The sequence below is a fragment of the Brachypodium distachyon genome, chromosome 2, assembly GCF_000005505.3.
Source record: "Brachypodium distachyon strain Bd21 chromosome 2, Brachypodium_distachyon_v3.0, whole genome shotgun sequence".
Lineage (NCBI taxonomy): Eukaryota > Viridiplantae > Streptophyta > Magnoliopsida > Poales > Poaceae > Brachypodium > Brachypodium distachyon.
The window spans coordinates 23,966,732-24,078,967 of record NC_016132.3 but is presented as its reverse complement, the minus strand read 5'-3'; the positions used below and the strand labels follow the sequence as shown (position 1 = coordinate 24,078,967).

Below are 112,236 nucleotides of genomic sequence, written 5' to 3'. Positions count from 1 at the left end.
CCGCCTCCATGGTCGTCCGCCGTGGACGCCGCGCGCCCGCCCGCCGCGCGCCGGTGGCTAGAGGGAAGGGGGCTCCCCCTCGTTGAGGGAGGAGAAGCCCAAGGCGGTCGGGGACCACCCGCCGGTGGCCGGGCCGGCGCGGTTCGCCGCCATGGCGGCCGCGAATTTCCGGAGGAGGCGCCGGGCCTCTAGGTGAACTTTGTTGAGCACTTCCCCGGAGTCTTCGTCTTCGATGGCCGGTGGCGGGGCTTCAACGGGCGGCGGTGTACCGGGGGCGGCCAGAGGCGCGTCACAGGCGACCGGCACCGGCGGAGTAGGCGACGGGAGAAGGGGCGCCGTGCTGTCCCTCGTCGGGCAAGGCCCGAAACCGTGCACCGGGCAGAAGAGAGGCGGCGGTGGAGGCGCAAGGGCGACAACGAAGTCGTCTTCCTCCCCTATCATGGGCGGCGCCGGCCCCGAAAGCATCCATTCCATGGATGGGGAGTACCCCGGGGAGGCCGGCGGTGCAGTTTTCGGTGGGGTAGCGGCCGGTGGAGCGGAGGCCGGCGTTGGGGCGGCCGGAGGAGCGGAGGCCAACGGGGTTGCGGCTGCTGGAGCGGGGCGTCCCGGGCGCGAGCGCGGCCACCCGCAAGGGTCCGGCTTCGCGGGGTCCACCGGCGGCGTGGGGCCCATCGACGGTGCAGGGAGTTCCGGCGGCTGCGGTAAGAGCCCCTGTGTGCACCATGGTGGCCCAAGAACTCTAGAAGGACAAGAAAGACTAGAGGCAGATCATTGATTGCCATGATTCTCATCTTTTGATTGTAGAGATAACGTGTTAGAATGAAAATTCTTGTTCTATTCCATTGATTAATGATGATACTTATATAGGGTGAAGAGGCACCAATACATGCATTGGTGTTCCAAACTTTTGCCTTCACGTCCCGCGTCCCAATTTTTCTAAAACTTGGGACACGAGCGGTTACAAATAACTATCTATTTAATTAACTAATAATTAAACTAATTGATCATATATTATTCTCAACACTTTTCTCCAAAGCATGAACGAGCGGAACTACCCAAAAACGAACGAGAATGAACGCCGTGACCTATATCCGAGTCTTTTTTTCAAAAAAGAAAATCAAGATAGGGCCGCCGCCCCACCTGGCTACCTTGCCCTACTAGGGCCTCCACAGATTGCAGTGTAAAGATGATCATTCATACTCACTTCCTTCCACCTTTGCCGAAATATTAGATGTATCTATGTAGACGTGTTTTTTTTTAAAAGTGGTTGCGTGTTAAGAACAAGAGTGAATTTGGATTACAATCAAGCATAATCTGACACATCGCACAGGACGGCACAACATTATGCAAAACACCACCACTCAACACACTACGAGACCAACGAGCAATGGTATTTCCCACTTCATTACTTTTACTGTTAACCTTGGACACTTTGATGCCTGGGTCGTACACGAGCAGCTTCTTGATGTGTGCAATGAGCCCAGCAGTAGGAGACCGGCAAGGCCCAGGGCTGTTGATAGCCTGAACCACGGCAGCAGAATCACATTCAACAAGCATGGGCAGAGACGACACTTGATGAAGCGATTGAATGGCAAAGAGACAAGTAGACGTATTTTAGTATATAGATACATCATATTTGGACAAAATTTGAGTCGCTTAATATGAGCGGGGGAAGTGTAAGATATACCAAAAGGACAGACAACTCGCTGGCAGTTTAACAAGCAAATTTTCGCTTGCCTATAAAGATGTAGTATCAGCCGTTAATAACAAAGTGCAGTATATATGTCAGGGCAACATTTAAGAAATACGAAATTAACTTACTTCCTCCGTCACATAATTCTTGTCTCAAATTTGAACAAAAATAGATGTATCTATTAATAAAAAGTGTCTACATGCATGTAATATTCAACAACAATTATGAAACAGAGAGAATACTAAAAACAAAAAACAAATAAAGTTGAACCAGTTAGCTTATGCCAAGTAACCGTTCTATAATTCTTGTCAAAATATTACATGACGCTTTTTAAAAATAGATACGTCAACTTTTGGACAAATTTGAGACAAAAATTATGAAACGGAAAAAATATACTACTCCCTCCATCCCATATTAAGTGACTTTTTATTACATGTATCTAGACGTTTTTTTAGACATAGTTACATCCATATTTGGGCAATTTTGAGTCATTTAATATGGAACAGAGGGAGTAGATTAATTATAAGCATCTTCTGTATATCCTACCAGTACTATTTTCCCATCTGTCAAAGTAGGATACACACCGGTTATCAATTTATCTAAATCCGCTCCAGTAGCATCGCAGCATTATCTCATACCTACTCACATGGTACAGTACCACCACTTTTCACAAACTAAATGTAGAAGGGCATATATAAATGTAGAAATTATTGGCGTCTTGAGACAATCGTTCATGGGATAACCGACTGTTTGACAACATATCACTAGACACAGAAACTCACGCTCGAACACCTATACATACGTTGTACTTTTGCCTCATCCAATGGATGATAGAAAAAGGTATTACAGGGTCTTCTGAGTTATATAGATTGCAGTTCAAAAGACATGATAAAGGTTGGACCTAAATTGAGTTGAAACAAGGTCCAGCTGGTACGGATGAACCCACTAGTTATCATTTTGCCTGAGCATATTTAGGATAGTAAGGAACAGGTTGAGGATGTCGAGGTAAAGCCCAACAGACGCCCAAATGTACTCGTCATAAGTGTGGCGCTTTATCAAGTTCTCGGTGTCGTAGACAATGAAGCCTGAGAAGACTAGAGCTCCAAATCCACCGATCACAGCATTTGATGCAGGTCCAAATGGGAAGAAAATCTGCAAAACCATATTTTTGTGGCACAACAGTTACAACTAGTCGACCGTACTACTTTCTGTGAGTGAGTAAATTCTTTGCAAACTTTGTCATACACGTTACCTGGATAAAGCTTGTCACAACAAGGATAGTAAGAGCAGAAAAGAGAAATGGTCCAAGATAACCAAATTCCTTGCCCTTCTTTGAAGCCCAGAATGTATATGCAGTCAAAGAGGCAACCACAGCAGAGGTCAGGACTAATGCCTCAAGCACAATAGTTCCTGCAATATGCAAATTAGTTAACATTTAAACAAAACTAGTCAATACTTGAAGAAAACGATGAAACCATTTGAAGGAAAGAACAAACCTTCAGTGTTAGCACACGCCACACCAATGCTGAAGCTCAAGCACAGGGTGAACAGACCAAGGAAAACAAAATTGTGTGGGTGTCTGTGCTGATAATGATACAATGGGATCATCACTGCAACAAATATCACAAAATTAGCTGCTGGGAAACAACATCATCCTGCTGATATAACAAGACAACAATGAAAATTCTCTTGCACCAGAGACATGAGAACCTACTGAATTATCTCTCCATATCATAGGTGACATAGATAACTTGTACTCTTAATCTTTGCAAATGCAAGCAAAACTTTACCACAAATTGGCTTGTCGAGACAAGAAAACATAAGTACAAAGAAATGTTTACAAGTTATATAGACCTACAGATATCCCCAGCCAATGTTCTAAATAGGGGTAAGAAGTTCACGAGAAGCCATCCCAAATTGAAGCACTATTGCTGGAGGTGGTTTAATAACTTAAAAATGTCAACATTTCTGTGCAAAATGAATAACAGAGAAAACACAACCCGACATGTTTTAAACGTCTCATATACGGACGACGCTAAGGCTAATATCCATAATCCACAGCTAGCTTGGACTTTCAAATGATGGGAGGAACTAAGCAGCTAAACGCTATGTGTCCAAAACAGCAAGCAACGTGAAACCACATAGTATATCTGCTTACTCACCAAATTACATTTCAACGAATAATAAGAATGACTCCATTTGCATCATATTCACGCTAATATTGACACAAACTTCAAAACAAAAAGCTACTTGCCTATCAGAATCAGAATCAAGTCATCCTCCTTACTCTCAGACTAAATCTCAACTCTGCTTATTTGTGCTGCCTAAGCTTCTTGAGGAAGTGAATGCGTATCTTCTATCAAGGAATTCACACAAAATTAACAAAAACAATCCTTTTGGACACTATGAAGGCCTTTGTAACACCTCAAGGACTGCAAAACCTATCCCTTTGATGTATACTCATTTATACACCGTCAAGGTAGAGCTCTTGCTACCTTGAGTAGTAACCACCATAAAGGTCAACAGGGCCTCTATTTAGAACAGTGGCCCACCCTGTCTCGCCCATTACACTACAAACCCTATTCTGCATTATTGCTTTGTCTGATTCAGGGTCATTCTGTATGGAGGCAAGCCATAGTTGCATATAACCCCTATTAATCTTGTGAAATACAATTAAACCAACTAACATATAAATCAGGTGTTATCTCCACGGATTCATTCCTTAGCAATTACCATCAGCTACATCACAATTCTCAATTCAATTTGACAACTCATCTACTATGTAACAAAAATCAGTAATCCACTCCAGCGAATCAAAATCCTCGATTCCAGCTTGAACTAGAAGATCCTAGATCTATACTGCTGATTCGAACAGCTACGCATCCCAATTAACAACAAAACATCAAATAATACACCACCCTGTCTAGATTCAACAAACGAGTCAAGTAAACTGCTAACTAGAGCGAGGTCAACGAATTTCTGGGAATCGTCAGATTCATGAAAGAACGATATATTTCCGCACCGATGAAAGCACGCCACTATATCCAGAGAAGAAGAGCACTTACGGACGAAGGGGAGGACAGCGAGCACGAGCGCGAGGACAGGGGAGGAGGAGAGCGTGGCGTTGAGGGTGGGGTGGAGGACGGTGACGGCGGAGACGATGGTGGTCAGGAGCAGCTGCGCGCAGAGGATGCCGTAGACCTTCCGGATGAAACCCCAGCGGAGGGCGTTCTCCCCGCGGGAGATCCCCGGGTAGAGCATCTCCCCGTTGCCCGCCTCCAGGTCCACCGACGACGCCTCCACCTTCTCCTTCATCTCCGGCGCCCGCCGGTAACCAGACGGCGCCAGGGGCTGCATCTCCGACGCCGACGCCATCACAGCGATGCTCCGGTATGGGGAATTGGGGATTTCGGTTAGGACGCGGTTTGTTGATGAATTGGGGGAGCTGGGCGCATATTGATTTTTCATTTCTGTCCGGAGAGATATATGGGAATATGTATCCACTACCGCTACGTGCACTCGTGGATGCTACCGAACTTTTTGCTGGCCTCTGAAAGGTAGGGCCATTTGGCGGATAGTGGTTAACATGCGAATAAAAGTAGAATGGCCTGTCCATCAGGTAGTTAGGATAAAACGACACCATAGATCTGATTGAGATTTTTCTTCATCTGGCGAGGTAAACCAGAAAAAATTATAGAACCTAAATGCTTAAAAGTGCTTATGCACTTATTAGGGTCGTCGGGCGCACATCCTTCCGTGCCGTCCGATGCACCCTGGGCGAGGGGCATCGTGCGATGGACTCAGGACGGCTTCTGCCCTCTCTTTGGAGTTTGGATGGAAACACGTCGGGTCGTCTCCTCCCCCTTTCCCCATTCTCCGCCGTTTCTTCTCCAAGAACTCAGTGCGAGGCCTCTCAAGGTGGGTTTCTGGCGCGGCGGTGAAGCATCGCTGGAGAGGGAGCTTCTGTGCGGAGCGGGTGCGTGGGCGTGGTGGAGGTAGGGCGACGGGAAGGTGGTGTCGAGATCACCGTCGAGGGCTCCGCGCAGTCACGAGGTGGGGGAGTTGACGGGGGCGCGGGGGCTTCTGCATGTCGGCTGGCGAGGTCGTGGGGGCAGCGCAGGCGGGTTTCTCGGGTTGAACCGCGGCAGGGTGGCTGCATCGAGCGCGGGCAACTTACGAGCTTGGCGAGCACATCGAGCACGCGCCCAGAGCATCGACTTTTGCATCAAGGTTAGATTCCCCTCACATGTCATATCCTATCCCGAACCCTTGGTTCTATCTTACATTTCTTACAATTTCTATCGATTTTTGCCAAGCGATTCCCCGATTCGATTTCCATCCAGTTCCGTATGTGCTATTTATCCAGCCCAAAATGCAGATTGGGTCAAGCATGTGGTTTAGGTCAAGTTCCCTCTAAGTTTTTCGAATCATTCTAGTGTCCATCTAGTAGTAAAGTCATGTTAGTTTGATGTGGTGTTAGGCGTTAGCATTTTGCACGGGGAATAGCTTGCAATTTCACCTCTGTCATCGGGCGATGGGTTTTCATTCAAATGTACCCTAATTATAGCTCAATTATTGCTCCAGATTGAGATTTTTTGCTCCAGAGAACTGGTTTGACTGCTAGAAGGTCTTTTGTTGTTAATTTTCGCGGGTGTCAGGCTGGTTTTGCCCTGATAGTCGATTTGCTATAATATTTTGTCTCTCCTTTTGAAGACCTCGAAGTCGTGCTGCTAGGAGAACATACTTTGTAGTCTGTGGTTTCGTTAATGCGGGAGCGGTGATGCTGTCCCTTAATCCAAAAAAAAATTATAGCCGTTGTGTGCAACCCTCTAATGCAAAATGGACCAACTTGTGTTTGGTTTGCAGGGGATCGGCCTCAATTTTGATCCGTCATGTCCCAATTCGGTTCTATGTTATAGCTAACATTGCCATGTGCCAATTCGGTTCTATGTTATAAGCATGTTATAGCAAACATTTTCCTTCCGAAGAAAATGTGCTGAATTAGGAGTTGCTGTATCAAATTAGGCCAAATCAATGTCCAATCAATTCTCCTTAGGACATCTTCAACAACAAGCCGTTACTAATTTTTATTTTATGATTTCCCTCTCTTCTTTTTATTTTTTATTCACTTCTATTTTCTAATGAACCCACATGTCATCCTCCTTTTGTTCTTGGTTTCCGCGTAGAAGCTGTTACTTCTGCAAGTAACAGGTACTATTCTTTTCTATCTATCTCTCCGCCACATAGGACTAGTACCTACTTAGTATCAACCATTGGAGATGCCCTTAGTCCTTCCTCTAAACTTCTGGGCTAAACTTTCGGTGGACCATGAGTTGCTAGACTAAGTGTGTAATTAGTTGCTTTTCAGTCACTCGACTATTCTAGTAAAAGCTGCATCCTATCCTAATTTTTGAACTACAAGTTGCTACTCTAGCTACCCTTTGTCTCTTTTCCAGATTGTTTGCTTTAAGATAGGTAAGAATAATGACTAGAAATTGCATTATGTAGTCAATTGAAGCGGCTTCTTTCATCCTTATGCATTCGGATTTTGCTTTTTTTAGGGTTGTTGTGATAATTAGTTGCTCCCCACTCACATCTTTTTTGATAAAACTTGCTTACTATCCAATTTTTTGAAGTAGTAGTTGCCGGACTAGCTACGCTTTTTCGAGTTGTTGACAATTAGGTGAAGCAGTTTTTGCTTCAATGAGTATTAAGTTTCTGCTTTTTTTATGCTTATGTAATAATAAGTTGCTTCCCTCAGTCACTCGCATATTTTCGGATAAAAGCTGCTTACTATCAAAATTTTGAACTACTAGTTGCTGGACTAGCTACGCTTTTTTGCTTTTGCATATAACTTTCTTTTCTCACATGTGACATTGACTAGATATTGCATTATATAGCCAAAAAAATTGAATAGGGGATAATTAGTTGAAAACAGTTTTTGCTTCATTGAGTATTGACTTCCTGCTTTTTTATGCTTCTGTAATACGGTACAAATTTCTTCCTTCGGACACTCACATATTTTCAAATAAAAATTGCTTACTATCCAAGTTTTGAACTAGCTAACTATGTTTTTTGCTTTTGTTATAACTTGCTTTTCTCAACTTTTTGCTTTTCCCAACTTAACTAAGTAGTCGCTTTTTGTCTTGCTTTGTCGCCCACACTTCGCCTTAATAAGTTGCTTTCGCTTTCTTTTAGTTCTTCGCTATATGTTCAGATATTTAGGTGGTCGCTTTTCCTATTGGCACAGCATAATTGCTCACACATATACACCTTTTGCTTTTTTCCAACGTAACTAATTAGTTGCTTTTTATTTTATCTTGTCGCCTACAGTTTGCCTTAACAAGTTGCTTTCGCTTTCTTTTTAGTTGCTTGGCTATATATGTTGGTTTCTGTTTAACCAAACTATATAGTTGCCTTTTATCCAAACTTAACCAATGTTGTTGTTTTTATTTCACTTAGTCTCTCACATGCCACCCTAAAAGTTGGTTTCCAGAAGTGTTCGATCCTTAGTCTCTCGTTTTTGTAAACCGACCTTCTAGAATTGTTTGATCTTACGGAGAAGCCACGTCTCAGAACATACGCATTGTAGTGGTTTCTTGCAGATGACAACGTGTCAAATTGCATCCCCACATATGGCTCCTGCAGCCATGATAGTGCCTCATCTTCCGCTTCTTGCCTTTTTCTAAAAAAAAATCATGATGTTTGTTCATTTCTGCTTCTCAAACAGGAACCAGAGGTGGGGAGCCTGGGCACATTCTGTACATAACAATGTGAAGCAGTAGGCGTAACACTACAAGGAGACTGGAGATCTTTTCTCACCCACATGTACAGGAGCTGGGCAAGTTTCTCAACGCCATCAAGGATCTGCTGTGTGCTTTTGCTTTTTTTTCCAAAGTTGATGAATTGTGTTTTTGTGCTCTGTGTGAGATAGCAGATACCAAACTGTCCCAAAACTAACCTAGTACCTATATATGCTGCAGTACCACAATGCAGGTTCTAAAGCCTAGTCTAATGCTCATGTTTTTTCTTCTCCCCCGTTTTTCCTGGGATTGAGTTCTTTTACTTGCAGCATGACAAGCTAATTGCATGCAAAATCCTGTGTGTAGGCAAATATTTGCTGGTTTATCAGTATCGTGAGAACTCAATACTGGTTTTTGCCTATTTGTTGGGTTCGTGTTCTTGCTATGGAAAATCTTTAGAGGGGTGTTGGACTGTTTGGTAGGGGAGTGTGATGGGATGTGTGTAGGCAAATATCTGCTGGTTTTTCAGTATTGGGGAAACTCAATACTGGTTTTTGCCTATTTTTTGGGTTCCTGTTCTTGCTATGCAAAATCTTTAGAGGGGTGTTGGTAGGGGAGTGTGATGGGAGGTGTGTAGGCAAATATCTGTTGTAGATCCATGGAGAAGAAAGAGAAGTTGTGTGGGGGGCGGAATTTTATGTGCTCTGGTGCCTGCGTGTTCCTGTGGAGAAGAAGGCTGGAGTTAGTCTGGGGTGGGGGGTTGGCATTTTTTTCTTGATGCAGATCCATGGCGGGCAAATTTTTGATCAGCTTGAATCCATGGGCTTCAGGTAATATGGGGAGTTCGCATGGAGATTTGGGGAAGACGATGTCCTCTGTTTTTTCTTCTCTTTTTCCCGATCTCGAAAAAACAATTCTGGAGCGGGCTGCTGGTTTCCGTGGTAGTCCTCCGTGGTATGTGTTGCTTGCCGCGCAGGTGTCTGGTGGAGGATTGCCACGTTGGTGGTTGGACGGAGACGCACGGGTTGTGGGGCGGGGCCGTGGGGGACCAAATCTTTCCTTAAAAAGAAGGCGCGCGAGTTTGGTTTCCATAATTAGGTTGTGCACTGCCTGTAGGGGAAAAGTGCACGGGCACCCTGTAGTCCCGTCCATTATAGAATGATTACTTTTTATATGTCGAGTATTACAGTACTAAAACAGAAAAATAAAAGATACGGAATTCTATAGATGACCGCGCAAGTTATTTGACGACGTATTCGATGAAAACCCCCATTCAGATCCAAGGTAAAAGGCCCCAACCACTTAAACTCAATGGCAGGGGTTATGTCCAAAGTCTGTTTAAGTTGTTGGTGGGATTTCCACTTTTTGTTTGAATCGTGCGTTTTTAATCTAATGGCCCATGATGATTGTTTGCAAATTTGCATCGAACGAGTATTTTCACTGGATACGTTCTCAAGTTATTTAAGGGTTCAATAAAACCAAAACAAAATATGGGGAAATCTAGAAAAATGAAATTGGAATGTTATTGTGAACTATCTAGATGCATTTGACCCAGCTCTTCAAAAAAATCATAATATTTTCTTGTCACCGTTTCTTGAAAATTCGGAAGAAAATATGTGATCACTTTTTTTATACATCCTTGGCCATAAAACATAGTTTAAGCAACATTCTTGAATATTTTTTTATAGTTTTCAATGATTACTCTTAAAGCTCATGATTTCCCAAATTTTATGTGGCCATTTCTTATTGTCACCTTCTATAGTTTTGTGTGATGTGATTTTTTCCGTTCCTCTGAGTTTACTGTACTATACTTTGGATTCTCCGCATCAACCAAAAGGATCATATTCAGTCAAAAGGGTTAAAACCACCACCACATCATTGAAAAGCAAGGTGTAAACAACCGAAGACGGCCAATGTTAGAATCGAGGTTCAAATGTGAACTTAGGCAAGATTAGAGAGTTAAAAGATGGGTGTTTCTTTGCTCATTACTCCATGCATTCCATAACATTAAGGTATATTCATTTTTGTTAAGAATTACTCTATTAATATATACTCCCTCCAAGGGAGTATGTGACTTGTAAAATATGAAACCATAACTATTAGTAAGTTTTTAATTGATAAAATATATGGAGATACCAATTTCTTATATAAATCATTTATTAATATGGTAATTCTTGATTAAAGTCTTGTTTTAACAAATCTAAGAGAGAAAGTACTTGCTTACGCCAATCTGTGATAGTCCATGGGTGTGGGTAGCATTTAGGAAAGGCCTCCGGCTGAAGTTGTCAAGCGTAGACTTTGGTGGTCAACTTGGGAAAATTGTGTGTAGCGTCCTTCGGTGCGGTCTTGCGGGTTCCGGTTTGGCCGCGCACTACTCATCCGGTTATTTTCACGATTCGCTGAGCTACCATTACAGTCGCAAGTCCCGCAACCCACGGATTGCCGGACTTGACAAAAGAAAGCTCTCCCTGAATTCCCTCAAAATAAAGAGACTTCACACAGCCCAGATACCGTGAATAGAAACTATATCCTTGCCTCAACACAATCAAGCACATCATCGTATAAATAGCATATCATGTTATAAATCATGGGACGTTTATGACATGACGGTAGTGTTGCATTGCAGATCAGAATACAGTTTGGATATAACATAGTGTACCTCGCAACAGTAGAAACAGCATAAATCATTGTGTTCCATTTAATGACATCCATGTTAGTCATCATTAACAGAAAGGTACAGAAACTGAAAACTCTTAGCCTCCACACCAGGCGTGTATGTTGAGAACCATATAGGGGGGTAATGGCCCTGTATCCTCCTACAAATAGCGCTTAGTCTGACAAAATTCTCCTAAGCTACATACTAGAGTGCAACTATGCCAAATCATGATCAGTTGACTAGTGACAAGGTCGCTGACAGATGAGGAATGGGCAGTGAAAGGTAAACAGTGATGGAAGAAAAAGAATACAAGATCCTATATTTGCTTTTTGTCTATGTTCGCAACTGCCTTTTTCTGGCGCTTCTCCCAGGCAGGCATCTTGCCTGGGAATGCCCATCGCAAAAATCGCTCCCATCCGTAGCAACCGCAAAACATAAGGGTAGCCCAAAGCATCAGTTTGCCCCTCATTCCTTCAGGCAAGGGTTCAAGCTTCATATAGTCATTCAGATCCCTGAACATGTCTGATGTGATCACTGTGAAGAAAGCAACAGCAGCATAGAGAGCATACTTGAATGGCTTGTTCTCTGATATACTCTGGTTAAATGGGTGGCCCATGTAGTTTACAGCAAAGGTTGCCACCTGGATCATCATGTTCACCATGTATGAAACTGTGTTGACAAGGTTTGGGTGGAAGTCTGAATCAGGTTCAATGCATTCTTCTGGCATATACTTGGATGCTTCGTTCACGGCTGACATCAAAAAGAACAAGTGCATGGCGAACTGGCCCAGAATGGAAAGGAAGACATATGCACAGAATATGTTCGGATGGGGGCGCTCTGCAGACAGTGCTTGAAGCGGGCGTGCATGGGAAATGAAGAGGAAGAAAGCTGCAGTGAAGACACCGCTAATTGTAGCTTGAACATCACCCAGTTTGACCCCATCCAAGTACATAACACTGAGAACGTATGCTGTTGCAAGGCAGTTGAGTCCAAGAATCTTGAACATTTGGAGGGTAGTGACTAGGGTACTTCTCCCCTGGCGAATGATATCAAGCGTGGGAGCAACAGAGGCATGTTTTGCTGTGAATGGGGAAGCCATGGAAGCATCCCCAAGCTTCACGATTGGTGCTGAACGGCCATCACTTTCGTCATTCATTTCGTCTAACATCTTCTGCAGCTTTTCTCGCTGCCTCTCAGCAGCGGTCAAGGGGCGGCTGCTGGATGCTTTAGCAGAGTTGCTAACTGGTGGGACCAATTGAGATGATGGTTCACTAACGGGTTTTGGTTTTTTCAACTTCCCTGATTTGTTTTCAGATTTGGATGACTGCGATTTCGAGTCTGCTTTCTGCACCGGCTCAGCATTCAACAGAGCTATTCCAACATGTGCCTGAAATTAAGAATACATAGTGTCACAAGGTGTATAACATGTGCCCTATCTTACACTGGTAAATAAATAAAGCATCAATAGAACTGAAGAAGGAAAAGAATAACTAAAGATATGTTTATAAGGACTGCCCCAGGTATTGAGTGTTTTATAAGGTAACTCCCTCCGTTCCATAATTCTTGTCTCAAATTTGCCCAAATATGGATGTATCTATTCCTAAAAAGTGTCTAGATACATGTAATATTTCGACAAGACAAGAATTATGGAACGGAGGCAGTAAAAGTTAACCTCCCTAACAACAATAACAGATACGTGTTTGTGGCTCACATTTGTGCTATATGTTCAATATGCTGTATGATTCTGGTAGATTAAAGCAACGAACTGAAATAAGTGCAAAACCTTTTCAGTTGAAATTTACATGCCTATCAGGTGATACAAGTATTATGACCCCCTGTTAAGTATTGCTCACACAGATAAGCATTACGTGCAGTACGGCTTTTAGTCAGAACTACACATAAATTTTATGTCCATGCTATTTTCATACTGTTTCTGAGTGGAAGAATGTTTTGTAAGCGTTTATTCTATGCCCGTAACTTCGTGCATGAATGCTTATTCTGTTATTCACAACTAATACTTGATCCAACCACTGGACACCTCACATATAATGTCTTCCAACCAACATGATGTGCTCATTAGCTGCTCCATAGACCAGAGGAGCTACCCATATATCAGATAAGGCTAAAATGCAAGTAAAAGACCTACAAGAAACTAAGATAGTCCTAGCAGGCCAAAGGATTAGGGGTGAGCACTTCAAACTGAAAAAACTGTGAATCGTTAGGGCATTGTAATTTATTTTTTATTTTGCTTCAGCTTAATTTGGTACTCGGTGTTCTCTTCAGTTTTTAACTATAGAAAATCGAAGCAGTAAGGAAACCAATATCATCTGCTTTTCCTACTTGGACAAGAAGCATGGCCCACTACCCTAGGCGCCACACACTACGGGGAGCAGCACAAAGAATAGGACGGCACATTGTTACTTTTTCTAGCCGCATCCCCACTTGACATGCAGATCTCAATTCATTTCCCTGATCCTAGCCACAAGGACCAGACATCGGTGCTGTGGTGAAGGAATCAACACGAGCAGAGGAGCTGAGGCTGTACGCATCAACTGAGGCACCATTGCTGGTGAGCGGGCGCTGATGTCTCCAGAGCTTGCCTTTCCTGGCTGTTCACATTCCCTACTCTCACTTCTTAGCCAATATCAGATGATTTCCTTGCTTGCAGCATACTGGCGTGGATTATCTCTTCATTCTGTCATTTTCTCTTGTATTTGTATGTAAGTGGCCTTCTTCCCTGATGTCTTTCTTTACAATTACAAGGATGGGTGATGGGAGGACAGAAATCAAGATCAAGATCTATACTATGTAGCCTTATTCATCGCTTTGTTGTGTTAATTTCGGCTGATAATTTCGGCTCATCAGACGCAACCAAAACAAAAAGTTTCAGCGTATTAGGTTCTGTGTTTTTATTTCTACATGAATAATTCTGATTCCATTTGTCAAAATAACTTCACACCAAACAATCCGAATGCACACCCCTACGAATCGTAGAGAATATATACACAAAAGATAAAATGTAGTAAGAATTCTTATATCAAATTCGCCATGCAAATACAAGATCAAGTCAATCATTATCATGAGTGCATGACTAAAATGTTCCTTCTGTGTGGAATAAAGCAATCTCACACACTGAGTAAATTATGTAGACAAATAAGCAAATTAAACAAGATTTAGGCCAGGTACTGACCTGTTTTAGTGCACCAACATCATTGGTTCCGTCCCCACACATCAGTGTCATCCTCCCAACAGTTTTGAATGTAGTTAGTACAAGTTCTTTCTGTTCTGGAGCAACACGTGCAAAAACCTGAAACCATTGACACATATAGGAGCCATCAAGAACGCAAAGGAGGGCCTCCATATTTTGAGAGGACAATTAAATATATTTTCACTTACCTTCACATGAGGAATGACTTGGAGAACAGCCTCAGTCCTTTGCAGCATTTCAAAGCAGTCCCCACTAACGCAAAGATCATGGGATTCCGATAAAGCTGCAACCTGCTCAGCACTACAAAACAATAATGCATGGCATTAAAGAATGAAATGAGTATATGCAGTTATGCACCTCATATCATATGTACGTCTAAAAATAAACAATGGATGAAGAATGAGTTACATAGCACCCATTTATCTGTGCAGGAAGGAAGTGATAGAATGATCAACAATTTTGGTGGACATGCTGATCATACAATCCATCAAATCCTCATTTTTCTTAAAAAAAAGAATAGGAATTTGTCTCCTAACGACAATAAGTGAACCATAGATTGCAGGAAGAACAAGCAATGTAACATTCTTCTGCACAGAAGGGATAGTACATTTTTGAATTTTCCCACTGGAAAGACATGATAAATGTGAAAAGCAAGAATCTCTGCTGAAGTACTAATTTCCAAATTATAGAGGACACTAAGCACTCTATCACAAGCACAAACACCATTGCATATACGAAGTATATAATAACATACCTGTATGGAGCTCTGTCTATTTCATCAGGGGAAACCCACTCAAAACTACTAGTCTTCATCCGTGTTAAAATTAGAATCGGTTTGGAACAAATATTCACTTGGCTAGCAACATGGCAAGCAGTCAACGCTTGGTCTCCAGTGATCATAACCTATTACATCAGGGCGGGTAAGCACTTAAATAAAACAGTAATTTTCCATTGTAATTCTTCACAGGTTGTTGCTACTGATGAACAAATAAATACGCCAGCATTGGACAGATTAGTACATAGGTACTTGTGCCATTGTGTGTAGTGGTGCAAAATTCTTTGAACCAAGAAATATTGCAGGAAGCATGGAGATGCTTTGCTTAATATCAACACATGTAGTTGACACTTGACACTTGACACTACATCACAATTTGCAACTTGAAGAATGGGAGGACATACCAAGTCATGGGAAGATTGTTCCAGTTCAAGCAACACAGCACCAGAGTCATTCCTTATTGGACAGTTAAAGACCTGAGCACAACAAAAACAAAAACCATAGAAGAAAACCATTTGAATGATTTCAAAATAAGAGAAAAAAATGTACCAAGAAAGTGCCGGATACATAAAGTTAATGATCAATTACCGCAAAACCAGCAAAAGTTAAGTCATTCTCTACTTGATCCCTTTCCAGACTTCTAGCTTCACTAACCTGTTATTCGAATACAGAGAGGTCAAATAACTCAACCAGAGGAAATTCTCTACAAATTCAAGCTAAAAATAACTTAAAATGAAATTCAACTACCTGCAAAAAACATTTATTCAAATTACTTACAGTTAAAGAACATTCAGATCATTAATAAAATAATCTGCAGTTATTTTCTTCTGAAAATGTTGGAAGCGGAAGAAATTTACAAATCAAATATCTCCTGGCTTCCAAGTAAAGATGTACTCCCTCCTTCCCATATTAAGTGACTCAAATTTGTCTAAATATGGATGCATCTATATACTAAAATACGTCTAAATACATGTAATATTTCGGCACTTAATATGGGACGGAGGGAGTATATAGAGCATCTCAGTTCCCACTTCCCACGACCATTTGACCAATGAATGATTTACTGTATCTCCTGGATCCCAGGGCGGTGTACTAAATAAAACTAATGGAATCTACAGTTTGAACCTATGATAATCCAGATCAGTGATCACCGCTACCCTCTACCCCGGAATACCTCGACAAACCATAGTTTCTACTACCTGGACAACGTTTTTCCCTTCTCCAAAAAGTTACTAGTAGCTCAATTTTCCAAATATGTCTTGAACATAGCAGCTTGAACATAGACTACACATAGAGCTATTTACCAGGAGACAACTTTAGAAATGGATACTGGCTTTTTTCCCACCGATGTATTTCACATTTCAGTGCAGCCAAAAACTGTTTCAAATGGTACGTTTTAAACTAGCTTATCATCGCCAATTTGCAGAATTCCAGTGGCTAGTACTAATTTCATAGGGTTCTTACCATGAACTGTTAAATAAGAATACTGTGACGTTAAGCTCAAAAAGAAAATTAATTGTGACAGTTGGAACAGGCATGGTCTCTTTATATCAAACACAGGGTAGCTCCTTAGCCCTGGCTCAACAAAATCATAGTAGTACACTAACAATGGAACAAGAACATAAAAGGAAATAAATATAATACAACAATGGAAACTTACAGGCATCTCCGGAAGTAGTTTGTATGCAAGAGACAAGACCCGAGAACCCTGCCGCGTGTATTTTTTGTATGTTTCGACGTATGCAGCAGGTACATCAACTAGCCTCTCTTGGATGGTCTCTGGTGCACCCTACAAAAATAAAAAGGATGCTTTGTTAATATTTTACTGGAAATGGACGAATGAAACAAAATATGGAAAGGGTAAAAGAAAGGAGGATATCAAAACAAATACTCCCTCCATCCAACAAAAGATTCTCAAGTTTGACAAAATTTGGATGTATCTAGACATGACTTAGTGTATAGATGCATTCAAATTTAGTCAAAGTTGAGACATCCTTTGTTGGACGGAGGGAGTAAATAGTTTACACTGACATGTTCTGACGGGCCATATTAATGAAAAGATAAAAATAATTCTAGTGACGGCCATTCTATGAACTAGGAATACCAGCACATATAATAATTTAACTTTTTCTTTCTAACTGGATTCCATTTCTTAACACTGTCCATGATAGTCTATCTTAGGTTGCCCGTTCACCATAAGTTTTAAAGATGATTGGGACTTATATAGTTCATTAAATATATATTTTGGCTGCATAAAGGGAGTTGTGATTTAAGAAACAGAGAATTGTTCCCTTTAAGGCATGCAACTGGGTAAGTGGAATTTTTTTATTTTATGTAGTTAAATAAGCATTAAGCAAGGATAAACAATTAGAAAGAGATAAGTTGCTTATATAGCATAGCCTACCTCATTTCCATCTAGAATATAAGGACTATTATAAAGGATTACATGTGAAATCAAGTACACTATTCATTTGTTTCAGAACCACCAATGTCAGACATGCACAGCCACAAGTAATCCAAACCCTTTGGAGATGATTTTTATTTCCTTTGCTCTAAAAATAACCTAAAGGCGTCTACAAATGCGAGAACTATTGTATTTCTTTATGTCAAAATCATGAACCAAGCCAATCAAAAGTGAGTTCCTAAACAATCCAAGTAGCAACTGTATTAACAACTTGTGTGAAAGTCATAAGAATAGATAATTTTATTTAATCTCCCAGACTCTTACCTTTATAAAAGCATAAAATTTCTCCTGAATACGGACAATGACAGACATTCGCTTCAAGTGAGAAGCAAAGTGATATCTGTGTACAATCTGAACAGGTTGAACACCAGGTCTGCAATGATCATAGAGTATCGATCATGTAGAACAAACATAAGTGAACTGATGCCAAATACAAACTTTATTTAGATGTAACTCAATAAGTGAATCAAACTTAGTAATCCTTTGCTAATGGCAAAATATCTTGCTCTATCATTGGTTCACCACCTAAGGAGATCTAATGCATTCAACAAACATATTTATTTGAACACATCCGGAAAAAGTTGGTAAAGACCAGCCAGATACTTTTATTATCCAGCTTAACTATGACTCAATTTCAGAAAAAAAGAACAGGAAACACATTATTTGTACCATGTTATGATAATCAACAACGTAGGATGGTCAAGAAGATGAGGTAGCACACATTTACCACATCCAGGAGGAAATTACTCCATGATGTTAACAACCAAGATAATCAAAAAAGAAAAAAATCACTCAACGAAAGATCCAACTGATTCAATGACTCAAAAATAGTAATAACAATCATGCTGAAGTGATAGGACCAAAGCCTAAAACAATTCCAAACGAGAAAATTCAATAATGTAAAATTGTTAGACCGGAGAATTATAACCATGACATACATTTGAAGTCCGGTTTACTTAATCAAGTGCACAGATGCTCCCATATTTATATGTGTGTAACAGATGATAGTTTACCTCTTGGCCATGGCCTTCTCATCAGAGGTGTAGATCCACTCTATGCCCTTTATTGCAGCTTTTTCAAGGGGGTCACCAACCTTCAATAAAATGAAATATACCGTTAAAAAGGCAAGTAAACTCTTTCCTTCATTATGCTTCATGTAGACAGTTATTACTGCTGATAGCACACCACATACCAGTTTGTTATCTACAAATACCAGTGCATGGCAACTGGAGAGAACTTCTTGAATGCGGAGAGGCAACTTATTTGCATCAGATATCAATTCTTCGTCGCCTTCCAAACTAACAACACCTTGGAATTCCTGAAATACAGGGGTTCCTTTGTTGAAAAACCTCCAATAAAATTTATAAAGAAAACAAGGACATGACTTTACCATATCATCTGATGTCAATGTCCCAGTCTTGTCGAAGCAGCATATGTCAACCTGGTGCACGAGAACTTGTCAAAGCTCATAACAAATAAAAACAAGACCAGAGGAGAAGGACCCCTTGGTGTTTTTCTAAGAAGCCAGAACAGTGACGAAAAATGACACGGAAGCACGATACGGTTTTCTTACTGACCTTCCCAGCAAATGGTATTCTGAATGGTTCTGTGCAGAAAATACCACGCCGTACTAAAGCAATTAAAGATGTATTAACCGCTATGGACAGCTCCATTGGCAGTTCAGGCGGTATGACAGAAGTAAGAATCAATGAACAACTTAAGAAAAGTTTATATCTGCTCCTTGTTGGATCCTCTAGTCCCTAAACAACGAATAAACCAAACACTTCAACAAAAAAAATATAATATGTAATAGCATCATAGGATGGAGTTGAAACATTAATGAATCTTGGTAGTAATATTGTCTGAAATTACCTTCATAAGCACATAACCTGATGCAATTATTGCAAAGAAAAGTAAAAATAGTATAAACAGGCCACTTTCCTTGCTATTTGCAGTAACCTGCCATGCCATGCAAAAGTTAGCTTTAAATTTGCATACTCAGAAGTCAGAATCATTTTACACTCGAAGAAAGACAGTTACCCTCTCAGTTGAAAATAAGATCGTTCTCATCAATTTGCCCTGGCTAGTCTCAAATCCAGTCCTCAATACAAAAGCTACGCAACCACCATCAGGTGCTCGAAGATTTACAGACTGTAGAGAACAAAAGAAGTCAGCACCGCTGTAAAGTTTTTCAGATAACTCGTTAGCATAATAGATGCATTTACCTTATCCGGCGTGTGTTGCAGTATCTTAGTGCCACCAAATAGGATATGATTCTTATCTCGCTTTACCGATAACATGTCTTCTGGGCCACGACCAGCAACCGATACCTGTAAGGGTATTTGATTGATCAGAGCTACAACAAGATAACAACAATAAAGCATGGTTGGGAGCAGGAAACCCCGTTATATGCTACTCCCTCCGTTCCTAAATTCTTGTCGCTGTTTTTTTTACTAAAACAGCGACAAGAATTTAGGAACGGAGGTAGTAGTTGGGTTAATACACAACTCAACCTGTTGTAGATTCTGGCCAGAATAAGTGAGCCGTTAAATTTCAGTAGGGAAATGGAAAAGCAGCAGCTTTTTTCTGCTTGACCACAAATACCAGCTCATTCAGTTAGCAGCCATTCTGGTACCTGAGGTACGAGCATCACCAAGCCGAGCCCGAGCAGATACAACCAAGCTTGGCGAGCTTAGAGATAGGCTTAGGCTTGGGTTGAAGGATCAAATGAGCTTGAGGTCCGCTTCTAAGCTCAGGGTGAACACAAAATGTTTTTTAGGCCAGCACTTTAGCATGCCAGCAAAGCACAGGTTCAGCGAATCCATGCTGTGCTCCAATTTCGATCTTCTACAAAAGGCAAAGGTGGGACTAAAGCATTGAGATGGGATTGTGTTGTTTGTTACAGGGTGCATACAATGAAAATGCGCCTTTCATGTGCCAGTGCAAGAATGCACTAGTGCAAGGAAGCTGAAGGCAAGGGTTGCAACGTATGCTATCATGGGTGGCTGCTTGACTTCTGTATATCTTGAGATGGCAGTACCAGTTGTTGTCATGGTCACTTGGGTAAAAGTATCACATGGGCTTCAATAGATTGCATCAGAGTAGGCACAATGGTGGGCCAGGGATGCTGAGATGGCTTGAAAACCTCTGATATTTTTTTAGGAAAGTGAGATGAAATGCATGATAAGCATTCCAGCAAGCCTTATCAAACTTTTTGAGCTCTAGCTTGTCAAGCTCACGAGCTTGAGGTCAGGCTCAAATTTCACTGTTTTCAGTCTCAAGTCGAGCACAGAGCGAACCGAGTCCGAGCTTTTTTAACAGCCTTAGTACAAGCAATATTGGTTACTCAAATAGTGGGCTGGAAACCAAATTAAATATTACCTAGATCATTAATTCCTTGAACCTTGCTCACATGCATAACTGCATACTGTATTTATTAAGTGTTTTGTCCCCAGAACATTTGAAACTGGACACCAAATCCGCAGCATCGACAAATCTACAATTGGTTAACTCCTTTTGGTAACTTCTGTTCCTTTCCAAATCATTATAGATGCATTGTGTACAAATATTAAATATATTTTAAAGGAATTTGCATGCAAATTGTAATATTTTATTTCTTTGAGGGCAGAATGGCAACAACACTAAAGGAATGATCCACTCCAAACAAGAAACTAGAACAACTTCCAGAATGGAACTAAAAAGAACAATTACATCTTTAACAAAAATAGTATGACTGCAAGTCCTAATTTCCACAAGCAAAATGAGAATGCAGAATGAATCAAATTAGAAGAGGGGGCAGGTGGGGGATAGTGGAATACCTTCCACTGTGGAGTAGACTCTCCTGTAAGAATAGCTTCATTTACTATTGCGGATCCAGCCAGCAATAGCATATCTGCTGGTACAGATCTATCTTCCCCACTAGGTGAGCGACCAATTGAAACAATATCTCCAGGTAATAGTTCTGTCCCTGGGATTTTAACCCATCTGGATAAATAAACAGATGATTAGGATTAGAAATATGCTTAAACGGCATAACCATCAAATCAAATGAAGGAGGCATACTTTCCACAGCGGTGAGTCAACACAATCTGATTATCAACTTTCACACGCCTTAGTTCAGTCAATGTCTTCAATCTATTTTTTGCCATAGTAGACTCAAACAGGAAAAGCATGAAAAGAGTAAACAAACTGTAGTACCAATACTCATCCAGACACCAAAGACCAACACAAAAGACCTGTAGAGTAAGAGCTCAATTTTAGCAAAGACATGTAAGCTGATAGAATAACAGGTCAGATATGAAAGAGACTAACCTGGAAAACAAAAAATGGTTCCATGCATTGCTCCTTCATTAATTTCTGAAATGTAGGCTGTGGGTACTCAAATCTAGAGAAAACAATTTAGATGCATTAGCCACAAGCTAAACAGGTGCATATATGATGACCGCTTCAGCATTTTGAATCTAGAGGTTCAATTCCATTAACTGTTGCACAGTTTTGGTTACTTGAAAAATTGCAGATATACCAAAACTTGTCTTCAGCTCTTTGCTCACATGAAAATATATTATGCATCAACCTCTATTGTCAATATTATAAATCACTTAGAAAGATCGTGTGTTTACTTTGCAGCAACCAGCAAGGTTAACCTAGAAAACGCCGCTACAGTCGTGTGTTTTGCAATTTGCACCCATTCAGGATCCATAGTTTTTGCCCCATGAACAGTAGCAAATTGCCTGTGTGAAGTGATTTAAGATATATGCATGTGTGATGGTAACATATTTATGTATGCACTAATCCTTTCAGCTACTCTTTACAGTTTAGACTCTACTTCGTCAATGGTTTATGCATCGTAATGTACAAGAGGCTGCTGTGAATGCATAGTCTTATTTGATAAGAACGCACATGGCAGACCAGCAAGATTTCTCTAATCTCAAGTCAAGATCATCTTCTCCTCAGTCAAGCTGTATACATTTGAAATAAGTTGATTTGGGAAATTCATTCATGTTGTGGCACTGAAACAAACCATATCTTAATATGCAACGCACATTTTCAGGATGTTCTTTGGCTACAATGTAGTTCAACCCAGCATTAAATACTAAATAGCATACAAAGAAACCTAGCCTTAAAGAAAACTCTAATGTGTTCTCTAAATGGTATGTGCCATTAATGATGATTTCACTCACATCCACAAGTATACTGTAAGTGAGATCAATTTAAAACTCAACTAACTAAACTATTGAAAGACAAGTGCAAACAGGGAGCAAAACTGCAGCTTACATGTTTCTCCCCCACTTATCCACAGCGGTGTTAATCTTGGCATCTGTCCCATACCCTGTGCCCTTGACATAATGCCCAAACAAGTCCTTTGTCGGGTACCGGAGTTTGAAGAAGTTATCCTTCTCTGCAGAGTAGAAGAACCTCTGCTTCCGGAAATCAAAGTAGATTTCCTCTGCCTCGCCTGAAGCCGACGACGAGGCCACCTGAACAGCACCCAAGCCACTCGGTGAGCAGACATCAAAACCGCTACCAGTTCATAACAAAACCAGGGCTAACTCACAGTTTTCTGTATATGCAGGGGCACAATCTCCTTCGACCCCAAGAACTTCGCGGGGGTTACTTTGCACGCATTCGCGGCATGGATATCCTTCACCTGAAGCGTCCACGAGAGTAAGATGTTCAACCCAATGGAGTAAAGCGAACCAAACAGATTGTAGGTAATGTTCGACTGTGTGGGAGAGAAGTGTCTCGCCTTGGAGTGGCCGACGAGTGCCCGGAAATCGACGGACCAAGCGGTGAAGAGGAAGGCGAGGATGTGTGAGGCGGATAGCACACCGAGGATGACGAGGGCGTCGGTGAAGTCGAGCGCCGGGACGGCGAGCAGCATCCAGAGCGCGTAGAGCGCGAGGAAGGGCCAGAAGTCTAGGCGCGCCGTCCAGTGACGCCGCCGCAGCAGGTCAACGCCCTGCACCGACTTGCCGTTCACCTCGAACCGCGCCATGCCGACGCCACGACCGCTCGGATCGGGTGGGGAGCTGCGGGGGTGCCAGAAGGGGACTCAGATCGGGTCTCGATGCGCGATTCGGAGAAGGGGATTATGGGTGGGAGTTTGGAGGGGTTTACCAGTTCAGTTTCGACGGGATCGGACCGGCGGCGGTCGCCGGGCGGCGGCAGTGGCCGAGCGTCCGCCGCGGCGCGAGGGTTTTTCCGCCGCTGCTGCTGCCTGCTGTGCTCTGTGTCTCGTCTTCAACCTCCTGGAGCCCGCTGTTGTCAGTTTTACTTGAGAAATCTCACGGGTCACAGCGATCTGAACCCTCGAGTGACTTTTTCTTTCTTCCACGTTTCCGTAATAAAGAAGGGAGGCAATCGGGCAAAGCTAAAGATAAAATGCTTTGATTCGCCGGTTGTGAGCAAATATTTTGTTTTTTATAAGGGATTGTGAGCAAACTTCGTATCAAAAGCTTGGTTTTGGTTCAAAACTCTAGTTTGTTTTGGAGCTATACAAATCATGTTTCTCTCCTAACAAAAGTGGTTTTAAGACAAAACAAGGGTGTATTTGATCCGACCATGTAGTATTTCTCGTTATTTTCAGAGAAAATAAATTTCAAGCGGTGTCAGAGTTTTGAATTAAATCGATTGAGGGAAGAAGATAAAATTGACATCAAATGAAATATCGCGGGTTGTCGTGGACATGTAATAAATATCTAGTGTTAATGATGCTTTTATCTTTTTAATTATACTTAAATTAGCGCGAACCCTGTCTTTCCTACTCTATATGTTGCTAAAGGATAAAGGGTAACAATAAAGGATGAAATGTGACATCTATTGTGGTTACTAAGCATTTGCGGACTAAGGATGTATCCAAAAAAATTGGTTCGTCATTATGGGGCAACTTCTATCTAGATGCGTCAGGATCTGATCACGGTACTTGGTCTATGGGTCGGAGTAGGTGACGATGACGGAGTTGATGAAGTTTCTTCAATAGAATCGGTGTGTTGCCCCTACGGTGGGTGCCAACTGTCGGCGATCCAATCTAGGAGGTAGGTTTTTTGTCGATCTTGCGAACGATGGTTACGTGAAGGATATAGAGTCGGGAGCGATGACGGGATATCGTGTGGAGTTCAGAGACACACTAGAAACACGTTTTCTTAGGTTCATGACGATATGTTACTACGTCCTGCAAACATCTTTACTATATCTACCCGCAAAAAAAACATTTTTATTATATAAAAAACAATCGAGGGTGGGGTGGCTAAAGTAGTAAGAAAAAAACAACCAACTTGGCGTGGATTTCCCGGGTTGCTTCTTGGTGATCTTGCTTTTGATTTCTTGCTTGTCCCTCTTGACATCCCTAGGACCCATCTATGCAGGTGGCGTGTATGGCGGTTCACGGTGAGATTTGTACTCATCCAGTACTTCCGAACTGTTGTTCATCCAATAATCACAATTGAAACTTCTTCCAGAAAACCATAAACCCAACAAAAACTCTATGCCAATGTGAAGAAAGAGGTTCCTAGAATACTCCTTTGATGCATCACAACCACACTTAGATCCAAAATGTTCCAACTCATGGGTGCAGCCACATAGAGAGATGGTATAGTGTCCTTAAGTTTCCATCCCTAAGTGTATTTCTCTAATTCGGGTTAAAGAAAATGGATGGAATTTAGCTGGAAAGCCATTTCTCCAAAAGTCAATTTATAATATTTTTTCAGACTTGGTCCAAAAAACGAACCGCATCCTTTACCTATTAAGTTTGAAAATGGCTCCAATTTCCAAAATCCCGTTCTCTAAATTTTGAAAGTCTATGCCACAATGCTAACGCCCAACACGTGTGATGCCAATGTATCTTGTCTTAATATCCACTAAAACTGGGAGGACTAATGTGCAATATCTAAAAACATGAAGGTGCTTTACACAAAGGTTTGATATTAATTGACATCACAACTTGCTTGTGGCGCTAGCGTTGAAGGCTATACACTTTTGTTGAAAGTTTATGCCACAATTTTGAAAGTGCTCCTGCATATTCTTGTTTAAGAACCTACTTAAAAAAGAGATTATTTCTATGTGCGGAGAATTCATATTTGGGTTACTCGGATTTTGAAGGTTTAACTAATAAGATATTACTTGGAATATGGTGTAACGAACTGAAGAAATTGAAAAGGAACGGATTGAGGTGCTTTTTAGTCGTCATCACGGTGTTGCTTTTGCATATTGACATTTCTCCAAGCCTCCATAAAGAAGTTGCAACACATTACCTTTGCACGAATGGAACTAACACCTTGACCACCCATTTATCTTTGCTTAGAAAGATTGACACACCTGTATAGACTAAAACAAGTATTACAAGAAATCAGTATATTCTTTGCTTGGATACACGTCCGAAAAAAGTTACGGATCTAAAAACAAAACGATTGTTGATGAAAAAGGACACATTTGTACCGAATATTTTATCCAGATTTCCCTGCCTAATTCTAGTTAGAGTTTCCGTTATATTCTCATGGAAAATTCAAATTAGTTGTACCCCCCTTGGTAGATGTATCTTCCACTACTTGATGTGAAATTAAAGTACTTTTAGGTTTGTTCTGAGTTTAATTTTACTAAGCTTGATCAATCTTATAGAAAAATATACCCAAATTAGTATGATACTTTTGTATTTATATTATACTAGCTGAAATGCCCTTACGCTGCAATAGAGCAACAAAATAAAATGATACATTCAAAAACATGCATCAAAACCTCTCTTTGCCCTTCTTTAACGATCACCAAATATCTCTTTAAAAAATGTTTCTTCCGAAGATTGTGTCTCTATACTCTAGTCTCTCAAAATAAAACAATACACTTCCTTCTGAAAATTATATAACATCACCCGGTCAAAAAAGTTTTGAGACGGAATCACTTAATTTTTTTAGTTATCTCCACAATCTCGCTTCACCCGTTAAACACAAAGAGTTAGAAGGGGCAAAAAATTTATGTTTTGGCAGCTGGATGTTCGTTTATGAGTATAGACATTTGATTATTTTGCTGAGTATGCCTATTCTGATTTTGTTGGTTTTCTAAAGGAGCTTATCAATATTAGATTAAATCAAGCCTAATGAATAAACTGGCAGTGCACGTGTAATTTTTTTCCAATTATTTGCTCGAGTTATTCGGAGGATCTGGCTTGTGGGCAGTTCAGACGACTTGACGTCATTGGCCTCTCGGCTATCTGTCTGCTCGTAGTCCTGTCTTTGTGTGGCGGCTGGAGTCCGTCTTATATGGCCGGCAAGTATTAAATGTGGCAACTCGCCCGCGGATATCCGACCCAAATGAGTAGGATAAGGGTCGACATTTACGCCCATGGGTATACCCGATGGCTCGCCCGATTCGTCATGGGTAGGGTATGAGTATAGATTTATACCTCTGGATATCGGATGACCGGATCGCCCAGTTAATATTTTAATTAAATAAATATTATTTTGATTATATAATATGTGGACTCTTTGATTTTTTTTTAGCAAAATGTGGACTCTTTTTTGAAGGAAAAAAAAGATTTTGAAGCAAAATGTGGACTCTTTGATGCAATAAGGATTAACGGATGAACCCTGCTTTAAAAAGATAAATAAAGACCAACTGCAAAATTGGCCTAGTAGCCCATGACTTGATGACCCATCAACTTGACCTGTTTGGTCATGTCTCTCGCTCAGTCACGCTCACAGAAGAAAGGCATCGAGGCGCCTTCTTCCATCTCCCATTCTACACTCGGCCATCATCTTTCGTTCTCTCTACTATGCCCTAGACGCCGCCACCATTCTCTCCCGCAGTCTATCTCATCAGCTTTTTCTAACAATTCGCCATCTTCTCATGTAATTTAGCCCTAGGAGGAGACGGCCGTGCCTGGGAAATGAAAGAGGGGACCAGCTGTCGCCGCGCCTGGGAGACAGAGGGGACGGCCGTGGCTTCGATTCCTTGCCCGATAAGTGCCCGATCGGGTCTCATCTTCCGACTCCCGTAGTGTTTCAGTGGAGCGATCTTTTTCTAGTCAGATTCGGAGTTGTTGCCCGACTCTCATAACGATCCCGCTGGCGATGAATTCCCTCGCGGAGTTCCAGTCCAATTCGGTGCAGGTAACGGGCTAGCCGGGTTAGTAGGCCTAATATACATGCAATCTTGGGGGAGCCCATAATTTTTTTGAGAAGTTTGACAGACGACGGTGAAGGGAACGGTCCATATTTTTTAGATAGGTTTATATATAGATATAGAATATGTTGTGATATAATAAATTCCTTACATGGGCCGGGCCGTAATCCCACGTGGCGACGACCAAGTCAACGAATTCCAAAGATCGGTCAAATTGCCAACAAGGCGTAGCCATGCCAACTAAGCACCTGTCAAAGGAGTCAAAGGGTCAAGCCCCCATACCATGGTCAAAGGAGCTAGAATAGGGATAAGAAAGCTCTAGGCATGGATTTACCACTTTACCCTCACTTTCCGTCTCCCACAAGGGCAGCCACGGTCTTTGTCATGCACCCCTAGGCTATAAATACCCCATGTATCATTCACTCTCCATTGGAATAAGATCAAAGGGAAGAGGGCTAGAGCAACTCAAGGAGCCCGCTCTCGAGTGCTGGGGTCGAGCCTAGTCTCGACTCGACCTCGGGGACGCAACTTGGGAAACCTAGTTTCGAGGTTCCGGGCCGTCTAGTACGACCTCGACTCGAAGTAGAGGGATTGGGTTAGAGTCTCGAGGGTATCCCAACCTCGCTACTTGGGAAGACAAGTTCGGCCCAAGTCCGAGACGGCCCCTAGAGATCTCTCGCTATAGGCGACTTGGGAGACGAGTTCGCCCCAAGCGCTTGGCTAACGACCCCCTTGAAGCCTCTTCTAACATAGGACTAAGTCGTACCCGCAATGTCGACCGAACCTATTCAAAAAATATCGACGTGTCAACTTGTCCCAAGTGTACGGCAACCTTCGTTATAAGGCAGGCGTACACCCCGTACACCTTATCATGTTGTTTTCTAGAACAACAACAGAAAATTGATGTATTTTTATAAAAACGTAGTCAAGCTTCCTTAGCTTTGACTTAGGACAAACCAAGGCACCCTACGGTTGCCAAACTTTTTTTGTGATTTACTGTAAAAAAAACAGAGACAAAGACTGCCTAAAAAACCTAGACTAGATTATTTTGTGATTCACTGTTTAGAAACGAAGATAGCAAAACCGATTATTCTAAACAGCCAAGCAGCCAAATTAAAGACCTTATTGCTTGGCACACGGAAATACGTACGTAAACAAACTTCAGATTGGAATGTGAATAAGGCAAAATACAAACTGCCAGCATATATTTCTACCATCCTCGCCCATTGTTACGAACGCGACAAACAAGAACGAAAAACAAAGAAGAAATCACAACACAAGGACACACGGATTTAACGTGGAAAACCCTCTCAAACAACGAGAGGGAAAAACCACGGGCGCCAGCCAGCGAAACTTCGCTATATGGGAGTGTTTACAACGCCTGGAAAATTTCACGAACTCAACTCATGCAAACTCTACCCAAAACGGCGGCTTACAAGGGGTATATATAGCAGGAGCATTAGGTCAACTCAGATCCGTAACGGTCACACCGGAAGTTCCGGTTGGAGGCCGGAAGTTCCGCATATTACTCAATATCCGGAAGTTCCGCAGCAAGTTCCGCAATTTCCCGAAAAGTAACAGAGAGCATCTGGAGGTTCGGCCGGAAGTTGGGCCGGAACTTCCGGCCCCTGGGAATTTGGAACACAAACCAACAAACTCCACCTTGAGACAAATTTCTCCTTATAGCAAATTCCTCCTTGTAGCGTGAACATCAACAACTCCTGAAACAAACGAAGAAACACTTTCGGCGCCAACAACCACTAGGGGCTAAATAGTTATACCAACTAAGCTTGAGCATAGCTCAAACTTAACAATAGGAACAGGCTTTGTCATCATATCAGCAAAATTATCATGAGTGCTGATCTTGCATACTTTCAATTTACCTTGTGCAACAACGTCGCGAACAAAATGGTACTTGACATCAATGTGCTTGGTTCTCTCATGGAGCATCTGATCCTTAGTAAGGTAAATAGTACTTTGACTGTCACAAAACAGGTTAATGGAAGAAACATCTTGACAAAGCGCACCATATAAACTCTTCAACCAAACAGATTCTTTGCAAGTTTCAGCAATAGCCATATATTCTGCTTTGGTTGTAAATTGAGCAACAACTGGTTGCAGTGTTGCCTTCCAACTCACAGCACATCCACCTACCGTGAACAAATAACCTGTGAGGGATCACCTCTTATCCAAGTCGGCAGCAAAATCTGAATCCACATAGCCAGCGAGTCCCTCACTAGTCTTGCCAAACTTCAAGCAGCACCAAGATCCTTCATCTCAAATTCACTACTTAGTTGTGCCTTCAAAGTACTGATTACTTTCATGCTCTTGGCAGCAATTAACATATCATCAACATATAACAGCAAGTATGTAGGTGATCCATCAACAAATTTAATGTAGACACAACTGTCATACTAAGATCTACTAAAGCCACGTGAGATCATAAATGAATCAAACCTTTTATACCACTGTCTACGAGATTGTTTCAAACCATAAAGGGACTTCTTCAACTTACACAAAAACTTCTTTTTACCAGGAACTGAACCCTTCAGGTTGGTACATGTATATTTCCTTCTCAAGCTCTCCATGCAAAAATGCAGTCTTCACATCTAACTACTCAAGCTCAAGATCATGCATAGCAACAATACCAAAGAAAGTACGGATGGAACTATGCTTTACCACTGGAGAGAACACATCATTGTAATCAATACCTAATATTTGACTGAAACTTTTTGCCACTAACCTTGCCTTAAACCTCATAGGCTCACTAGGAGACAAATCCTCCTTTCTCTTGAAGATCCACTTGCAGCGAACGGGCTTCTTTTGTTTAGGCAAGGGCACAACATCCCATGTGCCATTCTTCTCAAGAGATTGCATCTTCTCTTGCATGGCAGACAACCACTTCACACGGTCGCCAAAAATAACTGCTTCATTATATGTGGCCGGTTCACTATCATGCTCCACCTGTTCTGCACAACTCAAAGCATAATAAACAAGATCACCATTTTCAATTAAATGTGGGCGCGGACATTTATTCCTCTTTGGGCGGTCAGCTGCAATAGACCGTGTGGGTTGTTGCAAAACAGGTGGTGAGGGTGGAACAATATCATCATTATTATCATCATTGTTTCCATCATCATTATCATGATCAACCTGAGCATCATCGTTGTCAATAATTTCATCAACGTGCTCCACTTGCATTCGTCTCTCCTCTTCAATGCGAGAGGCATCAATGGATAAAGTATCATGATACATAACTTTTTCATTAAAGACAACATTCCTGCTCGGCAAAATCTTTTTAGCTTCAGGATTCCACAACCTGAAATCTTTAACTCCAGAACCATAGCCAAGAAAAATGCACTTAACAACTCTAAACTCTAGCTTTCCATTATCAACGTGAGCATAAGCGGTGTCACCAAAAACTCTCAACTGTGAATAATCAGCAGGTTTACCAGACCATAACTCAATGTGAGTTTTCTTGTCAAGTGGAATAGAAGGTGACCTGTTTATGAGGTAGCGTGCGGTGGAAGCTGCCTCAACCCAAAAACGCTTGCCCAAACCTGCATTAGACAGCATGCAATGCCATTTTGCTGTGGAGCACGGGCAACCGTGTAGTGCCTAACCACACCATCACTACTGCAAAACTCTTCAAACTCATCAGAAACAAATTCACCACCATTATCAGTACGCAAAATTTTTACCTTACTTTAAGTTTGCTTTTCTACCATAGCTTTCCACTTCTTAAAAGCACCAAAAACATCAGACTTGTGTTTCAGAAAATAAGGCCAAACTTTTTATTGAGTAATCATCAATAATGGTAAGCATGTAATTAGCATCAACAATAGAAGTCTTACGGGAGGGTCCCCAAACATCAGTATGCACATAATCTAATATGTGTTTGGTGGTATGAACAGAAGAAATGAACTTAACCCTTTTGTGCTTACCATAAACGCAGTGCTCACAGAACTCAAGCTTACTCAAGTTGCAGCCATCGATCAGCTCTCTCTTGACCAACTCTGCCATCCCATGTTCACTTATATGCCCAAGACGCATAGGCCATAGATTCGTTTTTCAACAATCATCATAATCATTAGGTGTAACGGCAGCAGCAAAACCAGGCAAAGTGATACCTCTAAGAACATATAATTTGGCAGAATTCATATCACCTATCATGTGAATAAGAGAACCTCTAGATACCTTCAAGAGTCTACGCCCACCGGCATACTTGTACCCGTCACAATCCATGGTACTAAGCGAGATCAAATTTCTAGCCATGCTTGGTATGTACTTCACCTCTTTCAACGTGCGTGTCATGCCATCATGGGTCTTAATCTGAACAGACCCAACGCCAACAATATGATAAGGATTGTCATTGCCCACACGCACAAAATCTCCAGTCTGCACAGACTCATAAGAACTGAACCAATCCTTGTTACAACAAATATGAAAAGAACATGATTTATCAAGAATCCATTCATCATCACGGGAAGCACAAGCAGCAAGAACAGCGAGGCAATCATCCTCAGAGCTGTCAGTAGAAACGACAGCGGCCTTACCATTACCATTGAACTTGTCTTTCGGTTTGTAAGTACCGTTTCTTTTCTCCTTGTTCTGCAGTTTATAACAATCCTCAATAACATATTATTTTTCTTACAATACCTTCAGAACTTATCTTTTCTACGTGACTTTGAACGAGCTTTTCCGTCCCGGCTTTTATCTCGGTTGCCATAGTTATTGTTCCTCTGCCCGGTCCTGCCACGAACCTGCAGAGCTTCTGCCTTTGATGACGACCCATCGGTCTGCACCAGAGATTTCATCTTTTCTTTCTGTCTAAGTGCTTTTAAAACCTCATTAAGGGTTAGAGAGTCATGGCTATAAAGAATTGAATCACGGAAATTTGTATAGGAACTAGGCAACGAGCATAAGAGTAAGACGATTAAATCCTCGTCATCATACTTAACCTCCAAAGCTTGCAAGTCAGAAACTATCTCCCGAAAAACAGTTATATCAGATGTTACCGAACCACCTTCTTGCAGCTTATGGGTGAACAACTTCATCTTTACATGCATCTTGCTGGTTAAATCTTTAGACATGCAGATCGATTCCAGTTTCAGCCACAGGGCTGCTGCGGATTTCTCCTCCAACACTTCCTGCAAAATATTATTGGATAGATGAAGTTAAATCAAAGACAAAGCCTTACGATCTTTGCGTTTCTCTTCGGCAGTCCACTCCTTTTCATCCTTCTTGCCGAAGGAATCAAGCGCTTCATCCAGATCTGAAGTTTGGGCGAGAATCGCCTGCATCTTCACTTGCCACAACGAGAATCGTGTGGTGTTAGTCCAGTTGTGGGCTCTGATACCACTTGTTATGAACGCGACAAGCAAGAACGAAGAACGAAAAAGAAATCACAGCACAAGAACACACGGATTTAACGTGAAAACCCTCTCAAACAACGAGAGGGAAAACCACAGGCGCCAGCCAGCGAAACTTCACTGTATGGGAGTGTTTACAACGCCTAGGAGATTTCACGAACCCAATTCGTGTGAACTCTACCCAAAACGGCGGCTTACAAGGGGTATATATAGAAGGAGCATTAGGACAACTCAGATCCGTAACGGTCACACCGAAAGTTCCGATTGGAAGCCGAAAATTCCGCATATTCATGATTATCTGGAAGGTACACGTGAATATCCGGAAGTTCCACAGTTTCTCAAGCCGGCCCCTGCGATTTTGGAACACAAACCAACTGCCGCCATTGTATTCCTCCTACCCAAGGCGGAAATTGTTGCAGGTGGTCTGCCGGAAAAGCAGGGATGAGCTGAACCCGAGCCGCAACCCTTGCAGATCGAACTCGAGCAGGTTGTCCTCCATCATGTGTCCCCCGACCACCACCGACGTCCGCGGGGCTTTGCCGCCGTCCACCACGGCGAGGCAGAGCGCGCCGCCTTTGGTAGCCACCATCGAGTTGGCCCCGAACACCACCCACGACGCGGCCTCGCTCTGCATCACGAGCTCAACGGTCGGCACGGCGGGGCCCACGCGGGTGCTCCCCACCTTGCTCCCGTCGTAGCAGAGCCTGAACGGCGGCACGGAGGGAACCCGAGGGATCATGGCCGTCTCGGCGGCGAACGCGTCGGTGACCGCCTGGTGGATGGATGTCTCCAGCACGGTGTAAGGCGCGACCGTGCTGAGCTTGGTGCCGCCCACGCCCGTCTTCCCGTCGATGGCCAGCAGCGTGGCGTTGAGCCTCGGCACGGCGCGGCCGTTCACCTTGATGGCCGTCACTCCGATGAAGTACTCGGTCGACTTGTCCCCCTTGCCCGAGACTCCCGCCGTGCTCACGTTGTCGACGAGAAGCGGCGTGTAGATGAGCGACGATTTGGAGATTTCCACGCCGGGTTGGAACGCGTAGGGCGCGTCGCCGAAGAGGACGAAGCCCGCGCCCGAGGCTGGAGGGAGGCAGTGCGCGAACTTGCGGGGGAAGCGGAAGGTGTCGGCGAGCTGCGTCGGGAGCGCGAAGCGGGCGCGGCTGAGGGAGGCCATGCCGGCGGCGCCGGACGCGAGGCCCTTGGTGAGGAACGTGGCCCCGCAGGCGAAGAGGAACGCCGGCGCGGTGGCGAGCGGCCCGGGCGCGGGGCGGAAGGTGGTGGGCAGCGACAGCACGTCGGTGATGAGGTTCCCGCTGGTTCTGAGGCGCGTGACCGTGTTCTCCGGGAACCCCCCGCAGGTGTCGTTGAGGCAGCCTGGCGACGGCGCCCCGACGCAGCTTGTAGCGCAGGCGCTCGTCCGCGCCAGGCGGCACGGCTTGGACGCGCACGGCACGCGCGCGTAGGAAGAGGACGCGTACTGCCCGGGGTCGCAGTCCACCCAGAGCGTGGCGCCCCCGAGGTCCAGCACGGCCGTCACGGGCGCCTGTGGCGTCCGCTGGCGGAAGCCGCCGGCCACGTACTGCCCCGTCGCGTCGTCCTTCTGCACCGCCAGCACCACGGCGCTCGGGTTGCTGCTGGTGGCTGCCAGGCAGCACGAGGACGAGACGAGGAAGAAGAGGAGAGCGGTGGCGGTGGAAGCGACGAGAAGAGCCAGACGGGCCATGCTTGGACTTGGAGAGCGACGGCCGTGTGACGTGAACCAGCAGCTCGCAGCGGCGAGGATGGCTTTATAATAGCGCAGCCTTGGTCGCTGTCGAGATACAGCTTGGAGTGGGAAGCGGTGGCTTGGCGGGGCGAGAGAGACGCCGGAATGGACCGGACTCGGGAAAACTAGTCCGCATCAGCAGTCCGGTCAGCACTTACCGTATTTTAAATGGGCTGCGTTGAACGAGTCCGTGGCGTGGCAGGCATTCACGGCGCGGTTTCATGGATGGATGAGATGAGATCTAGCCAGGGAATCATCGTCCCTCCCCATGCGCTTATCAATTAGTATTATCCTGACGCGTCGACGTGTCACCAATTATAATCTGTCGCCGTCTCTGACCCAAGACTTTGTTTATTATGGGGAAATGTTTGAGGCTTCGTGCGGCCGACAAGTCGTTTTCGTGGAGAGTGGCATCGATCCAAGGTGAGGAATGGTGAAACCATGGGATGGGATGGGAGGAAGCTCGGGCTACGAAGCTGGTGTGCCGTGCTAGCAAAAGAAGGTGGGCATGCTAGCACGCGGACGCGGAACAGGGAGCATGCGCCAGCTTTTGCTAGCCCACGCCGACGACGAGACGCCGGTGGCCCGGTGGGGGAAAGTACGTAAGGGCCACGGCCCACTGAACGAATTGGACCGCGGTGCCCATGCTCGTGGGCATCTGCCCCGAATCCTAAGCTGCACAAGTTTCAATCGATCATCCTGAACATCGGGTTTGTTTTCAGAATAGAGAGAAGACCACATTGTGGAAATCTTCTATAGAAGAGAGCTTAAATAAAGAACACGTGTGGAGAACAGCCTCAAAAGGAGATCGAACAATCGTTTTGTTTCCATCATGGTTATAATGACGAATAGCAGTGTCCAAAGGGTCCCAAATGCAAATACGGAGTAAGTAAATAAGGTAGTAACATCCAAAGTTTCAAATGCAAGTAAGAGCATCTCTTGCAGGTTCTCTAAAAAGCTCCTTTCCCTAAAATAACTGTCACCGTTCCTTAAAAGTTGCAAAAAAGAGCTCCAGCCAGCTCACCGAGAGCTCGTTCCCTGCAACGAGAAAAGCTTGCGCGGGTAAAAAAACGGTCTGTTTCACTTTGTTTTCGCGCCCGGCCACCTGACCCAACCTCGTCGTGCCGCCTTCGATCTCCGCCAGCCAGCTCCGGCCGTCTTCACCGCATCCACATGCCCGAGCCCATACCCCCACTGAATCGGGCCGACGAAGCCTCAATCCCGTCCCCGAAGCCGGCTGCCTCCGCCATCGCTTCGAACGGCGCGACCATCAATTCGGTCAGCTCCGTCGTGGCCTCGTATGTGTGGATCTGCCCTCCCGGCTTCTTTTCCCGGTTCCCGGCGGCGTCCCCACGTCTGCCCCTTCGTTGCCTTCCTCTGTCTCGTGCGGGCTTGCGATCAGGGAAGAGCGGCGGAGCAGGGCGCGCGTGCTCGGGTGGCGGCCATGGGGCACGGGGGGCGCAATGCGGAGGTCAGCAGGGCCCGCGGGCGCAGGCGGCAAGCTCGGGCAACGACAACAGAGCGCGCAGGCAGGGCACGACGTCAGGGCATGCAGGCTCGGGCGGCAGCGGCCGTGGAGCGCGGTGGGCGTGGCACGAAGGTCGGCAGGGCTCGACCATCGCGGCTGGGGGCTTGTGGGCAGGGACACGGAAGCTGGAGCTCTGGCCGAGAGAGGAATGCGATTTGGGGGAAGGAGACATAGTAAGGAGAAGAGACCGATTGTGTCACTGACGGATGGACCCTATGTGTCATTGTGATGAGAAGAAAGAAATAGGGAATGGGGTTTAGGGAATCTGCTGGAGATGCTCTAAGGTACCACCACACATAAAACAAGCCGACCAACAAGGAGAAGCCCATGCAATCTGCTGCTCCACTTCAGAAGGTAACTGACTGTATGCATTCAAGCATGAGCCTGGAAAGTTCAGGAGACCATGAAAATGACAGGCACTATAGATATAACAGAAGTTTAATTAATGGCCATGAAATGAGCAGTGCTATTACTGAATATCGAATGGATCTAAGCTGGCTACATAATCTCAAGAACATTAATGTTTTCAACTTTCATAAAGATCCAATGATGCACATTAAAATGTTCTCAACATTCATAAAGATCGAATGACGCAGATTAACAGATGCTAAATCATAACCATGTTCTTGTAGGAGCACGCGGAAGGCCGAGCTTGGAGCCCTAAAATCAGGTCAAACATTAATTTAGAGACCAGGATGCTACTAAGACATCTGCTAATGTCTTATGCTGAATTTTTGGAGGCTATCCACTCTTTTGGTGATCTGGAGCAAGTCAAGAGGAGTTTAGTGTTGTGTGTCTGTTAAGGTTTGCTGGTACTCCAGTTTTTTCCAGAGCTTATTTCCTCATGCAGTTAATGCAATGCAACCTGAAGGAAATTGATTCACCTTATCTCCACTATGACTATCCATCCATCATCAAGAGCAAGGTCATTTGTCGAAAATAGAGACGTCGCTCTAGAATAGACATTTCTACATATGTAATACTATACATGAACATATTAACGTTTTAAACCAGAAAGCAAGCTCATCCACTCACATAAACAAGTTCAGACACAGAACGACAAGCTTGCACTTGCAAATGACCTTAGTAGCCTAGTAGGCCTACAAACAAATGTCTGTTATTTCTAGCACATTAGCATTGAACATCTAGGGAGATAAGAAGTAAGAACTGGAAGTTTTCTACGCTGGACAAAGTGACGATTTCAGATGAGTAGTATAAGATTACGACTAAAGTAAAAATAAATCAACACTGAGTCCATCTCGTGTAACATTTCTAACTCAAAATGTATCAGAATAGTCGATCTAAAAATCATAAACAATTAAACGAACCAGTTGAACATACCAGATCAAGGAACTTCAAGAACAGCACGCCATCTTCAATGTTTCTAGAGCTTAATAGGCCACAACATGCAAAATGGTTGCCAATAAATTATAAATGTAGAAGATAGTGAACCTGGGCTAACAAAGGCACAAAATTATCCTCTGAAGCAGTGTTAGAATCACTGATCATGCCTTGACTTCAAACATTGGCACTGAGCATAAACATAATCTATAGCTATAGCATTCTAGACGACCCTGGCCTATTGGACATATATCAACTGTGATACCTGAATCCTTCAAATTTGATCTTATCCTCGTACGGCCTATTGGACATATCAACTGTGATATCCAAATCCTTCAAATTTGATCTTACCCTCATAAGCCTTAACAACATCTGGCACATCATCAGCATACCTCGATACAAACCTGGCCGAGAAAGCCCTGGAACTGCCTAGCAACGCTGGAAGCAAATTGATATCTCTCTGAATCTTCCCCTCCTTCATCAACACACTCAGCACGGCACACCTTGGCAGGATGCACTTTTCCATGCTATATGCTAGAGTCACAGCCCTCTCCACTATATCACTTATTTCAAGCTTCAGCTCGTCCACAAAGAACCGGACCTTCTTTTTTATAGTCTCATCGGCAGAAAGCAATATTGTTGGTTGCGTCTTGAAGGCCTTGATCACCTCACCCTCCGACAGCCCTAAACTCTTGTACAAGGCTAACTTCCGCAGCCATGTCTCCCTCTTAACGCTGCTCATTACACGGAAGCAGTAGAGAAAGCGCGAGTCCTCTACGCACATATCGATCGCCTTGAGGTCCTGGAAGATTTGAATGATGCGGTCCGGCGAAAGCATGAGCACACCCATATGGATGACAAGAAGTTTCGAGATGGCCGCATCTGGGAGGCCGCAGCGGCGTAGTGCTTCCACTGCGGGGCGCATGTTGTTTTCGGGGTCCACCATGAGGGCGCGGGGACAGCGGGAGAAGCCGAGGCGGATGAGGTCGTCGCTGGCGATGATGCCGCGGAGGAACTGGATGCAAGGGACGATGTGCTTGTCGAGGCTGCGCGCAAGGACGAAGGGCGCGGTGGCGAGCTTGCCGGGTTCGAAGCCAAGGGCGGCAAAGAAGTCGAGCTTGGGGCGGATGATCCGTTCGGGATCGGCGTTGAGGATCATCGAGTAGCTGCGGGCCATTCGGACGATGTCCGCATCGGTGAAGCCGTAGCTGCGGAGGAGGGCGCGGGCAGCGTCGGCCTTTTCAGGGGACCGGATGCGGAAGTTGCGGGCTGTGGTGAGCGTGGCGGCGTCGGCGGTGGAGAAGCCGCACGAAACGAGGTAGGAGGCTGTGGCGGCGGCGGAGCAGAGCGCGGAGTTGGGGGCACCGGCGACGGCGGTTGATGAGTAGCTGCGGGCGAGAGGGATGGCGTCAGGGATGGACTGGAAGAGGCTTGTGCCGTCGCCGGGGATTTGGCGGATGAGGAAGACGAGCCGCCGCCGGCAGATGGAGGGGAACATGGTGGATGGTGGACTGCGGACTGAGGGGCCTCCTTGAGTGTGGAGACTGGAGGCCTATTCATCGACGGTTTGCATGGGCTTGAGGCGAAACACAGCCCACTGCCCACCCCGGAAATCAAACGGGTTCGGGCCAGAATCGCCGTCGGTGACTCTCGGTGGACCTTGCGGCTTGCGAGACCATCGAAACGGCAGGCCTCAATTTGGCGCACAGCCGGAGGGCGGCGAGCGCGGCGGCGATGTTAAGCTGGCAACAACACACTGCACACGACAGCGATTGGGCGCTCGAGGCTGGACGTGTGGCGCAGCCTCCGCTTCCTTCACCGTCCACAATGCTTGGTTGGACATTGATATCATCTTCTTGGACCGCAATTTGTCGCGGCCACAGGATCTCTCAACACAACACAAACTCACCCCCGTGTCGGGCCCTAAGCCCCCTCCCTTCCCCGCATCGCTGTCGCCGGAGGCGTGCCCGGCGACCAGGGAAGGTGGCGGCAGGGTGGTTTTTCTCCTTCTCTGCTGGCGCGAGGGGACGGCTGTTCCGCGGGGCCTATGAGCGTGGCAGCGGTAGAGCGGGCCCGATCTAGGCTCGACTTGGGCGTATCTGCGAGGTGGCGTGGATCTGCGGGCTGGAGGCTGCGGCTTTGGCGTGGGAGTGGCCGGCGCTGCCGGCGCGCGGTGGTGAGGGGCCGGCAGTGGACGGGCCCGATTTGGGCCTGAGGGCCGTGGGAGGTCTTCTAGTTCAACGGATGCTCTGTCATGGGGGACTCGGTGCATGGGGCGGTGGTGGTTTGGGCCGTGTGGTGCCGACGGTTGGGCCACACGGTGTTTCGGTGGCCTCTCTCCGGTCCTTAGGCTCGCCGGAAGCCGCTGCTCCTTTCTGCGCTGTGTGCATGGGGCTGCGGGTGAAAACCCTGCACCGTTCTTGGTGCCGGCGACGATGGCGTCCTCGGACGTCACTTCTTTCTTGAAGACGTCGTCGTGCAACCCTATTACATCCCACCTAATGTGGACGAGGTGCCTCCGAACGAAAGATCAGATCCGTTTTTCGGTTCGGGGAATGGTGACGTCTTCGGACGTTGTGCCTTCCTTGGAGGCGTTGCCTTTGGATCCCTCGTCTGGCGGCGGAGATTGCTTGTTGCGATGGGCCTGGCTGGGAACTGGCCAGGGAGGGCAACTTCGTGCTGCGGGCTTGCGGATGCACGAGCCATTCCTGTCAGGGCAACCTCTTCCTAGCTCCGGTCGTCGAAGAAGACCAGTTCTGCCTACCTTCTTATGGCGCATTAAGTTGTTCCCTGTTCGGCGTCGTTAGAGCAGGAGTGGTTTCGTCTTAGCGGTAGTGGCTTGTTTATTCAATTTTGTCATATGTATGCTCATTGTCAGGGTTTTTGCATGGCTTTCCTTGAATAAGCCGTGGACTGTATCAGTTTTCAGGCCGTTTTCCTTATAAATGGAAAATCGTGGGGATCGACCGTTGTGTCCTTCAATTTTTTTTATCGGCCATAGCGTTTGCAATTTGATCAATCAATTAGAGCTAATCACATTGATATACTCCCTCCATTCACAAATAAGTGTACCTTTGTGTTTGTTTTAAGTCAAACTTTTCTAAATTTGACTGACTTTGTTAAAAAAAGCAACAAAACATATGATATCAAATCGGTATATTATGAAACTGCATTTCAAAGCGGATCAATACTAATTTAGTGTAAAAAATGTTGCTACGTTTTTCAATAAAACCGGTCAAATTTCAATATTTTTGACTTTGGATAAAACTAAAAATACACTTATTTGTGAAGGGAGGGAGTACTTAGGGAGATTGAAGGGAGAAAGGTCCTTATTGAGGAAGTAACTTTTAAGCATGAGAATAAGAATAAGTGTTTTAATGTAAATCCTCATAATTTAGGTAGAGCGGTTTCACCGTTACCTTTTGGCCATGGTATTTGGTTGTTAGATGTTTTAGAAATCGCATGTATTTCTATCCAAGCGAAAGTTGAAGAAAGTTGTTTCTTACTCTAGAAAAAGGAACACCACATCGGTGGAGTAGACATCCTGCAGGGCAGTGCTTGTGGTGACGCCTTAGTCCCGTCATCCATGGGTAATGAGTGGTTGTACACACACACCAGGGAGTATGTCACAACCGTCTCTTCCATGTACTTGTAATGCCTCAGCGTGCAAGTGTGTTCTTGCTTCGTATCACTACTCTAAACTTTTATGAACAATTATTCCATTGCATCAATAAATATACAATATGTATCGTGTAACTAGGTCTAGTGTATTAGCGAATACACCTGTCCTAAAATGGGCCCATGCATAGACACATAACATAGTTGGAAAAACCTTGACGTCTTCAAAAGGTGTCGTGCGGAACATAGAGTTCTACCAGGATACAAAATAGTAATCCTGCATAATAGGATGACGAAACAATCCACAAAAGAGGAGAACACTCAAGGAATTTTAGAATCCTACAATACATATATGAACCTAATCTGCCGAGTCAAGATAACAAAGCAGCCCACATTGTAAATTCTATGGTACTCAGAGTTTCCTGTAGTATAATTAAGACAGTGATAATCTTAATAAAACTTTTTTGACAGGACTGTTTGTTAATTCTTGAAGTGATAACCATAATAAATACTATTAACACATATAGTTGGCTGGAAAATCCTGAAAATCTAATCGACCTGAAGTGATGCTCGCTACAAGCCTGAAATTACAGTTGCTGTCAAAAAAAAGCCTGAAATTACAGTTTCCGGTAAAAACCATCGGATAAAAACATTGAGCCGATTGTCAGCAAAAACCCATTCCAAAGGGAAAGATACCCGTGGAGGCCTGGAGCTGCAGGCGTTGTCTTCAACCCCGGTTATTCTGTCCCCTGGACGGCCAGACCCTCCTGGCAATCCCCACGGCTCCCCCTCCTCCGTACCCCGAACTTCATCCCAAACCCAAACCTCCTCAGTCCTCACCTCCTCGCTTCGCACCGCGGCACCGCCCACCAAAATGATGAAGTCCCTCTTCCTCTTCTCCGCCCACCCCAAGCCGCCCCTGCCCCTCCTCCCCTCCCCCAACCTCCGCAAGCTCCTCCGCCTCCGCGCCTCCTCCTACTCCAGCGCCTCCACCTCGTCCCGTCCTCGCCCGGCTCGCAGCTCCCCAGGGCCCGCCCGCCCCCGCCAGCCCTCCTCCCTCTACGCCCGCCCGAGTCTCCTCGACATGGAGCGCGACCGCGCCGCCCGCCGCGCCGACGTCGACGCCTTCCTCGTCTCCCTCGGCGTCGACCCGGGGGAGCTCGCTGGCCTCGAGCTCCCCGCCACCGTCGACGTCATGCGGGAGCGCGTCGAGTTCCTCCGCTCCCTCGGACTCGAGCCCGAGGACCTCGCCGCCTACCCGCTCGCGCTCGGCTGCAGCGTCCGCAAGAACATGGTCCCCGTCCTTGACTACCTCGGCAAGATCGGCGTCCGCCGCAACGAGCTCCCGCAGCTGCTCCGCCGCTACCCGCAGGTGCTCCACGCCAGCATCGTCGTCGACCTCGCTCCCGTCGTCAAGTACCTCCAGGGGATGGACGTCAGGCCCGGCGACGTGCCGCGCGTGCTCGAGCGCTACCCGGAGCTCCTCGGGTTCAAGCTAGAGGGCACCATGAGCACGTCTGTTGCCTACCTCGTCGGCATTGGCGTGACCAGGCGGCAGGTCGGCGCCGTCATCACCCGTTTCCCTGAGGTGCTCGGCATGCGGGTGGGGAAGATCATAAAACCTTTCGTCGAACACCTTCAGGGCATTGGGCTGCAGAGGCTGGCTGTTGCAAGAATTATTGAGAAGAAGCCGTATGTCCTTGGGTTTGGGTTGGAGGAAAGGGTGAAGCCTAATATTGAGGCGCTTCTAGAATTTGGGGTTAGGAAAGAGGCGCTGGCATCCATTGTGATACAGTACCCTGATATTCTTGGAATTGAGCTCAGAGAGAAACTTGTTGCGCAGCAGAGCTTGTTCGAATCAAACATTTTGGTCAACCATGATGATTTTGGAAGGGTGATCGAGAGGATGCCACAAGCCATAAACCTCGGGCGAGCTGCAGTTCTAAAGCATGTTAACTTCCTCACAGCTTGTGGTTTCTTGCTCTCTCAGGTGAGCAAGATGGTCGTGGCGTGTCCTCAGTTGCTCGCATTGAACATGGATATAATGAAGATGAACTTCGAGTACTTTCAGAATGAAATGGAGAGGGATTTGGAGGAGCTGGTTGAGTTCCCTGCATTCTTTACTTATGGCCTCGAATCGACTGTAAGATATCGGCATGAGATTGTGGCTAAGAAGGGATTCACATGCTCTCTTGCATGGCTGCTTAACTGTTCTGATGCGAAATTTGATGAGCGCATGAAGTATGATACAATTGGGGTTGAGGAAATGGAAGCTGAGAATTCCTTTGACACAAATAGGTTTGTGGAGAAAGTACAAGATGAGGATGACGAAGATGTGGACGAGGATAGCGATTATGATGACAGCGATGGTGATGAGTTCATTGAATAATTTGCTTCTAGCGTCAACTATCTACTGTTAGCTCACAAACTTGCATTTGTTTCTTAAGCTGGATGCTCTGTTGTATATGATGCAGTAGTCAGTAGATTGTCATTTTTGAAGGATGTGATTGATAAAACCTGTAAACCAAATGCTGGATATAATCAAATGGTAGCTTAGAGGTCCAATATATTCAGATGTTCCTAAATCTTGTTTGTTTGGCAGTGTGATGATGTAGCATTCGTCTTTGTTACGGACAAATTTGACATTTCTAATGGAATATTACTAACTGGGTATTTTCTCATGAATGCACAGAGATATGGTAAACTTAATTTGTCTCATGTAGACATTTTGCATGTTACTGAACATGAAGCTGCATTGTAACCTGCACATATCGGTGATTCTCGACCTGGTGCATCTGCAAAAAGACCTGAGCAGGTACTGAACAAATTGCAATGCTATGTGCCCGACTTTTCCTTGAGCTCCACGAGATATGATCCTCCTCTTAATGCCATTGTTTGTCTTGCAATTGTTGTTCCCCTTTTGTCATCTTGTCACTTTCATAGAACATATACCCTTTCTTCATGACTGAGTTTCTCTTACTGTATCACGACTATGTACTGGAGAGATGTTGGCATCAGGATTATAACTTCGTTTTGGTTTGGAACACTAGAAATTGGACTTTTGCAGGCTTTATTTGGATGTAAAATTTTGCTCGAACTCTTTAGGAAACATCCATTTCCGGGCTGATCTAGAGAGAGCTGATCTAGAGAGAACCGGGCTGTTTTTTTTGACGTGGGTTTGAGGTTTATCAGAAGGGTCTCGGATTAAAATTGCAGTCTGTTACTTTGGTTATTGTACAAAGCCGTGGAAACCTCTTTTAAGCTTCAGCTGTACTCACTCCGTTTCATAAAGATTGACACGAATTTAAACTAGAGCTAATTCAGATCCGTGCCAATCTTTATAGAACGGAGGGAATATGATATAAAGATGTTTCCACTTTGCCTTAAGCTCTATGAGCAAAGTAAATTTGAGGCACGCTTATCGCCCCAGGTGTTTACATACTGAAGATGCGACTCTCTACTGATATCGCAGCTACTGCTAATTATCCAGAAACAGCAACATAAACGCCCAAAACATATGCTGATGACAAAAGTTTCATGAACAGGCCTGGTAAGCACCATCGTATTCTCTATCTTACTTGCTGGATGGTTCTCATTCCTTCTCTGTGTGCCTCCTTCTCCAAACCCTACCACGGTCGTCCTTTTTTTTCCAAAATAAAAAATCCCTGTTGTATCGGTAGATGCTTATAGCTTCACCAGCCAAATGACAAAACCATAAAAAATCCGTAACTTCTAGGCAAAGCCTTTAAGAAAGGTTTGTCGCATTTATGTCAACGATGATAAGTTTGACCGTAGACTGATCTTGTCAGAGGCGGAGACAAGCCCGGGGATTGAAAAAATTTCCTTTGGTAAATTTCCAAGGAGAAGACAACTTCAAAAGTATCAAAAATTTCCTTAAGACTGATACAGTATAATGGCCGTCATGTGTTTTTGCCGGAGTAAATAATTTATTGTTCACACCCAAATCACCAAATGGAGTAAAATTCACCGCTAGTCCATGAACTCGGCAAAAATGAACACTTTAGTCCACAAATTCAGAAAACGCACACTTAAACCCCTAAACGGGGACTATTGTGTCACTTTAGTCCAAAAATGGTTCGGCAAAGTTTAAACACGCTGCCACATCAGCTTCGGCCAGGACCGCAGGCTGCTACTCGATTTTCTCAGCATATTTTTTTTGGCAAAATCATCATGCCCGAACCGCCCGCGAGGGGCAAGGCGGTCACACCCAGATGGGGATCCTAGGATCCTGAGAACCATGCCGTTGCTGTTGTCGCCTTGCCTAAGGTTGCTTCAAGCCCACAACGCTCAATTTTGACGAGAGGACGTCGGTAAAGGGGTCGTCGGCACGCAGCACGACATCGGTGTCCACGAGGAAGAGCAGCAGCGTGCTGCCTAGGCTGATGACGAAGCATGGCAGGGAAGCTCAACGTGCTCGGCAAGGCAGCAGCCCACGGTGACCCCCCAACGTTGTGATTTTGAAAAAAATCCCTGAGAAAATCGAGTAGCAGCCCATGGTTCTGGACGAATCCGACGTGACTGCCCCTGCCATGTTTAAGACTCGCCTAACCGTTTTTGGACTAAAGTGACACAATAGTTCTAGTTTAAGGGTTTAAGTGTGCATTTTTCGAATTCGTGAACTAAAATATTTATTTTTGACGATTTTATGGACTAGTGGTGTATTTTACTCTTCCAAGTACTAATCTCAGACAGCAGCATGACACTGGGTTCGAGAGCCATTCCAGCAATCCAGCATCCGCAGGAATTCAGGGAGCACACAAGTTCACTAGACGGGAGGACCTTATCAGATAGAGACCAGTAAAGTACCACCGGAAGAAAACGGGCCAAGAGAGAAAATGGGCGTGCAGCATCTTCTGAAGCTGAGGATGGCATCCTATTCCCACCTCCCAGCTGCGGCGCCCGCCGCGCGTTCCCTATCAGCGCTCTCGTCCATCTTCCTCAGCCTTTCCTCCGCCGCCCCGTCGTCCCCCCGGCCTGTCTCCCTCTCCTGCTCGCGGGCTTACTGCTCGGTCGTCAGACCTGCCGCCGACCGGTGCTGCAGCAGGATGGCGGGCCGGCGATTTCCGGGCGTCGTGGCGATGTCGTCTTCGGCGCCGACGTCGGGCCCCGTGCAGAAGTCGGAGGAGGAGTGGGAGGCCGTCCTCACGCCGGAGCAGTTCCGCATCCTCCGCCGCAAGGGCACTGAGTAAGAAGATAACATGATTGATCTTTTCTTGGCCTTTTTCATCTGTTTTTCCTGCTGGAATTATGTTGATAGTATGTTGGTGCACTTCAGCATATTGACAAATAGAGGATTACTTGCTTATAGCCATGCACTTTGTGGAGATAAAGAACAGGATGGAGTCATGGCCATCTGTTCCTGATCAACCAAGAAAGCTTTAGTTTCACAAATTTGCAGGTCAATTCCTCAGTGTGTGCAGCAAGTGCAAATCTAGAATATTTAACCGTAATCGAACATTTTGACTAACCTCAGTTGCCCTCAGTACTATTGCCATGCACGCAATTCCTAGCTGCAAACCCTCCTTTTTTGTCGGACTAGAAGTTTGTCATGTTCTTATTTTGCATAGCATTGGATTTTCATTCACAAGATTGTCGAAGTCATGTAGTGTGCTTTCTTATTGAAACATGTCCGCTAGATTTGGTTTCTCTAGAATCCAGAGACAACTCTACATTCTTCACCGGGAATATGTATCAAGCTATTCCATATGATTTCGTTTGTCAGTTACTATGAATCAACATGAGATTGGGCACAACCACATACTGTAGTATGGAGTGTAAAAAGTGCTATAATGAAGTTGATTACAACAGACTAGAGTGCTGTCTTTTACAATGTTGTAGGCTCATTTTATTCCAAAACCATGACCCTATCTGTAGCACAGAGAATTGGTTTGAGGGTTAACTGGTAAATTATTTTATGTGAGTACATAATATCAACTAAAAGGTTTGTCTACACAAAAACTAAATCAGGAGGATTTATAAGGAGGAAAAATGCTACTCCCTCCGATCCTAAATTATTGTCGAAATATTACATGTATCTAGACGCTTTTAAAGAATAGATACATCTATATTTGGGCAAATTTGAGTCAAGAATTTAAGATCAGAGGGAGTAACCAACAAGAAATATCTGGTATTTTTGAGTTCGCTTGCAGAAACTATAACTTATTCTTGTATTTCTTGTAACAGTCTAGTCTACAATAGTAGCAGCCCACAAGATTTTGCTAGTATGGCTTATACTTTTCATTGGATCTGTTTTTGTATTTTCAGTAGAATCAAATATAGCAAGTCAAAATCTTAACTGTCCTTGAAGCACAAACAGGTTCATTAGTTGAACTATCAGAATATGTACTTGCCCTCCGGGGTCAACTTTCTCTAGCTTCTAGCATATGAAGCTTGAGAAAACTGGATAGGTGCTTTATGACAAATTAACTATTACTTTGCAGCAAGGGTGCTTTTTCGTCAGGTCATACAGTTTATCACTATGAAACTTGATGCAATTCAATCCAGAACATACATAACTGTTACAATGTTGTAGGCTATAGAGTGAAGTTGATTACCACAAACTAGAGTGCCGTCAATGTTATAGGCTCATTTTATTCCAAAACCATGACCCTATCTTATTAGTCCAGAGAATTGGTTTGGCGCTGAACTGGTAAACTCTTTTATGTGAGTACATAATATCAACGAAAAGGTTTGTCTGCGCAAAAACTAAATCAGGAGGATTTATAAGCAGAAAATGCTAACCAACAAGAAATATCTGGTCTTTTTGAGTTTGCTTGCAGAAACTATAACTTATTCTTGTATTTCTTGTAACAGTCTAGTCTACAATAGTAGCAGCGCACAAGATTTTGACAAAAAAGGCAGGAGCACTGCCGTTCATTAAAATGAGAGAAAAAGTATATTTACAAGAAAGCGCCTAGAATTGGACGGGCAAGACACACAACCCCAACAAACACAAGACACACTATTACACTAACATCACTCAAAAGGACTTGAAATCCTCCTGAGCTTTGGAAGCAACTTCCTCTTCCATGGACACATTGTTGAAAATTCTGCGGTTATGCTCTTTCCACACATTCCAAAGACAGAAGATGAGCAATCCATCGAAATGCCTATTACGATCATGAGAGATCTTAGCTCTGTCCGCATTCCACCAATCCTCAACTGAATCAGACCTATCGATAGCCCACGAGATTTTTGTTAGTATGGATTGTACTTTCTTTGGATCTTTTTTTTTGTAGTTTTAATAGAATCAAATATACCAAGTCAAAGTCTTACCTGTCCTTGAAACACAAACAGGTTCATTTGTTGAACTATCAGAATATGTACTTGCCCTATGGGGTTGCCCTCTGGGGGTCAACTTTTTCTAGCTTCTAGCATATGAAGCTTGAGAAAACTGGATAGGTGCTTTATGACAAATTAACTATTACTTTGCAGCAAGGGTGCTTTTTTCCTTGGGTCATACAGTTTATCAGTATGAAACTTGATGCAATTCAATCCAAAACATACATAACTGTAGTTGTTTGATCATGAAATGAGCCTGTGAGCTGACTCATCTAGTTCCTATCCTACTTGGCACTTGCATTATCAGCATCTGCATTGTGCTATTTACTGGTATATGGCATCTTACATATGGTAGTCCATTGAACTAACAACAGTGTAACTGTGATAAGATCTCATTTTAGGATAAAATTTTCAGGTATCCTGGAACAGGTGAGTATGACAAGTTCTTTGACGAGGGTATTTACGGATGTGCTGGGTGCGGAACCCCCTTGTACAAATCATCTACAAAGTTCAATTCTGGGTGTGGTTGGCCAGCATTTTATGAAGGATTTCCTGGAGCCATAAAACGAACAGTACAGTTTTCTCATCCAATTTCAATCATTTGGCTAGGAAGTAGGAAACATCTAACAGTTTTTGAGAATTTTTTTTCCCCTTTATTCTCTTCTATTCATTCTGTGCTCTGATGCCTACGTTGGGTGATATTTCTGGCCTGTTACTTCAGGCGGATCCTGATGGGAGGCGAGTTGAGATCACGTGTGCTGCTTGTGACGGACATCTGGGCCACGTGTTCAAAGGGGAGGGGTTCAACACGCCGACTGACGAGCGACACTGTGTTAACAGTATCTCACTCAAGTTCATTCCAGCCTCGGAAGAAACAGATAGTTGACTGGCAGTGGATGAGCATCGAGATGGGAAATGAAAATGAAGTCTTTTGGGGCAGTCCCTGTAGTGATTACTGACTACCTTCTCATGAGATTTCAGAACACTGTACTTTTGTCAATAATGCAAGGCCTCACGACGGATCATTGTTAATTTTGGCAGTAAACTGTGGCATACGTAAATTCTAGTTTTTAGTTTTCCCATTGGAAATGAATAGAATGGAAATCCTGTACATTCGATAATAAAGTGAACTGAACGATGCAGCATTGCAAGTTTGCAACTCGTCTTCTCTCTCTATCTGAGCCCAAGCATAATATCGCTGGGATTGATATACTGACCTCGACAGATAAGAGCATCTTCAATGCGATCACCTAAATTTTGTCCCAAAATGTCATTTTTTTGGTCATTTGGGGGAGCAAATGGACATATGTCCTCCTCATGTCTATCCTCGTCACCCAACCACATCCCTCAAATTTCTCTCCCAAATTAGCTTTTCCTTCTCTTTATCTTTTCTTCTCTCCTTTTCACTTTTTCTTCTCCTTTTTCATCTCTTGTCGTGGGGCCGGGACGGACAAAATAAAGCACCGGACAATGTCCGGACATCCCAAACCTCCCCTAAATTTGGGGCAAGTTTGGGGGATGTCCGAACAAACATGCCATTTTGTCCGTTTAGAGAATGCCATTGGAAGATGATTTTAGGGGCAAAATGTCCATATCCCCCAAATAAGACATTTGGGATAACTTTGGAGATGCCATGGAGAAGCTCTAAACCAAGTATATCAGTAACAAATAATCTCAAAGCAGACAGGTAAAGAGGGTGCACTAGTGCACCTTGAACCTTGTGCACTAGGTCCTTCACTAGTCACCTGTTTTTTTTTTAATCCATTTTATTTTTGACAACATGCATCTACTATGTCTGAGATTTTCAGATCTAAATTTGATTCCCAGCTTAAGAAACAAAAAAAAGAGACAAATCAGACTATGAATGTGTCAACTGATACTCTTGCCTTTGCATTTGAATTTGGGACTATCCATAGCCTGATTGTCTTTTTTTCTGTTAATGTAGATGTGGATCGGATTTGGGTTTGAAATTTTGTGGCATGATAGTTGTGCATTGCATCTATGTCATGCTTTTACGACTTTTAGATATATTTTTTCTGCAACCCAGTGCACTTGTAGACCTCAAGGTGCTAGTGCACCCCATATATGCCCCTGATAAAGAACCCTAAGGGCAGTTCTTGTGCTACAATAATATCTTAGTTGAAGTTAGTAGTCGTCAAATGGAAGTGCTAATACTCTTCCTCATTTAACGATGAAAGCAAACTGAAGAAACAGACACAAGTCCAGCGAATGTTGCCAATGAAAGCAAACTGATCATATGTCTTTTCAGTCAAAAGTAAACTATAAGTTGCAGTGTTGCTTGTTGCAGATCTTTGCCATCAACAGCTGAGAACACCAACAGGTTGCTTGTGTATTTGTGTCATCGCCAAAGATAATATGAGGTACCTTCTGTATTCAGGGTGGTCAAATAAATATAAAGTTTCAGTTTGATGCCAACTGCGAGAGAAATTGCATAATATGGAAACAAAGTGCAAAAGTTGGTTTCATAAGCTTTAAGCATTACGAATATACACTTTCTTCAGTTACCTGGCACTAAGATGAGTGCAGGTATTTCATGTTTTTTCACTTCTATTTCTGCTCGCCTCACAAGCTTTCAGAGCTTGAACATCTGCATTTAACCAGAAGCAAAAAAATGCTGGTTAGCTCAAATCTTGAGTTTCATGCCATAAAAAATATTACTGCTTCCAAAGGACAGTTAATGTGGTACAACATTAGCTTGTACAAATATGAACATAGCCATAGAAGCAGGGGTGTCTTTGTTTCTTCATAATAAAATAAGCACAGCTTTTATTCATTCCATTTGGAGCATGATGCAAGCCAGATGAAATTTGCAGGAGGACACCGTTATTTTGTGGCCTTTGCCGAAACATACCGTCGAAATGTGTCTTTGCCCAGTACCATTACAATTTTGTGGACATTTGCTAGAACACACTGCATCGACTAAAATTGAGAATTTGACATTTTACTTGGGACTACCATCGTAAATCCGATTTTGAAACTTTTTTCCTTTGTACGAATCGATTTTTGACATCTACTAGGGTCTGTCGTTGGTCGATGTGGGCATTCATCACCTTTGTTGCTGCACTCTATAGGAGAGAAAAACGCTTCGAACAAAGAGTTTGAAAGATTCTAGACACATTTGCTTAAGGGTAGAATGATAATTCAATGTGAAAAAAAGTCAAACTTTCCGTTTTGGACCATACAATGTGTTCTGGCAAATGTCCACAAAATTGTAATGGTACTGGGCAAAGACACATTCCGGCGGTGTGTTTCGGCAAAGGCCACAAAATAACGGTGTCCCCCAGCCAATTTTCCCTTATTATTATGTTTGTAATGATCAGAATGTGAATGTTGATGGACACGTTGGGGAATGCTAAGAGGTCAGCGCTAATAATTCTTGATGTTGATGAGAGTAGGTGATATATAAAATAAGCCTCATGTAACTTCTTTTGAAAAATAACTATCATAAAGAAGCTCCAAATGTGATGAAGGTTGCCTTATCTGATGATATAACCAGAACAACAAATGCCAGGAGATCTTAATGTCCATACATCCTGTTTTTCTGAGTTATCTTGGATGTCTCAGTATCATTTCAGCACTTCAAGTATTCCATAAACCCTTTAGGCCCTGTTCGTTTCCAGAAATCCCTGCAGGGATTGAGAGGCATTCTAGGGAAACTGAACTAAATTTGCATGTTTCCCTGTCAATCCCCGCCGGGAAGGGTGAAACCGAACTGGCCCTTAAGGTTTTTGATTTAAAGGTTGGCAATTAGGGGTGCAAGCTGGGGCAAACAAATGACCGCTTTGTGCTTCCAATCGGCGAGTTAGTACAAATTTTTGTTTGGTGCAGTTAGTTCATTTTGCACAGCGTGACTCGATTTTGCAGTCACGCCACTTGCATCTTTTAAAGCACCAACTCTAACACTAAACAGTTCAACATGAATTTTGAAAATCATACTGAAAAGTCCACATTTTGCCTAATTCCGAACCAATGAACAACAAACCCAGCTCCATCTCGCAACTTAGAAGGGTGGTTTACCCCACCTCAATAAGTTGCAACGGATTTGGCATCTACAAGGAAGTAAAAAATCTGCGGTGCTTACGTGCTTGGCAGGCCTTCCAGTTGCGGTCGGACTCGCTGAGGCAGTCCTGTAGAATAGCCAAGGGAAGAGCGGAATCAGAGATTGGTGATGGAGGAAAGATGAGATCCGCGTTCAGCAGCAGCAGAAGTCAGGAAGAGGGGGAGGGAGGACACGCGGGGGTCAGGGCGGTGCCTGGAGGGAGAGGTAGAGCGCGGCGCACTCGTTGAGCTGCTTCACGTTGTCGTCGTCCTCGTCCGCGTCCATCACGTGGAGAGGCGCCGGCGGCGCAGGGGGTGGTGGAGGCGGCGGCGCAGGCGTGTCTTGAGCGTTGCTCGAGGAAGAGGAGCCCATTCGAAGCAGGTTTGGGCAAATTGGTTGGGTGCCACCCTCGACTCGAGTCGTCTCGTGAAATCGGGCGGTCGGTTTTGAGTCTGATCGACTGGCGCGGGGCCGCGTGGCAAAGGCATGGGCAAGTCTTTTTCTGTTGACAGGGAAGGGGCAAGTCTGTTTGGTTTGGGTCTGATCAAGTTCCTTTGATGTGCCGTAAAATTACGGCTGTTTTGCATAATAGCGATGGATTATCTTGAATTTTTGATTGCGTTCATCAAACCAGTCTTCGCGTAATTAACCTTTTACAGCAAATTATAAAATATATTCAACACGATGTAACATTTTTTGAGGGACTACAATATATCGTACTTCTTTCGTCCCGAATTAACCGATGTGAATTTGTATAAGAATTTATACAAATACATGTCAGTTAATTCTGGACTAACAAGTTCAGCACAGTCCACAGTTCACTGGTCTTTCAAGCTCAAATGTCAATCCACCGCAAGCGCTTTCTGTTTCGTTCTCAACATTGCACCACGACGAGGTGTAAAATGAAGAACTTGTGCCATGATAACCATATCTTCACGACTTTTCCTTCCAAAGTGAGTAATCTCTTTAGGCTGGGTTTGGTACTATGGTGGATTACAATAACCGACTTTACCCTTCAAGGTAAATACGATGATATGTCGCTTCCACATGTTTACTTGGCAGCCCAGGGTATTTTAATTTTTGAGCTCACTGTCCTGGTTTCAGAGAATACATTCTGGATATCCTAGTCCTAGGACCAGGTAGGCAAGTACATGAGTGACCAACAAACTAATCTTAGGCATTTGCCGACTTGGAAAGAGAACCAAATGCACACGAGAATCTGCAGTTTCAATCTTTCTTTCATGCAGATATGCACATCAAGTCTCGAAGTTCACTTTGAACCATACATGTGTTTTGAAGTTGATGCAGCTGCAGACCTAGAAAATGTTGATGCATCTGCTACATTTGATTACAGTAGGCACATCTTTTAGAATACGGACACATATTATCTAACAGAGCTGCCTATTTCCTACTTAACATACCGGTCGACAACTCAGTCTTCAGGTACACCTATTTAGCAAATTGATGGCAAAATCCTTTTTCTCCGTACTACATGGATACGGACGAAACTTGCAGACTATACATAGAAATAACCTCATCAATCTGTGCCCTCCAAAAAGAAACAGCAAAATTTGCAGTTCAGATGTTCCTCTCATCAGGAAACTCTTCAATCGGACTTTTGCAGCCATCCAAGCTGCGCAGAAAAAAAATCTAATCAAACACGTATATATAAAAGCGTGGCAAGAATTAACTCGCATGTCGATGCATAATTTTTTGATCCTCCGTGGTTTGATCCTCAGTAGTAATTTTTTTTGTGAAGGCTCTGTCTGCCCATGAGTGGCCAATGTTGGCAAGAAAAATAAACTAGAGTGAGCAAAGAGCATTGTCTTGCAAAAAAATTGGCAATCATCAAGAGAAACTTTTTTTATCATGACAAAAAATTTGGCCACAATCCAAACATAACCTTCGCTAGTATATGGCAAGAATGGAGCCCTGAAGGAGTAGAAAACATGAACATGATGAAGTACCTTCCATGCATACATCACGAAGAAAGCAACTGTATCTGCAGACCAGACAACCGCGAATGATTTCACGAAGAACGGGATGATAACATTGATCAGAGGAACCAGGATAAACAAATAGTTGAGAGCCTCTTTCTCCTTGTTTGAGCAGTCACGAGCCCGAAGAGAAGGTATAGCTGCAGAACCAGACAATGTTCAATTACTGCATTGCAGATCTCCTTTTCTAAGTGTCAATATCGAATCAAGGTATTTACAATATTTCAATTGAAGTTTAAAATTGTTGTAACATCAGCTAGAGGCTGGATCATAAACATGCTTCTTATAGGAATTTGATGGCTTATGCATGCATATCCAGATTAAAATTCAAGTTGCAAACCAAGAGTTATAGTAGAATAAAAAAGCAAACTTTCAAAAGCATGCTATTCTACTTATTGTGGAATAATATCAGACTTACCATATCTCCATATTAATACTGAAATCGATTATAGGGTACAACCAACAGCTTGATAGGCTGACTTGTAAGAATTTGTTTTAAGTTCAAATGACAAGTCATATTAAGTTAGAGCCTTGGTGGCAATAATGCAAGATCACAAGGAAAGGGAAAGCAGACTTCAATTCATTTTTTCTAGTTAGCATCAATATGTGTGTAGAACACAATTAAGAGCCTCTTTGATTTAAAAGAATTAGGAATTCTGGAAGATTTTATTCCTTGGGCACTTTTGGAGGATAATATTCCTTGGAAAATTTTCACATAAAACTCGTTTAATCAGTAGGATTGAAAACCATATGAATTAATCCATAGACTAATTTGCATGCAATTTTGAGGAAAATTTTGGGTGCGGCCAACCTTGCGGAATTCTTTTCTTTGTGTCCATGGCAACAATGGTAAAGACATAATCCTTCAGGAAAATGTTCTTGTGGTGTAACCAAACAGCTTCTGTTACCTAAGTCTATTTTTTGGATGAACATGCTAGGACATCAAATTAGTGTGTTTTTCCTATCCTTGTGAATGAAAGAGTTCCTAAATTTTGTTGCTCCTTCGTTTTCTTTCTTTTTGTGTGTTTTGTTTTCGCTTTGTTCTGGCTTGCAGGCTGTACTTACGGATCTTGCGTCTTCTTCTCAATGGAAATGACACACCACTCGGTGTGTTCGGTAAAAAAAAAAGAGTTCCTAAACAACAGCCATGGTATAAAGCCAACAACTATTTTGTCTTCTTTGACTTTTTAGCCTTAAGGATAGTCATAAAATGAAATGCAATGTTTGTCGTTTGTATGCAAATTGAAAAGAGCTCTTTTAATCCACACCACTTATCCCTCTAGAGGTAAGAGTAGTAAGAAAATCACAATAGTTGAATATCAAGGATATTCCAGTAAAAAAAGGCATTATGCGATGTACCCAATCACAAAGGAAAAAAAGAATGTGCAGCACTCGAACCACTTGCCGGTCACACACAATCTGGGAATCCTTCCCTTAATCTTTGCTAAAACCAAATAATTGATGTAATATTACTCCTATATGATAGTATATGGTTCATTTAAAGTGGCATGGTACATATGTATGCCTGTAGTATATGTACGTTTCACTCATATACACTAACTGCATAGATTTTATTATTTCCTAACATATTTACTCCACGTTTATCTTAGAATTTCTCAATTGATTCCTTGAAAAAAGAAATCTCAATTGCAAGTGCTGACGGCAAATAGCTGGATGAGCTGCAACAGCAAGTTTATAACTAATAAACACTATATTCCCTTCTATTAGATCATTCCCTGTCTTGTAGGTTGTAGCACTAGTAAATGTCACTGTTACCAAGTCCCACAGGTTGGTATGGATAATCAGAAAAATCATACTCCCTTCGATCCATAATAAGTGTCTTAAACTCTGTACTAACTTGGTACTCCCTCCGTCCTGGAGGGAAAGTTGTACTACTACTAAACTTGAGACACTTATTATGAATCGGAGGGAGTAGCCATTGCTGTTGACGGGAGAACTAAACACCTTACCGACTGAACAGCAAGTCAGCATCAAGTACAAATCATGCTCTAACTAAGAATTTGCAAAACAAACAAACAAATGTCTTACTTACTGAACATCCAGATGGACCACATCCCCATGAGCCTCCAAATGTCCGGCTCGTTGGAGGGGAAGACGAGGTTGAAGGAAAGGGCGCCGCCCACAAGCATGGAGGCGTACGCCTGGACCTCAAACACGGTGTACAGAGTGGAACCGGGCACGGCGGGGTTCTTCGTTGCGGTGGACGCCCTCGGCGCAAACGTGGCCGCGGTCTTCTGAACTGCCTGCTCAAGGACGCTAGTTTCATGTCAGTCCAAGCTCGACGATTTGTTTGTCCAAACGGGGGTCTAAGGCGAAAGCAATACCAACCTTCTTGAGCTCCTTCTCGATGCTGGGATCAACGGGGGCCGGCTGCGTCTTCGGCGCTGACTCGGCCGAGGCTCCGCTCTGGCCGGCGCCGGCGCCGACACCGCCCTCCCCTTCCGTTACCGCGCCAGCGACAGCGCCATCAGAGCCGTCCGAGCTGGCGCGCGCAAAACCGGCCCACCGCCTCCTGCCCCTGCCCGCGCTTCTACCGAGAACTGGAAGAGAGGCTGACGATAACCGCAGCGCGGCTGCAACCGGCGGAAACGCGCAGCCGCCGCTGAGCGGATTGTTTAGCATGGGATGCATCGCTGTTGAGGTTTTTTCCTGGGAAGGGGAGCGCGGGGGAGGGGAAGGGATGGGGAACGAAGGGTCCTCCCGCCTTCACCCTCTCGCCGAGGCCGGCCCACGAACGCCAGTATTTTCGACCCGTGGTTTTTTGCTTTTATTTTCTGTCTGTCCCTTTTTTATCTACTCTCCTACTTATAAAAGACACCAACATGTTTTTTCTAAATCTCCCCACAGAACATACACCAACTCTTCCCACCTCACAACTAACAAATAATTAGGCCGACTAATCAGCTCAAACAACTAACGTTTAGTCTGCTAATTTTTTCTTTGGGTGCCTTTAGCCATTAATTTGCGTCCGACGGTGTTCTGCCACCCGACTCCTGAAGTCCCGATCTGCACATACGCGATCTGACCCACGCGCCTCCGCCCTCAACTCGACCGCCCGCCGCCGCCTCGCTAGCCCGCCGCCACCACCCTCTCCCGCGTCGCGCGCCCGTCGCCGCCTCGCTCGCTCGCTGCTACCGCCTCGAGGTGCCCAGCGACGTCGAGGTGCCGCCGTCCCGTTGAGTCGTCATCGCTTTTGCGCCCGCACGAGTCGCCGCGGACGCGGCCGGAGCATCCGCCGCCCCGTCCAGTCCCCTAGAAGTGAGCTTCTTGCTACAACTTCTCCTCTCCCCTTGATTTTATATGCAGTTCGTTTTCAATTCCCCAAACTGTTCTTATGTGCTTAGCTTCGATGGTTGATTACAGTTTGGACTAGATGATTTATTTGTTAGGATGTTGGATTCACCAAACTGGATTGGGTGTAGCTACAAAATTCAGTCCTAATTTGGTTTAATTTTGAATCAATCAGTCCTCCTCAAACCTGCTGGAGATGCAGCCCGAACGCTCATGGGAACTCCTCCGCGTTCTTCAGTTTCTTTGAGGTATGGAACAAGAGTGACATTTCTGCTCAATGTCTGCTTGTGCTAATGCCTGAAAGAAAGCTATTTTTGGTTGAAGTTCCATTTGCTACATTAAATGAATATGTACTGTTCAAATGTACCTCTTATTTTTCTGTGATAAAAAGTTAAAAACCAATATGCCAAAAATGGGAATTTGCATCAAAAGGATCAGGACATGCAAACGTTCTCATTGAGATATTATTGACTGTGTTTTCTATTTGGGTCACCTTATAGGCCTCCTGCTTATCTGACTATCTTTTAAAAATTCTTCAAACAAATGATACTCAACTCAGTACAATGGTGGTAGAAGAGGTACTCCTTGATATGATGATATGTACTATGAGCGGCCAATATTACTGATTTGGATACTATATTCTGCTCCAACTCTTTTGTCAATATTTGAAAATTGGCATAAGCTGATCTACTGTCATCTTCATAAAGATTAGAACTTCCCGGGTAAGCATTTAAATTGAATATAGATCCATGCTTCACTATTTAATATTTTATTACTCTATGTAAGTATCACCTATGCTGATGATTGTTGTTTTTGAAAATTAACAATTCTCAATGCTGAAAGTACTATTAGATTATGCCATTATCACATTGCTAGCCAACCCATTTCCTTTTTGTTCTGAATTTCAATTTGCATTTGATAATCCTCTTCTGGATGTCGTATTTATGTCGTGTAAACTGCAACGAGGTTACTTTTATAACCACTATCGGAGTACCTAATGAATCTATGTGCTTGTATATACTCAGAGATAAGGGTTTGTCTTCTCTAGGGAAGGAGCTGGTTCTCTTCTCATAATGGAAGAGTTGCATAAGAAGAAGAACATTAGAAATGGTAAGTGGTAGTGAGGGAATTTATATACAGTTTCTGATGGGAAAGGAGAACATGGTCTTGAAAAATTGAAGGTGGCGTTCTTGTTTGTCTTACTGGTTCTGATTGCCATTTTTTCGAGGATAATATGGATGCTATCTCCCTTGTTTCAGAAGTACTCTCAGAAGTAATTCAACCTCTTGCATTTCTGTTTCTATCTCATGTAAAATCCCTCTCATGAGATCCACTCTGTAACCAGTTTTACTAATATGTTTTGACTGCCTCATGCAGTAGCATTTGACAGAAAAGAGAAAGAAGATTCAGTTTTACTAATATGATGCATGCATTAGTTTTCCCATGAACAGAGCTCTCCAAAACAGCAGCGAACAGTCCAAAGGCCTACCTGAGCTCCTCATTCTTTTTGTTGGTATTCTAGCAGCTGTGCTTAATGTTTGCTATAGTATTTGCATGTTTGCATTTGAACCTTGCAGAAAATAGACATGGTAAAAACACGGAGTTTGGTTAATTTACATGGGTCCACTATTTTGCTTGTTTTTCAATGTCTAATTAACATATTGAATCTGTATTTTCTATCTCTATGTTGCGAGGACAAGAGGACCCGCACTGCCACGTGCGGTGGCTGGGTTTGCTCGTTGATCTCACGGGAGGTGCGAGATTTAATTTTACGGTGAGCCTGTGGGGCACGGTTCCTTCTGCATGTTGCGGGGGGAGTTCGTGGGGACTACGCAGAGGCGACTGCATCATTGATCTCTGTTCTTCTACCTGGAAGCATCTCTGCGAGTCACCTCGACCACCAAGGGCGCATCAACTTCACGGGGATGCCGCATTCGACCACTGGTTGGGGGAATTGACTTTGGCCTTCGCATCTAGCGAGCTTTTAGAGTTGTTTAGATTAGGGGCAAAGTTGCCTAGGTATGAAAACAGGCTTTCCTTTCGCCCCCCCACCCCCCCAAGAAATTCAAACTAATTCAGATGACTGTTTCTTCAAAAAGAATATGAAACAACACATAGTTGCTTTTCTTGTAATTATAAGTTGCTATAATTGTATTAGAGTTCCTTCCATTTGTGGAGAAGTTGTCCTTCGAAAATTGGATCCCTTTTATTTGCAACTAATTTAAATTAATTGAGACATTGTACATTTGCTTTTAGAATAGCCATCCGAATCAGATAGTTTTTTTTATTGTTAAGTTGCTTATAATCATAGTAGGGATGGTCAAATTGGTAACAAAGTGCCCTTCATTGCAAATATGTTTTAATCTGAAAAAATAGTTGCTTTTCTTTTATCGTAAAGTTACATAGGAGTATAATTGTATTATAGTTGTTTTGATTGGTGGCAATGTTGCGTAGGTATGAAAACAAATCTTCCTTTTGCCCCAAGAAATTCAAACTAGCCAAGACATTATTGTTTCTTCAAGAACAAGCTTAATCAACAAATAGTTGCTTTTCTTGTAATTGTAGGTTGCCTGGAATTGTCTTAGAGTTGCTTCAGTTGGAAGAGAAGTTGCCTTTGTTTGAAAATTGGTTTCCTTTACTTGCAACTAATGAAAATTAGTTGAGACATGATTGTGTTGTTTTTATGATGGCCATATGAATCAAATAGTTGCTTTTCCTGTATTGTTAAGTTGCTTATAATTGTATTAGAGATGCTTAAAATTGGTAACAAAATTGCCCTTCTTCGAAGATACGTTTTAATTTGGAACAAATAGTTTTTTTTGTAATGTAAAGTTGTTTACATTTCTATTGGAGTTGCTTCGATTGGTGGCCCTATCTATGAAAACCACTTCTCCTTTTGCCCTCTAGAAATTCAAACTAGTTAAACAACAAATAGTTGCTTCTCTTGTGATTGCAAGTTGTTTATAATTGCACTAGAGTTGTTTCAATTGGGGCAAAGTTGCCTTTCTATGAAAATAGTTGTTTTGCATGAAACAAGTAATTGCTTTTCCTGTAATGTGAAGTTGCTTATAATTGTATTAGAGATGCTTAAATGTGTGACAAAGTTGTTCTTGCATGAAAGCAATTTTTTCTGGATCAAATGGTTGCTTTTCTTGTAATTGTAAGTTGATTATAATTGTATTAGAGAGTTGCTTCTAATGGGGGCAAAGTTGTTTTTTTTATAATTGTTGCTCCTATGATGCAGCTAAGGTTATTGACAAGTGATTTCGAGCTGAGAGGAGGATCATGGGAAGGAGCAAAGTTCAGGAGACTCAAAATAGTGTAACTTTGAGCTACTGTCATGTCGGGTTTTACAATTTAGGTCCAGCGATCATCACCAAAAAGAAGGCCCAACAAGCAATTTCACTGGTCCCATAAGAAAATAGCTCTTTTTTTTGTGTATTCTAGTGCCTTCCATTAGTTTTTATTTGCTGCTTGGGGATCATTATATCAAAATAGTGAGGCCAATTTTTTGTTTGTTTGCGTCAATTAGTTGCTACTAAAATGTATACATTATTCTACATTTCTATGTGGAGAAAAAACAATGGATTTTTTTTTGTGTATTCTAGTGCATTCCGTTAGGTTTTTCCTTTATTGTTGCATTTTGGGTAAGTACCATTGATAAAAAAAAATGCATTGATGGAGAAAAGCAAGTTAGAAGGAAGAAGGGTGCTGGGAAGGGATGCTTACGATGGCAACAACCTAGGCAAAACTGCTCGGGGGAGGTCTGGCCTGGGGCTGGGGGCATAGGTGCAATGTGCAATCGGTGGGAGTTCAGCTAGGCAAGGGGGCAGGGTGCCAAGCGCAAGGTCCACCGCATGCGCGTGAATCGGGTGCAGGGGAGTCAGGGGACAGTAATTTCCATTTTGGAAAAGGGCATCTAGAACTTTCCATATTTGGGTCTGCACCCTGAACACCCTTATAGTGCACATGCACTCCCTAGTCCTGTCACTAATAAAAATATGGACGAGACTAGTGAGCGGCCGTTGGTTGGTTAAGCCCAACCAGCCAACGCCCCCTAATATGGAAAGTTCGTTATGATTGGCAATAAAATTGGAAACCTCCACCCCGCTGTCTACGTGTGCAATTTTGATCACGGTGTGTCAGGTTGTCCTAGATCATGTCCTGCATGCATGCAGGTCCCCCTCTCGCTCGATTTCTCTTTCTCTCCACACGTGAACTACCGCATGATTCCCACCCATAGATATGACACATGTGTAATAAATTCGAATTCAAACATTCAAAAAGCCATAACTTTCAATTTGTGCGTCGGAATTATGTTCCCTTTTCACTGTCGACTCTCTCGTGACGAGACATTCAAAACTAGATACAAGTTGAGTATGCTTTGATTAATATTTTATATAAAGCAACTTCTCTGTTAAACAATGCAAATTTCTCGTTTTTTTTGCAACTTTGCTGTAGCAATCGACAACTTTGTCCGCAGTGCTACACTGGAACAAAAGCCGCAACTTTTCTTCTAAGTTGGCAACTTTGTATTCTATTCTGGCAACTTTGCCTCCGCTGCTAAAGTTGATCAAACGCTAGCAACTTTGTCTTTTGTTCTGGCAACTTGTTTGTTGCTAGAGTTGAAAAAACGCTGGCAACTTTGTTTTCTATTCTCACAACTTTGGCTCCCGTATAAGTGGCGATTTTTGCTCGCTCTAGCGCATACAAGTTTGATGTGTTCAATAGCAACTAGCGTTGGTGTGTCAAAATTTTTGTCTTTCGTGCCGACAACCTTTTCTTATCTTCCGACAACTTTCTCTTCTGTCCTCGCAATTTTGGCGCCTGTAGTGGCAACATTGGCTCTCATACTTGCAACTTTGACTTTGTCTTTTGTGCTCACAACTTTTCTTCTAAGCTAAAAACTTTGTCTTATGTTCTCGCAACTTTTCTTTTAAGTTGGCAACTTTCACTCTCAGGTTAGTAACTTTGGCTCATATGCAGGCAAATATTAGTCCTGTGGTAGCAACTTTGGTATCTATACTAGCAAAATTGACTCGCATTGTAGCAACTTTGGCCTTTAAGTAGCAACTTTGTCTTTTGTGTCGTCCATTTTATCTTTTGTTCTAACAACTTTGGCTCCCACACGAGTGACTGGTTTTCCTCCCATCTAACAACTTCACTCTATCGCAGAAAACTTTGGTGTTTCAGACGAGAACTTTCACTAATGTGTTGCGACCTTTTTCTTTTCGCAATATTGATTCCCATAGTAACAATGCTTGCTTCTATACCGGCAACTTTGGCTCCCATTCCACACTAGAAACTTTGGCTCAACATACTGCCAATTTTGGCTCTCATACTCGTAACTTTAGCTACTATGTATTCAACTTTGGCTTTCTTACCAGTAGCAATTTTTGCTTAACTCTAACAACTACGGCTCCTATGCTAGCATCTTTGGTGTGCTCGGTCGTCATTTTCACTAATGTGACAAGTTTGTCTTTTATGCTTTCAACTTTGACTATCATATTACTAATTTTGGCTCCTATACCAACAATTTCCCTCCCATACTAGTAAGTTGAACTCTCGTACTAGTAATTTTGACTTCTATGTTTGCAATGTTTTGCGATCATAGTAGCAACTTTATCTTCCATAATAGCAACTTTGGCTCACGTATTAGAAACTTTGACTCTCATACAAACAACATTCCCTCTCATACGAGCAATTTTTCTCAACATACCAACAATTTCCACTCAGATACCAGCAGCTTTGACTCTCGTACTCACAATCTTCCCTTCCATACCCACAAATTTTTTTTTCATACCAGCAACTTTTCTTCAGATAACAACAACTTTGACTCACATACTAGTAACTTTGACTTCTGTATTTGCAATGTTGGCTCATACTAGCAACTTTGTCTCACACACCAACGACATTTTCTTCATACCAGCAACTTTCCCTCCCATAGCAGCAACTTTCCCTCCCATACTAGTAATTTTGTCTTCTATATTTGCAATGTTGCTTCTCATAATGCAACTTTGGTATTCATACTAGCAATTTTAACTCACATGTTAGCAACTTTGACTCTCATACTGACAACTTGCCCCCCATGCTAGTGGCAATTTTTGCTCTACTTTAGCAACTTACACTCCATTGCAGACATTTTTTGAGTGTTTGGTCAAAAAAATTGCATACGTCAAATTTGTCTTTTACGTTGTCAAGTTTGTCTTCCGAACCCAAAGTTGCAAGTACAGGAGCGAAAGTTGTTTGGATTGGAGCCAAAGTTGCCATTGGTGAAGCCAAAGTTCGGAGAAGAGGAACGAAAGTTGTGAAGGATGAGAAAAGATTGTTTGCAGGGGAGCCAAAGTTGCATGCAATGCAAGAAAAGTTGCTAGCATATGAGACATTGTTGCCCCAATGTCGTGGGGCAAAATTTCTCAATAAACTAGACAAAGTTGCAAAACAATAAGCCGAAGTTGCTTCTTTTTAACAAAAAGTTGCTTTTCATAAAATTTTTGTCGAAACATACCCATGTGTGGTCTAGTTTTGAAGATCTCGTCGAGAAAATTCCAACTCTGGAAACGGATCGTAATTCCGACCCTTGATTCAAAAGTTATTGCTTTTTGAAATATTTTGGATTCCAAAGAAACCTCGCATGCATGCATGCATGCCATGCACTATACTGCTTGTGCGAGGACTAGTTGATGCATCGACCACCGCATAGTTCTAATTTTGGAGCGCACATTGTTAACGCGGTCTTTTTTTTCCATTCTTGGGTGTGCGCCTGTAGAACACAACAAGTGCAGCTGCACGAACTATCCTTAGGTAAAAATATGGACGGGACTAGGGGTGGCCGTGCACTATTGGGATGCCCCCGGTGCACACCCCATATATGGAAAGTGCCTGTAAACTTTTCATATTTGGAAACTGCCTGTCCTCACGCCCGCACACATCCCGTCGTTGATTTGAGACGCACGCCGGGACCAAGCCGCGCTCCCACCAGGCTATCCCAAAGTTGCCCTCCACGCAAGAAAGGAAAAAGGAAGAAAAAGTAGAAGGAAAAAAGAACGGCAAAAAAAGTAGCCCTCCCGATGAGGAATCGATCTCGTTCGTCCCCAACCTCGCGTCTTCCTTCCTAGATCCGTGGGGCCTGCACCATGAACTTGCTGCCTCTCTTGTAAAGCAAGTTGGTCACCTCCAGGCATCTTCAACACCCCCGTTTCAGAACAAGGTATCCAGGAACCATCCCAACCCCCTAGCCCCATCTCCCTCCCTCGAAATTCTTGGTTCATTGTGGGTGGTGGGAGAAAAAAGGATAAAAACCCTAGAAAACTTGCTTTAATCATCAAACCAAAGCTCATCAAACCAAATCAAGGCTAAAAGGAAAAGAAAAAATGTTGCATGCATCCATGATCCTACACTAGCATTGAAAAATATGGTTCAGGCTAGGGAATTTGGGCATGCGGAGGTTAGGAAATTGCATTTTAGTTCATAATTATGCTATGCTAAAAAAAGGCACCAGGAAGCAACAAAAGCTGTCATGTAGTACTAGACTATGTAAAGTGCATCATATAGAAAAGGTGTTTGGTTTTCATGCACAGGCAATTCATGATCCAGTAAGGATCATATATTCAGCTCCTAAAGCTACTTTGCTACTTGACACATAATTGTTAGATCCGGATCCAAACTAAGAACACACTAATGGTAAGAAGGTTGTGGGACAACAATATTTCTGAAGCGAAAACAAAAGGCATTGCAGGCGCTGTAGTACATAGAAAACACCCATGCCAAAAAGCTTCCTGAGAAGAGGTGCCCCGCTGTGTTTGCAGTCATTCAGGATGAGAAACACTTGTTCCTAGCAAAAACTTTTGTACAATTGTTGCTTCTGTACAAATTGTTGCTAAGACAAATTGTTTTGCAATTCTCTTTGCCTTCTTTACTTCTGCACAGGTTGTAATGATCCATTAGAAAAGAACATAAAGCAGGTTAGATTGGCAAAAAGTTGTGTAAATGTGAAAATTCTGACGAAACACTCAGAATCATAAATGTGAAAAAGGGCATGTATATTGATAGTTGCTTCCTTGCAGTTTGGACAATTTGCTCATGTTTTAAGAAAGTTGAATAGCAAAATTCTGATGAAATACTCGGAATCATAAAGTTGATTTACAGATTTGACGGGCGGCCTCTTAAGCGGGAAAATTGCCTCACATGCAAGTTAGTACCATTAATCAGAGGAAAAGCATGGCTGACAGAAAAATGCAACTGACATTAACAAAAGTGCACAATGAAGCCCAGTAAAAGCAATAAAAAGTTGGACAAGTTACCTATTCAAGATTGAGGACTGATTTCCAATCAATGGTGTGTCCCTCAGAGTTCATCCATGCGTGGGTAAGCAACTTCCTTATGTTTGGGATTTTTGATTGTTCATAATCAATAGGGTTCCTGCCATCCCACAGTTCCACATTCATGAGCATGAATACACTGCAGTCGTGACTTCAGATGCAAAAGGCACAAAAAAAAAGGCAGCAGAGAAACAACACAAGTTAGCATTCGCTCGACCAAGAAGAAAGCAACAGGCAAAAATCGAGCCCTCTTTATGGCAAGTTCTTACATATTTTCTTGCTTTGGGGCCCCCACATCATGCCACTGGAATTTGTATATTTACACTTTTGATTTGCCGTAATGTGATTTCCATAAACCTGTAATGCATGCTACTAAAACATTGGTGCAATTAGTCCGACTCTTGTCGCCTAAGGACCGCAATGAATCGAAAACTTCATATCTCTAGTCCCTTATGTTTAGGTTGAGTAGCCAATAGTGTCTTGATAAATCAGGATGGCTTGGATCTAGTGCTTGTAGAACTGGAAACATGACCTGTTACAAGGTTGCGGGATATGGGATAAAAAAGGTTGCATCAGATTAGCAAAAAAGGATGGAAAACAGCAAGTAGCCAGTTGCATTTTGTCCGTCAAATTTTTGCTAATCTTCTTCAAAAAATGACCTTAAGTTGCTGAAAAGGAAAACATCAAACAGAGCAAAAATTCCTTACCATGTCTAGGCGATCAAGATGCACTGTGTCCCTGCCAATTTTTTTTGGGAGAAAACAGCAAAAACACAACTAGGCACAGATGGCAAAAAGAAGGGTCAGAGTAAGGTTGGGTTGTATGTCACGGGCAACTTTGAAGACACAAATTTGTTCGGCGTGTGACAAGACCTTGAACAAGTTTTCGTTGTTTGCTGCCCCATTGTTAATTTTTAGCTGTTGGACCAAAAAAGTAAGAAGCATATCAACATGTGGAGATCCAGCTAATAATATACATCACTGTGGTAAATAAAAGGGCCGGGACCAAAAATTGAACAAATATTGAGGCAAATTACTTGACTTACATCCAGTTTGCCGTATTCACCCCTCGCCTTCATGTCCTGCTGGGAAACTTTGTTTATCAATTCTGTCATCCAAGCCGCAGCACGAATGGGGCAGCTGCTCACAACCTCGTTTGTGACCAGGTTGTCAATGTATAAGATCTGCCAAAACACATGGGGAAAGAATGAAAAATAGGATAAATCAACTGACAGGAGTTGCTTGATTAGATGAAAACAGTTGATGCAATAATCTAGAGTGAGGCAACTCCTAACTAATCATACAAAATGCCTAATGGGCAACTATTTGAGCAGCATTAGACCTGTCCAAAAAAATGAAATTAATGAAGAAACAACTATCAGAGTATCGGGAAAAAGCAACTTATTGTTGCAACCTAGCTGCCAGAAAGTTGGTTGACATATCATAGAAAACACCTAACATGGGCACATATTGGGCAGCTATCTTAAGAAGTTGCTTGGTCAAATGCAAAATCTATATCGAAAGCAACTCCTTAACAGCTCACACATATTGTCAGGTATGCACCTGACACCCAGATGATGAAGTTGCCTAAGGTACAAAGCAACTAAATCTGCTGTAAGTTCCTGAATGCATAACCAGACGATGAGTTGCCTGGCAGAAAAAGCAACTAGGAAAAAAAAGCTAACCCTATGCTATGATTCTAAAAAATTGCACACCCAGGTGATGAAAACTGCCTGACAATGCTAATCTATGTTTCAAAATTGCATGACGATATCGGTAAGCACCCCACATGCTGATGGGCTGATATAGTAGCCTATTCCGCTATTTCAGTACAAAACTGCTTGTAGATCATCAACCTCGCAAGCTGCTCTCACTACCCCCCCCCCCCCATGTCTAATCCTCCCTAATCCATAATCCCGCGGAGAAATTACCGAGAAATTTTGGATCCATCACAACTAGGTGTTCGCACATGAACACGTCACCGTGTACCCTCGACGCCGAGCTCGATACGCGGCAACACGCGCCAAGGGAGGCTCGCCGGAAGCGCGATACGCAAGACAGTCCGGCGGGCACTTTTGCTGACCCAAAACCCCACACGCCTGGGAGGGACCCCGTCAGGGCAGCGCGGCGGCTATGGGTTGCCCTAGGTCGGCCTGAACGCCCCTAGGGCCTCGTGGATTCACTGCCCTCCAACTCGAAGAACGGCGAAGAACGAGAAAAAGATACATGGGAGAGAGATGAAAAAGATAAAGTTGTAGATGTGTTTGTTCGATTGATGTTGTTTCAATCGTGTCGCACCAGTGGCACCCGGGGTACCACCGCTGCGCGACGTGTGGCCCCCTCCCCCGGGTTCCCGGGAAGGTCTCATCCCGGGGAGCGCCGACGAGCTTCCCGGCAAGCTACCAGCCCGAAAGGGGCTAGCGGGGCTTCTGGGAATATTCCCGCTTAGGCACCTCCCGGGAAGCTGCTTCCCGGGAGGAGGTTCCCGGGTGCGCTGGGCCCGGGTGCTTCCCGGGCCGACTTGCGGGGACTGGGGGTTCCCGGACGCGTGCCCCCACCTCGGGTCGTGGGGCCCACTGGACAGCGCCACACGGGCGCGTGACGGGCGCGGAATGCGCGGTCCCACCAAGGCAAGGAGTAAGGCGCGCGTCTCAGTAAACGAGCCGACCGACGGGTAGTTACCCGTCCGATCCATGGAACAGTGGTTGTCCAATCCTACCCTAGGGTCTTAGGCCCCTAGCAGCGGAGGTGGCAGCCATGCATGCCATCAGCTCACCAGGGAGAGTTGCGTGCCTCCCCGTTGGACACTTGTAGCCCATGCACCGTGGCACATGTGGCATCCCCTTGTGTATAAAAGGAGGACCCATGCCAACAGTCAAGGGGGTTAGAGGGTTGACGGGTCAGACAGTTGGGAGGATAGTGAGTTGATCAGTTGGTTCCGGTAGACAGCAAGCAGAGAATAGCAAGGAGTACTTAGACATTGAGAGGAAGCCCGGGAACTGGCCCGGCAAAAACTTGTAAATGCTTGATCCGCAATCAGTATCAGTTCAGACAGGCAGGACGTAGGGTTTTACACCTCCGGGTGGCCCGAACCTAGGTAAAAAATGGGTGTGCATTTGTTCTGGTACTAGCGCGCCCTCTTGGCACTTGGTCTCACCGGCCCCATAGGGCCTCATCGGCCGTGCCGGCGATAACTGGGTCTCCGCCCCAGACGCCCCTACCGAACCTAAAAGGGGAACGTGGCTGCACGCCCCCGGTGTCGGAGCACCGAGCGACGACAAATCGGTTGTCACCCCTCATGTATATAAAGGGCGGCTGGACTTCCCGTGCAAGAAACAGACTTGGATCCACGTCCAAAACCCTAATTTGAGTCTAATTCGGATGGTTGAACCCGAACTTTCCAAAACTGTTCGGTCCAAAATTGGGCTGCACCTTCCGATCCAGTTTTGAGGTAGTAAACGACCTCGGATCGCAACGACTCCAAAAGCATAGTTGTTCGCCTAAAAAAAACGAAGAACTTTCATGCTATGACTTTTCCACCCGAGTAGATCTTAATGCCTATTTCTCTCTGTTTTTAAGTTCAGTTCCCAGCACGGGAACTTCCGGCTGAACCTCTGGGTGAACCTCCGGGTGCTCTCTGTTACTCTTCCAGGAATATGCGGAACTTCTGGGTGATCATCCGGAACTACCGGTGGAGTTTTATTTGTAAGCCAAAATTGGTTGTGAACACATGCCCCCCTATTTTTCGGCAAACTTGTGTGCCGAAAAATAATTTGCACCACTTTTATCTAAAGACGATGTCAACACTCCATCGGCCATATATGCTAAGGGCAATAAATATATATCGGCCACCTGGGCAGACCTGCGCGAGCAGTTCGTGAGCGCGTTCCAGGGCGGCTATAAGCGCCCGGGAACCATGGCAGAGCTGCACACCATCGTGCAAAAAACCGGGAGAGACGTTGCGGGCCTTCGTCAACCGCTTCTCCAATCTCTCCTATTCTATCCCGGAGGCGGAGGCGGCCGCCATCATCAACACCTTCGCCATCAACGTCCGCGATCCCATGATGCGTGAGAAGCTGAGCACACATCGGATCCGGTCGACGTAGGACTTGTACGCCTTGGCACACAAGTGCGCCATGGCCGAGGAGGGGCGCCTAGCGCCCGAGCTGGCAGCCCAGGCTGCCGTGAGCCCTGGCGAGGGCTTGCAGAAGAAGGGTTCCCGTAAGCGCAGCGGGAAGCAAGTCCTCGCTGCGGACTCGGGGGCTCCTGCTGTGAGGCCCACGAAGAAGGCCTCGCCGGAGGGAGAGTCTGGCGGGAAGCAGGGCGACGCGCCCCGCTGCCCTATCCACAACAACTCCACCCACGACGCGCAGAGTTGCCGCGTCCTACAAGGGATCAAGCAGCGGCGGGAGCAGCGCCACGAGGAGCGCCGCGCCGCCGGCGCCTGCTTCAATTGTGGCGACATCGGGCATCTCTCCCGAGATTGCCCGAACGACCCCAGAGCGGGTCCGAGGCCGGCCGGCTGTGGTGCCGGCAGGGTTGAACCCCAAGGAGGGCGCAGCCAGCCCCTCGCTGTGCGGGAACGCCCTCCTCGGGGGCGTGACAGGGCGCGCGCCGAGGAGCAGCGCGAGTCCGACTGTTCCGGCGGCAACGAGCCGGGTTTCCAGGAGCCTCATGGCGTCGCCTGCATCCATGGGGGATCTTACGCTCTCCCATCCCACGCCGCGGTGAAGCGCCTCACCCGCAACGTGTGCGCGCTGTTGCCGGATACGGAGCCGCAACAGCCACTGAGGTGGTCGCACGTGCCGATCACCTTCAGCGTCGACGATCACCCGGTGCGAAAATTGGGTTCCGGGGTAATACCTTTTGTCGTCTCGCCGATCATTAGCAATATGACGGTGACCAAGGTGCTGGGGGACAACGGAGCCGGGCTTAACCTTCTGTCCGCCAGGCTGGTGGAAAAGCTCCAGCTGCCGATGGAGCAGCTGAAGCCCACCGAACCGTTCCGGGGGGTGAACCCCGGGATCGTGCGCCCGCTGGGACGCATCACGCTGCCGGTCACCTTCGGGTCCCGGGAAGCATTCAGGACCGAGCACATAGTGTTCGACGTGGCGCATACCCCGTTGCCCTACAACGGGATCCTTGGTCGGCCGGCGCTGATCAAGTTTATGACGGCTACGCATTGTGCCTACGGCGTGATGAAGATGCCGTCCGTCTACGGAGTCCTCTCCATCGGGTGCGATCTCAGAGACGCAGCTTGGTGCGTTGGCGAGGTCGTCCGGGCCGCTGCTGCAGCTGACGCCGACGACGAAGGTGTTGTCGGGGACGACGCGTTGCCGGGTGACGCCCCGGCAACGAAGAAGGCCCGCGCCACCCTGCAAGGGCTAGCCGGAGGAGGTGCAGGCTCGAGCTCGCGTCCCGGCAAGGTGCGGGGGCTCCGGGAGGAGGCCGCCAAAGTGAAGAAGCTGCCCCTCCAAGCCGGCGACAAGGAGCACACCGTTACCGTCGGTGCGAACCTGAACGCCGAATAGGAAAGCGCCCTCGTCACCTTCCTCCGGGAAAACGCCGACGTGTTCGCCTGGGAACCGTCGGACCTTCCCGGAGTCCCCAGGGAGGTGATTGAGCATCGGCTCGCGGTGCACCCGGACGCGCACCCCGTCAAGCAGAAGATCCGGCGGCAGGCACAAGAGCGAAAAGATTTCATCAAGCAAGAGGTGGGCAAGCTCAGGGCTGCCGGGGCGATCAGGGAAGTTTTGTACCCCACTTGGCTGGCTAACCCTGTAGTAGTGCCCAAAGTGGGGAATAAGCTTCGCATGTGTGTAGATTTTACCGATCTTAGTCGTGCATGCCCCAAGGATCCCTTCCCCTTACCCCGTATCGATCAGATAGTTGATTCTACCGCTGGTTGTGACCTGTTGAGTTTTCTGGATGCTTTCTCCAGCTACCATCAAATCAAGATGGCGGTCGAGGATGAGGAAAAGACAGCGTTTATCACCCCGGTTGGCTGCTACTGCTATACATGCATGCCTTTCGGGTTGAAGAACGCAGGCTCCACATTCCAGCGCGCCCTGCGAGAATGTTTGGGGCCCCAGCTAGGCCGCAACGCGGAGGCCTACATGGATGACATCGTCATCAAATCGAAGCGTAGGGACTCGTTGATTGATGACCTGCGGGAGACCTTTGACAACCTCCGCAAGATCAAGCTCAAGCTGAACCCTGATAAGTGCACCTTCAGTGTCAACTCCGGGCAGCTTCTGGGTTTCTTGGTTTCACACCGGGGGATACAGGCCAACCCGACCAAAATAGAAGCCATCGAGAAGATGGAGGCCCCCCACAAGGTGAAAGATGTCCAACATCTCAACGGCTGCATTGCCATGCTTGGACGCTTCATCTCCCGGCTGGGCGAGCGTGCCCTGCCTTTCTTCCGGGTAATGAAGAAGAAGGGTCCAGTCAACTGGACTGCCGAGGCCGAGACGGTGCTCCAGGAACTCAAGCGATACCTGAGGTCACTGCCCATACTCGTCGCCCCCAAGTTGGGCGAGCCGTTGCTACTCTACTTAGCGGCGACTGACCAGGTGGTCAGCTCGGTGCTGGTTGCCGAGAGGGAGGAAGACGTCCTAGGGATGGGGGCGGCGGGGCAGGGGGCTGAGCAGCCTCCGGCAACCACCTCAAACCCGGGGACCACCCCAGAGCCGGCAACCTCGGCGCCGCGGAAGCGGTTGGTGCAGCGACCGGTGTACTTCGTCAGTACGGTGTTGTGCGACGCGCAGACAAGATACCCGCAAGTACAGAATCTCCTTCTGGGGATTCTCCTTGCGTCCCGCAAGCTGCGCCACTACTTTCGGGTTCTGCCTCGAGAGGACCCTCACCAACCTTGAAGCCACCGGGAGGGTGGCCGAATGGAGGATGGAGCTATCAGAGTTTGACCTCCACTTCGCCAACTCCAAAAGCATCAAGAGCATGGCCTTGGCGGACTTCATCACGGAGTGGACGTCCACGGGCGTAGAAGAAAGTGAGTCGGAGACCGACCTTCCCGGCAAGCTGGACGAGGGCTACTGGGTCCTCTACTTCGACGGTGCGTTCAGTCTCCAGGGAGCGGGGGCCGGGGTCGTCATCGAGTCACCCACAGGGGACCAGCCGCGGTTCGCCGTCCAACTCGACTTCGCTAACTCCACCAACAACACGGCGGAGTACGAAGGCCTTCTTGCCGGGCTGCGGGCAACGGTCGCCCTCGACATTAAGCGCCTGGTTGTTCGCGGTGATTCCCAGCTTGTGATCAACCAGATGAACAAGGACTACGATTGCTCTCAAATGGCGCCGTACGTGGAAGAGGTCCGCAAGCTGGAATGGAAGTTCAAGGGTTTGTGCTTCGAACACATCAAGCAGAAGGACAACTTCGCTGCTGACGAGCTGGTCAAGATGGCAGCAGAGCACCGAAAGCCTCCGGCGGGGGTGTTCTGTCAGAAGCAACTGGCTCCTTCAGTCACCCCCCAGCCGGCTGCCGGGGACGCCCCTCCGGCAACCGAAGGAACCCCTGCAGCAGCAGGGGTCCATGCCGCTGATATGGCGGCATGCGTTGGCAGGGAAATTCCTCTTTGGGCGGAAGAGATCGCCCGCTATTTGAAAGGGGAGGCTCTCCCGGAGGATGACGTCGCCGCAGAGCGCGTAGCGCGGCAAGCCAAGATGTACACTTTGATAGATGGCAGCATGTACCGCAGGCGCACGAATGGTGTCAAACTCATCTGCGTGCCGCGGGAAGAAAGGTGTGCACTGTTGGAGGACATACATCGAGGCACATGTTCACACCATGTGGCCTCTCGGGCTTTGGCCGGCAAAGTTTTCCGGCATGGCTTCTACTGGCCCACGGCCCTGGCCGACGCAGAGCGGCTGGTGAGGACGTGCGAAGCGTGCCAGTTCCACTCAAAGAAGAGCAACCAACCAGCCCAGGCCCTGCATGCCATCCCGTCCTCATGGCCGTTCACGGTCTGGGGACTGGACATCGTCGGCAAGCTACCAAGGGCGGTTGGCGGTTAGATGAGGGCCGTGCGCTGTTAGAGGAGATACACCGAGGCACCTGCTCGCACCATGTGGCCTCCCGAGCTCTGGCCGGCAAGGCGTTCCGGCATGTCTTCTATTGGCCTACGGCGTTGGCTGACGCCGAGCCACTGGTCAGGACGTGCGAAGCATGTCAATTCCATGTGAACAAGAGTAACCAGCCGGCGCAGGCCCTGCAGGTCATTCCATCCTCCTGGCCATTCGCGGTCTAGGGGCTGGACATCGTTGGCAAGTTGCCAAGAGCGGTCGGCGGCTACGAGTACTTGCTCGTGGCCGTCGACAAGTTCTCCAAGTGGGTGGAAGTGGAGCCAGTGTGGAAGGTGACCGCATAGGCAGCCATCAAATTTTTCAAGGGCATCGTGTGCCGGTTCGGTGTGCCCAACGGCATCATCACCGACAATGGCACACAATTCATAAGCGCCGTGTTCCAAGCCTACTGTGAGGACATGGGCACCAAGATGCACTTCGCTTCTGTTGCTCGCCCGAGGAGCAACGGGCAGGCGGAGCGAGCCAACGCAGAAGTGCTGCGGGGGCTCAAGACAAGAACCTTTGACAAGCTCAAAGGCCACGGGAAACACTGGGTCGAAGAACTCCAGCCCGTGCTGTGGTCGATTAGGACCACACCTAGCCGGGCGACGGGCGAAACTCCTTTCGCCCTTGTCTACGAGGCAGAAGCGGTGCTGCCCCTCGAGCTGAAGCATGGATCCCCTCGGGTATGCGCGTACGGCAACCAAAGCCAACATGAGCAGAGGGTTGACGATCTAAACTTCATCGAAGAACTTCGATGCCGGGCTGCTGTGCGAGCTGCATGCTACCAGCAGGGACTCCGCCGTTACCATGACAGGTGGGTCCGTCCCCAGGAGCTAGAGATCGGAGACCTTGTCCTGCGCCGGATACAAGCGATGAAGGCCGGGAACAAGCTAACTCCGAAATGGGAGGGCCCCTTCTGGGTAGTGCAGGTGACCAAGCCGGGGGCTGTCCGGCTGGAAACCGACGAAGGCCGGGAAGGCTTGCCGGTGCAAAATAGTTGGAACCTAGAGCACCTGTGCAAGTTCTACCCATGAAGCGGCGGAGCCCGGCCCACAGGTGATGCTCCGGTAGCATGCCTCTCGAACTAGTGTAGCCGGGCAACCCCCGATTATAAACCACTAGTTTCTGTGAATAAAGATAAGTCTATTTCCCTCATTTTCAAGTTGCCTCGGTTATTCGTGTGCTTTTCTTCCTTCTATCTCCTGCTCTAGGTGCACAAAAGTCTCTTCCCATCCTTGGTTGTGAGTAGGGGGCTGCCGGAATACTCCAGCGCGGGGCCATGCCGTTGCTAGGCTCCCCGCAACGCGCATCACGCAAGAGCTGTGTCATGGGAAAGAAAAGTGCTCACAACCAAGTTTGGTATCGACCCTTCTGTGCCCGGGGGCTGGGGGCAAGAGGGTTACCTGTGCCTTACCTGTTGTGCCTTTTTTCGTGTATTCCGAAAATTTTTGCAGCACCCTGTGCTCGGTAAGAATCTTTCATGCAAGGCAAGGACGGAGTTGTGCACACTGTGATGCCCGTGGTTCACTCATGGGGGGCGTCAGTTAGCGGTGCCTGGTTGTGCGTGGCAACCGCATCTCGAGGCTCTCAGCGCACTCCAAGGACCCTGCAGCCAGAGGGAGCCGCCACGGGTGCCGTGACGACTTGGCATGCGCGGTGGCAGGGCCCGTACCGTACTGCAAGGGGTATAGCGCCACGTGTGCCGTGGTGACTAGGCGCGCATGGCGGCAAGATTCTTCACTGCGCCTATAAAAAGGAGGGATGACCATGGAGCAGCTCAGAGGGAAGTCAGAAGTCAGCTGCAGAGGCGAGGGACGCCACAGAGACACGATGGTGGTACATGCCATCCGCGCTCAGCGCCGACGGGTGCACTACCATAGCTTCCTTGCCGCACCCCTCCACCAGGCTACTCCGAGGCGAGGGTTGCCATAGAGACGCTGTGGTGGCGCCGCGACCGGTGCTCGGCATCGGCGGCGGCCCCGCCACAGCGTTCCTGCTGCATCCCTCAAGCAGGCAGATTCAAAGGTGAGGGCTGCCACGGCGATGCTATGGGGGTGCACGCCATCAGTGCCTAGCGCCGATGGGTGCACTGCCATAGCGTCCCTGCCGCATCCCTCCGGCAAGCATTCCAAGCACAGAACAAACGGAAAGTTAAGTACATAATCTTGGACGCCAAACTTTCTGACACTGAACGTTGGTTCGCTGGTGCGGCCCGGACCCTGCGTGTGGCTGGGGTCTTAGAAGGACGCTTCTGGGGGAGTACGCTCCTCGTGCGGCTTGCGGGTTCGCCCCGTGAGCGCACGCTTGGGAGTGGCTCGGCGCTGCCGCTTGGCCCCAGGTCGGCACTGCGGGTCCGTCCCGGGTCCCTGTTGTGGCTAAGTGTGTGGCGTGCGGGTCCCCGACAACACAAGGCATAACACACGAACGCTGGGAGATCCACTCCGCGAGCCAACCCCGGGAACGAAAAACAAGCACTAAGTAGAACCAAAGAACAAATTCTTAAGAAACAGCGAGCGATTACATGAACTAATGAAAGTTTAAATGTTTGAACAGCGACAAGCGCCACACTGGCAAGAATTAAAGACAAAAACATAAAGGTAAAATGAGGACCGGCAGGGAGCTGCGGCGACTAGTTGCCGGCGTCTCCTGCTGGGGGCTCGGGCTCGGGCTCCGGCTTTCTTTGCATCCGGTCTACCAGCTCGTCGACGAACCTGCTCATTGCCTGGCAGTGGGTAGGGCCGTCCTCGCTGTCGGACCAGGCGTCCAGCAATGTCTTGAAGAGGAAGTCCGGGTGGTGGTCGTGTACCCGAGGGAGGATCGTCCCGACGATGTCCTTGGCGCACGTGGCGATCTCCTGGTCAGAGAACTTGGAGATCCACACGTCGAGCGCCCCGAGCTTCGCACCAGGTCGGAGAAGAACGGGATCAGCATGCTGATATCCGTCCCGTCCACCTACGCGGCCTGCAGCTCGAATTGCGGCAGCAAGTCACGCACCGCCCTGGCAATTTCAAGCAGCTTTCGGGTCTCCCTCTGGCGCTGCTCCAACAATGTGGCATGGTTGCTGCGTGCCAGTGTCACGGCGTGCTTGCCCTTGCGCACGAGGTCCGCCTGCCGCGCGATCTCCTTGGCTTTGGCCACGCTGTCCTCGCCGGCCTTGACGTGCTCCTCTCGGGAGGCGGCCAGCTCGGACTTGAGCTGGGTGCTGTTCTCCTCGGCGGAGTTGAGCTCCTTCTCCCACCGGACCGACGCCGCTGCCGCGTCCTCCGCCGCCTTGGCCTGCTCCTCCACCTTGGTGCGCAGCCCCTGGAGTTGGGAGAGGTAGCTGCAGACTAGCTCACTCTTCTCGTTGAGGCGAGCCTGGGCCGTAGCGAGCACCTCCTCGTGCTCCTTCCTGGCCCTCGTGTGCGCCTCGGCCAGCGAGTCTAGGGCTTGCCGGTGCTCGGCGCCTTGGGCCTCCAGTTGCCGATGGAGCTCCGCCTCCGGGATGACCGACGCCGTGGCTTTGTCCTTGGCCTGCCGAGCCAGGCGCACTTCCTCCCGCAGCCGGGAGAGTTCCTGCCGCTCCCTCTCGACAGCCTGCCGCACCTTGCCAAGTTGGCCCTTTGCGAGCTCGTGGCGCTCCCTCACCTGGTTGAAGGAGGTGACGAACGCCAGCTGCTGCTCCTTGATCGTGTCCAGGAGCTGGTGCCCTTGGTCGTAGATGCTTGGGTCCCAGGTGATTGGGTCCCAAGTCGGCCCGGTGAGTACGCCGGAGTCTGGGCTGAGAGCGGCTGCAGATGACCATGAGGTCCCCGCCGCCACTGTTTGGCCGAGGAGGGCGTCATCCGCTTGCGGCGGAGCCTGACGGTCCCCCGCCGCAACCTCCTCCACACCCGCGCCCGCGGGTTGCGGGGATGGAGGAGCTGCCATTTCCCCAGCAGGAGGCGCATCCTGCGGGGTGACCGCGGGATCCACGACCGGAAGAGGCGGGAGATGCGCGCCACAGTCGCCTTCTTCCGCCCCGGCTACAACGGCGAGGCGCTGGGGAAGCTCCGGCACGCCGTCGCCTCCAACTTCAACGAGCACGGGGAGACGCGGATCTTCCTGGCGGGCGTCGAACACCAGGATAACGACTTCCGGGTGTTCGCGCGCTTCCTCCTCTGCGGCATGGTGCCGCCCTTCTCTCTGTTCCTCCACGCGCTGCTGGAGTCCTATCAGTTGCGGGTGGCGCAGCTCCACCCCACCTCGCTCTTCCTCCTCGCCACCTTCCAGTTCCTTTGCGAGGCGTCCGTGGGGTGATGCCGTCGGTGGGGCTCTTCCGCCATTACTCTTACCCGCGCATCGACAACGCGAAGGCGATGTCGTCGGGGGTGGTTTTCCGCGCCTGCGACCAGATGAAGTCGGAGTTTATCGTCCGGTCGGGGAAGAAGATGAAAAAGAGTGGCGGGGCAACTGGTGCTGGGTCCGAGTGGAGGACCCCCAGGAGTTCATCCAGCCGCCGATGGAGCTGCCGGTGCCCCAGATCGGCTGGCAGGATAGGTACCACCGCGATGCCGACCTCCTCCCCATTGTGGAGAAGATCAAGGCGTTGTGGCTAGCGGGGCTCATAGATGTCGACGTGGCGCGCACCTTCGTCCATCGGCGCATAGCCCCGCTGCAGCTGCGTTCCCGGCCCGCGTGGATGTACACGGGATCCGGGGACAGGGCACGCTTCCAGGCGGACGACATGGACTTGGAATCCCTCAGGACGTGGGTGAGGGGGATCTCCGGCGAGGTCTTACAGTCGACGGAGTTCCCACCGGGGGTCTCCGCTCTCCATGCCGGCGTCAAGGCGCTCAGCGACATCGTCGGCGCCTTTCCGTCCTGCAAGGAGTGGGGGCTGATGGACGACACCCCCACCCATGTCCCGCACGCTCCCCCGCAAGCACCCCGCGGGAAGCAGGTGCTCGAGGAGAGCGAGGGCGGCTCCGAGCCCAGCTGGCCCTCCCTCCGGTCGCTGGACGATGAGGCGGGCCAGGTGGCTGCGTCCCCGGAAGTCGTCGCCGTGGAGGACGACGACGAGGAAAGAAGCGACAGCGCGCCCCTGATCGTGAGAAGGTCGAGGGCGTTCGCGACGGCCGCAGCCACCTCCTCAACAGCGACGTCCGCCCCGGCAGCGGCCCCCAATCTGGCGGCGGCCGCCGCTCCTGGGGCGCCCGTTGGTACCACGACGGCATCCGCGGTAACAGGGGCCACGAGTGCCCCGGCGGGGGCCCCTGTCTTGGCGGCGGCCGCAAGCTCCGTGGCGGGAACCGGTCCCGGGGTGCCCGCCGGTACCCCGGCAACGTCAGCACCTGCGGGGGCCACCGGCGCCCTGGCGACGGCCTTCGCTCCGGTAGCGGGGCCTCCGCGAGTTTGGCGCCCGGCGTCGCGGCGCCATCGCCATCGACACCCGGAGCTCTCCGGGTCACGACGACGCCGCGGGTGCCCACGGTGCCGCCTGCTCGAGGGGTCTTCCGGGGCTTCGCGCTCCGGCGCAACCCTCCGAAGTCCTCCTCACCGGCGGGCGCCAGCAAGAGGGCGAGGAGCGATTCCCCGCCCGGCTCGCCAAGCAAGAGGACGCGCGTTGACGCTGGCGGTGCCACCGATCCCGCTGCCTCGGGGGCCAGCGTCGGCGCGGGCGCGTCCCTTGGCGACCCAGCCCCAGCGGAGACAGAGCTGGCACCGGGTATGTCTTCGTTGATTCTCTGCAACTGCAATTCCTGTTAGCCAAATTCACGAACATACCTTTTCATTCTGCAGCGAGGGGCAACTCGCCTGCGGCAAGACCCTTGGATGCTCCCGCTGGCGCACGCGAGGTAGGGGAGGCCGCACCGGCAAGCCAGACGGCCGCACAAGGTAACCGCCCCGGTCGCCCTTGTTCGCCTTCGATAGCACCAACCATCGCCGACCCTCATGCTTTTCCACGGTTGCAGGCACAAGTGCGCTCGCGCCCGGAACAGGCGCGGTCGTGGTCGACCTCGACTCGGTCGTCGGGACTGCGGGGGCGGAGGTGGAGTCGGAAACGGCTCTCGCGTCCGGCCCCGCGGCGACGGACACAGCGGCAGCAGTGGAGACCGCTCGTGCCCGAAGCCGCGGACTTGGCCGGCTCGTGCTCACCCGTCATCCACAGGGGACGACCCCCGCTGGAAGCAGGGAGCCCTCTCCAACCCCGGTGTCCCAGAGCCTAGGCGCGGGGGAAGTTGTCGGCGAAGGACGGCAAGATCCCCGGGAGCAAGTTGGCGACCCCGCGCCCAGCTCCACTTCGGCAGCTGGGGCTTCATCATCCTCGGGGGATCTCCCCGGCATCGACCTTGGCACCCTCGCCGGGGTCGCTTGGAATCCTCTTACCTGGGATCTGAGTGTCTTCGAGCGGGGGCACCGGTTCCTGGATGCCGTCCGGGACCAGCAGTTCGCCTTCGTCACCTCCTATAACGAGGTGAGGGAGCGCCACACCGCCGCCAAGAATCAACCAGGCGAGGTGTGGGAGGCTGTCAAGAGAGAGCGGCGCGAACTCTCCCGGCTGCGCGAGGAGGCGCGCCTTGCCGAAGAGGAGGCGCGGTTGGCCTGGCAAGCCCTGGAGGCTGCTCGGGAGCCGGTAGTCCCGGAAACCGAGCTCCGTCGGCAACTGGAGGTTCAGCGCACGGAGCTCCAAGGAAGGCTCGACGCAATGGCGGCAACTCTAGAAGCGTCCCAGAAGGAGCATGCCGAGGTGCTCGCGACGGCCCAGGCGCAGCTGGACGAGAAGAGCGAGCTGATCGCCAACTACCGCGGCGAAATCCAAGGCCTCCGCGTCCTGCTGGAGGTGCAGGTCAAGGCCGCCGAGGACGCGGCGAGAGCGGCGACTCAGCACGAGGCCGAGCTCAACTCCGTCAAAGGCAAAGCGGCCGGGCTTGAGGACGAGTTGGCCGCCGTCAGGGAAGAGCTCGCCAAGGCCGCCGAGGCCAACGCGACCCAGGCCTTAGAGCTTGCGAAGCTGGAGGGCCGCGTCAGCAAGGCCAAGAAGGCCACGCAAGATGCCCGACTCCATCACGGCACGCTGATCGGGCAGCGACAGCTCGAGACGGAGAAGCTGGCGAAGATCGCTGAGTCGCTGCGCGACCTGCTGCCCAAGTTCGAGTTGCAGGCGGTGGAGGTGGATGGCACGGACGTCACGACGCTGATCCCCTTCTTCTCCGACATGTTGGGGAAGCTCGGGGCGCTCGATGTCTGGATCGCCAAGTACGGCGCCAACGAAGTCGCCAACTGTGCTCGGGAGGTTGCCGGGACAATCCTCTTGCGGAACCCTCTCCAGGACCCGGAATTTCCCTTCGAGTCCCTGCTGGACGCTTGGTCCGACAGCGAGGACGAGCCCGCGCACAACCAAGCAGTGCGCGCGTTCGTCGACGAGGTCGTCGAGCAGATGCAGATGAAGCCGGAGCCTGATCCCCCCGTTGACCCCCCGGCCGAAGACGGCGACAGCTCGTTGCCGTAGCCCCCAGCTATACTCGTTGCTTCCACCATACCTCCTTCTTGTTTGCTTTTCCTGCAAGTATGGCGCTTAGCGCCGTTTGGACAATGACCTTTTGATTAGTCGATGTAACCATTCGACACTTAGTCAATCAAGCTTGTTAGTTTGCTTAATTTTTGTCCTTTATTCCTGAGGCCGCCTCGCGGGGTGGTTCCCTTAGCCTTTGCGTGTCTTGCCTTGTGTTGTGGGGGGACTCGCGCACGCCTCACCCTTGACCAGACCAGGGACCCGGGACGGACCCGCAGTGCCGACCTGGGGCCAAGCGGTAGCGGGGAGGCACTCCGCTTGCGGGGTAACCACTCCAAGCCGTGTCCTCCCGGGGCGGACACGGGAGCCACACGGGGAGCGCACTCCCCCCGCAAGCGTCCCTTTTAACACTCCGGCTACGTGCAGGATCCGGGGCCGCACCCAGCGGGACAGTGCTCAGTTTCGTTCAGCTCTTAGCGAATTCAGCGTTCATGTTCAGATACTTAGCTTTTCCGTTCGGTCCAATGTTTCGCGATGCTCTGCGGTAGAGTGCAGACGGGGCACTGCCTCGGTAGGAAACCATCTGGGGTACCTGTTCAAGGGAAACGATCTCGGAGGGATGCGGCAGGAACGCGGGGGCAGGATCGCCACCGGCGGCAACCGCCGCCGACGATGCTTCCACCACGCTCACGCGGCAACCCTCGCCCTCAGGGGCGGACCCTGGCTTTCAGGGACGAACCATGGCTTAGGAGGACTCCGCCCCGAGAGCAGCCGCGAGACGGCTATAACGTCCTCGGCGCCGGCTTCGCCACACCCCGAACGGCGGGCACGTGTGGCGGGGAAGTTATAGCCCCCCAGCGACAGCCCCCGCAACTGGGGAGACCTGGGTTTTCTCTAGGGAACTCGTCCCAAGGGAGGCGACGACCCTTGTTACCCGGGAGCTAAACTGCTCGAGGGCGGCGGCAAGGACGCGGTGATGGGCCGGAACAAGCGGCGAGCGCCGGCACCGGCGCCATCACAGCGTCCTCGCAATGACCCGCGCCCGAAAAAGGCTCTCTCAAAGGGAATGCGGCCGGGTCTCTATGATAGTGCACCCGCCGGCACAAGGCACGGATGGCACACACTACCATAGAGTTTCCGCGGCAGCCCCTGGTCCTTGCGGAGGTGTCCTACGGAGGGGGGCGACAAGGGCACTGTGGCAACGCACCCCATCAGCGCCGGACGCTGATGGGATGCACCACCATAGTGCCTCTGCGGCGACCCTCGCCCAGGAACCACCCCTTTGAGGAAGCGCAGCAGGGGCACAACGGCAGTGCACCCGTCGGCGCGGGACGCCGATGGCATGCACTACCATCGTGCCTCTGTGGTGCCCCTCGGGGTGGGCTCGATGGGGTAATGCACCACCTGCCTTCACGGCCCCGAACCCGGCTTCGCTCTGAGCCATCCCATAGTTGGGGCGCGCCTTTTATAGACGCGGGAGGGAGGCTTGCCACCGTGCGCGATGGATCTGCGCGGCGCCGTGGCGCCTTTACCTCGAACGCGGCACAGTTTCCACCGCCATGCTTACTCGGTAACCACGGCACACGTGGCAGCAAGCCGTCAACTTAGAAGCCTCAGAGTGCGGTGAACCCCTTGTGTTGCAGTCCTCCCTCACCACAAGGCGCCGTTTTGCGGTGAACCCCTTGTGTTGCGGTCCTCCCTCACCACAAGGCGCCGTTTTATGGTGCGACCCGTGGGCAGCTCACGGGCACCACGGTGTACAAGATTCCTCCCTTTCCTGCAGGTTAGACTTTTACTAGATCCGAGGTGCTGCAAAAAATTTCGAAACTTACGAAAACAAGTAACACAGGTAAATCAGATAAATCTCTCCTGCTTCCTAGCCCCCGGCACAAAGGGGTCGATGCCAAACTTGGATGCCAGCATCTCCTTTCCCAGGCGCAGCGACTGCGCGGTGCACGCTGCGGGAGGCCGAGCAACTGCATGCCTAGTGATGCACGTTGCGGAAAGCCCACCAACGGCACGACCAGTGATGCACGTCGCAGGAAGCCCGGCAACGGCATGCCCAGTGATGCACGTTGCGGGAAACCCGCCAACGGCATGCCCCGTGATGCACGTTGCGGGAAACCCGCCAACGGCATGGCCCGTGCCGGAACGATCCGGCAACGGGTTTTCGTTTCAGGGCCACGGCAGCCCCTTGGTCACAACCAAGTATGGAAAGACATCTTTGTGCACTTAAAGTAGGAGGCAAGAGGGGGAAAACACGCGAATGAACAAGGCAAAAACAAAGCTTAGGGGTGAAACACATATCTTTATTCACAATTAACTAGCTGTTTACACACAGGGGCCGCCCGGTTACACTAGTTCGGGAGGTATGCACCGGAGGCATCACCTGAGGGTTGGGCTCCGCCGCTTCACGGGTAGAACTTGCGCAAGTGTTCAATATTCCAGCTATTGGGCACCGGCAAGCCGTCTTCGGTTTCCAGGCGGACATCCCCCGGCCTGGTCACCTGCACTACCCGGAAGGGACCCTCCCATTTCGGAGTCAACTTGTTCCCGGCCTTCGTTCCTTGTACCCGGCGCAGGACAAGGTCTCCGTTCTCGAGCCCCCGGGGATGGACTCGTTTGTCGTGAAAACGACGGAGTCCCTGCTGGTAGCGTGCGGCTCGCACAGCAGCCCGGCATCGAAGCTCTTCGATGAAGTTTAGATCATCGACCCTTTGCTCGTGTTGGCTGGTGTCGCCGTACGCGCGTACTCGGTGAGATCCGTACTTGAGCTTGAGGGGCAACACCGCTTCTGCCCCGTAGACAAGGGCGAAAGGAGTTTCGCCCGTTGCCTAACTAGGTGTGATCCGGATGGACCACAGCACGGGCTGGAGTTCTTTGATCCAGTGCTTCCCGTGGCCTTTGAGCTTGTCAAAGGTTCTCGTCTTGAACCCCCGCAGAACCTCTGCGTTGGCTCGCTCCGCCTGTCCGTTGCTCCTCGGGTGAGCGACGGACGCGAAGCGCAGCTTCGTGAATTGCGTGCCGTTGTCGGTGATGATGCTGTTAGGAACACCAAACCGGCACACAATACCCTTAAAGAACTTGATGGCCGCCTGGGCGGTCACCTTGCTCACTGGTTCCACCTCCACCCATTTGGAGAACTTGTCGATGGCCACAAACATGTATTCGTAACCGCCAACCGCCCTTGGTAGCTTGCCGACGATGTCCAGTCCCCAGACCGCGAACGGCCATGAGGACGGGATGGCATGCAGGGCCTGGGCTGGTTGGTTGCTCTTCTTTGAGTGGAACTGGCACGCTTCGCACATCCTCACCAGCCGCTCTGCGTCGGCCCGGGCCGTGGGCCAGTAGAAGCCATGCCGGAAAACCTTGCCGGCTAGAGCCCGGGAGGCCACATGGTGTGAACATGTGCCTCGATGTATGTCCTCCAATAGTGCACACCCTTCTTCCTGCGGCACGCAGATGAGTTTGACACCATTCGCACGCCTGCGGTAGATGCTGCCGTCTATCACAGTGTACATCTTGGCTTGCCGCGCTCCGCGACGACGTCATCCTCCGGGAGAGCCTCCCCTTTCAAATAGCAGGCGATCTCTTCTGCCGAGGGAGGAATTTCCCTGCCAACGTATGCCGCCATACCAGCGGCATGGACCCCTGCTGCTGCAGGGGTTCCCTCGGTTGCCAGAGGGGCATCCCCGGCAGCCGGCTGGGGGGCGACTGAAGGAGCCAGTTGCTTCTGACAGAATACCCCCGCCGGAGGCTTCCGGCGCTCTGCTGCCATCTTGGCTAGCTTGTCGGCAGCGAAGTTGTCCTTCCGCTTGACGTGTTCGAAGCGCAAACCCTTAAACTTCCGTTCCAGCTTGCGGACCTCTTCCACGTACGGTGCCATTTGAGGGCAATCGTAGTCCTTGTTCACCTGGTTGATCACAAGCTAGGAATCACCGCGAACAACCAGGCGTTTAATGTCGAGGGCGACTGCTGCCCGCAGCCCGGCAAGCAGGCCTTCGTACTCCGCCGTGTTGTTGGTGGAGTTAGCGAAGTCGAGTTGGACGGCGAACCGCAGCTGGTCCCCTGTGGGTGACTCGATAACGACCCCGGCCCCCGCTCCCTGGAGACTGAACGCACTGTCGAAGTAGAGGACCCAGTGGCCCTCGTCCAGCTTGTTGGGAAGGCCGGTCTCCGACTCACTTTCTTCTATGCCCGTGGACGTCCACTCCGCGACGAAGTACGCCAGGACCGTGCTCTTGATGCTTTTGGAGGTGGCGAAGTGGAGGTCAAACTCCGACAACTCCATCCTCCATTCGGCCACCCTCCCGGTGGCTTCACGGTTAACGAGGGTCCGCTCGAGGCAGAACCCGGACACTATCGTGACGCGGTGCACCTGGAAGTAGTGGCGCAGCTTGCGGGACGCAAGGAGAATCCACAAAAGGAGCTTCTGTACTTGCAGGTATCTTGTGCGCGCGTCGCGCACCGTACTGACGAAGTATACCGGGCGCTGCACCAACCGCTTCCGCGGCGCCAGGGTTGCCGGCTCGGGGTCGGTCCTCGGGTTTGAGCCGGTTGTCGGGGGCCGCTCAGCCCCCTGCCCCGCAGCCCCAGTCCCCGGGACGTCTTCCTCCCTCTCGGCGACCAGCACCGAGCTGACCACCTGGTGAGTCGCCGCTAAGTAGAGTAGCAACGGCTCGCCCAACTTGGGGGCGACGAGGATGGGCGGTGACCTCAGGTATCGCTTGAGTTCCTGGAGCGCCACCTCGGCCTCGGCAGTCCAGTCGACTGGACCCTTCTTCTTCATAACCCGGAAGAAAGGCAGGGCACGCTCGCCCAGCCTAGAGATGAAGCGTCCCAGCGCGGCAACGCAGCCGTTGAGGCGTTGGACATCTTTCACCCTGCGGGGGGCCTCCATCTTCTCGATGCTTCTATTTTGGTCGGGTTGGCCTGTATCCCCCGGTGTGAAACCAAGAAACCCAGAAGCTGTCCGGAGTTGACACCGAAGGTTTATCAGGGTTCAGCTTGAGCTTGATCCTGCGGAGGTTATCAAATGTCTCCCGCAGGTCATCAATCAGCGAGTCCCTACGCTTCGATTTGATGACGATGTCATCCATGTAGGCCTCTGCATTGCGGCCTAGCTGGGGCCCCAAACATTCTCGCAGGGCGCGCTGGAATGTGGAGCCCACGTTCTTCAACCCGAAAGGCATGCATGTATAGCAATAGCAGCCAACCGGGGTGATAAACGCTGTCTTTTCCTCATCCTCGACCGCCATCTTGATTTGATGGTAGCCGGAGAAATGGTTGCGGTCGTCCATGACCGCAAATCAGTGGGCGGGCCTGGAGCCTATGTCAGAGAAGCAAGAGGCTGCACTCGTAAGGCCTCGTCCTGACATCTTCTTTTATCGGTTGGGCTACTTATGCTCACATATAAGATTAACACCGAGCATGTTGTTTTTTGTATACAGGGTGCAATGGCAGAGTGGGAGTCGGATGGCTCCCACTCGTCTATCAACCAACAGCGGGATGATACCATCAGCTACGCTCTGCAACGAAATGAGCACGGGGGCCATATGCGAGGTGTCGGTTCCGGGCCCTTTCGCAAGCAGATGGCGAAAGAGCAAGGTTCCTGGAAATGCAGAAGGGCGGCCAGCAAAGAACAGAGCTCAGAGGAATTGGATGAGAAGATCCGGGTGTTGGCGAGGGAGGAGCTCAGGAAGCTCATGCGGCATGCAAGGGACCAGCGTGACGTCGACAACTTCATCGTTCACGGTGTTTTCCCGCCGACTCCCATCCAACCAACCCCACCCACACCAGTCCTTCCCCGCTGGGGAATAAGAGCACCTCAAGCTCCGGCATCGAGTGCCAGCTTGACCCGCTAGGGCCACCTGACGAGAACCTCACGATAAGCGTCTTCGCGCGATACGAAAAATAGTGAAATACCACAATCATGCTCCAATCTATTAATGATGTTGCCATGTTTGTCATGCGCAGAAGGTTGTCAAATGCCGGCTACACATGCCGACGGTGGGGAATCCTCTGGGCGCGCGCGAGTTGCTGATGGCGCGTATGGCCGTGGTGCACCACGTGGCCCTGCGAGACGACATGGTCAGGGTGCAGGTGGACTCCGTGCTCAAGGGCTTCGAGGACGAACCGGTCATCCTCCGCACGAAGAGGCGACGACCCTAAGGGATTGCATCAACTCCTTCGTCATCTAGCCTAGGAGGTTGGTGGTCCTCGCTACGGAGCCTTCTCCGTCTCCACCCGCCCGGCGCCTGACGTCTCCGTCGCCGCTTGGCGCCTCACCCGGTCCTTTGGACTACGAGCCCGCCAAACGAGACTTTCACCTGCGGCGGAGTGCAGCGACGACAATGCAGGCCAAAATCCTCCGTTGCCGCCCAAACCCGAAGCCCCGAAGCCATCAATACCAAGACCCGTCCCTGTGAGAGCCGCAGCAGCATCGGCCCCGTTGGAGCCCGTCCAAGTGCCCCATCTGGGATGCAGGTCCCCCATAAACCGGACAATTCCACTTTCCTGAGACGCAGGAAAAACAAGAGTGGGACAGGCGGCAAGGCAAGCAAGGGCTCCTCCAAGGATGGGAAAGAGTCGTCTTCTACGGGAAGACAACCAAAGACCGTGCCACAGATAGAAGGGATTTGGGAAGAGCGACCAGATATTCTGAAGATACCCACCCACCCCTGTGTTGGAGATAGATTTCCTGATGGATCTTATTTCGTGGACAGGCGATTCTCCCAATTTTTGTTGTTCCACCCTGGACAACCGATGCTGTCTCAGGATGACCTGTATCGCCTGCCACGGGAGATGCAAGAGCTCCATGAAAAATACATGAATGTGGCATCATCAGGCGCATACCTAACAAATCTGGAAATTAGGGTTCGAGTGCCAGAGCATTATGGCTTCTTCGACTCCAATACGGGGAAATCCAGAGGGAAAACGACGTTACCTTCAGCATTGACTTCCTCGACAACGCCATATTAAGACTGTGGTGTGTACACTACACGAGGGAGGCCTATAGGGTGAAGCAATATGGCATGGCTGTCGCCGACCCCCTTCTCTTCAACGCCACTTTGCTTGGTCCGGACCTAGACCCATTGTTGGCCGAAAGTAGAAGGTTGGCGATTGAATACCTCACTCAATTCATGTTGAAGCACCAAGACCGCCGTTTTATATTGATATTGTACCCAGTAAGTTGTTTTCAATTCGCGTGAATACATACATCTAGACCCATTGTTGGCCGAAAGTAGAAGGTTGGCGATTGAATACCTCACTCAATTCATGTTGAAGCACCAAGACCGCCGTTTTATATTGATATTGTATCCAGTAAGTTGTTTTCAATTCGCGTGAATACATACATCTTTTTCCGTCGGAAGACTTGCTTGTTATATTATTTGGCTAATACAATGTGCGTCCTTTTGTGAAACAGCGGTCATTGGGTGACAATCGCCATCTACCTCGATTTTGGAGGGGTCACATATTTTGATCCACTACGACGCAAGGAGAATGAACCACAACGCGACTGGGACCCGATCAAAAATGTCATCGACTCAGCCTATCGCGACACGGTGAAATGGTATGCGATGCCTGGCTTCAGCCGCAATCCTGACGCTCCCCTCAGGCACACTTTCAGGTTCCCCTGCGAGCAACAGCCTGAAGGATCCGTCTACTGTGGTTACTACTGCGCACACACTATTCAGCAATTCATCAACGACTTCCAACCGAAGGGGAAGAAGACCTTCGAAGAAGTGAGGAATTTCTTTCTGGCCAACGCCGAGTTAGGGCACAACTCAGAAATTCTCGTGTATGAGATCCAGAAGGACATCGGCGAAATCCTCATCAAGGAGGTCCTTAAAACGAGCGGGGATTACTACGGCGGCGGGATTGTCGCCAAAAGTGGTTAATTAGTGGAGAACACTTTTATATGTGGCTCATTCTTTCAAACACTTTGTATACATGCATGTGACTTGAATGTTTAACTCGTGTGGAACTTTGTAATATATTTGCTGCTATTCTGTTTCTGCTATTTTCTGCTATTTTGTAATATATTTCCTGCTATTTTCTGTGATGTGCTGTATTCCCGCTATTTCTGTGCTACAGGAATATTTATTTTTATACATAATTCATTTATTCTTTCGGGAAAAAATAGTACCAGTGGCGGTTATAAACCACCGCCACTGAACGTATAGCACTGGCAGTTAGGCACCACCGCCAAATGGTTCCAGTGGCGGTGGCCATAGACCGCCACTGGAAATGTCCAATGGCGGGTACTCCGCCCGCCACTGCTATACTCCACGCACTTTTCGGGTCATGCCGGAGGGATTTACAGTGGCGGTTTGTAAGTCTTCGGTGGAGGGTATTTTACCCGACATTGGTGATCTCGGTGCGGCAGTGGCGGGTATTTTACCCGCCACCGGTGCTAAAACCTCCAGTGACGCAGAGTTGGTGGCAGGCGTGATCACCACCACCAACCCCATTTTTTGACCGCCACTGGAGGGAGTTTTCTGGAGTAGTGCATGTGGTATTGATTCCATTGAATCGCCAACCATTATCTTTAAAGATATTATCGCTTGTGTTGCACATAAATGCAAACGGGTTATATAAAGAGCTATATAACTAATCATATTGCCCCTAAATTGTTTTATCCTCGGGAACCTCAATTGAGTGAGGATATACACATTTTCAAGTCAAGTTATGGCGATTATCTTGCTAATTTATTTACGAAATCGCTACCTACCCCAAAACATTTCAAAATATATTTTTGAAATTGGTGTGATTTGCAAGGGTCCTGGGGAGTATCTTCCTGAAATATAACCTATCCAAATATATATTACACTCTTTTTCCCTTTATGAATTACTCTCAAAGGTTCTCATCAAGGTTTTTAATGAGGTAATATCAACACCAGACCATATGTCATACCCCCTATTTTCCCCATCGGGGTTTTTAAAGGAGTATACAATATTGATTATGTCATATTTCTTATTTTCCCCAAAGGGGTTTTGAAGAAATATACAAGACATAAATATTGTTCTCTAAATTCATAGAGTTTTCCCTTCTTTAAGGTTTTCTCGTATGAGTTACCACGGAGACAATAACCATTATATGTTGTAACATTTTCTCCTTATTTCCCACTAGGTTTTAAAGGAGTTTTAGCAACATATCATACACCATTCTCTTCATATTTTTCTCACAGGGTTTTTGGAGGAATTTTTATTCAAGATGATCGTGAGGACAAGCATAAATTATGCGGAGTGTTAGAATTATATTTAGCACATGTTAAATATGTAGGGATGCATGCTTAAGGGACACATCTTTTCCCTCTCTCTTATGTAACTGTCATTCTTTGATGGCATCCTTTCCAATAGACACCTTTGGTGGTACCTTTTGTAACTCTATATATATCTCAATCCTCAATAGAGAACGTACATTTGAATCATTTACTTTGTCTCAATCTCGTTTACTCTCTATTCTCAACTACTTCTATACACGTCGTTACAAAATTAATACTTCTTGAAGAAAATACGTGTATGGCAGATTTATGTAAACTTATGACTATTTCTTAGATCTTTTATCACGTGCCCGATGACCTGCAGTTGAGCAGACGTATCTGAATTTTCATGCCAACGTACGAAATATGTACATATATATCTAACAGGTAGCACATTCATTATCTAGAAAACATGAGCAGAAGGCGGATGCAAATTACCAGCAGCTACAATTCTGTTGCGCTAGTGCAGGTCTATTGTACCGAAGTGAGCCGCATGCAAAACTCTGATAGGAAAGAATTGCAGGGCTAAGAACCCTAAGCGCAAGGCAAAACATTGTCAAACCCTGAACAAATTCCTTGACAGTGATTTCACAAGTTGGTTCAACTTAGAAAGGTAAATACAAATCCATAAAGTTGGTTCGACTTAGAAAGGCAAACAGGAATCCACAAGCTAGTCCTCCAAGGCAGGCACAAATCCACAAGAGTTGGTTCGACCTAGAAAGATAAAGAAATCCACAAGCTGGTCCTCCAGCATAACACCGAGATTATTGGAAGGGGCTGTTTCGTTGCTTGCACCCTAGGCCGACATAGCATCATGCAACGTCCAGTCCACCCAAGGCCTCCAAGGCACTGTCATAATCATTCGATTCCTCAGCATCAGAACCACCTGTTAACAATTAAACATGAATACTTGCTGAAGCAGGAAGCAGCACATGAAATATTTGAAGGGACAATAATCTGATCGGTTTCACAAACAATTCTGTAAATTTACGTGGGTACGATGTAAAATCTAAAGTAGGCACTAGAAATCCTGTAGGACATGCAAACCTTGCTGGAGCAGGCGCCAAATAGAGTAACACCAACTCAATTCAGATCCTGATATATATTCACATATGCTAGTAAATCAACTGGGTGGCGGTCCTTTTGAGAAGGTGCCTCAGGGCAGGCCCAACTACCATTTTCAAATTGTAAAATCAAGATCAGTCACTTGGGCACGGGGGCTGTTTGGTTGCGGCCTTGGAGTGAATCTGCCTGGGTGGAGGGCTGCTTGTATCTTGCCTGGCATCTGCTGTTTGGATGAAGTCCTGGCCAACTGCCCGGTCCGGGCAATGAACTCAGGCCCAGGCCTCAAAATACAAACACCTGGCTGGGAACAATGGCTGCCAAGCCGCTAACCAAGTGCTAAGTATTTGGACCGGGCATTTATGAAGGCTCGTTCTTCTTCACTATCTTTACTGCCCAACTTGTTGCAAATAGTGGAAATTGTGATAAAATATGATACTTCTTAACAAAATAGCAAGCATAACAGTCAAGTGAGATAAATAACCATATATTGGTGAATCAAAAAAAATATTACGGATATAAAAGAGCACATCATATGAACTAGAAATCAACCAAACAGCTAGAGGCTAGCGATACTAAGTAGTTGTGATGGGCCTGCCCCCATATGAACTCAGCTGACCCCGTCTCCATTAATCAACACACGACACTACTCGTATTTTAAACTGTGGCCCTACAAACATAGTAATGTGCAACCAACCCTAGTAAACTTTCAACGATGTCCCCTACCCCTAATATCTATTTGTGCAGCCAACACAGGTTATGTTTACAACAATGTCAACCCTAGTTAAATTTTCAACAATCTCCACTACCCCTGATATGGCAACCAGTTTTATACGTTTTGAAACTGAGCTGTAATAAAAGATTAGTGTCCAGGCACCAGTTGTATTAGAAAGCCATGCGGATAGTAGAGAAGCGATGCCATGTAAAAACAAACAAATTGCAATGAACGATTAATTAGAAACCAAGCCGAAAACAAAAACATTTGACTGAAAGATGCCATGATAGTTGCTGAGCACGTATCACTATAGTAGTAATTATTCATAATAATTCATTAAAAATAAAGAGTTAACAAAGGCATTTCACTGGTAGGTGCCACTATGAAAACTTGAGCACATATCACTATGTTGTTAATCATAATGGAAAATGAATTAAAAAAACAAACATACGGAAGTCATATGGTACAGTAGAGGATGGAAGTCACAAGCTGCAGGAGAGTAAAGGATTTGAAGCAATAATACAAGACATTAATTACCTGGTGGTGGAGTCATCACATATTTGGAAATATACTAGGGTAAAATATGATAGATGAACCAATCTCTCTTTTAGTGCCAAACTCCTCTACAGCTTGTACTTTCCCATTCTTCATATCAACAGCAAGAATCCATGCCCTCGGGTGCTTATATTTCTTTCTGGCCACCAAGTAAACGACATCTTTACCATTCACACAGAGAGCGGGCTCAGACATTGGAAGGTTTTGCAGGGCCAGCTGCTCTCCTGAATCCCCATTGTTGTGCATGAGCAATCCAGACTCAAGCGCCTGGGAAACAGCTGGGTTGTCGATTGTGATGTCAGAAGCTTTGACCGTGCACTCTTTGTGCCAGTCCTTGTACAAGTTGGTCATATGTTTGTTGCTCCATGTGGTGATAGCCCAGTTCTCCACATTGAAAGTGAAAGCCCCTGTTTCAGGGTCCTTGTAGGGAAGTCGAGTTGCATCAATTTCTAATTGAACAAGCTTTAGGCCCTTGTCTCTGATGTAGGCAATGCCACGGCGTTGCACTCCAGGTCCGAATGGAAAATCCTCCCCGTTGGTACAGCTTAGCTCCTTCAACGGCAAGGGAATAGGCACACCACGAAGGGAGAGCTTATTTTCATCATTCAGCAAGTCACAGAGCAGGATGCCACGCCAATGATCAACCCAGCCAATGGTACCATCTTTACTTCCGATGGCTATCACACCGCTTGTTAAATGTGCACCAAGCCGAGCTGAACCTGGGGGCATCTTCACCGGAAACGGCTCCTGTAGCGCCTTCAAACAAAACGTCCTGTAATTCCACCTCTGGGTATGTCGTGGTGGTGTCACGGCAGATGCCATAGGATGGGTTAACTTGGGACCGATGGATGAAGGAGGAACCGGAGGAGGAAGGACGTGAAGAGAAACATGCACAAATCACACAAGCACATACGGATCTACCCAGGTTCGGAGCCCTCTTGCCGAGGTAAGACTCCTACTCCTACTTTGTTGTATTAGCCGAGATAGTCAAGCTCAACAATGGCACTCCTTGAGCTGTATTCTTGAGGAAGAAGAAGAAGAAGGAGAAACCCTAGTTGTCTAAGTGCACCCTCCTCCCTTCTTACAGAGAGGTAAGGCTCTATTTATAGGCCGCCCATGTCACACTGACATGTGGGCCAAGTCTAACGCCATCTTTCCTGGGCCCCACCGGGCACACGGTTTGGTTCCCTCCCGGTAGCACCGCAGGGTACAAGACAACTTTACTTTTCCCTGTCAACCTGCAGAAAGTACCGCTATCCTCTGCCGGCTTCCATCAGAGATTCTCTTTCGGTGCTTCCTCTCTGCAGTCGCCTGACACCGGTACGCAGGCGCTGACTACTTTTCTAAGATGATGATGGTTCTGCTTTACTTTGCACCGCGTGGTTAGGATAATACCGTCGAGAGATCTCGGCTATCGCCGAGATCAAGGTGCTCGTGCTTATCCTGCAAACTCATAAGACAAAATAGTCATGCCGACATACACCCGGGATGCCGGCTTAGTGTCACTTTGACTTTACGATGCCGACATATATAACTATGCCGGCTTTGCCTCCGTCATCTCGGCTAGAGTTGTGTCGCCATGACCCTACCCGGGGTCATCCTCCCGACACTAGTCCCGAAGCTGTTGCGGTCCGGCAGAGAAGAATGTCGGGCCACGATAGTTTCCCGTAGACAGACAACCAAAGCCTACTTGGGCTTAGCCGAGAAGGATGCCGAGACAACCCCAAGTTCTCCTAGCCGAGATTAATTCATTCCGACATTCCGGGTCGGCGTGTTTATCCAGTCCTTAGCCAAGATTTTTTCTTCTCCATGACTGGCAGTTGAAAACTTACTTTTGCCGATATAGATGCCAGCTGTGACTTGGACAAAACACTTCTTTAAACTAATGGGAAGATAAGGCTTGAGTTACTGCCATTGCGCTTTCCGAGGCGAGCGTGCCGTCCCGTCGGACAGTAAAACCAAGAGAGCCATTAAGGGGGGAATTTCGGTTCCCACGCGGACACTTATCCTCCCGGATCTTGCAGGATTCTCGGCGGCACGCCGCGCAGTAACCAAGCGTGTGCTTTGATGGGAATAACTGCCCCAAATCATGCGCAATCTTCCCGTCAGCCACTGAGGTGGCAGGCACGGGGAACCCGCACCCCATTACTGCGCCTCGGGTATAAGTAACAGGGGAGGGCAAGGGCAGAAAACCCTTCGCACTCCACACACCCTTCGTTCTCCTCTGTTCTCCAGCTCCTCGCGCATTCCGCCGCCACTGCTAGCACCGAGCTCGACCGCCGCCTCGGTTTCTCGCCTACAAGCTCACCGCCGCTGGTTCGCTCGCACCCATCTGGGTCCCCGTCGCATTCGCCTGCTAGCTCGGGCCTCGCGCAAGCCACTCCTCACAGAAACTCGAAACCCTAGATCTACTCTCCTCCCATGGCATCGTCTTCCCGCAACCCCGTCGTCGACCCTGCTGCCCAGCTGGCTGAGGAGAGGACTGGCTCCGAGCGAGCTGGCTGGGAGGGCTCGGATGTGACTCCGGCGGACATCCAGTGGCTCCGCCGCTCCCGACGGATCCTGGAGGATGTTGAGTGCCGGATTCCTGTCGATGAACTCGTGCCAACTCCGGAGGCTGGTGAGCGCGTCGTTTTCCTTTCGCATTTTGAACGCGGTTTTGCCCTTCCTGCTAGCGATTTTCTTAGGAATTTCCTAGATTTCTTCGGCCTCCAGCCGCACCACCTTCCGGCGAATGACATTCTTACTCTCTCGGCATTCATCACTTGTTCCGAAAGTAAGGATCGCGCATGCCGGCCCTCGCCGTACCGAAAGTAAGGATCTCTGACATCTTCTTGTAATCCTTTCAATATCTATTAGCAAAGTATTCATTTTTGCTCTATCCCGGAACTAGCCGAGCCGGGCGAGCCGGCCGCTGAGGCATCAGACGCAATCGCCGCTGCGGCGTCGGTCCGAGAGAGGCGCGCGGTCTCGAAGCATGCCGCCGACAAAGATCTTCCGCAGAACGTGAAGCAGAAGAAGACTGCGGCTCGTGGACCCAAGCCCAAGCCCCTGATCGTCGGGTAAGGCCAATATTGCCTCAATGGCAGATGTCGGTTTTCTTCTTTGTTATCATGCAAGCGACTAAGTCTTATTTCTGCAGGGAGGCTCTGACGGTCACGCAATCTCAGACGTGCATTGCATCCGAGATCCCGGCGGCTCCCTCTTCCCATGCCGAGGCTTCAAACCCGGCCACGGGTGAGACTGAGACCGCTGCGGATCCGACATCCCCCGCCCATGATGTCGGCCGGAGCACCGACGCCACGATCGTCGGCCAGACCGACACTCCTGCGGCTGGGGCTTGGGCAACCGAGGCTGCTCCTTCCTCGGCAGCAGTCGAGACGTCAACGGAGCCGCAGGCTTCGCTGCCGCCGCAACAGGCGGCAACAGCTCCCCAGGAACCCCAAGCACCACAGCCGACCCCGACACGTCCCCCTTCTCCATCGCAGCCAGAAATCGATCAAGCTGCTGCCGCGCAGGCCAAGGCTAAAGGCCCCGCTGCCGCAGCAGGATCGGCGGCTCCGGGTTCGATTGGCCCGCAGCCTTCTCGCAGGCATCAAGGGGTTCCCCTCCGGACGACTAGCGGGCACAGCTGGGAGTCGCTGGGCCAGTTCAGAACGGACTGGAACAGCGCCGACAGTTACGAAGTGACCTCCAGCACCCTCAAGGCGGCTCGGCAAGGCCCGATGGCGGGACCTCCACCCGCGGCGACTCCAGAATCGGTGGCCACCCGGATGTACCAAGCGAGGGTGGCCTTGTTTGAGGCCAGCCGATCTGCCGAGGTACGAAGAATTCCTTAAAATATTTTTCTTTCAATTCCAGTATAGTACCCATACTCCTAGTCCCCGAGGTTTAGGGCGAGTAAGAATTAGTCGGCCTGAAGCTTATCCCCTTAAAGTTTCAAACACTCTGCAACACTTAGAAATGTCAAACACTTATTCCCCGAGATTCAGGCCGGGTTTAGAATAGTCGGCCTGAAACTTTAGAAGCTTTAAACACTTATTCCCCGAGATTCAGGCCAAGTTTAGAATAGTCGGCCTGAAGCTTTAGAAGCTTCAAACACTTATTCTCCGAGATTCAGGCCGGGTTTAGAATAGTCGGCCTGAAGTTTTAGAAGCTTCAAACACTTATTTCCTGAGATTCAGGTCGGGTTTAGAATAGTCGGCCTGAAGCTTGTAATTACGGACTTCTTTATTGTACCAAACTTACTAGCGAACTGTTGCTTTGCAGTCCTGCATGAACAAACGCACCGCTACCTTCAAGACTTTGCTTGCAAAGTACAAGAAGCTGGAGGCGGAGCACGAGGCTCTGAAGGCTGACCGCAAGAACCAAAGTAAGTATATTTTACCGGAATAAGATCTTTGTTCGAGTATCAATGTTCTGCAAAGACTAACACTTGTTTTTGTTCACAGCCGGGGACACCGCTCAAGTCGCGGAGCTGCTGAAGCGCGTCGCCGAGGTTCAAGTTAACACTTCATCCCTATTCCAGGTTCCACCCATATTAGATGTCACCCTCTGTAATATATGTCTACTAAATAGATGAGAAGACTCGGCTGACCGAGCAGCATCGGGAAGAAATAACCCGACTGCAGGCACAGATAGCGGCGCAGGCCAAGGCGCACCAAACCGAGGTGGGTCAACTCACCTCGGCCCTCTCTTCCCAGGCTGATGAGAAGATCCGCGTAGAAAGTGAGGTGAAAAAGTGCGAGGGTCTAGTTGCCCAACTCGAGACCCGTGCCACTGCCGCCGAGCTAGAGGATGCCGAGAAGACCCAGCTGTTCAAGGTCGTCCGGCACGAGCTCATAAAAATTGGCAACATGCTGACAAGTCGCCTTGGCATAAACTTTCTAATGTGATTATTTGTCCGAGTAATAGCGATAGGATGCCGAGACTCACTATCACTTGTCTGTTTTTGCTAAAATTCTTCCCCCAATCCCTCAAGACTGCCCAAGAGGCCGTGAGGGCGGCTCGACGGAAGAGGGATCCAGCAACGGCAGCAGGGGTGCCATACGAGTATGACCTGGTGGACTGCCTGGTGAGCATTGCGAGCCGGGTCAAGCCACTCAAGTCATTCGGCGTCAACATGCGGAATGCCGGCATCCGGACCTTTTGCACGCTGTGGCCAGGAGAAGAAGCTCCGACGGACATCCCGGAGTTGGCCAAGCGCTTGCTGGAGGTCGAGTCTCGTCTGAGTGACTGGCGGGAGTCGGCTGCACGCATCGGCGCCGACGAGGCGTTGTCGTTCGTACTCTTGGTACGATGGCATCAACCTCGACGTGCTGCAATCGATGCGCGCCGGCTCCCCCTACCTCATGGATCCCGAGCTGGTCGCCAAGCGCAAGGAGCGGGCTTACTCCTTCATCCAGTATGCCGACGTGCATACGTGTGTGGAGGGCCCGACATCTGACGCCGAAGCCGAGATGTCGGACGGAGGCGAAGAAGCAGCGGACGAGGAAGGTGCTGTGGAGTCAGCCTCCACTGCGACGGAGGCGCTGAGTTCCGGTGCTAACAACCCCGCCGTCTCTTCTTAGCTTAGTCATAAAAAGCTCTAGAAATATTAGATCCCTGGAATGCCGGGTACAAATGTAATCGAAATGATATACTTCTGTTTGTAAGACATTTTGCTCTTAATTCAATTAAATCTTTTGATTATCGAATTCCTGACCGAGTCCTTGAGTTCCTTTTTTTTCTCTTAGTGAAATTTTGTGACTTCGATTCTTCTGTCTGCCTTGCCAGCGTTCGACGCATGAATCACAAAGTGATAAAACCACTCTTTCAAAAAAAAAAGTGACTCAACAAATTCGCTCGGCAATAACCAAGTTAAAAAACAAATGCCGAGTTAAAATAATGTGCATTTCGGATCGCTTCATTGCTTGTTTCCGTAGTCGCTTTTCATGTGTTCGGTTATTTTATACCCGTCTCTAGCTTGCCATGAAGCCGGGTTGCGGACAGCAGCGAAGTCATAGAGGGGATTTTCAACACCGACACACTACTAGACCGACATAAGATTACGCAATTAAGCCACGCCGACACACGAAAGATAATTGCAATACAACACTTAAATGATATGGAAGTCCCTGAGTTTCTTTTAAGAACTCGACGGATAATTTCATTGTCTTAAAACATTCAACATAAGGAAAAAACGGTACAAATACTCAGCTCGCAAGTATAGAACTGACGAAGCAAAGCTACGTTCCATGGCCTCTTGGTCTCCTCGCCTGACCGGTCCATCCTGTTCGCCTTGGGATCTTGTGCATCTATAAGATAGTAGGAATCATTGTGGAGCGCTTTGCTCACAATGAAGGTTCCTTCTCATGGAGGTGATAGTTTGTGCATGCCAGCTGTGCGCTGCACAAGTCGGAGGACAAGATCTCCTTTCCGAAATACTCGCGGGCTGACCTTTCGGCTGTGATAACACCTTAGGTGCTGTTGGTAGATGGCCGACCGAGATAGAGCCAATTCCCATGCTTCTTCGAGCAGGTCGACATCATTTTCTCGGGCCTCTTTTACCTCGGCGTATACATGGTTACTCGTGGAGAGTCATGTTCAACGTCGGCTGGTCGGACAGCTTCCGCTCCGTATACGAGGAAGAATGGCGTGTAGCCTGTAGAGCGATTGGGAGTCGTCCTGAGAATCCATAGTACGGCCGGAAGTTCGTCCAGCCAGCATCCCGGAGTACATTCCAATGGCTCAATTAGTCGAGGTTTTATGCCGGCCAAAACTATGCCGTTTGCTCTTTCAACTTGTCCATTGGATTGAGGGTGTGCTACGGAAGCGACATCCAGCCGGATTTTCTTCTCCGCACAGAATCGCGCAAAAGGTCCCTCCGCGAAGTTCGTTCCATTATCCGTGATGATACTATGCGGGTTCCCATATCTCAAGATGATATCCTTCAGAAATGACACCGCGGTTTTGCCGTCACACTTTTCTTCACCTCAATCCATTTGGTGAACTTGTCGACCATAACCAGGATATGCGTCATGCCTCCTCGCGCCCGATTGAACGGTCCCACCATATCCAAACAGCAAACAGCAAACGGCCAAGTTATTGGAATGGTCTTGAGCTTGGACGCCGGCATATGAATCTTGCTGGCATATCGCTGGCAGCAGTTACGCTTCCTGACTATGTCCTCTGCTTTCTGCAACACAGTCGGCCAGTAAAAACCATGCCGGAAAGCTATGCCCACTAGCGTTCTTGAAGATGCATGATGGTCACACTCTCCCTGATGAATATCCCGAAGTATTTCTTGCCCTTCTTCCGGCTCGACGCATCGCTCTAGGACGTTAGTGACGCTCCTCTTGTAAAGCTCGCCATTGATGATGGTGTACGCATTCGCCCTTCTCTGAATTTGTCTTGCCGACACTTCCTCTTGCGGGAGATTCCCATCTTTGAGGTAAGACATTATCGGTTGCGCCCAAGCCGACACAGGACGAGTAGTGAAGATCGGCTCATCCGGCACATCTATATCCATTGGCTCAATCGCCATTGCTTCTGCTGGATTAAGGCACTCAATCCCCGGGTTACTGGAACCGTTGCCGCTATCGGTGTCCATGGGGGTGAATCGGCTTCTGATCTCGCCGGGATAAATATGGAATCCAATTCCGGTGATGGCTTGACGGATGGTTTGCATAAATGCTCTAACGCCACACCAGCCGGAATAGCCTGTCGTGTTGAGCCGAGTTTCGACAATGTGTTGCCTGCCTCATTTTCCGCCCGCGGTATATGATGAAACTCGCACCTTTCGAAATGGCCACTGGTCTTCTGAACATGGAAACGATATAGCGCCATATTGGCATCCAATGCACCCCAATTTCCAGAGGCTTGCTGGACGACCAGATCAGAATTACCAAAACATTGAATCCGGCGGACTCCAATTTCTTTCGCCATTTTCAGTCTATGCACAAGTGCCTCATACTCGGCAACATTGTTGGATGCTGTGAAGTGAATTTGCAATACGTACTTAAGTTGGTCGCGCTTTGGCGAGGTCAGAACTATGCCGGCACCAAGCCCACTTTTCATCTTAGAGCCGTCAAAATAAATTTTCCGGTAGTTAGTTTCCGGGGGCGTTGGTTCATACTCCATCTCGGTCCAATCCACCAAGAAATCCGCCAAAGCCTGAGATTTTATGGCATCTCGTCTGTCGTACTGCAGCGCATAGGGCGCCAACTCGACAGCCCATTTTACAACTCGGCCGCTCGCGTCTTTGTTACTCATGATTTTCGAGACAGGTGCCTTGCATATAACTCGGATCTGATGTGCCTCAAAGTAATGCTTTAGCTTCTTTGCCGCCATATATATGCCATACGACATTTTCTGGTAATGGGGATAATTCTGCTTGGACGTCGATAACATCTCGCTCAGGTAATATACCCGCCTCTGCACCGATTTCCCGTTTTCATCCCTTTCCACTACGATCACAGCACTAACAACTCGGTTAGTTGCTGCTATGTATAACAACATAGACTCCTTCTCCATTGGCAAGGCTAATATTGGTGCCGTACCAATCATCTTCTTCAACTCTGGAAAAGTTAGGTCTGCCTGTGGCATCCACACAAATTTGTCGGTTTTCTTCATCAGCTGGTATAAGGGCATAGCCTTTTCACCTAGCCGACTAATGAAACGACTCAGCGATGCTAGGCATCCAGTGAATTTCTGCACATTTTTGAGGCACTTCGCCAATTTCATTCTTTCTATAGCGGCAATTTTCACATGGTTCGTTTCTATACCCCGGCTTGATACCAGGAACCCAAGCAATTTTCCTGCTGGCACACCGAATGTGCATTTGGCCCGTGTTTAGTTTCATTCGGAATCTCCTCAGATTTGTGAATGTTTCCCGGATATCATCTAGGAGCATGGTGCTTTCCTTGGTTTTTATGACGACATCATCGACATATACCTGCACATTTTTGCCGAGTTGATCATGCAAACACTTCTGCATGCACCTTTGATAAGTGGCCCCTGCGTTTCTCAAACCGAACGGCATAGTATGATAGCAATAAGCCTCGAACGGGGTGATAAATGATGTCTTTATTTGATCATTAGGATTCAGTGGTATCTGGTGAAAACCAGAGTACGCATCTACAAAAGACAGCAGCTCACACCTGGCAGTGGAGTCGATCACTTGATCGATCCGAGGTAACGGAAATGGATCTTTGAGACATGCCTTGTTTAGGCTGGTGTAGTCGATACACATGCGCCACACCTTGGCAGCAGTTGGGTCGTCTTTCTTCTTCTCGACCATGACCGGGTTTGCCAGCCAGTCGGGATGCAACACTTCCATGATAAAGCCGGCAGCTAGGAGCCGGGATACTTCTTCCGAAATGACTTTCCTTCTGTCGTCGACGAAGCGTCGAAGGGGCTGCTTCACCGGTCTTGTGTCTCGTCTGACATGTAATGAGTGCTTAACCAACTCCCTCGGCATACCTGGCAGGTCTTGAGTTGACCATGCGAAGATATCCCGATTCTCACGGAGGAAGCTGCTAAGCTCGCCTTCCTATTTCTCTCCCAGGCTGGCACCAATGATGACGGTGCGGTCCGAAAACTCACTGTCAACCTGTATCTTTTTTGTCTCCGTGGCTGCCTGAAAGGCCTCACTTCCGTGGGGATTTGTCATAGCCGGCAGGCCAATTTGTGCCTCCTGAGCCATCGCAACAGCTTCTTGTAACTTCTTCTTCTCGCCTGCAATGACTAGTGACTCGGCCAAACGAGACCCGGCCGCTGCACATTCCATTGAGCGTTTGTAGTTGCCAGTGATAGTTATGCAACCATTTGGTCCTAGCATCTTCATTTTAAGATAACCAATGTGAGTAGTAGCCATGAACTTTGCGAGTGCTGGTCTGCCAAGCAGCACATGGTATGGACTGCTAAGGTCCACCACCTCGAACACTAGATTTTCGGTCTGACAGTTCTCCCTGGTGCCGAATAAGACGTCTACTCAGATCTTGCCTACCGGGGCACATGACACTCCCGGCATAATACCCTGAAAGGTAGTCCGGCTAGGCTCAAGCATGTTATCAGTAATGCCGAGCTTAAGCATTGTGTCCCGATACAGGATATTGATGCTGCTCCCATTATCGATGAGAACCCGAGTGAACTTGACGTTAATGTCGGGCCCGATGAGTGTCGGGTCGACCACCAGGGCATATCCGCCAGGGTTGGGCATAACCTTGGGATGGTCTGCCCGGTTCCAATTGATCTCCTGCTCCGACCAATACATGAACTTTGGAACAGCCGGCATAACATCATTGACCTCCATCTCTCGCCTGCGCTGACTTTGCTTGTCAGTTGGCTCAGTGATGAAGATCATGTAGCTCTGGTGATGCTCTTTGTACTCATTTCTTTCGGCATACCCCGGGATTTCTTGTTCTTCCACCTGGTTGACTGCATTGTAAGCCTGAGGGGGTCCCTGGATATGTGCGTTAGCACCTGTAAGCGGTGGAGGAGGGGGTAACCGACTTGCTTCGCCCTTCTCGGCCCGCTGCATCCAGCTGCATTGCCGCGTTGTGTGGTTCGCCGGCTCGTTGGGGTTAGTTGTGTGAAAACGACAAGGCTGATCCAACATCACCTCGAACGTATACTTCGGCTTAACCTGTCAGGGCTTCTTTTGTTCTCTCTTCTTGATCCATTGCTGATTTCCTGTTTTCTGACGCTGGCTGGACCTGCGGCGACATGGGCTGGCCCATACCGGTAATCCAGCCTATCATCTCTTCTCTTGTTGTGATGATCTTGATGATCGTTCCTTCGGAATGCCCCGGCAGGATTGTATGTCAGTTGCTCCCTTTGTGGTTCTACTGGCATCAGCGAGGGCTGAGTCGGATCGCCAAGCGCACACATGTCAGCGATTCTGATCATCTCAGATAGTGGCCGGCATCTCTCTTTGCAGCTTCTGCCACAACATGCTACCGTGTCGGCATCCTTGGGCAAACCACGCTATGGCTTGCGATTCCACTATTCCTTCACAGGAATTGCGGAGATTGTGCCACCTTGTCAGGTAATCCCGGTCAGTCTCGTTTCTCTTTGCTTGCATATGGACAACTGTTGACGACGATTTGGCCTCTTGTAAGTGCTAGTGAAATTGCTGACAAAAGCTTCCTCGAAGTCTATCCAGCAATTGATGCTGCCCTCCGGCAAGTTGTTCAGCCATATCCTTACCGGCCCTACCAGCATATGGGGTACATAACATACTGCCCATCTGCGGTTACCGCCTGCCACGCTCACCGCCGTGACATAGTCTTCCAGCCAATTGTAACATCCCAATTTTTCTAATTTGGATGATATCACCTTTTTCATGTCACATGCATATCATTTTGACCATATTTGAGTTTGGAGATGATCTTACAATTTAATTGAGAGTTTATTTGGACCTTAAGAGTGATTATATACCTTTGTTGGAATTTATTTGAGCTGCATATGCATTAAAAATATTTTTATAAATTATATTCCATGAGGAAACTATTTTTCCTAGCTTCCAGGCAGGTATTTGGAATTTCAAGAATTTTCTGGAATTGTTCCGATGCCGTTTGGTATTTTATTCGACTTATTTAATTTTTTGGCGATTTAGAAACCCAGAAAAAGCTATTTCTTTATTTGTTTTTCTTTTATTCCGCGGAGTACGTTTTCTCTACATGGAGGCGTATTTCGGTGAAACCCATTTTCACTTAAGTGTACCGAAGGGGTATCTTTTAATCTCATCCATCCATTTCCCATCCAACGGCCATCTTTCCTTTTTCCTTTTCCTTTTTTTTTTCTTTTCTCCTTTCTTCCTTCTTCTTCCTCACGCAAGCACAGGCACAGCCTGTTCTGGCTGCGTCCATGGCCAAGCCCAGCTCGGCCGCCGCCGCTGCTCGCCGGCCCCGCCCCGCCGCCTTGGCTCCGCCGCAGCCCCGCAGCCCGCCCGCACTGCCCCTGCCACGGCCGAGCCCGAGCTCGAGCTCGAGTCGCCGGCGTCCATGGCCGTCCACCTCGAACACCACCCTCCGAACCGTTTTTCTCCGCGATTTCTTCGCTAATTCGTGACCCACACGGCAAGGAATCTATCCCAACAAGATTGAAACCCTCCCGGACTCTATCTCGTCTGAATTTTAAGCGAAACCGAATCCCGTTCAAATCTCACCCGCCGCCGGCCTTATCCCGAGCGCCCCGAGCCCTATAAATACCCCAACCTGACGCCCTTGAGAGCCCCGACCAATCCCTCGAAACCTAGCTCGAAGCCGCAGTCAATCTTGCCACCAATTTCAAGTTTCGTCGCCGTTTCCACGCAAGCTCCGGCGAGCAATTCCTACCACCTCACCCCAAATTAGCCCGAGCCACCACCACCTTTAGATCCCTATCGATGCCTAGAACACCATACACCACAGCCTTGCCACCAGAAACCTCTGTTTCGCCAACCCCATCAACTCCGGCGAACTTCATCTTCTCCGGTGAGCTTTCTTGCTCTGTTTTCGATCTGCAGTCTGTTTTGATAAGCCTACTTCTATACTCCGTATCTTTTGTTCCGTAGATCGTATTTAGGAAATTCTTTTTGCATCTGGTAGCTTACATCTTTCTCTATAAATTAGACCTCATTAGAAGCCTCGTCTCTATCATCTTCAGCAGTGCATCATCGTTCCAAATCGGTATTCCCAGTAGTCTGTTTTAGATTTGATACCTTTCAACGTTCTTGTTGAGTAGATTGTAGACCCGTTTAGGTTGTAAGCTTCTGTAGTTTGACGAGTAGGTCTTGTGTTACACCCTGTTAATTTTTTACACCTTTTGTAGATTTATATAATGAACTAAAAGTTTGTCAAAACTAGCTACCTGTTAAAAAGAACTTAGGCACCGGTTTAGTCTAGCCAGCACTGTTATTGATTAGACACTTTGTAGAGCTTAATGTTTAAAATCTATAAATTCCTTTTGGTTTATTCTTTCTGTAATGTAAACATTGGTTAAAACTCTACACCTGAGAAAACTCTTCACGTAACATGTAATTAGATTACACTACTAGATTAATAATTCAAAATTGTATTCACAGAACCCTGTTTTGATTAGCTACTTTCGTAGGCTTGTATCTTTTGTTTCGTAGCTCCGTTTTAGATGAAAGTTTCTGTGTTATAAGCCTTAAGTTACGTTATTAGTTTCAGTACCTTCCGTACCGTTAGTTCAGACGTGTTTCGACAGTCCTCTTCCCGTTAGATTCGCTATCTGCTATCAACTTGTAGGTTATCATTTGTCTCCACTTGGTTCCAAATCTTGTTCCTAGCCTTAGATCTCGGCTTACGGTTGGATTAGTATTAGTTGTGACTTGTTAGCTGCTTTTCTAAATTTAAGTTTTTGTAATTCTTATCCGGCTCTTATTGGAGTTATAATTTGGAGTTGTTCAACAAGTTATTAATTGTTGCTTTCGTTCTTCGCGATAGATTATCCCGAGTGTGAGTGCGAAGAGTGCCAGGGAAATTCTGATCGTTACAGCAACTCAGGCCCAGGCAAGTGGATACCTTTGATCATCTAGAATCCTATAATTTTTGCATATGCTACTTTGTTTACAAGTTGTAGGCATGCATGTGTAGGTTTATATTGTTATGAAGTATTTATAAAATGTGTTTGCAATTTATTAGCTATGTCCTAAGTAGTATGCCTATAGGTTATAGTCATGCCACCAATTACCCTAAGTTATTACTTGTATGATTTTACAAAGTGCTTGCTACATTATTGTACCGGGAGGGACCCAAAACTATTTTCAAAGTATTAAGTGCTCAGAATTGAGTCGTATGTGTTTGGAAAAATGTTTTCGAAAAAAAATCTCAAAATGTTTTCAACTGGGCGGAGTGGTATGTTTGAGACCATTATTGGTTGTCGACAAGGGCAGCATCCAATTCGGCTCTGCAGATGCTCAGGATTTTCGGTGGGGACCGCCGTCCAGAATTTAAAAGTTCAATTCTTTTCCAATGGAACCCAAAAGCTTACCTGTACAACCACCTGCTATTATGGCTCTGGCTTAGTCAAGTAACTAGCGGGAAACCCTTACTTGGGTATCGTCATCCGGAGAGGGGCCAATGTGCTCATATGGGGCGGGCGGTGCCAGGATTGAGTATAGGGGGCTTCTAGTGAAAGACTTCGTCACAATCTTTACCAGTTGCGCACGCTTGTCATTAGGCAACACTTTGGACTGATTGTGTCTGGTGGGTAAAGTGCACAAACCTCTGCAGAGTGTCAATCTAATCGATTAGCCATGCCCTTGGTTGCAGGCAATCTTTGAGCTACTAAGTCTGGTTAAGAGGAGATCTTCTAGTTTTGTTTTCAAAAACCAAAAACTGTTTTGACTCGATGGAAGCATCCACATAATGAGTATCTACTTGATGGATCCCACAGAATGGGTCAGGGAAATCAAGGGTTGCTATGTGAGTGTCAGTTTGATCCAGAATACATAGTTAGGTCGTGGAGATTCCACAGAAAGACCATATCTACTTTTCAAAACTATTTTCTATGAAATTCTAGATTTAGAGTTTTGCAAAGAAAAGATATTATGAGTATTTCAAAATGAAACTTGCTGTTTTGGCAAAAGAACCATAGAAGCCACTTAGGAACTATCCAATAAGCATGTACTTGCATTTCTCCTAACCTCACAGGTATTTACTTGCGAGTACATTCAATGTACTTATCTGCACCTATCATGTGCAGAGAGTGATAATTAAAGGAAGGACGTACGCACAGTCGCGAGTCTACATTCAACTTGCCTGTGGCGTGGATGGAAGCTCATTTATCTTCATTTGATATTTTTTAGACTTTCGTTGTGTAATAATACTCTAGATTGTTATCTTTTATGCGTTGTAATAAAGACATGAATTGTGATATTTCATCGTGAACTGTGGGTACTAGCACTGATCCAGGGACTAGTACTATAAACACAGTGATTCCAGGTCCTTAATGGTCTGGGTCGCCACACCAATCTTCCGACTTAGTGTTGCCATCATACGTTCTTGTACCCCTAGGCAGCTGGAAACCCGGGGCTGGTCTCTCCCTCATGATCCGATGCGCAAAGCAACGCGGTCCCGGAGGGCCTTGCTCCTCCAGAAGCTCGCACAAATAAATTCTGTCAAGCCGATGTCGGGCATCCAGAGGTGATACCTGTCTGTTCCCAACTCGGGCTCCGAGCGGGCCGAGATTATCACGCTCTCGCCTGATATAACCCTCGTCGCCCATAGCCGAGTACCCGTCATCGTAATGGTCATACCGGCGATCTTCACCTCGATAGGGAGGATTGCGCCCGACACCCTGCTGTCCTGCAGCAGTATTGGGTGCCGGACCCCGAGGTCGGTGTTCACGATCAAACGAGTAACGCTCTTGCTGGTCTCGGCGATTGTCGCCGGGATGCAGGCCGCTTTGGCGGTCATCAACCCTTCTGACTATCTGTTTCTCTGCCAGAGCCGGGTCATGACGCTCCAGCTGCTTATTCCGGCCAGAGTTTACGCTTTTGTCCCGTTTGCCACCAGGTGAGGATGCTTGCTTATCAACGCGGCCACCGACATCTGCAGCCGAGTGAATAACCTGAGATGTGCCGGGTTTGCCGTGCATTCTCATATACGCCTCATTCTGCTCGTTAGCTATTTGGAGAAGCTCTTTCACGCGCAGCTGCTGCTGCCGAAGTGCCTCTCCCGTAAGATTCGGCAACTCCTCAGCCGCAGTCTCGGCAGCCCTGAGATTTTTGACAGGGGTATTGTATTTCGGCTTTAGTGCCGAGGCAAAACTTGTTGACGCTGGTGGTGCACCCCTGCCTTCTCTCGTCATCTCGGCATTCAAGTTCTTACCACGATTACGCACCTCCCCAACTCGGCTAGGGTTACTAAACGCAGTAGAACTAAGACCATGGGCTTTGTTATACTCCCGGAACGAGATGTCGAGCTGTTGTCGAGCGTGAGTGACATCGACTGCTTCCTTCAGCAGCTTCTGTCTCTCCGCCTGCAGCTGGGCCGGGTTAGCATTCGATGCTACCGGCGCGGTCAGCCGTTCGATGGAGGCCTGGATCTGTGTTGGCTTTGGCGGCAGAGCCGATGTGCCAGCTTGAGCGGCGATGTTCTCCGGCTTTTCCAAGGGGAGCTTCGCCGTTCTGGCGGACTTGGTTGGGACCACGCTGCTTCCCGCGGCGTCCCATCCCGCATCAACGCCATGAGCCGTCACCATGTCCTCCACATAGTCAGCGGGGCAGTCGGCGTGCCGGCCGCGAACTGTGCAGATGGCAGGGGGATCTTCGGCCATCACCACCTGCTCTGGGTACCTGCGGGGACTGTCAGTAGCAACATAAACCTCGTGCAAGCCGAAGTTGATGAAGCGGCCTGCGCAGGGAAGCGGTGCGCCGTTGAAGCAGCCCGCGTTGTTGTTGATGAAGTCCAGAGAGCCGAATCTCTGGACTAAACCGGAGACCACGCGCTCTCCGGTGACGAGGAAACTTCCCATCCGGATGAAAACTCCAGCCAGCGCCGCTGCTGGCCCCACGGTGGGCGCCAACTGTCGTGGTATTGACACGGCAGATGCCATAGGATGGCTTAACTTGGGGCCGATGGACGAAGGAGGAACCGGAGGAGGGAGGACGTGAAGGGAAACACGCACGAATCACACAAGCACACACGGATCTACCCAGGTTCGGAGCCCTTTTGCCGAGGTAAGACTCCTACTCCTGCTTTGTTGGATTAGTCGAGATAAGCAAGCTCAACAATGGCGCTCCTTGAGCTGTATTCTTGAGGAAGAAGAAGAAGAAGGGGAAAACCTAGTTGTCTAAGTGCACCCTCCTCCCTTCTTATAGAGGGGTAAGGTTTTATTTATAGGCCGCCCATGTCACACTGACATGTGGACCAAGTCTAACGCCATCTTCCTTGGGCCCCACCGGGCACGCGGCTTGGTTCCCTCCCGGTAGCATCGCAGGGAACAAAACAACTTTACTTTTCCCTGTTACCCTGCAAAAAGTACCGCTATCCTCTACCGGCTTCCGTCAGAGATTCTCTTTCGGTGCTTGCTCTCTACAGTCGCCTGATGCCGCTACGCAGGTGCTGACTGTTTTTCTGAGATGATGATGGCTCTGCTTTACTTTGCACTGCGTGGTCAGGATAAGACCGTTGAGAGATCTCGGCTATCGCCGAGATCAAGGTGCTCGTGCTTATCCTGCAAACTCATAAGACAAAATAGTCATGCCGGCATACGCCCGGGATGCCGGCTTAGTGTCAGTTTGACTTTACGATGCCGGCATATATAACTATGCCGGCTTTGCCTCCGTCATCTCGGCTAGAGTTGTGTCACCATGACCCTACCCAGGGTCATCCCCCTGACAGGGTATCGGAGTGGTACAAGTGGAGATCGAACTGGCCCAAAGAGATTGTGCGAATCAACACAGCGACGGTGTATTGACCATCTGAACGAGGAAGGAGGCCGATGTCGTTGTAGTTGAAGTAGGGTTGAGGGCGCTGCAGCAGCTCGAGCGTCGGGGCGCTGGTGTGAGCACGGTAGATGAAATAGTCGCAGTCGTTAGGCGAGATGGAGCAGGGTTCATATCCCATGTTGACGGAGAGGAGGAGGAGGTCCTCCACCGTGCAGATGATTTTGGGGTGCACGCGCGGGTTCATGTCGGAGCTGTACACGTACAGGATGGAGGGATGTGGTGGGTGCTCGAGGGAGAGTGATACTTCGATGGTGTTCCCAAACCTCGTGCAGCCTGTGGCAGTGGGAACATTGCCGTTGCGGCCGGCGACGGCTATGGTTTTGAGGAGGATCCAGTCGGGACGGCGATCCATTGGATGGAAGCAACCTAACCTGGTGGCTGGGTGTGGAGAATCAGATCGGATCCGATCCGCTTGGAGGATAGCTAGCGAGCAGAGACGGCGGCCCGGGTAGCAGCGGAGATTGGTGGAGATGGCGGCGCAGCAAGAAGGGGATTTCTCAAAGCTAGGGTTATGTATTAGTAGTACATTCAGAGACCACGGGCCGGCCGGAGTGGGGAAAGCCCAAACACCCCAGCCTGGCCCATCTCTTTTCGTTCGTCGTTTCGTCAATATTTCGCTGCTATGCCCATTGGCCCAAATAGACACCGCACGGCATCAGGAGAGAGCGAAGCATCGGCAGGCAGCACCGCACGTTGGTCGCCGGAGGCCGAGCGTGGCCTACTGTGACGTAGAGGACTCGAGCCCTTGTTCTTAGACCAACCCAAAAAGAATTGGACCTCACGGCACCGGTTCTGAAGAAGATGAACGTGGCGTTGTCGAGGCACTTGCGGTTGAAGAGGTGAAACAAGTCGAGGAAGTCAATGCCGAAGGTAACGTCGTTTTCCTTCTGGATTTCCCCTGTATTGGAGTCGAAGAAGCCATAATGCTTTGGCACTCGAATCCTGATTTCCAGATTCTGGAGGTCTGCGCCTGATGATGCCACATTCATGTATTTATCATGGAGCTCTTGCATCTCCCGTGGCAGGCGATACAGGTCATCCTGGGTCACCATCGGTTGTCCAAGGTGGAACAACAAAAATTGGGAGAATCGTCTGTCCACGAAATAAGACCCATCAGACAATCTATCTCCAATACAGGGGTGGGTGGGCATCTTCAGAATGTGTGGCCGCTCTTTCGAAATCCCTTCTATCTGTGGTGCGGTCTTTGGTTGTCTTCCCGTAGAAGACGACTCTTTCGCCTCCTTGGAGGAGCCCTTGCTTGCCTTGCCGCCTGTCCCCCTTTTGTTTTTTCTGCGTCTCAGGAAATCAGAACTGTCCGGTTTCTGGGGGACTTGCATCCCAGCAGGGGCACTTGGACGGCTCTCCAAGGGACGGG

General features: G+C 47.8%; 9 protein-coding genes and 1 long non-coding RNA gene across 12 annotated transcripts; 4 read left to right on the top strand and 6 right to left on the bottom strand.

Annotated features, from left to right (window-relative positions):
- Nucleotides 1-2,357: 2,357 nt before the first annotated feature.
- Nucleotides 2,358-5,198, bottom strand: LOC100846811 (BI1-like protein). Its single transcript, XM_003568443.3, has 4 exons — nucleotides 4,759-5,198; nucleotides 3,190-3,303; nucleotides 2,946-3,103; nucleotides 2,358-2,845 (listed from the first exon to the last, which is right to left on the bottom strand). Exons 1-4 carry the CDS (start codon nucleotides 5,159-5,161, stop codon nucleotides 2,639-2,641), a joined length of 882 nt encoding a protein of 293 aa, XP_003568491.1. The 5' UTR covers nucleotides 5,162-5,198; the 3' UTR covers nucleotides 2,358-2,638.
- A 5,876-nt stretch (nucleotides 5,199-11,074) lies between these two features.
- On the bottom strand, nucleotides 11,075-23,814 carry LOC100840822 (probable manganese-transporting ATPase PDR2). Of its 2 annotated transcripts, XM_010233088.3 has the most exons (22): nucleotides 23,657-23,813; nucleotides 23,286-23,568; nucleotides 23,094-23,186; nucleotides 22,814-23,016; nucleotides 21,851-21,923; nucleotides 21,602-21,774; nucleotides 21,358-21,523; nucleotides 19,765-19,869; nucleotides 19,580-19,690; nucleotides 19,412-19,498; nucleotides 19,117-19,299; nucleotides 18,930-18,980; nucleotides 18,732-18,857; nucleotides 18,553-18,632; nucleotides 17,804-17,912; nucleotides 16,736-16,864; nucleotides 15,664-15,729; nucleotides 15,480-15,551; nucleotides 15,055-15,203; nucleotides 14,489-14,600; nucleotides 14,283-14,399; nucleotides 11,075-12,479 (listed from the first exon to the last, which is right to left on the bottom strand). In XM_010233088.3, exons 2-22 carry the CDS (start codon nucleotides 23,532-23,534, stop codon nucleotides 11,409-11,411), a joined length of 3,525 nt encoding a protein of 1,174 aa, XP_010231390.1. In that variant the 5' UTR covers nucleotides 23,535-23,568; nucleotides 23,657-23,813; the 3' UTR covers nucleotides 11,075-11,408. The 2 variants fall into 2 exon arrangements, with proteins under 2 accessions (XP_010231390.1, XP_010231389.1); XM_010233087.3 differs by having other exon boundaries at nucleotides 23,094-23,568; nucleotides 23,657-23,814.
- Nucleotides 23,815-33,229: 9,415 nt separating this feature from the next.
- Nucleotides 33,230-34,936, bottom strand: LOC100843262 (basic 7S globulin). Its single transcript, XM_003568431.4, has one exon. The coding sequence runs from the start codon at nucleotides 34,739-34,741 to the stop codon at nucleotides 33,416-33,418; it is 1,326 nt and encodes a 441-aa protein (XP_003568479.1). The 5' UTR covers nucleotides 34,742-34,936; the 3' UTR covers nucleotides 33,230-33,415.
- A 1,367-nt stretch (nucleotides 34,937-36,303) lies between these two features.
- LOC112270949 lies at nucleotides 36,304-37,146 on the top strand. The gene is made up of 2 exons (XR_002963639.1): nucleotides 36,304-36,665; nucleotides 36,944-37,146. It is a non-coding gene; the product is annotated as an uncharacterized LOC112270949 (long non-coding RNA).
- Nucleotides 37,147-37,624: 478 nt separating this feature from the next.
- Nucleotides 37,625-39,384, bottom strand: LOC100821303 (transcription termination factor MTERF8, chloroplastic). The gene has a single exon (XM_003568445.4). The coding sequence runs from the start codon at nucleotides 39,148-39,150 to the stop codon at nucleotides 37,966-37,968; it is 1,185 nt and encodes a 394-aa protein (XP_003568493.1). The 5' UTR covers nucleotides 39,151-39,384; the 3' UTR covers nucleotides 37,625-37,965.
- Nucleotides 39,385-42,008: 2,624 nt separating this feature from the next.
- LOC100843561 (transcription termination factor MTERF4, chloroplastic) lies at nucleotides 42,009-43,951 on the top strand. Its single transcript, XM_003568432.4, has one exon. The coding sequence runs from the start codon at nucleotides 42,145-42,147 to the stop codon at nucleotides 43,657-43,659; it is 1,515 nt and encodes a 504-aa protein (XP_003568480.1). The 5' UTR covers nucleotides 42,009-42,144; the 3' UTR covers nucleotides 43,660-43,951.
- A 2,138-nt stretch (nucleotides 43,952-46,089) lies between these two features.
- On the top strand, nucleotides 46,090-49,733 carry LOC100822538 (peptide methionine sulfoxide reductase B5). Its single transcript, XM_003568449.4, has 3 exons — nucleotides 46,090-46,476; nucleotides 48,988-49,144; nucleotides 49,294-49,733. The coding sequence occupies exons 1-3, from the start codon at nucleotides 46,127-46,129 to the stop codon at nucleotides 49,456-49,458; spliced, it is 672 nt and encodes a 223-aa protein (XP_003568497.1). The 5' UTR covers nucleotides 46,090-46,126; the 3' UTR covers nucleotides 49,459-49,733.
- Nucleotides 49,734-50,664: 931 nt separating this feature from the next.
- Nucleotides 50,665-53,064, bottom strand: LOC100823158 (F-box/WD repeat-containing protein A-like protein). Of its 2 annotated transcripts, none has more exons than XM_014899754.2 (4): nucleotides 52,846-53,064; nucleotides 52,675-52,720; nucleotides 51,099-51,180; nucleotides 50,665-50,957 (listed from the first exon to the last, which is right to left on the bottom strand). In XM_014899754.2, exons 1-3 carry the CDS (start codon nucleotides 53,002-53,004, stop codon nucleotides 51,125-51,127), a joined length of 261 nt encoding a protein of 86 aa, XP_014755240.1. In that variant the 5' UTR covers nucleotides 53,005-53,064; the 3' UTR covers nucleotides 50,665-50,957; nucleotides 51,099-51,124. The 2 variants fall into 2 exon arrangements, with proteins under 2 accessions (XP_014755240.1, XP_003568499.1); XM_003568451.4 differs by having other exon boundaries at nucleotides 50,665-50,960; nucleotides 52,846-53,061.
- Nucleotides 53,065-53,840: 776 nt separating this feature from the next.
- Nucleotides 53,841-57,416, bottom strand: LOC100821919. The gene is made up of 4 exons (XM_003568447.4): nucleotides 56,979-57,416; nucleotides 56,683-56,893; nucleotides 54,600-54,769; nucleotides 53,841-54,265 (listed from the first exon to the last, which is right to left on the bottom strand). The coding sequence occupies exons 1-4, from the start codon at nucleotides 57,279-57,281 to the stop codon at nucleotides 54,239-54,241; spliced, it is 711 nt and encodes a 236-aa protein (XP_003568495.1). The 5' UTR covers nucleotides 57,282-57,416; the 3' UTR covers nucleotides 53,841-54,238.
- A 38,423-nt stretch (nucleotides 57,417-95,839) lies between these two features.
- Nucleotides 95,840-98,313, top strand: LOC104583161 (proteoglycan 4-like). Its single transcript, XM_010234928.1, has 7 exons — nucleotides 95,840-96,038; nucleotides 96,117-96,194; nucleotides 96,312-96,480; nucleotides 96,561-97,239; nucleotides 97,688-97,790; nucleotides 97,870-97,946; nucleotides 98,050-98,313. Exons 1-7 carry the CDS (start codon nucleotides 95,840-95,842, stop codon nucleotides 98,311-98,313), a joined length of 1,569 nt encoding a protein of 522 aa, XP_010233230.1.
- The last annotated feature ends 13,923 nt before the right edge of the window (nucleotides 98,314-112,236 follow it).

What these genes read in the sequence shown, in the direction of transcription:
- LOC100846811 (XM_003568443.3), bottom strand. Translation starts at nt 5,161, where the DNA reads ATGAAAAATCAATATGCGCCCAGCTCCCCCAATTCATCAACAAACCGC. An exon ending in GGCGTGTGCTAACACTGAAG is followed by an intron (nt 3,104 to 3,189) that starts GTTTGTTCTTTC and finishes TGCATATTGCAG; the next exon opens with GAACTATTGTGCTTGAGGCA. An exon ending in TTGTGACAAGCTTTATCCAG is followed by an intron (nt 2,846 to 2,945) that starts GTAACGTGTATG and finishes ATGGTTTTGCAG; the next exon opens with ATTTTCTTCCCATTTGGACC.
- LOC100840822 (XM_010233087.3), bottom strand. Translation starts at nt 23,534, where the DNA reads ATGGCGCGGTTCGAGGTGAACGGCAAGTCGGTGCAGGGCGTTGACCTG. An exon ending in AGTCTACTCCACAGTGGAAG is followed by an intron (nt 19,870 to 21,357) that starts GTATTCCACTAT and finishes ATACCCTTACAG; the next exon opens with GTATCGGTTGCTGGTCGTGG. An exon ending in GAGAAGGCCATGGCCAAGAG is followed by an intron (nt 17,913 to 18,552) that starts GTAAACTATCAT and finishes TGATCATTGCAG; the next exon opens with ACCTGGTGTTCAACCTGTTC.
- LOC100843262 (XM_003568431.4), bottom strand. Translation starts at nt 34,741, where the DNA reads ATGGCCCGTCTGGCTCTTCTCGTCGCTTCCACCGCCACCGCTCTCCTC.
- LOC100821303 (XM_003568445.4), bottom strand. Translation starts at nt 39,150, where the DNA reads ATGTTCCCCTCCATCTGCCGGCGGCGGCTCGTCTTCCTCATCCGCCAA.
- LOC100843561 (XM_003568432.4), top strand. Translation starts at nt 42,145, where the DNA reads ATGATGAAGTCCCTCTTCCTCTTCTCCGCCCACCCCAAGCCGCCCCTG.
- LOC100822538 (XM_003568449.4), top strand. Translation starts at nt 46,127, where the DNA reads ATGGGCGTGCAGCATCTTCTGAAGCTGAGGATGGCATCCTATTCCCAC. An exon ending in CTCCGCCGCAAGGGCACTGA is followed by an intron (nt 46,477 to 48,987) that starts GTAAGAAGATAA and finishes TAAAATTTTCAG; the next exon opens with GTATCCTGGAACAGGTGAGT. An exon ending in CTGGAGCCATAAAACGAACA is followed by an intron (nt 49,145 to 49,293) that starts GTACAGTTTTCT and finishes CTGTTACTTCAG; the next exon opens with GCGGATCCTGATGGGAGGCG.
- LOC100823158 (XM_014899754.2), bottom strand. Translation starts at nt 53,004, where the DNA reads ATGGGCTCCTCTTCCTCGAGCAACGCTCAAGACACGCCTGCGCCGCCG. An exon ending in CGCTCTACCTCTCCCTCCAG is followed by an intron (nt 52,721 to 52,845) that starts GCACCGCCCTGA and finishes GCTATTCTACAG; the next exon opens with GACTGCCTCAGCGAGTCCGA. An exon ending in CTGGAAGGCCTGCCAAGCAC is followed by an intron (nt 51,181 to 52,674) that starts GTAAGCACCGCA and finishes GGTTAAATGCAG; the next exon opens with ATGTTCAAGCTCTGAAAGCT.
- LOC100821919 (XM_003568447.4), bottom strand. Translation starts at nt 57,281, where the DNA reads ATGCATCCCATGCTAAACAATCCGCTCAGCGGCGGCTGCGCGTTTCCG. An exon ending in GTGGTCCATCTGGATGTTCA is followed by an intron (nt 54,770 to 56,682) that starts GTAAGTAAGACA and finishes CTGGTTCTGCAG; the next exon opens with CTATACCTTCTCTTCGGGCT. An exon ending in TCGTGATGTATGCATGGAAG is followed by an intron (nt 54,266 to 54,599) that starts GTACTTCATCAT and finishes TTTTCTGCGCAG; the next exon opens with CTTGGATGGCTGCAAAAGTC.
- LOC104583161 (XM_010234928.1), top strand. Translation starts at nt 95,840, where the DNA reads ATGGCATCGTCTTCCCGCAACCCCGTCGTCGACCCTGCTGCCCAGCTG. An exon ending in CGTGCCAACTCCGGAGGCTG is followed by an intron (nt 96,039 to 96,116) that starts GTGAGCGCGTCG and finishes GGAATTTCCTAG; the next exon opens with ATTTCTTCGGCCTCCAGCCG. An exon ending in GGCTGACCGCAAGAACCAAA is followed by an intron (nt 97,791 to 97,869) that starts GTAAGTATATTT and finishes TTTTGTTCACAG; the next exon opens with CCGGGGACACCGCTCAAGTC.